At 40.4% G+C, this 139,021-nt stretch overlaps 2 protein-coding genes and 2 pseudogenes across 4 annotated transcripts; 2 read left to right on the top strand and 2 right to left on the bottom strand.

The window, feature by feature from the left end:
- The first annotated feature begins 28,658 nt into the window (after window positions 1-28,658).
- Window positions 28,659-30,159, top strand: LOC125389265 (pyruvate kinase PKM pseudogene; annotated as a pseudogene).
- A 25,908-nt stretch (window positions 30,160-56,067) lies between these two features.
- On the top strand, window positions 56,068-96,818 carry Cstf2 (cleavage stimulation factor subunit 2). Of its 3 annotated transcripts, XM_085684894.2 has the most exons (16): window positions 56,086-56,225; window positions 56,490-56,678; window positions 57,347-57,425; window positions 57,906-58,075; window positions 58,601-58,737; window positions 59,239-59,358; window positions 59,473-59,610; window positions 63,604-63,724; window positions 66,958-67,020; window positions 77,262-77,321; window positions 77,983-78,124; window positions 79,127-79,311; window positions 79,523-79,815; window positions 90,396-90,506; window positions 91,284-91,409; window positions 94,088-96,818. In XM_085684894.2, exons 4-15 carry the CDS (start codon window positions 57,988-57,990, stop codon window positions 91,404-91,406), a joined length of 1,581 nt encoding a protein of 526 aa, XP_085541020.1. In that variant the 5' UTR covers window positions 56,086-56,225; window positions 56,490-56,678; window positions 57,347-57,425; window positions 57,906-57,987; the 3' UTR covers window positions 91,407-91,409; window positions 94,088-96,818. The 3 variants fall into 3 exon arrangements, with proteins under 3 accessions (XP_085541018.1, XP_085541019.1, XP_085541020.1); XM_085684892.2 differs by lacking the exon at window positions 56,490-56,678 and having other exon boundaries at window positions 56,068-56,225; XM_085684893.2 differs by lacking the exons at window positions 56,490-56,678; window positions 77,262-77,321 and having other exon boundaries at window positions 56,068-56,225.
- Window positions 88,426-89,333, bottom strand: LOC125389350 (small ribosomal subunit protein uS5 pseudogene; annotated as a pseudogene).
- Nox1 (NADPH oxidase 1) lies at window positions 96,401-122,203 on the bottom strand. The gene is made up of 13 exons (XM_048417919.3): window positions 121,933-122,203; window positions 118,463-118,558; window positions 108,702-108,812; window positions 108,421-108,505; window positions 107,954-108,105; window positions 107,689-107,870; window positions 107,470-107,602; window positions 103,739-103,831; window positions 102,029-102,264; window positions 101,653-101,815; window positions 101,188-101,334; window positions 100,875-100,999; window positions 96,401-97,284 (listed from the first exon to the last, which is right to left on the bottom strand). The coding sequence occupies exons 1-13, from the start codon at window positions 122,089-122,091 to the stop codon at window positions 97,158-97,160; spliced, it is 1,809 nt and encodes a 602-aa protein (XP_048273876.3). The 5' UTR covers window positions 122,092-122,203; the 3' UTR covers window positions 96,401-97,157.
- Between the last annotated feature and the right edge of the window lie 16,818 nt (window positions 122,204-139,021).

Genomic DNA, 139,021 nt, shown 5'->3' with positions numbered 1-139,021 from the left:
AACATAAAGTCTTTTGGGAAAGAGTATAAAATGTTGGAAGTAGAGAAGTTAGTTCCTAAGACTAGAGGACAAACATGCAAAGGCTGATAGGAGTATAAGGTTGATAGGAGTATAAAGGTGACCTGTTTAAAGAAGCTTTATGTAAAGAGTTGTAGCTCATTTACCTAATTGTTTTATGGGAACCGGTATTATGTCTGACTGGAAAACACTTTCCTCACTTGGTATTGTAAGCTATAAGCATACCCATCATTACTGAAAATCTTTTCCCACACTTATTATTTGTTATTATTATTTTATAAGAACAGTTATCATAAGTTATCATTAGTTCTGTTTGCAACAATTTTTTAATTTTTATTTTATATGCATTGGTGTTTTACCTGCTTGTATTTCTGTGTGAGGGTATCAGATCCCCTGGAACTGGAGTTACAGACAGTTGTAGCTGTCATGTGGGTGTTGGGAATTGAACTCAGGTCCTCTGGAAGAGCAGCCAGTGCTCTTAACCGCTGAGTCATCTCTTCAGCCTTTTACAACAAAAGCTTTAAACACAGAATGCAGTATTTCTAAATAAGAATTATGCTAACAGTAGATCTCTAAGTAATCTTGCATAAATTAAATCATGTGCCTCTGACTAATACTCTCCCCTTTCCCCTGCCCCTTACCCCCTGAAAACCACTGTTAGAACTTTCTGCTTCTTGGAGTTTAACTAGTTTAGATTTAGACGCGATTTCACAGTGTTCATCTTACTGTGTAGATTACATCACTGTCCGTAACGTCCTCCAGGTTCATCCATGTGTTGTAAATGGCAGAAAAGTTTTTCTTTTGTAAGTCTCAGTAACGACGATTAGGTTGTTTGACCTCTTGACTGTTGTTAATAATGCGTCAATGAACATGATGCTGCAGGTATCTCTGTCAGCCACTCATTGTATTCCTTTTAGATACATACCCTAGAAGTAAATGTAAGGAGTGTCTGGTACTTTGGGTTTTAATTTTTTTGAGAATCCTCTGTGTTGAGTTTTATGATGACTGTACTAATTTACACTCTCCCCAACAGTATTCAAGTGTCTCCTATTTTCCACAGCCTCGCCAGCACCTGTTACCTTTAGTCATGTTTATGTATTTGTTTATTTATTGGCAATGAGGCAGAGGGGAGCATGCAGCAGTGCACATGTGGATGTCAACGGACAATTTTTGTGAATCAGTTCTCTTCTTCTATCCTCTGGGGCCAGGGACAAAATTCAAATCTTCAGCCTTGGCAGCAGCTGTCTTTACCCACTAAGCAATCTCATAGGGCCTGCCTATATTCTTTTTAATATTAGCCATTCTTACTGTGTAAGAGAATATCATACCTTAGGTTGGGGGGGGGGAGGTTTGGTGTGTGTGTGTGTGTGTGTGTGTGTGTGTGTGTGTGTGTACCTTTTTGAAATAGGATGTAGCCCAGGTTGGTCTTGACCTTTTTAAATACCCAATAATGACCTTGGGCTTCTAATTTTTTTTTTGATTCTGCCCTCAGAATGTTGAAATGATAAACATGTATTGCCATTATCATGCCTAGCTTTCCCTGTTGTTTTAACTTACAGTTCCTTAACGGTTCATGATCAAACATTTTTCCATGTACCTATTAGTTAGGCATGCAATTTATTTGGAGAAATGTCTATTCATTTCTCCTTCACATTTTAATCAGGTTGTTATAGGAGTTTCTGTCATAGTGTAGATATTAACCATTCATCAGATACATGGTTTGAAAATATTTTTCCCATTCTATAGGCTGCCTTTTTACTCTGTTGACTGTTTCTTTGTTGTAGATATATATTTAGCTTGATGTAAGCCCACTTGTCTATGTTTGGTTTTGCTGCTTATACATTTAGTGTTGTAATCAAGAAGAAATGATTGCCAGAGAATCAATGTCAAAAATCACTCTGCTGTGTTTTCTCTGGTGATATTTACAGTATCAAGTCTTCTGTTCAAATGTTTAATCTATTTTCAGTTGTTTTTTTGTGTATGATGTAGGATAATAATTCAATCCCATTCTTTTTGGTTAAATACAATATTTTATTGAGAATTATGCATATGCATATAATGTATTTTGATAATATTTACCCTCATTCCTCCTCCTAACTTCCCCAAGATCCACCTTCCACCCCTCCTGATTTCATGTCCTCTTAAAAAAAATCTAGTCTAATTTGTGCTGCCTATAGAACCATCGGTGTGGGGCCATCCATTGGAGAATGGATGGCCTACCAGGTACCACACCTATAAAGAAAAACTATTGCCCTTTCCCCAGAGTCCATCAGTTGCCATTAGCTTCTCAGCTGAAATGAGGCTCATTAGAGCTGCACAATTTTATGGGTAGAGAAATATGAATTTAGAGAATAATTTGGTATGTTATCTGTTTAGCAAATTAATGGTAGAAGGTTCACCTCAGGGCTTGTGAGATTCCCACTCACGGGATCTTGATCAGATTTACACTGCCAGATATGTATTATCTCCTTGACATTGGGCCTTAAATTCTAATAAGAAAGTGGTTGATTACCCCCCATAACATGCCACTATTGTACTAATTGGCATATCTTGGCACACCAGTCATGATTGTATTTCATAGGGTTCACAGTTGAGTAAGAATGCTGATGATTTCCCTGTTCAGGTAGACTGCATAGCACCGTCTGGTACTATGTAAGCTAGGCAGAAGAGAGGAAACTTCCCAGTCAGTATCAACTTGATCTCTCCATGTCCTGTGACCAAAGTATATGGTGTCTTCAGCAACAGTCTTACCATCAAAATGTGATGGACAACTAAAAGCAATGACAATAATCTATATTGTTGTGGGAGGTTCTGAGATATCCCTTTCCAATAACTTGAAGGGGACTGGCTTTTTATTTGGCAACCTACGGCTTCTTGTAAGAGCATTATTCCCTATGTAAGGTAACTCTTTTATGTGAAATGTATGTGTTTGCTCATATGAATCTAAAATAGTAGATTTAAATCTTTTAACATGTGCATGTGCTTTTTCCAGTACTATTTATTGAATGCATGGGTTCTGCCACTTTTGTTGCTGAAAATACAGCTCAGTGGAGGGAAAATGCTTGCCTAAAATGCATAAAACCCTAGGTTCCATCTCCAATACCATAGAATAATAGCTATTCTTGTTCTCTGTGCAAGGGAAAAGCTCTTATTTTCAGTAAAAAAAATGCACAAAATTCTATAAGCCGTCACATCAAAAGGAATATGGTACTGAAGAAACGGTTCAGTGGGTAAAATGCTTGCTGCACACACATGAACACTGAAGTTCAAATTTTCAGTACCCCAAAAAAATGTCAGACATGGCCATACATGTCTATATTCCCAGAGCTGTAAAGAAAGGAGAGACAGAAGAGTTGCTGGGTTTTCTGGTCACCAGAATAGCTTCAGATTCAGATTCAGGGAGAGACCCTGTTTCAAAGGAATAAGGCAGAGACTGATAACATTCAACATCCTCTCCGGCACACACACACACACACAAACACACACACACACACACACACACACACACACACACACACGATATATGTGCATATATCATGCACAGAAAATAATAAATAATGATGATGATAGCAATATGTTAACTCAATTGCATTTCTATCTGGACCCAAAAGTAACCACCATAAGATCATTTATCAAGAAAGTTAGAAAGGATAAGAAATAGTATAGTAATGTAAAATAGGCATCATTGTCAAAGTTCCCAGGTACTGAGAAGTTAGTTAGTAACCTCCTTATAGCTCTCCCTTTTACATACAGATTAACCAGTTCTCCTCTGCCCAAAATCCTTTTAATAAGTACTCTTGGGAGCAGTTATGAGATGAATTATTGCTAAACCTCCTGAAGATCTATAATTCCCGTTTGTCCAAGTCCACAGAAAAGTTAGATCCACCATTGCACTAATTGAAGAGTAACAAAGCCTGACCAGAAAAGAGAGCCTATATCCTCAAAAGCATCATAAGACATCATTAGTCTTATTGACAAAAGCACAGGAACCATGTACAGAAGTATGTTCTAAGGGTATTGTCCAATTTGGATAACAAGGGTTAGTAAGGATTAATTCATTGACACAGGTGAACTCATTCATTATTTGAAATTGAATGCTCTGGCTAATCAAAACCTCTACTCAATGATGACCTGCAATTACTGAAGTCAATATATCTGACCCTCTCTGGCATCCTATGGAGTGAGTCCAAAGGTACAGGGAAAATAGATATAATGGAGTTGGTGTATGTACAAACTACTGAGCTATCTATCGCCCTAACAGTGCTTCCTGGGAACACACCAGGATACATTCACTAAAGCACTCAAAAAGAACATTCATGTCCTACTTCTTCCATGCAATTTCTGAGAAAATTAGTCTGAAAGTCACTTGAAAGAAGACAAAAGAGGCAATATCTAGAGGGCAGGACATTGCAGACTAGATCGAGTAAGAAAGATACGGCACAGGGTAATGGAGCTTAAGCAGAATATGGAGGGTATCTGTATGAGTGTGGAACAGGACAGCCCAGTGTGGAATAATAGCAAAATCCAAACAGGGAAAAGAGGGAGTTCATGCAAAGGATTGCTCTAGAATGGACTACTGGAATTGAAGAAGTGTTAAAAATACCTATCCATAAGACAGAACAGTTCTGCATGGGGACTCACAGTCAAGGCTGAGGGACGAGGATACCCTCAAAGAGGGGTAATTCAGCATGTAATATTAGAGTCCAAAGATAATGGGAAAGCATCTATGTGCAGTAAAAGGGATTTCTAGATGGGATAAGTAAGGAGGGTCTCTATCCCTCCACAATATGTACCCTAAGAACAGGATGAGAGGTCTAAAGTGAAGTTAGGGCCATTCCCACACTGGAACACAACTTAGAGTGTAAAGTTAGAGGTGTGCAACGTAAGAAAGGCATTGTCACAGAGATTTGGCCCAAAATAAAATGTCAGAGCCCAGGTGGGATTCAAAGAGTTAGCAGACTCATGATAGGTATCAGATTCTGAGCAAGATGAAGGGTGCATTCATGAAGCCAAAGAGGAAGGTAGAGCAAGGTGTCAGAGCCCAAGCAGAGCAGAGAAGGCATGAATGGGGGGGGGGTTGGGAGAACTGGGAACAATCGAGTGTCAAAGCCTGAGGAGATTAAGAAGACTGCCAGTGATAGGGAAAGACTTTCTGGTGTGGAGTGTGATGAGCCCAGCTGTATGAAAATGACTTTCATTCATCCTAAGACGGAATGCTTGTACCCTAGCACAGTGAGTAGGTCTTCAGAGAAAAACTCTCTAGTATAAGTTTCACAGCCCACATAAGAAAGGCAGCCTGGCATTTGAGGGGTCTAAGCAAGGAAAGGTTAGAAAGACATCTCTGCACCTGGATAGCCAGGCATGAAGTATCAGAAGCCATGTGTAGTTACAAGGATAACCACATAGTGGAGGTGTTGAGATAAGAACTCAGCATCATCATCAACTGAGTGGGACTCAGTAAGAATTTCCACAAAACATAGCCTAGAATGGGGGGGGTGTCTTATCAAGAATGTCCATGTGTTTGGGGGGGGGGGTCTAACATTATGTGTCAAAATGAAAGTAGGTTGGAAGTATTTCCATAGATGATGATGGAGTGCTGGACGAAATTCTAATTAATTACATACAAGAAGCCTAATGAGATTATTAATGTTAACTCTCAGTGACAGAGACGGGAGCTAGCCACCAAGATGATAAGGGGAAAAAACAGAATCTTGTGGTATAAAATTAGAATCACATGGATGAATCAATGAAAACTTACATGTTTTCAATATAATACACAGTATTAAATGTTTTATGTACAGATAGGCATTTAGATAGAAAATTTAGCCATATTCTCATATACATGAGCTAGATATATAGATAAATGATAGATAGATAGATAGATAGATAGATAGATAGATAGATAGATAGATAGAATCCTTGCTCTGTCTGCCGAAAGGGCTTGAAAAAAAATGACTTCCTGGTAACAACAATCACAGTTAGCACCTAGATTTTGATTGCTAAATATTATTCTCTGCCAAAAGAAACCAGAGATCCTTGGACAAATGCCTAGTTACAGAAAACCAATCACAGTGTATTGTATATGAGTATGGATGGTATTGCCAACACTTAAAAATTAAATTTTAGAGCTGTTATTTACTCTTTGAAAATGTCATACATGTACATAAATGTATCCTGATCATAACCCCTCCTCACTTCGCCATCCAGTTCCCTTCAGAACTAACAGTCACACTGCCTTCCAATATCATGTCCTCTCCTTAAAATTCTTCATAGTATTTTTTAAAATTTTTTTGAGAGTTTCACTGTAGTAAAGAGGACGGCGGACTTTGTTGCCGGCGCCCAGCCGCCCGACTAGCTTACACTAGAAATAATTACACGAAAACTGCATTCATTTAAACACTGCTTATCCCATTATATCTAGCCTCTTCTTGGCTAATTTTTACATATTCGTTTAACCCATCTCCATTAATGTGTATCGCCACTTGACTGTGACTTACCGGCATGAGTCGTCCAGCGTCATATCAGCGTCCATCTTGGAGAGGAGAGCCATGGCGTCTGCCTGACTCTGCTCTTCTTCCCAGAATCCTGTTCTGTCTACTCCACCTACCTAATTTTCTGCCCTGTCAAAAGGCCAAGGCAGTCTCTTTATTCAACCAATGAAAGCAGCACATAGAAAGAAGACCCTCCTACACCATTTCCCCTTTTTCTGTTTAAACAAAAAGGAAGGCTTTAACATAGTAAATTTACATATAACAAAATAGTTATCAAGCAAGAATTACAGTCACAATATTTATATCTATTTTATCTTTTATCATAACTAAGGAAAACTATAACTATCTATCTATTCTTCAACTCCATCAAAGACTCCAGAAGGATATAATATTACCTAAGTAAACAAGAAGTAAGAAACTTTCGAAACTCTAGAAATGACAGAGACATCTCGCTGCCTGGACAGTCACTCAAAGGTTTTTTGTTTGTTTGTTTGGTTGTTTGTTTGTTTATGTACTGTTGGGGCATCCATCTTCAGCCTACAGGTCCATAGTATCTAGCAGACATTTTCATGAGCAGGAAATTTTAAAGACAGTTCAGTCACTTTCTGCTGTGTCCTGCAGAATGTCTCGCAGACTCTTTCATTAATCAGGAAACCCAAAGGATCATCTCACCTTTAGGCAAGTTCAGCAGTTCTCTCTCTGCAGGTTCTCTGTGTCCAGTTTATGGAACAGTCCAGGCAAGAGCAGTTTCTTGCCCAAATGGCTAACCAACTCCATAAGTAGCCTCTTTGATGCTCATCTTCCTCTTGAAGTAGATCGGTGCTTCCAGGAGCAGACGTGTCTCATTGTCATGAAAATCCCTAAGTTATTAAAACATTTTAAATGCCAAATTCTGTATTCTTTGAAAAAGATGAAGAATGTCTATCTAACTGAAATATATCTCTATATATCTAGAAAATCTAACTAACATGACTACAAGCTTGACTATTATTGATGATTATCTATTAATCTATATTTCTTAATTATACATTACATTTTTAAATGAACTACACAATCACAATACCTTAATCAATATCAGAAATACATATACATATAACAAAATTGACCTTAAATTTATATCAACAAACCAAAATTCATACCAATGCAAATTAATTATATCTATATCATTTTCCCGTTTAAATGTAAAAGAACATTTATAAATAATATTTGGGAATACAGGTGCAGTTATTTCTCTCCAAACTGCTGACTGCTGTATGGGGGCACTGTTAATCAGGTCTTTCATGATGTAGCCTGTGTGCTAGGTACATCTCAGTCATCAGTTGGGTGAAGTAATTTTCTGAAGGTGTTTACAGCACCCTTTTTCTGTTTAAATAAAAAAGAAGGCTTTAACTTTAACATAGTAAAATTACATATAACAAAACAGTTATCAAGCAAGAATTACAGTCACAATATTTGTATCTATTTTATCTTTTATCATAACTAAGGAAAACTGTAACTATCTTTCTTTTATGTTAAACAGAAAAAGGGGAAATGGTGTAGAAGGGTCTTCTTTCTATGTGTTGCTTTCATTGGTTGAATAAAGAAAACTGCCTTGTCCTTTTGATAGAGGAAAACTTAGATAGGTGGGAAAAAGAAAACTGGATGCTGGGAGGAAGAAAGCAGGGTCAGAGAGAGCCGCCCACCATGAAGCTGCCAGGTCAGACATGCTGAATCTTTCCCTGTAAGCCACAAGCTCATGGTGACATACAGATTATTAGAAATGGGTTGACTCAAGATGTGGGAGTTAGCCAATAAGAGGCTAGAACTAATGGGCCAGACAGTGTTTAAATGAATACAATTTGTGTGTTGTTATTTTGGGGTATAAGCTAGCCAGGTGGCCAGTAGCCCGGTGGCAGGAAGCGGCCCACCACTCCTCTTACAACATTTCACATATGAGTATTCACTGCAATTACATAGTGTCTTTCCCCTCCCCCTTCCAACTAATCCCCTACCACCCTTCTTAAATTCACTACTTTTTCTACCTACTGAGTCTGTTTAGTGTTACTCACATGCCTGTGTGTTCGGGGATGACCAGCTACGATTAGATAACGTACCATGGCTTTCCTGGAGAAAACGTTTTTCTCTTTCTCATCAGCCATTGATGGATTGAGAGCAGAGATGGGGGCCTTGTGAAGCGTCCCCTGACTGCGCATTGACACGTTGACCTGTACAGTCATTTTGCAATCTTTATTTAAGGCAGGAATAGTTTTTTAAATTCCAATGGTGCAGCTTCCCTGTCATCGTCATAAGACACTACCTCACAGCAGGTATCCTGGCCCTCTGACTCTTTGACACTTTCTGCCTACTCTTCTGTGATTTTCCGTGAGCCATTACATTCTCCCAGCATCCATCCACTGCCAACGGCACCTCGGCTAGGATTGGGACCTCAAGAGCCCTTTTCCCCTCCATGCTAGAATTCTTTAATACTTACTTTATAGTTTTGAGAGCATAATTCTTTCATGGCATGCTTTACTATAATTTCTGTATTGATTTATTACTTGATAGGCAAATAGGTTGTTCTTAGTCCTGATGTGATTGTGGAGTCTCCTCCAATAACCAAGACTTCACTAGCACTAATTAGTTAGCTATATTTCCAGAACCAGGCATGGGTAATTTTCTTTCATGATTTTCCTGAAAAAAATTCGCTGTGACTTTGCTACCATATTCTCTCCTCCTATGCAAATAATTTAGAGGTTAGATCTTTTTAAAGTGTCTTCAAACCATGCCCCACATATATACAAATATTTCTCATGGACTTTTACTGAGTGATCCAACTTCTCTGCTTTGTCTTTAGCCTTAACACTCTGTTTTCCGCATGATCCTTTCTATTGGTGAGGTTTTCCATTGAGGTATTTAATTGACTTATTGAGGCTTTTATTTCCAGCTTCACCTTAATGTGGCTTATCCTAAGCTAGTCTATCCCTTTGTTGAATTCAATTTTCTTGTCCTGGATTGACTTCCTTACTTCATTCATGCCTTATGTCCAATTAGTGAGCTGTTGGTTACCACCAAGGTATACAGGCTACTAAATATATCCTTGCGGTTTATAGATGTCATAGCTGTGTAGGACTGTTGGCTCCCTCCCTCCTTTAGAAGATGGCATGGTACATTCTTGTACCATGAAAGCTAGTCCTCAGAGATGGCACATTTAGACCAGTTCCAGCTCAGGGGTCTCTGAGCCCTGTTTCTGAAGTATATGGTATCTTCAGCAATAGGGACTTACCTCCCACCTCTGAGGGGGGTAACCAAGGGCAACAGCAATAGGCTGTGTGTTCTAGGAGTCTCTTGGGAAGCACTGGTCAACAACTCAGAAGACAGCTTCTCATGTTTGGTATTGGGGGGTTTTGCTAGATGGTTTTTGGCTCTTGGAGGGAGCAATGGCAGCCTAAATGAAATATACATATATAGTTAAATGTATATTTATGTATATTTATACACTGAATTATGTGAATTATAGGGATGTTTAAGGTAAATAGTTAATAGTATGGTTCCTTGTGCTTTGTTGGAATAGACTTCTTATTATTTTATCTTGCTCCCTCTTCTGTATTAGTTAGTTTTCTCTATTGCTGTGATAAAATATTGACCAAAGCGACTTGGGGAGGAAATGGGTTTAGTTCATCATATAACTTACAATCCATCACTGAAGGAAGTCATGGAAAGAATAGAAGGCAGGAATCTGCTATTGGGAACTGAATCAAAGGCCATGAAGGAGTGCTGCTTAGTGGCTTGCTCTCCTTGGCTTGCTAGGCTTGCCTTCTTAAACAATCCAGAACCATTCACAGTAGCCTAATCCTTCCACATAAATTATCAATCAAGAAAATGCCCAGAGGAAATAATATAATTACATTTAAAAATTCTTTCAACTAAAAAAAAAAAGAAAGAAAAGAAAATGTTCCATATACATGTCCACAGGCCAATCTGATAGAAGCAGTTCCCTAATTGATGCTCCTTCCTCCCAGGTGACTCTAGCTTATGTCAAGTTGGCAAACATTAACCAACACACACATTAACGTGTACAACTTTCTGGTGTCAGCTAAAAAGAATAATTAAGTTAAACATTAAAAATCCCATTTAAAATAAAAGAACAGGAAAAGAAAACACATCTGGGCCAGAAGTTGGTTGCCCCGACAGAGTGCTTGCAGGCCAGATGGTGCATTACACCAACAAGGTGAGTCAGAAAATAAACAACAATTTGATATGTGTGGAATGTGAAATGGCCGACTGCTGTTGCTCCCTCCGAATGGTCTGCAAATTTTCTTGTGGCTCACCCAAAAAAGGGCTGAGAGCATATCTCATTTGGCAGAGTGTTTGCCTAAATATCTTATTAAGAAATATATGTGAGAGAGAATAGACAAAGCTAAGGAATTTACCAAATTGAAGTGTGTCAGTGTACAATGGCATGATACATGTCTGAAAATTCTTTATAAAATGAGATTAAGCCCCACACCTGTGTCATCTACAAAAACAGTCACACTACTTCATGGGATTCATTAAATTTTGATGGTAACGTTTACCAGATTTGACTATGCTGTGTGTTAGTCAACTTTCCATCAATATAATAAAATACAGGAGATAATTAACTTATAAAGATAAAAGATTTACTTTGCTCCGTAGTTTTATAGATTCTAATCCATGATCGATTGCCTTCATTGCTTAGGCCTGTGGTGAGGCAACAAATCACAACAGATACACTTAGGAGGACAAAGAGAGAAGAGAGAAGAGGTTCTACAGTCTTCTTCAAGGGCAGATTCCCCTACTCCCAGTGAAACATGGACTTTCTACTAATCCTAAAGGCCCCACCACCTCCCAGTAGCACTACCCTGGGAGGAAAGCCTTTAACAGGTGTGATTTGAAGACAAGTATATCTCAATGCCATTTTGACCTATTTCCTGGGAATATTGTAATGCTTTACTTCTAAGGAAACCCACAGTGGAAGCAATAGCTTTGGAGCAGGAGTCAGTAGAACAAACTGCTGTGCCACTCAGGCTATTCAGTGTCACTCAAAATATCAGGCACACAGTACAGACCACTGGTAAGTCCTAACAGAAAAATAGAAACTCACTGTGAAGATTACTGTGGTTTGTGAGGAAGATCATACTTTCGTCAGTTGGCAACCATTCTTCATTAGACCACGGCTACTGTTTGACTATGGGAACCCTGGTGGAATATGAACACCTAGGCATCAGATCCAAAATAACTAAACAGCCCATGTTTGCCTTCATGAACTGAATGCTACCTGATCCATCAAGACATGAAACTGATCACACGAAGCAACATGTAGAAGCTGGAAGCAAGGGACTATGATGAAACTATATTTAAGGCAACCCATTAGACTCCCTGGAAGTTACCTTAATAGGAAACAGCAAATAAGATTTTTTTTTCAAGAAAACCTATCAAAAACCCAGAACAGTATGAGTCTAGGCTGGTTTAACGGGACTCATTCCCTCCCTCCCCATTCCTCAGATGGCTTTGAGGAAAGCTCCATTCCAAGAGAGTAGGGTCAAGAGGAGGGTTGCTCTCACTCCTGAGCTTAAAATCAAGGTTACTGTATCTTATTAGGAAATTCCAGGCAGCAGCTTTTTCCATGCCCCTGTGATTAAAGAAACAAAATGCCTCGTGAATCCTACTAAAAAATTGCAGTTCCCTGCTTTCCACCTACTGCCAGCTCCCAGAACAGAGGCACTATACCAGTTAGACCATCAAAATATGGCCTTCCTCTTGGTCATTTGAAAAATGAACACTTTATGATAGAAGAGATGTGAGGTTACTAGACATAGCTTATAGTCAAAAATCTCAGGGATCTTTTTCAGGAGAAAGGGCAGCTTGTAAGAACAGAACTCTGAAGTTCTCCTGTAAGAATTAACATCATTTGAAACCTTTTTTGTGGGTCAATTCAATCCTAAGGGTACTCTCAGAAACAATGGATATATTTGAAGGAAGATAAAACCTCTATGAGAGCAACAAGCTAAATTGTAGGCCAGCTAATTTCCAACAGAAAACCACGGCAATACAAAGCTAAGCTAAGACCCTCCTGGCATCAAACCAAATCTCCAGTAGGAGGCTCAAAATTATCCCTGTAAGATGCTCAGATTTAATTGGATTCAGCTGTGAAACAATTTAAACCACAGGGCATTCTCTGAAACAATAGAGCAATTAGCCAGCAATTAGAGGAGCCTAACATCTGGGTGTGATGGCCAGAGAGGTAGCCAACTCAACAGACAGAAAAGACCAAAGACAACCCTGTTGAAGACAGTCATTCTATAGAGACAGCGAGCATGCTCGAGGCTAATTGTAAACAGTGCCAACAAAGGCTTCAAACGGAGAGGGAAAAATATTCTACTAACATAGCCTAGCCAAGTGACGATATAAATAAATAAGAAAACAAAACAAGCCACACATATGGAGAAGAAATCAATATCTGCGCTTACTACAGTATATTACATAAAATGTGACTCTCCAAAGCCTTACCAGGGGGTCTTCCAGCTGTCCCTCCTTACCAAAAGCCCATGTGGGGAACCCCAACCACTTGCCAGAGACCCTCCAGCTGCAGCTCACCATGGTGGGGGAAGAAAGACCCAGATGGCTAACTCAGGCCCCCTTCTCCCAGCCTTCCTGGGAGTCCCTAAAACCTTGCTTCCAAATGTCCTCTCTTTTCGGCTGTGGTCCGGACTCCTCAAAACTTCACCCAATGCTCCTCCAGGATCCTGTGCTTTTTCCTTCCTGCCCATCTCTCCTAGGGATCTCCTAAAGTCCCTGGTGCTGGCCTCGGGTGCCCTGGGCCTCTTCTCCAGGCATTCTCTGAAGGGGTTTCGCTGAAGCCCAACTTGCTGCGAGGCTAGGACCCTCCTGCTGCCCTCAAGGCAAAAACCTGAAAACCCAGTTAGTGACTTTGCCTCTTCTCCTCCCAGCCTCATTTTACTCAGGAATCCCTAAATTCCCCACCCCTACCTGTCCTGGACCCCCTACTAACAAACTAACTCCTTTTCCCTTCTTTCCTCTCTGCCTTGTAATGCCCCCCCCCCCCCCACCGCAAAGCTCTGCTGGCTACTTGCCAGAAATCAAGCGGCCCAGAAACCAGTCGGCAAAACCAGGGGAAACTTGCTCCAGGCACTGCAGTGTCCAGACAGTAGCAGATAATCAGAAAAGACTTGGGATAGGACTCGCAGCTCTCAACACCAGATCCCCCGAGGTAAGGGCATCTCAACCACAGAATGAGTTAGTCCACTTGCAAACATTATACGAGGCTCCACTGAAATGAGAAAGGTAGCTTCGCAAAAAAGGAAGGGGGGGAGGAACTAACCAACTCACTCCCATAGATGTGCAATCCCAGCACAGAAACAGAAGCAACAAGAAAAACCAGGACATGGCTCCTCAAAAAATTAGTAATTTCATAGTAATATCCACTAATAAAAATGGCCTGGGAGAACTTCCAGATGAAGAATGATTATAATTATGTGCTCAAAGGACTCAAAGAAGACAAGAATATGCTCCAAGAGAGCAAACACAATGGCATGAATGAAGTAAGGAAGTCAATCCAGGACAAGAAAATTGAATTCTACAAAGGGATAGACTAGCTGAGGATAAGCCACATTAAGGTGAAGCTGGAAATAAAAGCCTCAATAAGTCAAATAAATACCTCAATGGAAAACCTCACCAATAGAAAGGATCATGCGGAAAACAGAGTGTTAAGGCTAAAGACAAAGCAGAGAAGTTGGATCACTCAGTAAAAGTCCATGAGAAATATATGTATATGTGTGGGGCATGGTTTGAAGACACTTTAAAAAGATCTAACCTCTAAATTATTTGTATAGGAGGAGAGAATATGGTAGCAAAGTCACAGCGAATTTTTTTCAGGAAAATCATGAAAGAAAATTACCCAAATCTAGAGAAAAAGATGCCCATCTAGATATGAGCCCTACAGAACACCAAATAGACAAGACCAGAAGAAAACTTCTCCATGCCATATTATAATCAAAATATTAAAAATGTAGAATAACAAATTATTGAAAAATAGTCCATAAGTTTGAAAGAAAGCAAAAAAAAAGGTATATGGGAGAGTTTGGAGAGAGGAAAGGGGGGAATTGTGTAACTGTATTATAATCCCTAAAAAATAAAAGAAATATTTTTAAAGTGTTGCAAATAGCTGCCACCCTTGGCTAGGACTCAGATTAGTGCATCACCCAGGCCTCATCAGAGAAGATGTCTCTTACAACAGATGGCAGCAAACACAGGGACACACAAGTGGACAAGGTGCAGGGTCTAAGAGCTTTGGAGCACTCAGCCCTGAACAGCACAGTCTTTGTCAAACCCCTTCCTTTCAAGTCTCAGGGATCTACATGGAAGAGGAGGCAAAAAACCCCACCTTGAAGAGCCAGAGGTGGTGGATGGCTCCATCCATGGAGATATTCCAGACACAACAGGATTGACGCACATATGAAACACAGAGACTGTGACAGCATACACAGGACCTGCATGAGTTCAAACCAGACCAAGTCCCTGCATGGAGAAGCAGAAGTGAACACAAAGCTCCACCCCTTACCAAGAAACTATAATTTATACCTACTAAAATAGAGACAGTCAGCTTTCTCCAGTTGAGTGGCACTGGGTTGGCCATACTCCAAGGCAGGAGCCCTGCCCAAGAGTAGTGGGCTAACAAAAAAAGATTCTATGTGTTTTGTGTGGGTTTGGTTATTTTTGTTTGTTTGTTTTGTTATTGGGTTTTTGTTTGTTTTGTTTTTTATTTTTGTTTTTTTAAGAGAGAGAAAAAGAAAATGAAGTTGGGTGGAGGAGCTTGGGGCTGTAAAATATGAACAAAATATATTGTATGAAAAATAAGTTTTTAATTTTTAAAAAGATATTGGAAATTGCAGGAGAGAAAGGACAAGTCACTTATAAAACAAGCCTATCTGGGAGGGGAAGCCTGACTTTTTTGGGGTTTTTTTGTTTTGTTTTGTTTTTTTGTTTTTTACAGAAATGTTTAAAGCCAGAAGGGCCTAGATAGATGTACTCAAAAGTCTGAACTACCACAACTGTCAATCTAGACTACTATACCCAGCAAAGCCATCCATTAAAATTAAAGGAGAAAGAGAAAAGTTTTTCATGATAAAAACAGACTAAAGGAATTTATAGTCAGCAAGCCAGCTCTACATAGGCTACTGGAAGGGAGACTTCAATTTAAAGAGAAGGATACACACACCCAAGAGGACACAGGAAATAAATAAACAATACCAAGACAGTTGAGAGAGGTTTAAGAAAATACCTCCAAAACACTTCTACTCTGCTGGTGGGAGGCCAAACCTATACAGCCACTTTAGAAATTAATATGGCGGTTTCTCAGAAAATTGGGAATCAATCTACCTCAAGACCCAACTATACCAATCTTGGGCATACAACCAAAGAATGCTCAGTCATACCACAAGAACACTTGTTCAACTATGTTCATAGCAGCTTTATTCATAATAACCAGAACATGGAAACAACCTAAATGCCCCATCAACTGACGAATGGATAAGGAAAATGTGGTACATTTATACAATGGAGTACTACTCAGCATTAAAAAAAAAAACAAGGACATGAATGCAAATGGATGGAACTAGAAAAAGCCATCCTGAGTGAGGTAATCCAGACCTAAAAAGACAAAGACAGTATGTACTCTCTTATAACTGGATATTAGGAGTAAAGTACAGGATAACCAACCTACCATCCACAGCCCCAGAGAGGCTAGAGAACAAGGAGGTCCCAAAGAGAGATGCATGGATTTCCCTGGGAAGGAGAAATATCAGAGATCTCCTGAGTAAACCGGGGGTGGGGAATTACAGCCATGCACAGGGCTGAGCTCCTGGGATCTTATTGAAGCAAGGGAGGAGAGATTGTAGGAACCAGGGAATTTGTGATGGGGAACCCACAGAAACAGCTGACCTGAGCTCGTGGGAGTTCATTAACTATGGACCAACAGCTAGGGAGTCTCCATGGCCTTGTGCATGTATATGATAGTTGTATAGATTGGTCTCTTTGTAAGGCTCCTAGCAGTGAGATCAGGACCTGTCCCTGATATTTAACTGGCTTTTGGTAACCTGTTCCCCATGCTGGATTACCTTGCCCAGCCTTGACACAGGGGGAGTTTGGTCCTGCCTCAAATTGAAAAGGCGCTTTGCTCAAGCCCGTGAGAGGTCTGCCCTTTCTGAATGGAGAGTGGAAACCGGAAGAGGAGTGGAAGGGGAAGTGAAGCAGGGGTGGGTGGGGCACTTGGAGGAGAGGAGTGTGGGAAACTGTGGTCGGTATGTAAAATAAATTAATAAATGTTGTTTACATAAATTTTAAAACAGAAAATACCCCAAAAAGTTATTGAAAAATATCTATTAATTTCTGTCACTTGGGGTATTTTCTGTTATAAAAATTATGTAAACAACATTTATTCTTCATTAAAGAGACATCTCCTAGCAGATTGGATTAGAAGACAGAACCCATCTTTCTGCTGCCTACAAAAAATATACCTTACTGTAGAGAGCCGCGTGATGCCATGCCTTACAGGTGGCACTGATTCCCGCCTTCCACCTTTCCAATGGTGAGTGCTCTCAGGGGTTTTAACTCCATAAATGGCTAACGCTAAGATCTGGCTTGCTTCCGCGTTTCTGGACCTATCTGCGTCTTCCACGTGGCTTGCTGGGGTTGGCTACCCAGAGGTTATTTAAGCGGCAGACTGGCTTTTCCCAGGGCGAGAGGTTGTGAGAGGTAACGAAAGGATGAGAAGATTATTTTAAGGGGCCTGAATAAGCCGCAATTAAGAAGAGTCCGGTGTTGTGTCTTCATTGCTGATAAGGCGGACGCGACACCTTACCACTAAAAGGTATGTACCACCTGAAGGTAAAAGAAGCAAATGTCACCAAAAGCAGGCAGGCATTTTAGTATTGATAAAATTATTCAAAAGAGATAAAGAGGATCACTTCACCCTCCTTAGGGGAACAATTCACAAAGAGAACATTACAATTCTAAACAAATATTTACCGTGCATCGGTTACCAGATTTCATAAAAAGTAACACCACTACATCTAAAATCATAGTTTAATCCCAGTACAGTGAGGACAGGTGAATTCACTAGCCCACTGATCAATTGACAGATCATCTGGAAAAAAACTAAACAGTATCAGTGGAGTTTGTGGTAGTTTGAATAGGGATGCCCCCCACAGACTCATGTGTTTGAATTCTTGGCCCATAGAGACTGGCACTATTAGGAGATATGCTCTTGTTGGAGTAGGTGTGTCACTTTGGGGCACAGGCTTTGAGGTCTTCTATGATCAAGCCATGCCCAGTGTAGCACATAATTTCCTTCTGCTTCCTGTGGGTCAAGATGTAGAATCCTCATCTCCTTCTCCAGCACCATGTCTACCTGCATGTCACCATGCTTCCCACCATGACAATAATAAACTAAATCTCTGAACTGTAAGCCAGCTCCAGTTAAATGCTACCTCTTCATAGCAATAAAAATCCTAAGACAGTTTAATAAAATCATAATAAAATGGACCTATTAGACATCTACAGAACATTCCACATAAAACTACAAAACACATATTCTTCTCAGCAGCTCATGAAACTTTCTCCAGAACTGATCACATATTGGGACACAGGTATCGATAAATACAGGAAAATTGAAATTGCATCCCAGAGCCAGGAGGCGGCGGTTTATGCCTTTAATCTCAGCACTTGGGAGGCAGAGGCAGGCAGATCTCTGTGAGTTCAAGACCGGCCAGGTCTACAGAGAGAGTTCCAGGACAGGCTTCAAAGCTACAGAGAAACCCTGTCTCAAAAGAAACAAACAAAAAAGAAAGAAAGAATAAAGAAATTGCATCCTGTATTCTGAAAACAATGAAACCAAACTAAAATCAAATACAAATAAAAACACAATATACCCTAATCTGTGGAATATAGTATAGAGAAATGTTCATAGGGCTTAATTCTTATGCCTAAAAATATAAGAGATGTCAAAATAATAAAGTAATAATACACCTTAATGTGCTTTGAGACAAACCAACCCCCCAAACAGTAGATTGGAAGAGATTATCAAAATCAAGGCATAGATTAATGAACTAGAACAAACAAATGTAAAATAATAAGAGTCAATGGAACTAAGAGCTGGTTCTTTTGAAAGATAAACAATATTGACAAAACCCTTAGGCCAACTTAACCAAAAGTGAGAGAAGACCCAAATGAATACAATTAGAAATGAAAACGGAAGCATTACAACATATGACAATGAAATGAAGAAATTCAACTACACATAACATTTAAAAACCCTCTATTCCATAAATTAAAACAATAAACAAATCTGAACTGGGAGTTTGCTTTAACTTATCGGCATGGGTAAGGACTAAGACAGGAAAAGCTACTGTACCACAGATGGAGCTGTCAATTAAGAAAAGAGACTGCACAAAGAATGGGTGAAGATATTTTCCATCTATACATCTTACAGTGAATTAGTGTCTAGAATATAAAAACATAAATCTAAACATAAAGAAAGCAAACAACTCAGTTGTAAAATGGGCTATGGAACTGAACAAAAAAATCTCAAAACAAGAAAGACAAATGGCCAGTTCACCCTCATTTTGGCTCTCAAGAAAGTACAGAATAAAACTATTTTAAGATTCCATCCCACTCAAATGAGTGATGTGGGAAGTCCTTCTGTATATGTGGTGTTTTTATTGGTTAATGAACAAAGCTGCTTTTGCCAATGGCTTAGCAGTGTAAAGCCTGGTGGGAAATCAGAACACACACACACAGAGAGAGACAGAGAATAAGTGGAGTCAGAGAGACACCATGTAGCAGTCTAAAAAGCAAGAGGTAAAAACCACGAGCCTTGTGGTAAAACATGGAATAACAGAAATGGATTAATCTAAGATGTAAGTGTTAGTAAATAAGAATCCTGAGCTAATAGGCCAAACAGTGTTGTAATTAACATAGTTTCTGTGTGATTATTTGGGTCTGGGCAGCTGGTGAAACAAAAGGCAGTCTCCGACTACAAATCAGAATGGCCAAAATCAGAAATGCAAATCCAAAAAAAATACTGATGTGCATATAGGAAAAGGAGAATATGTATACACTGATGGTGGAAGGGTAAACTTGCAACAATTCTGGAGATTTCTCAGCAAACTAGAAATAGAACTACTATATGACCCAACTATACCATTCCTTGACATATACCCAAAACACTTATATCCTACCACAGAGATCCTTGCACATCTATAGTCATTGCTGTTCTGTTTACAAGAGATAGGAAGTAGAATCAACATAGATTCCATTAAATGATGACTGGATAACAAAGCGTTGTACATATATAAAATGTCCATTTTTCAATGAAAACAATGAAGCAGTCAAAACAAAAATAAACAAACCAAGAATGAGTGACCCATAGACAGGAAAGAGATTCCCTAGAAGGATGACCATTGAAGACTTTGAAGTTGCCATTATAAATAAATTTTTAGAGAAGTCATGGTTAAATAATCTACAAAGGACATGGTTTTACAACACAAAGGATCATGCTTTTAAAACACAAAACAAAATTCTAGAGTTGAAAGTACAATAACTCAAATTTAGGAAATAAAATTTGTTAAGATACTACAGAAAGTCCAGCCCTAAATAGAGCATATACTAAAACCACTCCTCCAAAGTCTCAGGGAACATTGTGGAAGAAGGTACAGAAAAAGTGTAAGACCCCGAGGTAGTGATTAAGTACAAGAAACCAGTGTCTTCTACACACAGCAGGGAAGCTGCATATATGAACCCACAGCAGTTATGGCTCTCTCTGTGAGTTTATATGTGCATCAGCCTTACTGAGTCTTCTAGACGCTAGAAGGGTCATTTGTCACCTCTGGCTCTTATAATCTCACTATTATATTTGTGACACCTAGAAGACATCATTTATCATTGTTTGACTATGGAATAGCCATTTCCCTCCCCCAGGAAAATCTTACATGTTGGAAGCTCAGTCTCCTTCTTGTACTATTGTGAAGTGATGAGATCAACTTTACTCCTTTAAGCATACCTTGTAAGAGTGTTCTGTGATTCAAACCTTCAGCCTTTGTTTACATAGAAAAGTTTTAATTTTTTGCCTTCAATTCTGAAGGGCAGTTTCCCCACACATAGTACTCTTTCTATTTTATTTGTTAAGACAGAGTGTCTCATCGCCCAGGATGGTCTCAAAATCCCTATGCTGCTAAGGATGGCCTTGAGTTTCTGGTCCCTTTGCTTCCACTTAACTGTTGGAATTACAGACATGCACTACCATGCCATTTTCTGTGGTGTTAAGTATAGGGAACCCAGGGTTTGGTACATGCTAGGAAAGTACTCTATCAACTGAGCTATATCCCTAGGTCCCAGATACAATACTTTAGATAGTTGTCTTTCTCTTATCGTTCATTACTACCTTCTATACTTCAAAGATGCTCTTGAGGAAACTGCTAATGACCTGATGGTAACTCAATTGTATGTAATGAGTCATTTTTCTCTTGCTGCTTTCAAGATTCTTCGTGACTTTTGAAGGTGTGATTAGGATGCCTCAGTGTGCATATCCAAGTAGAAATTGCTTGAGATCCTTGAATGTGTGTGTGTGTGTTCAGATTTAAGAAGTTTTCAGCTATTAGATCTTCAAAGAACCTCTCTGTTGTCAACTCTTTTTTCTTCTTTCTATTTCTTACATAATGTATAAGTATACATGTAATATGTACATGAGATGTGTATATGGAATGTATACATGTAATGTGTGCATGTAATGTATACATTACATGTATTCATTGCTGTATGATTAGTCCCCTAGGTTCACTTTTCTTAATTATTTTACTTTTCTTTTCTTTTCTCTTCTGCCTAGGCAATTTAAAATGTCAGATCTTCAAGCTGGGTGGTGGTGGCGCACGCCTTTAATCCCAGCACTCAAGAGGCAGAGGCAGATGGATCTCTAAGAGTCCACGGTCAACTTGGTGTACTACGTGAGTTCCAGAACAGCCAGAGTTACACAGAGAAACCTTGTCTTGAAAAGGAGGAGGAGGAGGAGGAGGAGGAGGAGGAGGAGGAGGAGGAGGAGAAGAAGAAGAAGAAGAAGAAGAAGAAGAAGAAGAAGAAGAAGAAGAAGAAGAAGAAGAAGAAGAAGAAGAAGAAAGAATGTCCTATCTTCAAGTTCACTGACTCTTTTCTATGCCCAGTGAAGACCAATATTGGAAGCCTATAGTGGTTTTTTTTTTCTGTTTAGTTTATGACAATAGTTTTGAAATTCATGCATCTTGTTTTTTTATGGTCTGTTTTCAGATATTTAACTTGTTCTCACAGAGTCATCCTCTCTATCTTTTTGCATGTCTTTCTGAGGCGTTAGCATTAAAATAAATAAATGAATAAGCTCCATTCTTAGTCTTTCTAGTCTGGTTTCATGAATGGAGAACTTTCTTCAGTATGTCTAACTAGAGATTAAAGACCTCTCAATTTTTCCCCCTAGGGATTTGTTTTTTCCTGGTCTCCTGCATGTAATCTTTATGTTTTCTGTTCACAATTTCCCCCTTGTGTCTGTCTGTAGTAGTGCATCGTGCCACGTGCTCTAGTAACGCATGGTACCAGAGTGCCACCTAGTATCTATCTGTGGTACTGCATACCATAGTGTGAACATCTGTTTTCAGCAGCCTCTGACTTGGCACTTAATTGTTATTAGCACCTTAGCTTTAGAAATCACTGTCTTAGGCAGCTTCTCCAAAAACAAGAATATTGGATGCCTCTTCCAGTCTCTTTGCCTACTTAGATAGAACTAAGCAGCTGAGAGTTCCCAACTGCACCTGCTATTCTAAGAGGTGGGGCTCTTAGGAGTATTGCAGATTTTCCTACCAGCCATCGATGAATCTCTCTTCCCATTGGCAGCAATCTCTTAACTATTTTGTGGCTTTATTACAAGACAACTGGGTCGTGCATTGCTGTTAAGTCAACGTCTCCATAGGGAAACTAGTGCCTGGGGTTTCCTATTCTGCCATCTTCCTAATGTCAGGCCTGGAAAGTACTTTCTCTCTCTCCCTCCCCACACCCCTCTCCTGTACCACCAGGTCTCTCATATATATGTCATAATGACCTAGGATTTGCTATGTATCAAGGGCAGGTGAACTCCCCTTCTCAAGTCTTGGGAGTACAGGTGTGTGCTACCACATCTGGTTGCTTTCTCCGTTTTACTCATTTTATTTATTCTGCAATTCAAACATCACATAATTCATCCCTTAAAGTGTTTATGTCAATGGCTTTTGATGTATTTTGATATATATTCACAGGTATGTGCAACCAGCACCACAGTCAGTTTTGGGACATTTTCATCTTCTGAAACAGAAGCCCTGGGTCATGTAGCTCTCATTCTCTTATCGCTTCCATTCTCTCAACACCTAACAACCAGTACTTTATGCCATGTTTATATGTAATTTCTCTTTTCAGGTCATTTCATGATTGAAATTATATAATACATTTTCTTTACTGGCTTCTGTTAACATTATGCTTGGAAGGTTCATATATGCTGTGTTATGTATCAGATCGTCTTTTTATAGTCAAATAATACTACATCTTATAATTATACTACATACATAGAAATAAAGCCTACCATTGTCTCATGTAATTATATAAAACAATATTCAGTGAAATAACAGCAACTTGAACTCAGTACTGTATTAAAAGAATTTTATATAGACCAAACCCTTTCTAGCTGCTGGATTAGTTCAATATTTGAAAATCAACCAATGTAGTTCATTTAATACTGACAGACTAATGGAAAAACACTCATGCTATCAATTCACACTAAAAATATTTGACAATTTAATACTTATGTGATTATTGGATGGTTTTTACAAATGTCAAAAAGCTAGAAACAGAAGGGAACTATTATCTTGTTAAGGATTTTTCATCTATATTCATAATGAGTATTAGTCTTTAGTTTGTTTTATAAGGTATTTAGTGAGTTCCAATTTTTTATTAAAAATTTTCACATAATATATTTTGATCCTATTCTTTGGTGATTTTGATGTTAAAATAATATTAGTCTCATAAAACAAAGAGGAAACTTTTCCTCATGTTCTATATTTAGGAAGGATTTATGTAAAGTTGATCTCAATTCTTCTTTAAATAATTAGAATTATTTAAAGAACTAGAATAACTAAATAATTAAATCATCTGAAAAGTGGTCCTGGATTTCTAATAAAAGGTTTATGTTTATTTAGATACAATTCATATAAAATAAATGCACAATCTTACAGTATATAATTATGAACTGGTGATGAAATGGAATTATGTAGTCACCACTACAACCAATTTTAGAACATATTCCTTACATCTGAAAGAAAATCCATACCATCTGGCAGTTGTCCCCTTACCTACCCTACCCATTCTCTGAGCCTTTTAACTGATAAGCTTTTCTCTCTCTGGGTATTTGTCTATGGTGAATGTTTCATATAAGTGGAAACAGGCTATATGGTCCCTTGGGACTGACTTTTTCATGTAGCATAATGTTGATAAATGTATCGATGTTGTAGATCAGGGCTCCACTGCCTTTAATAACTGAATACTATTCCTTTGTATAGATATGTCACATTTCCTCAATTATCAGTTGATAGACAGTTAGGTCATTTCCTCTTTTGGGTTATTGTGAGGGAGAGCTGTGATAAGCATTCTCCTACAAGTTTTATATGAATAAATACTTTCAATTTTTGATTATAGCTGAGTGTTTAATTTATGTTTAATATTTTATGGTTTTGCTTCACAAGAATTATGCAATTATGCAAGAATTATGCACCATTTTACATCTCCACCAACAATGTGTGAAGGTTACAGTTTCTCCCCCTCCTTACAACGCTTAAACTTGCAGCTGATAATCTTTCTATAATTATTATTATAGCCATACTGAAGTGTGAGAAATTGTATCTCGTTATGGTTTTCATTTTCTCTCAAAACTGGTGGTGCTTAGCATTTTTCAAGTGCTCATTGATAATCTGTATATTTTGCTTTGAGAAATGTTTGTTCAAACCCTTTATTTTTAAGTTGGCTCATTGAGTTGGGTGTGATAGTGCATGCCTCTAGTCACAGAACTTGGGAGGTGGAGGCAGGAGGGTTAGGAGTTCAAGACCATCTGTTGTTGAATATTACTTTAACTATGTAGTGTATTACATTTGTTTATGCTACATTTGTTCAATGATATATAGATGTGTTGCTTTGCCTGACTAAGGAAACGGATTGGTCTAATAAAAAGCTGAATGGCCAATATCTGGGAGTAGAGGGATAAGCAGGGCTTGTAGGCAGAGAGAATAAGTAGGAGGAGGAATCTAGGCTTGAGAGAGAAGAGAGAACAAGGGAGAAAGAAAAGGAAAATGCTATATCAAAAAGCCAGTCCCAAGGGACCATACAGCCTGTGTTTCCATTTATATGACAGAATCAAACAAAGGTTTAAAAGTCCTGAGGCCAAGAAAATTGGTTAAAATAAGTTGTAAGAGCTGGAGGGACAAACCTAACCTAGGGCCTAGCATTCATAACTAATAATAAGTCTCCGTGTCGTGGTTTGGGAGCTGGTTGGTGGCCCAAAAGAAAACCAGTTACCGTCACCCTTTGCTAAAAGTGAGTTCACAATCAGTCTGAACTACACGAGATCCTCTCCAAATAAAGTTATTTATCTGTTTGTTTCTTGGTATGAGACCATTATTCCTCCTAATAGTACCTCCTTATCTACTAGGTAATGCAAGTATTTCCCCCATTCTGTGCGTTATCATTTCACTTTATTGACAGTGCCATTTGATGTAGAAGGCTTTTTATTTTATTTTTGACGAAGCATCTATATTTGCATGGATTGATTCAAATACACTAATGTATTTAATTATATTTTCAACTAATAATTTAACAGATTCAGCTCTTAGATGTAAGTCTTCTATGCATTTTGAGTATGATATGAGGTAGTGGACCCAGCGAAATTTGATAACAAAACTAATATTTTACTATTGAATTGTTTTAACAAATTGTCTTGACAACTTTGTTGAAAATCAAATGACCATAGATATTTAAGTGTATGGGCTTATTTCTGGATATTAAATTTTATTTCAATCATCTATGAAACTCTATGTGTGTCTGTCTCTCTGTGTGTGACTCTGTCTCTCTATGTGTATCTTTCTGTCTCTGTCTCTATGTCTCTCTCTCTCTCTCTCTCTCTCTCTCTCTCTCTCTCTCTCCCTCCCTCTCTCTCTTCTTCTTCCCCTCTCCAAGTTCCCATGTATCCCTGGCTGCCCAGAATTTGCTATATAAGTGAAGACTGCTTTCAACTTCTGGTCCTCCCTGCTGTTGAGATTCCAAGTATTCCCTACCACACCCAGCTTTTGTGGTAGTGGGACAGAACTCAGGGCTTCATCCATGCTAGGAAAGCACTCTTCAAAGTGACATACACCCCCATCCACTATGTACTGTCTTTATTGCAGTACCACACTGTCTTGAAGTTTCTAGTGTGTAACTAAATCAGGAACATTAGGACTAAAACTTTGTTACTCCTTTTCAAAGTTATTTTGGCTATTTTGGTTCTCTTAAATTTCCATATGATTTAGAATTGTGCTGTCAAAATGGAGAAGTAGGAAGGCATATGGAATTTTAATAGGGATTGTACCAAATCTGTAAGTAGAGATAGCTGTGTTTATTTCCTTCCATTCTGGGTGTTTTTTTTGTTTCTTCATCTAGCCTGATTGCCCTGGCTTGACCCTGCAGCACAAAGCTGAATAGAAATGGTAAAACAGACATCCTTATTTCTTCCTGCTCGCAGACAGATTTCTATTACTCACTACTGTACGTGGGATACTCATGGGGTTTTCCTACATGTTTCTTATCAGACTGAGGAAATTCCTTTCCTGTAGCTAGTTCATTATTCTGACCATAAAATTGTGTTTGGAGTTTTTGAAGTATCTTTTCTCTATCTATTAAAGTAATCATATTATTTTCTAATTTATTAGTACATTACATTAGAGTAGTCGATACATGGAACTAACTACACTCCTGACACTAACACCAGTTTTCATGTGTATAATCTTTTGCCATACTCCATTTGAGAGTATTTTACTATGGAATTTTGTGTCTATCTTCGTAAGGGGCTTGTAGGATTTTTCTTGCTTATCTTTGTTTTGATATTAGTGCAACACTGCCTTATATAATGAGTTGGGGAGCATTCCGTTTTTTTTTTTCAAGGCAGGGTTTCTCTGTAACAGCCCTGGTTGTCCTGGAACTAGCTCTTGTAAACAAGGCTGGCCTCAAACTCACAGAGATCCGCCTACCTCTGCCTCCCAAGTGCTGGGATTAAAGGCGTGTGCCACTACCGCCTGGTGAGTATTCCTTCTTCTAATGTCTAAGAGGAATGTTTATTATCAATGTTAGTTCCTTAAGTGTCTGCTAGAATTGATCAGGGAAGCCATATGAGCCCATGTTCCTTGTGAAAGGACAGTGATTAGCAATGCAATCTCATTACTATTATAGGTCAATTAAGATTCTCATTTTTTTCAAAGTAGTTTTTGGTAGCACATATTTTTCTAGGAATTCGTCTATTTCTTGTAGACTGTCTAATTTACTAGGTTAAGTTTGTTCAGACTATTTCCCTATAGTTTTTCTCAGTGTAGAGTCAGTGATAATTAGCCTTCTTTCACAACTCATTTCATGACATCAAGCTTTTCTCCGTCTTTGTGAGCTCCCCCTTGCAGGGTTTCTCTACCTCATCTTCAAAGACTGGCTGCTCACCAATGTAAAAAGAAAGCTTTTCCCTTTAGATAAGAGGAGGACCAGAAAGCTGTAACAGTTGGCCCTGTGTTCTGGGTGACTCCAAACTGATCACAGGAACATTTCGTACTAATCCTGGTGAGAAACAGTACCACACTGTAAGCCATCTTGTAGCGAACAGCCTAGCCACAGAGGTTCAGAAATGGGAGATAGATCTCAATATCACAATGGCCACAGTATGTCTGACGTTGAAGATGTCAAAAGATGCGGATGGCATCTCTAGTAGCTTGAACTGCAAGCACTTCAGCACATTTTAGGCAAAAGTTTCAGTGAAGGCCACACCTTCACTGGGTGGGAGAGACATGGGAGAACATCCTCATAAGAAAGGCTCCTATGCCTCTATTCTAGTGTGTTATAATGTCACTTCACTCTTTCCTGTGGTACATTAGGACACATTGCTGAGGGACATCTCACATATTTGTTGGTTACCAGTGTTAAAAGAAACATGTTGCCAACCAAACTTCATTGTTCCCTATTCACACACACACACACACACACACACACACAGGTCCTTAGGTAAGTAAAAGGGGGATGAGTTTTTAAAGTATATTAAGAGTTTCTCAAAAGCTATCATACTTGTGGAAATGGCAACTCTTTTTTAAATATTTATTTTTATTTTTATGTGCCTGGGTGTTTTGCCTGCATGTATGTCTGTTGTCAATGAAGGCCAGAAGAGGGCATCAGATCCACTAGAACTGGAGTTAGAGATGGTTGGTTGGTAGCCACCTTGTGGATGAGAATAAAAACCAGGGTCGTCTGGAAAAGCAGCCAGTATTCATAACCACTGAGTCATCACTGGAGACCTACAAATGGCAATTCTTTGTTGGCAGTTTAAGTATGATACTGCCTCCACTATACAAGACCAGATCATTCCCTTGAGTCCTCAGCCTGGGGGTTCATCAACTGCAGTCGTCCTGTTCATTAAGACGATACCAGGGCAGCTAAACTTCACCCTACCACCGTCCACAGAGCCTTCACTTCTTTACAGATGTCTTTTAACTTCAGTGACTCTGCCATGTTGGCCAGACCGTGGTGGCCTGGGAACAGACCTTTAGGCTGCAAAAAGGCTTTCGAATAAACTGGGAACTCAGAGCTAGCTCCAGCTCAGCTCCTGGGTAGGTATGCAGATGCTCAGATTAGGAATATCTTTGAGCTGCAGCCTGATAATGGTCCAGGTATGAAGAAGTAAGAGATTGAGGAGTATACAGCAAGGACTTTGCCTCCATTTGTGGCTCTGTGACCCCAGTGCTTACTTTAAACTTGATGCGCACTGACGTCCAATTTAAGTATTGAAGCAGGACACAAAGGACCTTAGGAACCATGCCAAAACCACACAGCAAAGCAGAGGCTGCCTTCATGCAGACCCAGCAGCCCCTCGTAGCCATGCTGACACCTTCCTGAAACACATGTGCCCCTGAACACTGACTCTGCACCCATCACAGCCCTCAACATTGGCACCATTTGTATCTCTGGTCCTGCTTTCTGATCTGTGGAGATGCTGAAGGGGATGAACAAGTCTGAAATGAAGGCGGTTCGCCTGAATTTCTCTCATGGAATTCATGAGTACCATGCAGAAATCATCAAGAGCGGGCTTGCAGCCACGGAAAGCTTCTCATCTGACCCCATTCTCTACCGGTCCATTGCTGTCGCTCTGGACACAAAGGTACCTGAAATCCAGACTGAACTCATCAAGGGCAGTGGCACTAAGTGGAGCTGAAGAAGAGAGCCACTCTGAAGATCGCCCCCAGACAATACCTACGTGGAGAAGTGTGATGAGAACATCCTGTGGCTGGACTGTAAGAACAATTGTAAGGTGGCAGAGGTGGGCAGCAAGATCTGCGTGGATGGGGGCCTCGTTTCATTGCAGATGAAGGAGAAATGTACTGACTTTCTGGTGACAGATGTGGAGAACGGTGGCTCCTTGGGTAAGGGGTGGAACTCCCTGGAGCTTCTGAGCACTTCCCTTAGGTGTCAGGAAAGAACATCCAGGATCTGAAGTTTGGAGCGGAGCAAGATGTGGACATGGTGTTTGCATCTTTCATCGGCAAGGAAGCTGATGTGCATGAGTTTAGGGCGGTCCCGGGAGAGAAGGATAAGAACACCAAGATCACCAGCAAAATTGAGAACGGTGAAGGTGTCCGCATGTTTGATGAGATTTTGGAGACCAGGGGTGGGATCGTGGTGGCTTGTGGTGAGCTAGGCATTGAGACTACTGCAGAGAAGATCTTCCTGACTCAGAGGACCATGCAGCCGAGCTGGGGGGCCCGTCATCTGCGCCACACAGATGCAGGAGAGCATGATCAGGAAATCCCGCCCCATTTGTGATGAGGGCAGTGATATGGCCAGTGCAATCCTAGATGGATCTTACTCCATCATGTTGCCAGGAGAAGCAGCCAAAGGGGACTCTTCTCTGGAGACTGTTCGCATGCCACACCTGACTGCCCATGAGGCAGAAGCTGCCTCTTTCTGCCTCCACAGAAGCACTGTGGAGGCTTCTTTCAAGGGCTGCAGTGGGGCCATTAGCGTGCTCACCATGTCTGACAGGAGGGCTCACCAGGCAGCCAGGTACCACCCACATGCTCCTCTCCTGTCATTGCTGTGAACCGCAATCTCCAGACAGCTCGCCAGGCCCATCTGTGCTGTGTAAGGATGCAGTACAAGATGCCTGGGCTGAGGATGTAGAACTCTGTGTGGACTTGGCCATGAATGTTGGCAAAGCCCAAGGATTCTTCAAGAAAAAGATGTGCTTATTGTGATGACCAGGTGGCACCCTGGTTCCGGTTTCACTAACACCATGTGTGTAGTGCCTGTGCCTCAATAGCCCTCTGGAGCCCCTCTTCTAACCCCGTCCCACACCCTCCCCCACTCCATCCACTAGACCAGCAATGCTTGTAGTGTTCACTCTGGGCCATAGTGTGGCGCTCGTGGGCTGGGACGCCAGGGAAAATTACTGCCTCTGAAATATGGACTAGAGACTAGTTCTCTATCACATGGCCCTAACCCGAGCCAGAGGCGAAGGAGGAATCTGGATTGGAACCCTCTGACTTTATCACTGAAGAGCAGAAACATCTCTGTGTGCTTTGTTCCTGTAGAGAGTTGCCCAGAGAACTCCCAGCCCTGGCCTGGAGTCAGGAGACAGTAGCGGGTAGGGGCTTAGGGCACAGGGTCCAGATAACCTTTGGTCCCGGCCCTGACTTGCTTCCCCAGCAGCTTTGGCCTCCCCCACTCCACTCAGCTCTCCACTCAGCTGTCACTGCAGACACACAGACTCCCCCTCTCCACCTTTGCATTCCTGCTGCAGCCTCTCCAGGCCTGTTGCTATAGCACCCACCTGAATGTAAATAAACGGCGGCTGGGAAAAAAACAAACAAGAAAAAATAAAACTAAACTAAATGCCCAAAGGTTTTTGTTTGGTTTTGGTTTTGGTTTTTTTGAGACAATGTTTCACTGGCTCTGGCTGTCACTCTGTAGACCAGGTTTGCCTCAAACCAAAACTTTATTTCAGCCATTTAATTATCATTCTACATTAACTCTAGACCTTGGCGATTTACCTAATACTCTGTTCCACCTTACTACATGCAATTGACTTCCTACATTACATCATTCAAATGAATAACATGATTCAGTGAAAGTGCAACACTTTGTATGATGAAATGCTGAAAGCAAACGATACGATTTGTTTTGCTTGGGGGAGAAAAAGACATTTTAAAATTATATATTCTCTCACAGTTTCAAACACACCTACAATGTTTTTTTGCTAAAAGTCTCTCCCATTATTCTTTCTTATCCCTTACACCCTTTTCGAAAGGCTGGTAGTATAGAGGAATGGTTGCATATTACTTTACATATAGTTCCCTTGTAACTCCCCTTTCTGGTAGCTTTAAAGCATGCTTGGCACCAATCTACAACTCTGTTTATTCATAGATAAGCTTTTTGTGTTGTGCAGCTATAGTAGAAAGACTCTAATTACAGGCATGGATTAAAAAAAATGCTAGCAAGAACAAGAAATAGCCAAATGAATTGCTACTGTCTGTGGATCAGCCTCCAGCAGCCCAGGGCTTTGCTAGGAATCCACAGAGTCGGCGAGGCTAAACTTTTCCATCTGAGGAGGGTTAGGGACAAAGGCACTCACAAGCTCTTTGTTTTCCTTCTTTATTTCTTCTCTTTTTTCTTCTCTCTCTTTATTCTCTCTCTTCTATCTCATGTTGTTTTACAGGTTTTATACCCCAACAGAATCTTCCAGGCAGTACAAGAGTCAGAACAGCTGCACTCCATATCTCAAGTGGATGATTATAGGGAAAACGTGTTTTTCATCTCCCCCACATGATTGAACATTTTATGTATTACAAGTGAAAAACAAATCATCCCAAGAACCCACATGCATCCATACCCAAGCAACTTGTTATAGATTAACCATGTGGCAAGCAAGGTATTCCTGTCAGGTCTTTCACTGGCAGGCTGTATTTTGTAGTTACAAAGAAAGGGCCAATTACTTTATTACTTATCTTGAAAGGAATCTTATAAGGAATCTTAAAGAAATCACAAACCTAAACTTTTATATATTGAAAAGAATTAGTCAGCTCTACTTTAAATCTTTAGGGTATATATCTGTTCATTAATAGTTTTTTATATCAGAAGATTTAGGACGTAAATGGGTATAAGTAATTAATCATCACCTTTGGTTATCAACCAAACCTAGTAAGGAGAGTACATCAGCCAATAATAATTGGGCTGCTTTGTTCTTGTTCCCTGGCCTTAAAGAGTTCTGCATTTAACTGTGTGCCTTTCTAAAACTTTAGATTGTCTTCTTGGGTTTTTCACCTCAAAGTTGTTTAACAGAAACATCTTAGTCTAACTTTGTTATTTTCAAAGTTTTATTTCAGCTGTGATGCACTCTGAGACCTGTGAACATATCTCCCAACATTAAGGTTAAAAGAATTTAAACTAGCTGGGCTATTGGGACTCAATTGTTAGTCATTAACTTGAGCTACAATCCATGCCGCTGCTTAGGTGAGACTCACAGACCCTGGCTGTGAAACATATTCTTGTGTTTATTTTTATTCTTCAAAACTCTGTATAAGCTATTATTACTATTATTAAATTAGACAGTACAGGTTAGGGAGGGGTCATTTTCTTGACAATTCACAGATAAAATTGCCATGTAGAATGGGATGTTTCCGAGAGATAAACACATTATATCGTAGGCAGTGGAGATCTCCCCACGACCACACTATACTAAATACCAGAAAAAGAGAGCTGCAGCAAACATGTAAAGGCACAGCAGAAGCAAAAGACAGTCCAGGGTCTGTGGGAGGAGGCCCGCTTGTTTGTCCTGGCTGCCCAGAACCAAAATAATCACACAGATACTGTGTTATTTAAATCACTGCTTGGCCCATTAGCTCTAACTTCTTATTGGCTAACTTAACATCTTAATTTAACCCATTTCTATTAATTTGTGCATCACCACGAGGTCGTGGCCTACCAGCAAAGTTCCAGCACATCTATCTCTGGCGGCGGATCTATGGCATCTCCCTGACTCTGCCTTCTTCCTTCCAGAATCCATTTAGTTTTCCCTGCCTACATAAGTTCTGCCCTATCAACAGGCCAAGGCAGATTCTTTATTAACCAATGAAAGCAACATAGACAGAAGGACCTCCTACACTAAGGGTCTGCAGTCCTGTTGCCTTACCTAAATGAGACTGAGCCATCAGAGGATTCTCTTCTGGTGCACTGACTCCTGAAACTTCAATTGCAACTCGGGACTCCTTTGGCATGATCCACAGCAATAACTAGTCAGTTATGGTCCCACACTGTCATTCATGAATAAAGGTTCTAATTTTTTATTATTTGAGAATTTCATACATTCATGTAAAGTGTTTTGATCAAACCCTTTCATCCTTTTCACTCCTTCAATTCCTTCCCTCTCCCCAAACACACCTTAACTTTTGCCTCCCGACTTCATGTGATTTTCTAACCCACTTTATGCTGTCAGCATGTACATGGGTGTAGGGTCACCTGCTGGAGAAGGGGTAGCCTTTCAGGGGCTGCATCCCTGAGGAAGCTGACACTAACCCAGGAGGCGTCCATTTCCAGGGACTCTTCAGCTAGGGAGTGGAACATCATGAGGTCATCCCTCATTTGTGTTGAGGTTCCGTCTGACTTGATTGCGTTCAGTCTTGTGAGTTCTGTCACAGCCTCTGTGAGCTCAAGTGTGCAGTGGAGTCCCATAGACCTTCCCAAAGAATATGGGCTATTGCCACAGTTCTTGCTTTAACCATCTAGAAGTTGATGGTAAGAGCCTATTGCTGAGGAAACCACATACTTGTGGACTTGGGGAACTCAAGGTGGTACTGACGACCTGGAAGCTTCATTGCTATTGATTACCTTTTATAGTGCTGGAAGGGGCTATGCATACAACCAGGGGAGAAAAATAAACAGTAGTTCAAGCCAGCTGTGACTCTGATGAGCTACAGTAATGGCTAGCCTGGCAAAATATGTTCACTTGTGCAACGGTGGCACAGGTACTGGAATAAAACAACTGCCTTCTTCTTGGAGTTAAAGCCCTCTCTATAAGAAAGAACCCATGACTGAAAGTATTTACTAGACCAAAAATCCCTAGAAGAATCATAGGCCTAGGGAAGAACCCAATACTATTATCCTGGTAAATGGATATAATAATAAACTGCTCATACATAGAGATTCCTGCATCTCTCAACCCTCATAATTAAAGATAGTTTGTTTGATTTCTATTTTGTTTAGTTGGTTGATTTTCTGTGTTTTCCTTATTTGCAGAAGGCAATTGGCCAGGCTGTAGTGACAAAGCAAGTGCAGGAGCATCCCAAGGAACTCTGGCACCCTCTTCAACTAAATGCTCCACACTTGACAGTGTCCTGCTACCCAGACCCTAAAAGCAGGCCTAGAATCATCTTGTTCCAGTAGAAATTTATTGTGCAGAGCCATAAGCTTCCTGCTTTGTTAGTTTCAGCTAGGTCAATAGGATGGTTGACATCTCATTGATGATACCTCAAACACTAGCAGCTTTGTGAGCTGTCTCTTTACTGTTGCTGAAATTGTTCTGGTTTTAACTAAATGCAGATCTGTGGAGTCCTTCCTGCCTCATCCCAGAAAATGAAAAATATGCTTTTTGACATAGTCTCAAGAATTTTAAAGTAAAAAAAAATACAACCCAAAATTCTCTTGTTTCAGAGCATGATAATAGATTGCTTTAACATAGACTCAAGATCGAAATATCTTACCCTCCAAGTTTAGACTGACTGTTGACTTCAAGAGCTTTGATCAATACCAGCAAAACTTTTTCCACTTGACATACTCAGAATTCTGATGTATGTGTGCATTTGTGTGAGAGCACATGTGCTCCTGTGAGGGTATGTGCATGCAAGTGTCCATTAGTATTAGTGTCTGCCTGAGACAGAATTGCATTCTGTGTGAGGAGAAGGGTAGATAAAGCAGCACAAACCAGTGGTGGTGGCACAAATCTTTAATCCCCACACTCGGAAGGTAGAGACAGGCAGATCTCTATGAGTTCGAGGCCAGCCTGGTCTACAGAGCAAGTTCCAGGACAGCCAGGACTATTTCACAGAGAAACCCTGTCTTGAAAAGCAAACAAATAAGAAAAACAGCACAAAACAACCCTCATTTTGTTTTAAATAAGACTAAAGTTAATTGTTCTCATAACTGGACATTTTCTCCCTCAAAATTAAAACTATTTTTTTCTTTTGGATTTAATGAAGTATTGCTAGCTGAAGCCAGTTTGACACGGTTAGGTGCTTGTCCTCATTGACAGTGCCAAGTTTCAGTCCTGTCTTGTGGAGCAGACCTGAAATCAAATCAGAAAGTTATTCCTTATTCCCATAACATTTGTGCTACTATTGCACCACTGGATATATCTTGCCAGGTAGGTCATTATTATAACTTGATGGGGCTATAGCTTGGAGAGATTTATAAATTTTTAGATATATTTCCTCAATGTTCTATGACTCAATTATGTGGTATTTTCAGCAGTAGAGTTACCAGCAAGTTCTGGTAGGTAACCAATAGCAATGGTGATAGCCTGTAATGTTTGCAGGGTCTATGGGACCCCACTATCTAACAACTCAGAAAATGTAACCCATTCCTTGGAAATGAGGGTTTTTTTTGAAAGCATGTGGTGTCTAGTTGAAGTATTTTCCTATTATTATATACTAACAACATTTAAATTCTTTTTATATGTATTTGTATATGCATATATTTTAGGAAGCTTCTGCAATAGAAGGTTTCCATATGGCTCTTTCAAAGGGCCTTTAGCGTAAGTCGTTATCACTCCCCATAGTCCTTTCTCTCATATGCCCTCCACTCCTCTACAAATTAATACTTCCAGTTCCATTTTCATATATATATATATATGAATATATAGTGAGATATATATATATATATGTATATATATGATTAGAGAGAGAGAGAGAGAGAGAGAGAGAGAGAGAGAGATGGGGGTATGGAAAATATCACTATGTAGCTTTGGCTGTCCTGGAACAGGCTATGTAGACCAGGCTGACTTCAAACTCACAGAGATCCCCAAGTCTCTGTCCCCTGAGTGCTAGGATTAAAGGTGTGTCCCATCAGCCCAATCTTTTCTCCCTTTATAACACTATATTCTATTCCCCATTCCTTGAAAGACTCCCTCCCTCCCCATGACCCCTTATTAAATCCCTAACCTGTATATTGGTATATGAAATTGTGGGACCCTCATCCCTTATTCTCAAAGGGATGAGAATTTCCTAGCAGAATGTTTTCCCAGGAAGATAGTGGCCTTCCCCTCTCCCGCCCAGGAGATTCCAAGCACAAGGACACTCAGCTCAGCTCAGCCAGCCACCTGGTACAGGCTGACAAAGATGGCCTAACTCAGGAACAGTGGCCTTGCTCTAAGAACAAGGAGAAAGCTGACTTGGCAGAATGGGAGGGAGCAAAAGTCCTTGTACCTGTTCCAAAGCAGCTTCAAAAGCCCCTTTGTAGTTATGTCTTTAAAAGCTTACCCCACAGAGGAGGTACAACTCCTCTCTACCTCACTGTATCGGGCTCAGTAGACTGAGGTTCCAAACATGTTTGTACTATGCTGATTAAACCTTGCTTATTACAGTCTGGGCCTCTTTGGTGGTCTCTCTCTGGGGGTTGTAATCTGGGCACAACAGAAATAAAAAAGCACCCATAACTAAAGCTGAAAAGCTAACATCTATGTATGAGAGAAAACATTAGATATTTGTCTTTCTGGGTCTGGGTTACCTCACTCAAGATGATTATTTCTAGTTCTCTCCATTTACCTGTGAGTTTCCAGTTGCGTTTTTGAAAGAGAATTTATAGTATTCCTTGTGCTGTTCATTGTGATGGTTGACACACATCTAAAGTTGTGGCTGTCCTCCTGAGAGTAAACTGCATTTTTCTGCCTCCTAAAATAGACTGAACACCAGCAACTCAGCAGGGAGCTCCAAGTTTCTAGCACTGCTTTGAGACTGAGGCATTTAGCTTCAGAGACTAAATAATTACCAGGTCATTTTCCTCCCCTGCATGCGGAGAACCATTATTGGAATACCAGCCTTTATCCTGTTAACCAATCTAATATAATATAATATATGTCTACTAGATCTGTTCTTCTAGAGAATGCTGCCTAATGCAGATTTGAATATATCCAACAAAACAGTTTGCTTCACTGGGCGGTGGTGGCACACACCTTTAATCCCAGCACTCAGGCAGGAGGATCTCTGTGAGTTTGAACCAGCCTGGTCTACAAGAGCTAGTTCCAGGACAGGCTCCAAAGCTACAGAGAAGCCCTGTCTCGAAAAAAAAAAAAATAGTTTGCTTATGGCCTAGAACAACAGGACTAGTAAGGACTCCAGTAGGACTAAACCTAAATGAGAGTACAGGGAAAGTGAATCTACTTCAAGCCACTGGTTCCTATAAATGTAATCTGCATGAAGAGTCCTCTCTCCACCCCTTAGCCTGCCTACACTTCTCCAATGTAAAGTAATGATGCAGCTTCCAGACTCTCAGTGAAGACTACAAAAGAAAACATTTGTGAGGTTATATCAAAGTTATGCTTATGGGAAATGAAAGTAATAAAGACCAGTTGAGCAACAAAAAGAAAAGGGAGCAAAGATCAAACAAAACAAATGAGTACACACAGTGTTAGTAACATTATAGTAGCTAGCTTAGACAAGAATTGAAGCTACTACCACTAATAGCATAGACACTCTTCAAAACCACACAGCTATAAAGTGGGGTTTGATCTTATGGTATCTTGCTTTTACTTTGTGCTTTTATTCTGTCTCTAATTGTGAACTATTATTCAAGAGACAAAAGGATTATGGGCCTTCCCATATTCCTCTAAATTTTGCTCTATTGACCATGCCTGTACTCACGTACCCCTCCAAATGGGTTGCACTGGCTCAAATACAGCATAACAGAATCTTTCACAGTCTGAAAGATTTGTTTTTTAGTTAAGGGGTGGGTTTCACTATATAGCCCAGGCTGGTCTTGGACTAAACATCTTCCTCTATCAGAATTTCTTAGAGAAAGAACTGTGGTAAGACATACAATTAAATCTTCTCATTCCAAAGGCACTTTTCTGTCAATACCATTAACATTGTCAAAACAAGAAAAGCATGGAAAATTGTTGTAAAGAGGAGATGAAAGAGACAATAATAAAGTAGAATATTGCATCATGGGCTTGATCCTCGTAAGAAAAATATACTAGATAAAAGTTAAGAAAACTTGAACAAGGAATGAACTTCACTTATGATTATTTATCAATAATAGTTAATTAAATATAACAACATATGAATTTATCTAAGATGGCACGCAGGATCCTTGATCCAGAAGAGCCAGATTTTATTTGGCAGTATCCTTGATCCAGGAGAGTTGGTACCAATGGTGAAGGCCCAGGAGCTGGTGCAGGTGCTTGGCATTATCTGGAGAGCACTTTGTAAGTTGGTTTTGGCCCAGGCAGCAGGAGTGACCTGTAAAACATTCTTGAAAAGTGTCTGAGGTTAGCAAAAGTCTCTGGAGACTGTTAGGTTTTTTGTTGTTGGTGTTTTTTTTTTTTTAACCAGACCTGATTTTGATACAACAGTAGAACTTTTCCAGGAACCTGTAAGAGAACTGGCACAGATTTACATCATAGCAAAAATGCTATTGCTTTAGGTTAAAAGGTATGAGCATTTTAGAATACAATTAAATTGGGAACTCTGAACTTCTGAAGTTCAGTGTTAATTCTGGACTATGAAACCTGTTAAAGAATAGTACCTTAAGTTGTCAAATGCCCTTAGACAGATCTGGGAGGGATAAATGAGCAAAAATGAGACAGCTTTTTAGCTATGCAGGCAATCCCAAATCCTCCCCTTGGGCCTTGGAGAACACCAGTCTTAGAAGCAGTGCTTGCCATTAGCTGCTGAGTACAAGAGGCCTAAAGATTTTTCCTGTGAGGGGAAGATTTACTCTACCTGGCTTGGCAGGATGAGCAGATCGATTCCTGGGTGAAGCATCCAGAAAGCTGGAGTGTTGAGGTAAAAGGCTGCTTTTTGCTGCTATGTGGGTTGTGCCAAACCCAAAGGCAAGGCGTGGAGGTGGAAGGTCTTCAGTCTTCTTGGAGGAGCTAAAGGATGCTGTGGAAGCTGCATGTCTGTGTTAGAAGCTCTTGTTAAAATGTCATGCCCTCAGATCTGTAAAGACATTGGAGAATCAAGTACTATTGCCTATTATTTTAAACTGGGCATTATTTTAAACTGCCTATTATTTTAAAATATAAGCTAAATTTAGATGTGTATATTATTTAATTAGTTACAGTTTATTAATGCTAGTAGAATACTAGCACATGTGGTTACCCTTACCAAAATGCAGCTAGCACATGTGGCTGACCTTACCAAAGATGGCGGTGAGGTTAAAATGGTAGTTAGCACACGTGATTGCCCTCACCAAAGATGGCGGTGAGGTCAAAATGGCGGTTTCCAGATCTGCTGCAATCTGGAAGCACATAGAAACATAAATCCACATATACACACAGATATATTGTGGCCACATCATTTTAACAGACAGACAAATAAAGCACTTTTAGAGCAAACACTGTAAGAAGAGGTAGGGGCAAAGGCCAGAAAAACACAGCAGATAGCTTTAAAAAAGCAGGGAAAGGGGAGGGGAGCAGGACGGGAGCGTGCATCTAGGAACTGCATCTAGGAACCACAGTCTTTTGGAGCGATGTCTGCTTTAAGTTAGATAGCCCCAATTTAAAAGAATTTTTTGTAAGAGGGCTCTTAGGAATCGCCCTGGAATCATAAGAAACCCATTTTAGCACATGCCTGTATGGCTCAAGTGTGTCACAGTGCATCTGCTGAGACAATTCTTGAGTAATGTAATAAGATGGTGTAATGATCTGTTCTTTAAGAGACAAGCCACGCCCACTCCCTCCCTGTCTGCTGAGGCAGGCTGATCTTCAGTTTCCAGCCTGAGTTCCTTCCCTTTTCCATTTCCCTCTCGAAGAGGCAGCTCTGCCTCTCCCCACTTCTCCCCTTCCCCCTTCTGTCTCTTCCTTCTCTCTCTCTCTCTCTCTCTCTCTCTCTCTCTCTCTCTCTCTCTCTCTCACTCTCTCTCTCTTTCTCTCCTCTTCACCCCTTCTCCCTTCCCCCTCCATAACCCACTGAATAAATATCTAACCTCACTCTGCATGTGCTTATCCATGTCTCTGTCTCTTGCCTGCCTGCCGTGTGTCTCCTTGCCCTGGACCAGCCACCACTCGGGGACCTGCAGCCGTCCCTGCCTGGGACTGGCTGCTCTCAGGGCCTGCTGCCTGCTGCCACACAGCCCGCTGCCACCCCTTGGGGACCTGCAGCATTTCTGCTGCCTGCCACCGCTGGGGATCCTCAGCATTTTTAATTTTTCCATTACAGATGGGACTGTGAAAAATTGAATGTCCAGCATCCCAGATCACTCAAAATTCACCTCAGTGAAAGTGTCTGACTTTCGCCGCATGGGTCAGGTTTCCAGTATGGGCCCACAGTTTCATCTGAGAACCTGAAAAGCAAATAGGTCACTCTAAACCCTACCGAGCATGCACTTTAAAAGAGAAACTCACCTCGAGTCAATCTTGCCTAGCAGAGGGCATGTGCGGGAAGGGCATTTTCCAGCACAACCCTGGGCCCTGGGCCTGTGGGAAAAAAAACCCTTTTGGTGGAAACCTCATCTGTTAAGAAAAATCTTAAGACAAGCAACTCTGCCAACACAAAAGAAGTCCAATCAGACCAAATCAAACCAAATTAAATGCCCATGTTTAATAGATGGCACACTCCTGAGTGGCCAGGGCATGGCAAGGGAAAGACAGAGGAAGCACAGATGCAAACCCAAAACCATGTGTTTCTCTTTTCAGAGCAAGCTTAAATACCCTATAGGGTCAGCGCTTGGCAGGCTGGGAGTTGGAGTCCAAGCGCAAAGCACTTGGAAGGCTGGGAATGACACTTCCAACTCAATATTACAGTAGACATTCACTTACAAATACAAGAACTTCAGTGACATCTATGTAGGTTCAACTGAAAGAGATAGAAACCATGGCACATTATAATCTATCAGAGGATAAAGACAAATTGGGAATCTTGAAAGCAGCAAGAAAATAAATTCATCACATGAAAGGGACCCTCAATAAGCTTGTAAAAGCTGAGGAGTGGTGCTATCTACCTGTAGTCCCATACTGAGGGGAAGTTCAAAGTCAATCTACTCTAGATGGCAAGTTTCAGACCAGCCAGAGCTATAGAGAGAAACATTTTAAAAAACAAACAAAGAAAAAGAAAGTTATTCAGTGGATTTCTCAAATAGAAACCAAGGAAGCCAGAAAGATTGGAGTAACATCTTTAGAGAATAACACAAAGTATGCAGAAAATTCTACATCTGGAAAAATTATTCTCCTGAAACAAGGGGGAAATTGAGGCATTCCCATATAAAGGAAATTCAGTGTTGCCAGAGCAAGTAGACATAAAGAAACAAAAATCACTTGAATTAGAAAGGAAAAAGTAATATTTCTGCTGCACAGAGATGATCTGATATATCAACACTTTAAAAGTCATAGCAATAAAACCAAAACAGCTAATAATGGAAGGTTTCTTGCAAACACTCAGTTTTCTACAAAATACCAAAACATGCAAAGATAACGTTGCAGGATATGAAATCAATGCATAACAATTAGCTGTCTATATTGATGAAAACAATCTAAAAAGGGACTTAAAATGATTAAATTCATAGTAAAAAGAAAAAAGAAAAATATTTAAAAATAAGTTTATCTGGGCAGAGGTGTTGCATTGCCTTTAATCCCAATACTCAGGAGACAGAGGCAGGCAAATGTCTGTAAGTTGAAGCCAAGACTGGTCTACAAAGTTCCAGGACAGGCTCCAAAGCTACACAGAGAAAAACACACAAAAAGTTTTTACAGTGTAAATAAATAATAAATTTAAGCTGGGTAGTGGTGGTGGTACATGGCTCTAATCCTAGCACTTATGAGTTCAAGGCCAGCCTGGTCTACAGAGTGAATTCCAGGACAGCCAAGGCAGTCAGTTACACAGAAAAATTCTGTCTCAAAAAAATTGAAAGATTTAACCAAGGAGTTCTGACATTTGTACACTAAAATATTTCACTTGAAAATTTGTAAAAATGTAAAGATAAAACAAGTGAAGACATATTCCACATTAAAGAGTTCAAAGACTTAAATTTGTTAAGTTGTCAATTGTACCCAAGTGATCTTTCAAATTCAGTGCAACTACTGTCAAAAGTACATTTTTAAGAAAAATTTACCTAAAAAATCAGTGTGAAAAAATAAAAATTAAAAAATAATAGCATGATTAATGTGTAACAGGCAAAAGATCAAGCTAACCCAAATCCTGGCATAGATGGGGTAAATGCTATCTAGGTCTTATCCCTTATTGATGGGCTGTGTACTGTTCTATAGGTGGTGGGACCTGGGAGCATGGAGCCAACAAATGAGACAGACTAAAAATCTCATACAACAGCCAGCTTTTCTCAGAGCATCAGACAATATATACTCTGAGGGTGCAGAGGAATCATATGAGAAAAGTGTCCAATCACAAGGGTAAGCTGAAGATGGCAAAACAGGTTCATTCAAAAAGGTATATAAACAAATAACAATAACCAGTTATAATGAATAACCAGAAGTAAACTCACTGCTATCTGTTACACCTGGAAGAGGCACAAAAACATAATGCAAGAAAGATTCCGTGTTCGTGTTTTTTAAGAACCTGACATCATAAGACTCTTCTCTTGGTTTCTTGGAGTTTTCTCACAGGCACTGAGAAATCTCCTCACAGGACTCAATTCTTGAACCCTGTTACAACAAGAAGTATTTGACAGTGGGTAAATGCTGGAAGAGAGAGGCATAGTCATTCTTTTTGCAGATATGACCACTTGTAGATTTCCCATTCTCCCATGCGTAGCCCCATTGCCCATGCACATACAGGCAGCATGGAGGAGACTTAATGGGTTGTAAATATTAAATAAGAATGAGCCCAGGCATGGTGACAAATGTCTGTAATCCAGCACTCAGACAGCAGTGGCAGGTAGATCACTGTGAGTTCCAGGCCAGGAAGGTCTGCATAGCTAGTTCCAGGTCAAACAGGGCTACATAATGCGACCCTATCTCAAAACAAAACAAAACAAAAAAGACATGAAGTTAGTAGTGGCATGTTGGGGGGAAATGGAGGTAGCTGAAGGGGTAAAATGGGAATAGTCCATTGTTGACAGAGATTTCTTGATGTAGGAGGGTCTTCTGTCTATGTGTTACTTTCATTGGTCAAATAAAGAAACTGCCTTGGCCTTTTGATAGGATAGCAGCTTAGATAGGCAGAGTAGACCGAACAGAATGCTGAGACAAAGAAAGCAGAGTCAGGCAGATGCCATGAAACTCCAGTCTGAGACAGGCATAGAATCTTGCCAGTAAGCCACAGTCTCATAGTGCTACACAGATTATTAAAAATGGGTTAACCAAGATGTGAGAGTTAGCCAATAAGAGGCTAGAACTAATGGGCCAGGCAGTGTTTAAATGAATACAGTTTCCGTGTAACTATTTCGGGCAAAGCTAGCCGGAACCTGGGGATGAAAAGCAGCCTGCTCGCCAATAACTACAGTTCTGTTCCGCTCAGTCCCACAGCCATTCCATTCCAAAGAAACACACAGTGATCTACATTAATCATAAACTGTTTGGTCTATTAGCTCAGGCTTCTTATTAACTAATTCTCACATCTTAAATTATCCCATTGTTCTTGTCTATGTTAGCTTTGAGGCCTTCTCATCTTGCTTCCTCTGTGTTTGGGTGATGACTGCAGACTCTGCCTTTCCTCTTCCCAGAATTCTTCTGTTCCAGTTGCCCCGTCTATACTTACTGCCTGGTCACCCTGCCTATACTTCCCGTCAGGCTATTGGCCAATCAGCATTTTATCAAACAAGTATAAGAGACAAATCTTTACAGGGTACAAGACCGTTGTCCCACAGCACTCCATGATGCTCTATTGTATACATTTATGAGATTCCAAAAAATAAAATTACTTTCCGATTGGAATTGAGTCTCACTCCACAGGAGTCACCGGGAAGGTCACATGTTTAATGGAGAAGCTACTGCTGTCATGTTGCTAAATGGACATGATGTGCCTATCAAATTGCCTTCTAAATTTTATATAGATATATGTATATATATTTGTCTCCACAGCATAGTACTATTGTCAGCTTTTGTCAGAGAAGCTTCTCTTGTAGTGGTCGCAGTGACTGCAGAGTTAGAATTAGTCAAAGTACAGAGAGGAGGTGACTGATGAATGCCCAACCAAAAAGAGATAGCGCTCCATCTAAAACTCGGGGAATATTGCAGAAAAAGAATGGGAACTACAATGATTGGAGAAAGGAGGGGGACAAGTGTGGAACATTGGCTTCTGGGCACCATGTGACTAATGCATTCTTCAACTTGCAGAAGCTGCAATTATCTGCACAAGATTGTTGCCCATCACACCTTGTCACAGAAGAAGGACTAGTTCATAGGGTCCCGCCCCCAAGCAGGTTTTTAGGCTGATAAACAGTTAATAGAGGAAAGAGAGACAGTTTCCTCAAGGGTATAAACACTGACACAGTGCCCATGGTCCCGTAAACAATCCTAATGAGACTCATTGGATCACTGTGGTGATATTTTGTTTGTGCTCCAACAAATGAAGCTTGCCTGGAGATCAGAGTGCGGAGATAGCCATAGTTAACCATAGAGTCCAGGCAGTGGTGGCATACACCTTTGATCCCAGTACTTGGGAGGCATATGCCTTTAATCCCAACACTAGGGAGGTGGAGACAAGAATATAAGACAGATGGAGACCGGATCTCTCAATTTGCAGTCTGAGGATTTTATAGAGGTATGAACTCTAATGGCTGGCTGCTCAGTTTCTCTGAGCTTTTAGCTTTCACCCCCTAATACCTGACTCTGGGTTTTTATTATTAAGATCAATTAGAATTTATGCTACAGGTCACAAAAAAATGCGTGAAAGTAGAGGGGGTCTAGTTGTGAAGAGGAAAGGGGAGGGGATAAAAGAGGACAACTGGAGTAAATATAACTGAAATACATTATGTATATGTATGACAATATTATGATGAACCCATACTTATGTATAATTAGTGTATACTAATAAAACATTAGAAAATTATCCAGGCACAGTGACTCATGACTTTAGCTCCTATAATTGCGACCGTGAGATGGAATCATGAATCTGAATCCAACCTGGGCCACATAATGAGTCATTATGTCCAAAATTTAAAAAAAAAGTAAGATTCAAGGATGAAAAGTACAACAGAGCATCTGTCTAGCATGTGTAAAACTCTGGGTTCAAAGTGCGTCAGTATTGTTTTTAAAAATTCAAAGAGGCATGGTGGACTGAGCAGGACAGGGAGATCCACACACAGGCCCCAGGGTGGTCACCCCCCAGGCACTAAGGAAGAAGCGTGATGCACTGAGCAGGACAAAGGGGCCACATGCAGGCCCGGGGCAGTCCACCGCAGGCTTCAGGAGAAAACATAGGTCCTCGTTGTGCCTTGAGCCAAACTAATGGACACTATTATGGTGAGCAAATGTATGTTGTGGTATGTGTGAGAGAAAGAGACAGAATGATTCATGTCCTGTGGCCAGAGGCAGATCTGAAGAGGTGAAAACACTGAGAAGGCTGAGTGATTTGATTGGTACTCAGGGCCATGGTGATATCTGGTCCTGGGCTGTTGCCAGGGCCTATGTCTGGGTTCATGGCCCAGATACAGTCTCTGTCTGTGTTGATGTCCATGGCTCCTGATACCACCAAAGGCAGAGAGAATAGGGCAGTACAGAATTGGTCCCACCCCTCACTGGCTGCAACACTAGAGAGAACTGTTTCTGCTACTCATAGGCTTAAGTACTTAGGAGAGAGGGTCCTACACCTCACTAGGGCTGCTCAGCAGAACTGACCCTGTTCATAGGGGAATGGGCAAGCTGGCCCTGAGGATATGAGAATGGGAAAGTAAGTCACACCCCTCTCGTGTGCCATAGGGTAGCATGGGTGAGGGAAAGATGCCCTCCTCTCCTCGCCTCTCACCAGTTGAGGGACCGTGTGCCTTGCACGAGTTGACCCTGTAGACAGTGGGCGAGCCAGCCCTAAGGATGTGAAAGGGGTATAGCTGGTACCTCCTCCATGTCTGTGGTATGGTGGACTGGAGATGCCCTCCCCCACCACTACGCCTGAGGAGTATGAGAGAGCTGGCCCTGAGGTCATAAGATTGGGAGAGCTGCCCCCGCCCCTCCCCAGCTGCAGCACTCAGGAGAGTAGACCCTGCTCTTGACCTAGGCAGTACAGTAGAGCAGACCCTGTTAGTGGATGTGTGGATGAGCCAGCCTCAAATTTGTGAGCATGAGAGAGCTGTCCCTACAACTCATCTGTCACGTGGAGGCATGAGCACGCGCACGCGGGGGTGGGGGGTGGGGAATGCCTCTCCTCACCCCTCACCACCTGCAACAGATGAGGGAGCAGATGCTCCCCCTTACCAGCTGCAGCACTCAGGAGAGCGGGTCCTGCTCCTCACCTGTGTAGCACAATAGAGCTGACCCTGTTGGCGCAGACACAGCTGAGCCGGCCCTGAGGGTGTGCAGGTGGGATAACTAGCCACATCCCCCTCATCTGCCATGTGGTGGTGAGGGTGAGGGATAGATGCCCTCCCCCTTTACCCTCCCCCATACCAGCTGTAGTACTTGGGAAAGTGTAGCACTGCACCTCACCTGGGCAGCACAGTAGAGTAGACCCTATTGATAGGGGTGAGGGTGACCTAGATGGAGAATGTAAGTGTGGGAGATCTGGCCCCTTCTTCATCTGCCATGTGGTAGTGTGGATGGGGAAGTGATATCCTCCCCACCTCACCACCTGTGTCAGGTGAGAGAGCTGGCCCTGAGGTCATAGAGCAGGAGGGTTGTCCCTGCCCCTCATCAGCTGCAGCACTCAGGAGAATGGCCCCTACACCTCTCCTGAATGAACAGTGTGATGGAGCCACCCCTGAGTGTGTGAAAGCAGGAGAACTGGCCCTACCTCTTGCTCATCGCTGCAAGGGGTGAACTAGCCAGGGTAATGCTGGAGAGCACACCCTAGAGGTGAGGATGGGGAGGAGCTGGTGAGCTGACTAACCCTGCAACTATGCAGGTCCAGAACCAGGGTTATGAGTTGACCCACCCCAACATCTACACCATCTATGATCTGCTGGAGCACATGAAGGGGCGGTCCTACAGACCCAAAGCTCCAGGAACTCCATGACACAGCAAACAACAGGATATCCAAGAGGAGTCCCCAGTGAGTAGAAAAGTGTAGTAGAAACCAGAGGCCTCAAACCAGACCAATGACTCATTGCAGTGAGCACTTGCAAGTAAAGATATATGGACAAAAGGGCTTACTGCGTGACTCATGGCGTCATACTGCAGCTTCCGTGATGAGATTTTTTTCCTTTTTTTCTCTTAAATTTTATTTTATTTTATTTTGGAGGGAGGTTGCAAGGGCAGAGGACAGATATGAAGGGACGAAGAAATGAATGGGATTGAGATGCATGATGTGAAAGACACAATAAATAAAAAGAAATTTTAAAAAATCAAAATGGAGAAAGGAATGGATGTAAATATAGCCTTTTAATATATTTTCTCTCTTGCTTATCTTTATGATCATGTTACATTGCAATAATTTCAAAATACCTTGTTCTAATTAAAATGGATTTTGGTAAGCATTGTGATAACCACAAAACAAAAATCTGTAAGCAGGACTGCAGAGATTGCTGTTAAGAGCATTTGCTGATCTTTGCAGAGGACCCAGGTTCAGTTCTCATGGTGGCTCACAACCATCTGTACTCTACTTCGAAGGGATCCAACACCTTCTTTTAACCTCCGTAGACAGCAAGCACACATATGGTGCATATACATAAATGCAGGACTCATACAAATAAAATAAATCTAAGAAAAATCTATAGTAGACAAACAAATAATACTAAGCAAGGAATCCGAATGTATATAATTTAGGAAGTCAGTCACAACAAGAGACTGTAAGAAAGGGAGAGACGAGCTACAGTAAAACCAGGGAAAGAGTTGCAAAAGGGTGCTGATATAAACCATACATATTGCTGTGGAATAATCCTTTTGTACACTGTGAGTATGCATTACTCTCATTGGTTTTCTAAAGAACCAACTGACCAATTGGATAAGCAGGAATAGGTTAGGCAGGAGAGCTGAGATTGAGAGAAGACAAGGAAGAAGAGGGCAGAGTCACCAGATACAGAGGAACCAGAAGATGAGCATGCTGTGCTGAAAAAAGGTACCACCACTTGGTTCAGCATAGATAAGAAATATGGGTGAATTTAAGCTGAAAGAGCTAGTTGAGAATAAGCCTAAGGTATCTGCTAAGCATTTATAGTTAATAATAAGTCTCTCTGTGTGGTTATTTGTGAGCCAGAAGCCTCAAAAAAACACTCTGCCTACAACCTATCAATAGTTTCTTTGACATAAAATTTCCAATTGATACACATAGAATAACACAATGGATTAAAAAGCAAGACCAAGTATAGAGTTACATAGAAGAAGCGTCACTTCTCAAGACACACACAGGTTGAAGCCAAAGGTATGGAATAAGTGCCTAGAACCTTCTCTGAAGGAGGAGGATTCTAGGAAATGAAATAGAGAAATAAACATTGAGAAAAAAATTAACTAAGAAATAAAAATGTTAAAAATCAAAAGACCCAAATGAACAATTTTGGTAAAGTGAACAACTTCTTGGCGTAATAGTAGGGCTGAAACTTCCAATCTTACCAGAATGTATTAATACTGCTGTAGCACCAGTCTGATGATACAACAGTGTAGAAAGCAGGATCAGTACTTCTGGAAACAAAGGCTATTGTACCTTCAACTAGACACTGATAAGGATCTGTGCCCATCATTCACACAGTCTCTGTAAGTCACATCTTTCCTTATTTCTTGCAGGCAATAGTCACTGAACAGTTTCCTCACTGTCAGTCTCATCTAGAATCTTTTAGAATCTAGAATACATACCATGGTATCTATACAAGAATGTCTGCTTTTCAATCTATTCTCTGTAAGGCAAACAAGAGATTTCTCTTACCTCATGGATTGTTGGAATTACAGGTATGAGCCACCAAGTCCACTTTCTACAATCAATGTCTGTGAATGTGATTTTTATTCACATAAATTAATGTTGGAAATTTGAACTTCTATAATGAGGGAAAAATTCAAAGTCTGTATACCCTTATAGCTTTGAATACTATTGCTTTCTTCATTTAAGTATACCCCACCTAAAATCTGTGACGTCATTTACAAGATTGGCTAAGTACTCAGGATTTTCTTACAAAATTTTCATTCCCATAAATCTTAATTACAGGTTCCTATATTAGTTACTTTTCTGTTGCTGTGATAAAATATTATGGCCGAGGTAGCTTAGCAAAGGAAGAGCTTATTTGGGCTTCTGGTTTCGGAGGTTTAGAATCCATGACTGTGGTGCAGAGATAGCAGGCAGCAGGCACTGGATGCTGAGAGCAGAAGATGAGCTCTCACATCTTGAACCAGAAGCAGGAGGATTTTGAAACAGCATGAGAATTTTGAAATCTCAAAGCTTGTCCCCAGTGACATACTTCCTCCAGTAAAGTCACATCTCTCAAATCTACCCAAACATTTTCATGAACTGGGTACCAAGTGTTCAAACATTGGTACCTATGGGGAACAATCTCATTCAAACCACCACAACTCCCAAATTCTTTGAGTCTCCATTAGCGGTATTTTTAACTTTCTAAAGCCCCCCAAGGGACATTTTTCCTATATATTTAATTCCATTGATGTAAAAATGCTTCTTTTTTTCATACTTCTCAATATCACACCTATATTGCTGCTAATTTAACCTTCAATCATAACAGCTACAAGAGGATCAGACACTCCACTTTGTGTCTTTGCTATAAACTGATGGCAAAGGAAGTGTCACACAGGAAATGTTAATGATGAGAAGATTCTCAATAAGCAGGCACTGAGGTAAGAGTAACTACTTTGCAGCCTATACATTAAATCCAAAGATAAAACAGCATTCAGGATGCACCCGTTGCACACACCTCCTTTTGCATAAGCAATACAGTCAGTGTAGCTGCTGATATGCTAGTACGTATAGGACATTTTCCGCAGATGGCTGGTGACGCAGAACAAATTCTGGCTAAGTGCCTCAGTCTTTTCTTGGTGGTTTCATTCTATGAGCAATCTCCTCTGCATTAAAAAAATCATATGCTTTACATTATTTTCCTAAAATTGTAATGAAACATATTGGGCCATCTAAATTTTCTTAGTTATATTAGGAGGGAATAAAAACAGCATTTGAACGGTCTCTGGCACCAGAGAAACCATGCCACAACTTCTTATTGTGGGACCTAAAACAAGTTACTCAAGTATTTTTTTTGAGACAATGTCTTATTGTGTAGCTCAAGCTAAGCTCAAATCCACAATCCTCATGACTCAGGCTCCCGAGTGTTGGGATTACCGTCACGTGTAACCACACCTGGCTACTTAAACATGACTATCCACAAAATGGGCACAATAGTCAGTGATCTAACATGGACCCTAAGATTCTTCCTCAAGGCCTTGATGTATTTGCCTGCTAATTCTTAATGACTTTGACTTTCATGATTCTAATTTGTTGCACAACATAGCTGATCTTCTTACAAAAATGTATTAGTTGACCATTCTTCTATTGAGGGGCACCTAGGCTGCTTCCAGGTTCTGGCTATTACAAATAGTGCTGCTATGAACATAGTTGAACAAATGCTTTTGCAGTATGTTAGGGAATCTCTAGGGTATATTCCCAAGAGTGGAATTGCTGGGTCCTGAGGGAGGTTGACTCCCAGTTTCCTGAGAAACCGCCACACTGATTTCCACAGTGGCTGCACAAGTTTGCATTCCCACCAACAATGGATGAGTGTTCCCCTCATTCCACATCCTCTCCAGCATAGGCTATCATTGGTGTTTTTGAGTTTGGCTATTCTGACAGGTGTAAGATGATATCTCAAAGTTGTTTTGATTTGCATTTCCCTGATCGCTAAGGAGGTTGAGCATGACCTTAAGTGCCTTTTGGCCATTCGAAATTCATCTGTTGTGAATTCTCTGTTCAGATCAGTACCCCATTTTTTAATTGGGTTAATTAGGGTTTTAGTGTCTAGTTTCTTGAGTTCTTTGTATACTTTGGAGATCAGACCTTTGTCTGATGAGGGGTTTGTGAAGATCTTCTCCCAGTCGGAAGGTAGCCTTTTTTGTCTTACTGACAGTGTCCTTTGCTTTACAGAAGCTTCTCAGTTTCAGTAGGTCCCATTTATTCATTGTTTCTCTTATTGTCTGCACTCCTGGGGTTCTGCTTAGGAAGTGGTCTCCTGTGCCTATATCTTGTAGACTACTTCCCACTTTCTCTTCTACCAGGTTCAAAGTGGTCGGATTAATGTTGATGTCTTTAATCCATTTGGACCTGAGTTTTGTGCATGGTGATAGATATGGATCAAAGGTGTGGAACATATACACATTAGAGTTTTACTCAGCGGTAAAAAACAATGACATCTTGAATTTTGCATGCAAATGGATGGAAATAGAAAACGCTTTACTGAGTGAGGTAAGCCAGACCCAAAAAGAGGAACAAGGTATGTATTCACTCATAAGTGGATTCTAACCATAATTAAAGGTCTTTGAGCCTGTTATTCGTGATCCTAGAGAAGCTAAATAAGAAGATGAACCTGAAGAAGATTATTTAGCTATCCGCCAGGAGGTAGGAAATAGACAAGAGTCCCAGGTAACCTCGGGTGCATGGGGGGGTGGGAGGGTTGTTGGAAGGGGAGACGGTTAGAAAGAAGGGAGTAGGGGAGGAATGGGCAAAGCTCGGTGGACCGGGATGTGGGGGAGGGAGGAAGGATGAATATGGGATCAGGGAAGAATATAGTTCAACTAAGGGAGTCATTTTGGGGATTACAGGAGACTTGATTATATATGGGATCCCAGGTCCAAGGAGAGATCCCCAGATTGTTCTCTGGACAGAGGAGAGGGTGCCTGAACCGGCCTTGGCCCATAACCATACTGATGAATATTTTGCTTATCACCATAGATCCTTCATCTGGCAATGGATGGAGATAGAGACAGAGACCCACATTGGAACACTAGACTTAACTCCCTAGGTCCAAACGAGTAGCAGAAGGAAAGAGAGGCAAGACCAGAGGGAACCTTCATCTGACGATGGATGGCGATACAAACGGAGACCCACATTGGAGCACCGGACTGAGCCCCCCAAGGTCCAAATGAGGAGCAGAAGGACGAAGAAAATGAAAAAAGAAATAAGGACTGCGAGGGATGCTATCACCCACTGATACAAGGGGACGGATCTAATGAGAGCTTACCAACGCCAGTTGGACTGGGACTGAACGAGCACGTGATCCAACCAGATTCTCTGAATGTGGCTAGCCCGGAGTCTTTCTGAAAAGCCATTGACAATGACACTGGGACTTGTTTCCTCTGCATATACTGGATTTTGGGGATCCAGTCTGTTTGGATTCTCACCTTCCTGGACCTGGAGGGAGGGGGAGGAGCTTGAACTTCCCACAGGGCAGGAAACCCTGTCTGCCCTTAGGGACGAAGAGGGAGGAGGAGAGGGAGTGTGGGGAGTGGGAGGGTGTTGGGAGGTGGGGCAGAAATGGAAACTTTTATAATTTAATAAAATTACTTTAACAAAAATGTACTAGTTGTATTTTTTGTGTATGAATGTTTGTTTACCTATATATTTGCATGCCACATGTGTGCCTGGTGCCCATGGAGGTCAGAAAATGGCATGTGTTCCCACAGATCTGGAATTCCTGAACCTTTTGAGCTGCTATGTGGATGGATGCTGAAAATGGAATCTGGGTTCTCTGCAAGAGCAGCGAGTGCTCTTAACTCAATCATTTTTTTCCAGCCCCAACATAGTTGATCTTGATATGGAGAAAATATCTCAGTGAGCCTGTATGAGCAGACTATTCTCCAGTTACGATTGCAAAACTGCGATTGGGAGCACAGGTTTTTATTGGGCCATTGCTGGTGTTTGTATGTAGCCCTTTCTTCCAAGATGGAAACATTCCACCCTGAGAGCTATCTCCTTAAGCAGAGAGGTAAACAACTCAAAATAGCTTCAGGAGTCCCTGAAATCGACCAAATTCACTAGGCCCCTTCCTCCAAGAGTAAACAAGACAAGCTGCTGAGTACTTTGTCAGAGAAGCCAAGGTGCAAAACAGACTCAGAGGAGCCAGGCTGCAGAGACCCCGAGATCCACACAGCTGCCTGGAAGATACAGAAACCTACCAAAGTGCCTGGAAAGTGCTGAAATTTACCAAAGTGCCTGGAAGCAGTTTCAGAGTAACTGACTGTCCTTCCTAAGTGACTCAGTTATTTGTGTTTCATCTCCCCAGGAAAAGTCTTGTCATACAAGAGCTGGCTCTGAGATGTAGCTACCCCATGCACGTACCAGTGAGAAGCTTTTCCATCCACGAGCTAAAGCTAATAGCCCCAGAAAAATAGGCAGCAAGAAAAGAAGAACCATAGTCTATGACCACAAAGAAGCAATTGTTGCTAACAACACAGTGAGATTAAAAGCTGGTTGTGTCATAGACAACCCACAGAAAGCCCAACACATTGATTCCATTCTTGTGAAAAATTAAATGGGAGAATCCAGCCATATCCAGTCAGATTAGACTTCTGACCTTCAGAACTGTGAACTAACAAATTAACATTGTAACAAATTATTGTTCTGTGGAAGGATATTGTACAGCAATAGTACTTTTGGGGGTCACAGCGAAACTACAGTGGGCAGCAGAGTAATGATCCATGGGAGGCAAGAAAGGTCAACAGGACTCAGTAGTTGGTGTTGGTTCAAACTTAAGAGGGTCTGACACTGAGCAGTTTATTTTAAATAAATTTAAGCATAGCACAATTTGGAAAAAGATCCCTGGTGATAAATAACTCAGTCTTGTGTGTACAACAAAGCTTAAGACATAAAGACGCTGAAACTCTCTGTAAAGTACATGTGACTCCTTCCATAAAGATAGGCTCTATAGATTAACTGAGAAAAACAAGCTCATGATAAGGGTCTGGGGGAGGATCCGGTGTTGACTCAGCCACACAGATAGTACAAAAAGTCACCAGGCTATCAACCAGGTCAGCTCCCAGCCTTGTGGGCATGAAATCAGTTATACATCTCTTCTCTTGAAGAGACAACACTGTGTGTTTAATATTCCTGCTCCCCCCTAGTGCTTATCTGTGAGCAGAAGGACCTCTGTGCCTTCCACGAAAATTAAAACTGTGGAGGATGGAACCAATACCTGAACATGCCCGCTTTTATGGGAACTAGCATCGTATTTGTGAGAGAGCTAAAGCAGAAGATATCCATGCAAAACAGACCACACAACATGGCTGTTAGGCCAGGGTCTACTTTCTCCAGCATAGCTGACGGAAAGTGTTCCTCAAGGAAACTGGGCATCTGGTGGAGTGCAGAGTTCATCGAGTGGAACTCTGGATGTGTCAGTGTGATACTGTTCCCGGATCTTCTTCTAGCAATCCAACAAAACCATACACACCTACATACATCCCCAAACCACTCCTGTGTGTTTGCAAGCATCCTCTCTCATAAGGGGGAGAGCTGAGCAAAGAATTTCTGGGTCTACTACTGTAGGAGCTGTCCAGCTATTCCTTAACAAAAAATTTGCAGATAAAAAGAATGTGTGGCTGTACCAAATGTCATAAAACTACTTCATTGACTACAATGTTTGCCAAATTGCATAACCCTAAGAACCACCAGAGGCACTCACTAAAAATGACTCTTCAGTTCCTTGTGTAAAATCTCACCCTTTATATAGATTGGAGTGGAGGTCCAAGCACCTCTATTCTTAGTTGAGTATCCTAAGTAAATCTTTTGCAGTTTGAAAACATTAGGTGAGAAATCTACTTAGCCATATATTCACTTAGTGAAAACTCACTACACTGAACTGTGATGTACCAAAATTCTCAATCTGTGACATTTACAGAACTATAAATGCCAAGCTTTGAACAAGTCTATTATTTAAGATATAGCTCACATAGTGATTGTAAGTTGGATTGGTGATACTCCCAAACTTCCCTGTACCAGAATTACTCCTTGAGACATGCTCCACAGTGTGTGTGTGTGTGTGTGTGTGTGTGCGCGTGTGTGTGTGTGTGTGTGTGCGCGCGCGCGCGCGTGCTTGTGTATTCTATTCATCACATTTAAAGCACAGACTCTGCCGATACAGGAGGTATGTTGTTTTTTTTTTTCCTGGGGACTTAATCTAGGGTTTTATGCATGGTTTGTAAGCACTGTACCGATGGGCCGCATACCCAGCCCATGGAATAAATATTTTTAAACCCATGCCTCCAATTCTGTGTTTATTGTACTACTTTGGACTTCCTTTACCAGATAAGATTTTCTCAGGTGGCAGTGCTATTGACTCCTTTCATTTTTCTATCTTTAATCCTATTCTCCTCAGGATACCTACTCTGGATTTCCTCCAACCCCAGTGGCAGGTTAGCAACTGTTCTTGCAGTATCCCTGGAGTGTGCACAACTACAGCCAATGGCATTTTCCATCGTTTCAAAGCTTCCCTGCTAATATCCCGTGTCACACTGCACCAGTAATAAGAATCTAGAACCCAGGGGCTATGAGAGAGCACAGTCCGTTCTCCCTAGGCTCTCTTATTAATTGCTGGTACTAGACTTTGCGAGTCCTCTCATTCTGCAGCCTATCTCAACTCTCCCTCCCTAAGTCTCAACAAAATAATAGGATGTATGCTACCGGGGAAGGCCTCCGCATTTCTAGTAGGACAGACCTGAGATGACAGTGCCAGAGCTGTTAGCAAATGACTTCCCTGTTGTAACGCCGCTACAGCGCAGCTTTTAAAGGCTGGGGTGAGAGCCAGCGAAAATGACAGCGAGGGAAAGACGGCAAACGCAAATGCTTCAAATTAGCATAGCCCCGCCCCGCGATGCTTGGTCAACGCCCCTTTCCCGGCTTTAGCCCTGCCCACTAGCCTGTTGGCCCGCCCCCGGACCAAACGCCAGGCGGGAACCCACGACGTGACGCGGGGAGCGGGATCCGCGGCGGCTCCGTCCAGGTGCTTCCGGCTCCCACCGGACGGAGGCGCGCTCGGCCCCGGGCTGGTTCTCCCACGGAAGTGTGTTTAGGCGCACCGGAAGCCACCTCAGGGGGTGAGCCATGGCGGGTTTGCCTGTTAGAGACCCTGCGGTGGATCGTTCTCTGCGTTCTGTATTCGGTGAGAGGATTTCGGTGGCGCCTCTCCGGTCAGGGAGGGATGTCCCCTGTGGTCCCCAGCTGGAGCGGGTGTCGGGGCGGGCGTGCCGTTTCGCCGCTGTCCTTTGACGCGGCAGCCTGGTGTACTCGTGGGCAAACAGACCCCCCCCCACACACACCTCGGCTCCAAGGTATTGGAGATTTTCCGCAGTGTGGTTCAGGGAGCTAGACTCTAGCGTTTGTCTTCTCTGCGTTTTCCCCTTCATGATTCTCAGTTATTTTTTAGGAGAAAAGGTGCGTGGAAACAGAGCGTCCCTGTTCCGTGCTGCTTCTCTTAGCCCAAAATACTGATTTTATTCTGAAGCCATCGACCCTATATCCACTTCCCGCCCTCTCATAAACGCGTAATATCGCTTGCTTTTTACTTGTAACGTTTCATCCAACCATAGTGGTAGCGGCCACCTGGCATCTTGAGGTGGGTTGCGAATGAATGAATGAATGAATGAATGATTAAAGCTCAGGGAGATTTTAGAGAAGCGAAACTAAGCAATTTTTAGGATTTAAACGAGTTGCTTCTAAAATATGTGTCTTGCTTTTAAGCACGTTTTGGGGGCTCTAGAATTGCCTCGAATTCCAGGCCAGCCTAGAACTACATAACAAGGCAAGCCAGAGCTACATAGAAGACTCTCAAAAAGAACAAGAAGCACTATTTGAAAGAAACGTGCCAAAGCCGTTCCAAGTGCTTTATAAACGGCCTCCACTATATTCATGGCTACCCCTCCACAAGTGTGTTTCTGCGTAGAAATAAAGACACGAACCCACCCCCTTTAGTTTCTGTTTTTGGGTAGTCACTGGTTGAACTCACAGTTCTGTGGGTAAATACCAGTGCTTAAACATTGATTTTCATCAGTTAGGGGAAACATGCTAGTTGTCATATCTATGTGAGAACTGTTTGAAAGACATCTTTTATTATTTAGTCTCTGGTTCTGTTCTGAGGTCTGAAAAGATACAGTGGAAGCGGGTTTTGGAGAACAGTCAGTCAGTTGTTACATATTTATTGATAAAACTTGAAAGCCTACTGTTTACTTGCTCACCGAAGAGCTCCTTACTGTCCTAGCATTTTAATGTATTATCTGTTCTTAGTGGGAAACATTCCTTATGAAGCTACTGAAGAACAGCTGAAGGACATCTTCTCTGAGGTTGGGCCTGTTGTTAGTTTCAGGTGAGATCCTCTTTTAAGATATTCATGGGAGATCCTTAAAAATCACTACAGATTTTGTGATAAATATGCATGCTTTATTATTGAGATCCAGTCTTAGCTGAAAGGTTTCTTTCATTAAAAATGTTTCCAAAAACACAAAAGCAGAGTTTGAAGGGTATCTTTTTTGTTGTTGTTGTTTTGTTTTTTTGATTTTTCAAGACATAGTTTCTCTGTGGCTTCTGGAGCCTGTCCTAGAACTAGCTCTTGTAGACCAGGCTGTCTTCGAATTCACAGAGACCCACCTCCCTCTGCCTCCTGAGTGCTGGGATTAAAGACTCCCAGCCTTGGAACTCACTCTTTTGCCAGGCTGGCCTCGAACTTATAAAAAACTGCCTGTTTACAAGGGTATCTTACTGTGGGCTGAATTTGATGCCAATGTTAGCAGGAAGTCAGTCTGTACATATGTAGCATTTGTTCCTGATACTTGGTTTTGCTCTTCAGATTGGTGTATGATAGGGAGACAGGAAAACCAAAGGGTTATGGCTTCTGTGAATACCAAGACCAAGAGACGGCACTTAGTGCCATGCGGAACCTGAATGGTCGTGAATTCAGTGGGCGAGCACTTCGAGTGGATAATGCTGCCAGTGAAAAGAACAAAGAGGAACTCAAAAGTGAGTATAAATCCAAGCCATATCCATTACAAGTTCCTGAAGATGAAACAATGCAAGTTTTCCATTTGTGATTATGCTTTAGAAGATGCTGAGGGTGTGAGCTGAGTGAACAGCTTCTTAGAACCTGAGGTACCTGAGTGAAGGATGTGTATGTTTAAGCAACTTGGCTTTAGAAATCCTTCTGTTCCCTAGGAGTTGGTTTCTAGTTTAAGGGCAATTCAGGTCCACCAAGGCTAAAGGCGGTTCCACAAATCCTTGAAATTAATGTCTTTGTCTGTTTTGCTTTTCTTCTGAAGTGACTTATCAACGAAATCAGTAGTGGCATTATTGTGTCAGCTCTCCTCTAAGAGCAGAAGGTATACTGTCACTTTCCTTCACAGAAATGAAATTTTTGGGTGGCTTACTTTTCAGTTCCAGAGTTTTAAGTTATGGTTGGTGCTCACAGAAACCCTGGGAAATAGACACTTGAAATGACTTAGGGTGTTATGTTGCCTCCCTGATTTTGTTTGCTTTCTTCCTAATCAGGCCTTGGCACTGGTGCACCTGTCATCGAGTCACCTTATGGAGAGACCATCAACCCCGAGGATGCCCCTGAATCTATTAGCAAAGCTGTTGCTAGTCTTCCACCAGAACAGATGTTTGAGCTGATGAAACAGATGAAGGTGGGAGGAGGCATCAGATTATAAACAAACCAATTTACATCAGCTTTTCAAGGAGTCAATGGACATGATACCCTGGGCTTAAGTAATTGAGTCTGTAGACACTACTTCCACATTTTATACACAGAGCTGTTTTTATACACAAACAGTCCAGCATTGTTTCTATGCCCCTGTAGATGTTAAATTATAGCTTTGCCCATAAGTGGTAATATTACCATATTATAAGTACTTTTTCTTCCTGCCGTGGCCAAGATTTTTTTGTTCAGTGTCAAAGTCAGTGCTAAATCACATGGTGTTGTGTGCCTTAGACTCACCACTTGGGATATTGAGGCAGAGGGGTTACAGTGAGTTCAGTATCAAAATGGGATACATGAAACACTGTCTCATAAAAAAATCAGTAGTAACTCAGATTGTCTTGAATACTACATTTATGAGATGAAATGGCTCAAATCATTATCAGATTCTTAGTATTGAACCTGAAGGTGAATTTTCTTATCTTCTCAGCTCTGTGTCCAGAATAGTCCCCAGGAAGCACGAAACATGTTGCTTCAGAATCCTCAGCTGGCATATGCTTTGCTACAAGCACAGGTAGTGATGAGAATTGTGGATCCTGAGATTGCCCTGGTGAGTGCTTCTGATTCTTATATGGAAATAGAAGAATATTCTTTCAGTGGGATAAGAACTGCCTGATTGGCTTGTTAAACAGAGAGCTCATAGATGTATCTTTTCACTTTTTAGAAAATTCTGCATCGCCAGACAAATATTCCAACGCTGATTTCTGGCAACCCTCAGCCAGTCCATGTTGCTGGGCCTGGCTCAGGACCCAATGTTTCAATGAACCAGCAGAATCCTCAGGCCCCTCAGGCTCAATCTTTGGTAGGGTTTTATTCTACAGTATTTTTTTTATTTGTCTTAAAATGTTATTTTCTTTCCAGGAGAATATTGAGAGAAGAAACAGCAAGAATCAGAGATGGTAATTAAAATTTTTAGGTGCAAGAGAAATTTCTAGATTGCAGAGCACATGCTACCTGAAAGAGTGTAGATTCCATTTCATGTTAATAAAATAGAGAACCTTTCTGTAAACCTTTTTCTAGTAAGCTAATTTTTTGTGGGTGTATATACCTGCCACTGCGGTTATCACTTTAGTATTCCTTGTTATCTCATTTAATCTGAAGCTAGCATTTTTACTGCCTCCATTCTCAGCAATAACAAAGGACCAAGCACATGTTCAAAAGCATGATTGTAACCCTATAGACATAAAAATTTAATACATCTAAAGGTTGACGTTTATGTAAAGAAAAGGAAGTAAACACTAAAGACGAAATGGGAAAAGGATTTGTCACACATATGATGTGCAAAAGATTAATTCTAAATAAAAAGTACTTGGTCATGCTCAAAGATGCCTATTGCCATATAATAGTAACAAATATTACAAACACATGAAATGTTCATTAATGAAAAGTGGAGAAAATTTGGTATATATCCAATGGAAATCTTTAAACAGTTAAGTAAACTACATGTATGAATAGGAATGACCTTTAGAAACCTAATGCCATATAATATTAAGGTGGGCAAGTGTAACATGAGGGGAGGCCGGCTTGTTTGTGTTTTTCTGTCCCGCCCAGTACCCCAGCTATTTAGTCCCAGAGAAAAATCACACTGAGATCTCTATAAGTTATAAAGCTGATTGGTCCATTAGGTCAGGCTACTTATTAGCTAACTCTCACATCTTGATTAACCCATTTTTCTGATCTATGTTAGCCATGTGGCTCAGTACCTTTTTCAGTGGGGCAGCTCACAACCTGCTGCTTTAGTGGTCTGGGCAAGAGTGGGAGGAATCAACTTCCTCCTCCCCAGAATTCTGCTCTCCTTGCATCATTTCCACTTCCTGTCTGGTTTTCCCACCTACACCTCCTGCCTGGCCAATCAACGTTTATTTAAAACATGATTGACAGAATACAGACAATTCTCCCGCACTAGGCAAGAGTATGTGGTATCAGCACAGATAACTCAAAAATATAATGGCATACAGAAAGTAAAGTAAATATGGAAACATTCTCCATATGGATATATGTATTAGCATAAGTTCTCGAACTTTTAAGTGAAATGCAAAAAATTCAATATTTGTAAATATGTTTTAAAGATTTATGTGTATCTGTTTTTATGCATATATGTAAGTACATTGTGCATGAAGTGTCTAAGGAGGCCAGAAGAGGATGTCAGCATTCCTAGAGTTAGACATACAGACTATTTTGAGCTTCCATGTGGATGCTGGATATAGAACCCAAGTCCTCTGCAAGAGAAACAAGTGTTTATAAGCATTGAGACATCTTTCAAGCCCAAGTATAAACATTTTAAATGTGTATAAGAATTCTGAGTAGTTATTTTAGGAGTAGAAATATGAGGTGTAGATGAAAGCCACATAGGAGGTTATGTTGTTTATATCTTTACATCTCTATTTTTCTTTTTCTTTTTTTTCCTTTCTTTTGGTTTTTTGAGACAGGGTTTCTCTGTGTAACAGTCCTAGCTGTCCTGGAACTCCCTTTGTAGACCAAGCCGGCCTCGAACTCACAGAGTTCTGCCTCCCAAGTGCTGGAATTAAAGGTGTTGCACTACCACCACCCGGCTATATCTCTTTTTCATAAGCAAAAAAACCTATATGTTATTTTTTAAAATATCAAAATGAGTTGTAAGCATAAACAGTTCACAAAACTGAAACTAAGTATTCAGTCTAAAAATATAAAGTAAAATAAGCCACAATTTTTCACCTATTAGGTGGGCAGAGGTAAATGTAGATGAATCCAATGATGTTATAAGGAAAAAATTTATAAACATTTTCTTAAGAAACTCAGTAGATATCGTTGGCTTTAATAGCTGTATCATCTCTGTAATGTGAGCTAATATGTAAATGTGTCTGTTTGTGTTCTGGAGAATACCCCACTTATAAAGCCACTGATAGGAACAGGCACGGTGGTGCCTGTAATCTTAGCACTTGTAAGATAAAGGCAGGTAGATCAGGATTCAAGGTCATCCTTGGCTCCTTAGCAAAACTGAAGCCTCTCTGGGATATTTGAGACCCTGCCTCCAAAAAAAGAAACCAAGACTGGGGGACTGCAAAATGGTTCAGAAGGGTGTTTACTATAAGGACAACCTGAGTTCAATCACTGGAAGACACATTGTAGAAAGAATGTATTCCTGCAAATTGTCCTCAAGTGTACCATTGTATATACACACACTGGATGGATGGATGGATGGGTGGGTGGGTGGGTGGGTGGGTGGGTGGATGGGTGGGTGGGTGGGTGGGTGGGTGGGTGGGTGGATGGATGGATGGATGGATGGATGGATGGATGGATGGATGGATGACAAGATGGCTCAATAGATAAAGGAGCCTATTGCCACACCTGACAACCTTAGTTCAATCCCCAGGAGTCATATAGTGGAAAAAGAAAACTTATGCAAGTTGTCTTCTGATCTCTGACCTCCACGTGCATACATGCTGGGGTGTACATGTGGACACAAAAAAATTTGAGGAAATATATATGTATATATATAAATTCATATATATATGAATGACAGGGTCTCTCGCTTTGGGACAGTCCTAGAAATCACTGTGTAGACCAGGCTGACTTCTTAACTCACAAAGATCCACCTGTCTCTGCCTCCTGAATGCTGGGATTAAAGGCATGCACTATTCCTGGCTTGAAAAAAAATTTAATTGGTTAATAGTTTAGCCAAATTTGGTGATGCATACCATTAATCCTAGCACTTGAGAGGCAGAGAGCTGTGCGGTGGTGGCACACACTTTTAATTGCAGAAATTGGGAGGCAGAGGCAGGTGGATCTCTGTGTTCGAGGCCTGCCTGGTCTACCGAGTGTTCGGGACAGCCAATACTGTTACATAGAGAAACCGTGTCTTGGGGGGAGAGTTCTATTTTTAGTTATTGTTGTAAACCTCTAAAATGAACCATAGAGAAAAGCAGTGATATATACAGACAAGTTAAAAAATATATAAGGCTTTGAATATCCACTGGAGATCTTGAAATGTATCTGAAGAAAACAAAAGTGCCAGTACATTTCACTCCCCTCTACCATCACCACTCACAATGATAAGGTCAGGGGTGAACATGTGAACCAGTCATGAGCTATTGGGATCCATGCTGTTTTGGACTTTATCGAACAGGTAAACCCCTGCTGTTGGTTTAAGAAGCAGCCAATATGAGAAGCATCTCTACTCTGAATCTCATTTGTCACTTTATTACTAAACTGTTGTACTATATACAGACTACAGAGACATGCAGAAAGGGTAAGATAGTACTGAACTCAGACTCCAAACTTTCTTCTTTTTGGTGCTCATATATTTGATTTTTAAAAAACTTTATTCTTTGCAGTTCTTTACATTCCAAAGATGTGCATAGTTCTTTATGGAATGCCTCATAAAAAGATTACATTCCCTTTCTCTCAGGCAATTTAATGTATCATTTACAAATTATATACACACTCAAGAAAGTTACATCTAAGGACAGAAGTTATTAAAGCTTGAAATTTTTTTTCATAAATATTTTTTTTTCATGAAAATACAGTACCAGCAGGATTTTTTGAAGTCACAGTCCCTTTTCTGTCTTAAACATAAGGTATATTTTTAACTTATTTTTAGGCACCAATCAATGATGTCAAGGATGGGTTGTGATTTGCTGCCTTGCCACATGGACTATACTAGCCTCTACAGTAGGCATATGCTTCATTTTAACTGCATTCACATAACCAGGCTCAAGCCACGTACTTCATTTTGCTTCTGTGGAATTCAGAGTATGTGATAAACCTAATGCTGAGGCTGCAGAGACTTGCTCACACTTGTTTTTCTCTTGGTCAGGGCGGAATGCATGTCAATGGTGCACCTCTGATGCAAGCTTCTATGCCAGGTGGAGTACCTGCCCCAGTGCAAATGACTGCAGCTGTAGCAGGGCCTGGCCCTGGTTCTTTAGCTCCTGCAGGTAACTTTCAGTTAGTCTTTACTATTTTATTTCTTTGCTGAGGACTTATAGTAGCAACTGCTGAAATGCAGTTACTTATTTAGTAATAGGATCTTGATATAAAATACATAAAATATATGTGTAATTATAACATGTGTTCTAGGCTGAAGACTTTGTTTTGTATTATTTGGAAGAAAAGGTCTTGCTGTATAGCTGGGGCTGGCCTCAAACTTGGCAATCCCCCTAATTCAGATGCCCAAGTACTGGGATTAGAGGCATATGTCACCGATCCCAGCTAAATGAAATCTTGAGACAGGTGTGCTGGCCACACACTTGGATGTCACAACAGTGTCAAATTCATAGAGATTTCTATCTGCTCTCCCTTTATGTACTTACAGGTTGAGTAATCTTGTCCTATTGGATAAAAAGTAGCTGTGCATATTCAATAGGTAATTAATGGGATCAGCAAGCTCCATTTAATATTTAGAAATAGCCTTGCATCTCTTGGCTGCAGTGTATACTCCCCTACTCCAAATGACCATTGAACCCTTTAAAAAAGACCAAGTACTTAGCCATAAATCCAATTTAACAAATTTGAGGCAGTAGAGATTTTTATAGATCACATAGTTTGGTTTTAAACCAATAAAATTAGAAATAATTAAAAGGTGAGTGGGAAGAAGTTTTGACTTGGAAAATTAATAAACATACTATAGCTATTTAAAGAGGAAATACAAATCATAAATAGTATAAATTAACACAAAAAGTAATATGTGTTTATATTCCATATAGATATGTATGACAAATAGTAAAGGTGGTGGCTAAAGGAAAATGAATATTCTAAATACTCATGTTACTAACCAATAAAGTAAATTCCATACTGCTACTAATTAATTAGAAAAATAATCAAGCACAAGACACCAAGAAGAGGAAATGAATGAAGATAGGGATGTAGCTTAGTGATAAAGCACTTGTCTACCATGTCCAAAGTCTCATGTTCAGTTCCCAGCACCAGACACAAAAAATTTCTTATCAATAAAAACACCCCCCAAAAAGAACTGAGTGTATCCATAAAATTAAAATAATTAACTTTCAAGGGATGTTTTTGAGTTATATATATATATATATATATATATATATATATATATGTGTGTGTGTGTGTGTGTGTGTGTGTGTATGAATTTATTAAAATGTCTTGGAAATTTCTTTAGCTATCCTACAGAGCTCCTTGAAAATTGCTAAGAAGAGAAAACAACTTATAGAAAAGTGCAGAAGAAACTGTTTAAGAGCTATGTAAAAGAGCAAAGCCATATGGCCAACAAAAACAGCCTCCTTTATGGTTTGGAGTTAAACAAATAATGTAAAAATAAAATGCTACTTAATACCCATCAGTGCCAAGTTTCAAAGAAGAGGACAATATTTATAAAGAAATTTGTACTCATACATCATTGATAGAAGTAGGAAGGTTTTTAGTATAACATGAAAGATTCCTACATTCTGACCACTAGTTACACCATTGGGAATTTAGTCTGTACAAATTAAGGTGTTGTGTATGATTTCTTTATGTGGGAAATTATGCTCATAATGTCTTCTGCTAGCTTTTCCTCATATTCTAAACCATTGTGTTGTGTTGGTTATTGGTTTGGATTCAATGGAATGGAACATCATGGCTGGAAGGAAGCTTTCAAATCATTTTAGATCAGTGGTTCCAGACTTTACTGTGTGTTAGAATCACCTGAAGGGCCTATAAAATGCAGGTTGATGGTCCCTACTGCCAACTATAATTTAATAAATCTGAGGTGCAGAACCTGAGAATTTTCAGTGTTTGCATTTTTCTTGTTGGTAGTGATGTGGCTTGTCTAGCTGGGGGCCACCTTCTGAGGACTGCCATTTGGAACAACCTGTTTATTTTACCGATGAGGAAGTCGGGAATGTAGTAATTTTATTGAGGCACTTGTTCAGAATCCCAGTTACTTAGCAAGAGCTAGTCTAGCACCCAGTTCTCTGGGTACTTAATCCCTAAATTTTTAGTGCTAAGCAAATTCACTGAAATAGGGACAGTGTGATGTATACTTTATTTTAAATACTGTATTTTAAGGAAGTATTAATTAACTGCAAACAAATCAGCTTGCCTTTTGTCCCCACTCAAGAGCATATCTTGCTCCTTTGAGGAAAAGAGTTATTGCTATGTGGAAGGGATCAGACAAGGATTTGTGGTGCATTGATTACTCTTGTAGTAGTCATCACATTCCATCTGATTAGTGTAGACCATAGGTTTTCAACTTGCTAAATCCAGTACCCCCTCTTTGTGACAGATATTTTGCAGTGACTTTACTGTCCTGAAATGTAGTGCACAGATGATGATAACCTTTGTAACATAACTTCAAAAATTAATATAATGCCCTAATTATAACAAATAAAAAGTAAAAGAAAATTAATTTATGATTAAAAATTAATATACAAATATTCAGGTAAAGTTAGGAAACAAAATATAATAGGTGTTTACATCTATCCCCTGAATGTAAAAACTAAAAATGTACATTGTTATAGTAGTGTTTGCTTTGGTAATTCAAATACCACAAGGACTATTGATATGGTTTTCCTAAATAGTGAGAAATCATGCGACTAATTGCAGTCTCCATAATTTACTAAGAAAGTGCATTTCTAGAAAAGTCAGTGTATATATACTAAAACAGTACATAAAACTTTTATGTTTACAAATAAAACAGATTCAGATTCTAGGTTGAGATGGCAACAGATAGCTTTTCCTTTATATGAATGTTCAGTGAGTCATTTCTAAGGTTTTCAGACACAATATCAGCCTTGATTTTGTGTGATTTCCTCATACTTTGTAAGCCACCTAGTATCCCTGGTACCATCTCATTCAGGGTTAACCGTGCCTCTAAAGAGCTTTGTCATAACTAAATAATATAGCCACACATTTACAAAATACCCTAAGAGTATACTGCCTCCCATGAGAGGAGGCTTGTGGGTAATAGGCATTGTTTTTCTCCATTAAAGGGCTTTCTGCCACAATGTTGGTAATTGAGATGAAATATTCCTTCTGAGCTCATTTGTCACTGAAGTGTGATATACTGATAGACTTCATCTTCTGTTTCTCTGCATGGTTGGATGATGGTTATCATCTTCCATCATGTGCTTCTCCTTTGTGGGAAAAATGATGACATTTGTAAACTCAGCCACTATTGTTTTGTTCTACGAACCAAATATATTTTTCCTTGCCCTTTGTTTTCTAGGAGTCATGCAAGCCCAAGTGGGAATGCAAGGAGGTGGACCAGTACCCATGGAAAGAGGACAAGGTTAAATATTAAATATCTGTGGTATATATACTGAACATGGAAATGTTCTACATCTGCACTGTCTAATGTTCAGCCACTAACCACCAGTGGCAATTTAAAGATTAAGTTAATTAAAATCAAGTTTAAATTAAGTAATGCCTAACGTTATTATTTCCTGGGAACAATAATTAAATAATTAATTAAATAATTAAATAATTCCAAGTGCTCAGAAGCCAAGTACTTAGTAGCCTCACGTGCTAATGAAGACCACACTGGACATTGCAGATGTAGAATGTTTCAATGGTCAACAGAACTTCTATTGGTCCAGACTTTCCATAGGGGATATTCAGAGCCTAGCTCTACAGGAATTGGTGATACAGCAAATGCATCCTTTGTTTCCTGACAGTCTGACAAATCCACTGGCATGTTCTCAGTCTGTGAATAGCTGTTGACTTTGTAAGAAGATTTACTAGTGAGAATATAGTATATGACCAGGACTATAGATGGCAAGATGTAATCCCTGTAGCAAACTGGGAGCAAAGCAGAGGTTTATGAAGCATAGTTGCCGTGTTTCCTATACTGTGGCAAAAACACTTTATATATAAGAGCAGCAGGCCTTCCAGAATCTTTGCGTTCTTTCCTCATATTATTGGAGTCTGAAGGAAGAGAAAGTATAGTAGTTCAGTTCAAAACAAGAGACAATAGAAAAAAGGAAACTGAATATATACTGTAAATACTCAGTCCCTTCGTTTCCGTGGACAACCTTGTAAGGTAGGTGGCAGTGCCTCAGTTTTCCAGGTAAAGAACTGGAAGCACAGGAGTTTTCTCAGTGGGGTACGGTAAGTACATACTCATACCTCTGAGAATGATCTGCTGTTCTTCTCTTTTGACTTAAAGATTAAAATCTTTACATCCAAAATCTGTCCTTACCAGGTGGTGGTGACATGCCCAGCACTCTGGAGGAGGCAAATCTATGTGAGCTCAAGGCCAGCCAGGTCTACAAAGCGAGTTTCAAGACAGCCAGGGCTGTTACACAGAGAAACCCTGTCTTAGAAAACCAAAAAAAAAAAAAATACTAACAAAATTTGCCTTCTTCCCATCATTCTATACTGCCAGTGTTAATTTCAGAATTAATTTTCAAAATATTGTGCTTACTCGTAAGGTTTCTCCTGTGTTGGGAATAGATTGCTTTGAACAAGAACAGAGGGACTTAATATTTTTCTTTTTTAGCGGATTTCTTATAAGAGAAACCTACTTCAAAAGCAAAATATTAAATTTATAGGCCATGGTTTATACAGAGGAATTGGTGATTGAAATGAAGAGTCTAAACCTGTCTCATCAGATAAATGGCAACAAGACAAACTTCTGCCAAATAGCTCCTCTTCCCTCTAAAGTATCCCTTGCTTCTGTGCTGCTGTGTACTTCCATCCTATTACTGTCAGTGCGTGGTGTTTCTAACCCAAAGTATCTTTGCAGTAGTGAAAAGGGCTTAGGCTTCCATTAAATCTCTCCCTCTTCCTAGGCCATTAGTCTCAGTGAATCCCACAACCGCTTGACACATACTTCTATGAGACATCTTCCTACTGTAATTTAGCCTCATCTTTATGGTAAGAATTAGCAAAAGGAATTGACTTGCAGTTTGAAACTATTTCAAGGATTTATTGATACAAAGATTAAAATGAAATTAATTAAAATAATTTCCTTCAGTACCTATCATAGGAAACAATAATGTTTTCATTTGTGACCAAATCTGTCTTCCTTTGCTTGGAATCCTTGTTCGTTTGTGCATTTATAATGGTGACAAGAGATGTTTGAGATGGTGCTTCTTGCTTTCCTGCCTCCTTTGTTTAATGGCGATTACCGTGTTGACTCATTAATCTTTGTCATGTTTTTTTATAATCATAGACTTTATGTAGTAGGCAGTTTCATTCATAAAACTCTCTTTCATGTAAAGTTCATCAGCTGCATTTACCCATTTAATATTTTTTACAGAAATGTTTAACTTTTTTCATTTTTACAACATCATTTTATTATACTATACACATTTTTGGTTTTTTTAGGTGGGTAAATACATTCTTTAAGCATGTGAAGAAATTAAAAAGCCTCACTCACAAACATGAACAATTCTTTTTTTCTTTTTTCCCCTTTTTTATTGATTTTTATTGAGCTCTACATTTTTCTCTCCTACACTCCCTGCCTCTCCCCTCTCCCCTCAACCCTCCCCCAAGGTCCCCATGCTCCCAATTTACTCAGGAGATCTTGTCTTTTTCTGCTTTCTACTTCCCATGTAGATTAGATCTGTTAAGTCTCTTAGTGTCCTCATTGTTGTCTAAGTTCTCTGGGATTGTGGTTTGTAGGCTGGCTTTCTTTGCTTTATGTTTAAAAACCATCTATGAGTGAGTACATGTGATAATTGTCTTTCTGTGTCTGGGTTACCTCACTCAAAATAATGTTGTCTAGCTTCATCCATTTTCCTACAAATTTCAAGATGTCATTATTTTTTTCTGCTGTGTAGTACTCCATTGTGTAAATGTACCACATTTTCCTTATCCATTCTTTGATCAAGAGGCATTTAGGTTGTTTCCAGGTTCTGGCTATGACAAACAAAGCTGCTATAAGCATAGTTGAGCACATGTCCTTGTGGCACAATTGAGCATCCTTTGGATATATACCCAGAAGTGGTATTACTGGGTCTTGAGGAAGGTTGTTTCCTAATTTTCTGAGAAATCGCCACACTGACATCCAAAGGGGTTGTACCAGCTTGCACTCCCACCAGCAATGCAGAGGTGTTCCCTTTTCCCCACAACCTCTCCAGCATAAGTTGTCACCAGTGTTTTTGATCTTGGCCATTCTTACAGGTGTAAGATGGAATCTCAGAGTTGTTTTGATTTGCATTTCTCTGATGACTAAGGATGTTGAACATTTCCTTAAGTGTCTTTCAGCCATTTTAGATTACTCTGTTGATAGTTCTCTGTTTAGGTCTGTACTCCATTCTTTTTATTGGATTATGTATTCTTTTGATGACCAGTTTCTTGAGTTCTTTGTATATTTTGGAGATCAGACCTCTGTCTGATATGGGGTTAGTGAAGATCTTTTCCCATTCTGTAGGCTGTCATTTTGTCTTGTTGACCATGTCCTTTGCTTTACAGAAGCTTTTCAGTTTCAGGAGGTCCCATTTATTAATTGTTTCTCTCAGTGTCTGTGCTACTGGGGTTATATTTAGGAGATAGTCTCCAGTGCCAATGCATTCAACTGTGTTTCCTACTTTCTCTTCTATAAGGTTCAGTGTGACTGGCTTTATGTTGAGGTCTATGACCCATTTGGACTTGAGTTTTGTGCATGGTGATAGATCTTGGTCTATTTTCATTCTACATGTTGATAATTCTCCCTACCCAAGAGCATGGGAGATCTTTCCACTTTCTGGTGTCTCCTTCAATTTCTTTCTTCAAAATTTAAAGTTCTTGTCATACAAGTCTTCCACTTGTTTGGTTAGAGTTACTCCAAGATATTTTATGCTCTTTGTGGCTATTGTGAAGGGTGATGTTTCTCTGATTTTTTTCCCCCAGCCCTTTTATCATCTGTGTACAGGAGGGCTACTGATTTTTTTTTTATTTAATCTTGTATCCTGCTACATTACTGAAAGTGTTTATGAGTTGTAGAAGTTCCTTGGTAGAATATTTGGGGTCGCTTATGTATACTATCATATCATCAGCAAATAGTGAGAGTTTGACTTATTCTTTTCCAATTTGTATTCCCTTGATCTCCTTACTGCTCTAGCTAAGACTTCAACAACTATATTGAATACATATAGAGAGAGTGGATGACCCTGTCTTGTTCCTGATTTCAGTGGAATCGCTGGGAGTTTTCTCTCCTTTTAGTTTGATGTTGGCTGTTATCTTGCTGTATTTTGCCTTTATTATGTTTAGGTCTATGTTCTATATCCCTGCTCTCTCCAAGACCTTTATCATGAAGGGATGTTGTATTTTGTTGAAAGTTTTTTCGACATCTAATGAGATGATCATGTGGTTTTTATTTTTCAGTTTGTTTATATGGTGGGTTACATTGACAGATTTTCATATGTTAAACCATCTCTGCATCTCTAGGATGAAGCCAACTTGATCATGGTGGATGATGGTTCTGATGTGTTCTTGGATTTGATTTGCCAGTATTTTATTTAGTATTTTTGCATCACTGTTCATGAGTGAGATTGGTATGTAATTCTCTTTCTTAGTAATATCTTTCTGTGGTTTGGTTGTGAGGGTGATTGTAGCCTCTAAAAACAGAGTTTGGCAATGTTCCTTCTGTTTCTATTGTGTGGAATAATTTGAGGAGTATTGATATTAATTAGTTCTTCTTTGAAAGTTGTAGAATTCTGAGCTGAAACCATCTATCTGGTCCTGGTTTTTTTTGTTTGGTTGGTTGGTTGGTTGGGAGACTTTTGATGACTCTGTTTACTTTTGCTTATTGGGTCTTGAGTTAATTTTGGTAAGTGATATTTATCTAGAAAGTTGTTGTCAATTTCCTTTAAGTTTTCCAATTTTGTGGAGTACAGGTTTTCGAAATATGACTTGTTGATTCTCTGGATTTCCTCCATGCCTGGTGCTATGTCCCCCTTTTCATTTCTGATTTTGTTAATTTAGATATTCTCTCTCTGCCTTTGGATTAGTTTGGATAAAGGTGTGTCTATTTTGTTGATTTTGGGGGGGGGCGGGGGAAGAACCAACTCTTTGTCTCATTGATTCTTTGTATTGTTTTCTTTGTTTCTATTTTGTTGATTTCAGCTCTCAATTTGATTATTTCCTGCCATCTAGTTCTCTTAAGTGAGTTTGTTTCTTTTTGTTCTAAAGTTTTCAAATGTTCTGTTAATTCATTAGTGTGGGATTTTCCCAACTCCTTTATGTAGGCATTTAGTGCTATGAACTTTTTTCTTAACACTGCTTTCATTGTGTCCCATAAATTTGGGTACGCTGTGTAGTCATTTTCATTGAAGTTTAGGAAGTCTTTAATTTCTCCCTTTATTTCTTCCTTGACCCATTGATGATTCAGGTGAGCATTGTTTAATTTTCATGTTTTGTGGGTTTCCTGGAATTAATATTGCTGTTGACTTCTAGTTTTATACCATGGTGATCTGATAAGGTACATGGGGTTATTCCAATTTTTTTGTATTTCTTGAGGTTGAGGTTTGTTTTGTTACCGAGTATGTGGTCGGTTTTTGAGACGATTCCATGAGGTGCTGAGAAGAAGGTATATTCTTTTCTGTTTGGATGGAATAATCTATAGATGTCTGTTAAGTCCATTTGAGTCATAACATCTGTTAGTTCTCTTATTTCTCTATTCATTTTTTGTCTGATTGACCTGTCCAGTGGTGAGACGGGGAGTGTTGAAGTCTCCAACTAGGAGTTTGTGGGGTTTAATGTATGATTTAAGCTTTAGAAGTATTTCTTTGACATATGAGGGTGCCGTTGTATTTGGGGCATAGATGTTCAGTATTGAGATTTCCTCTTGATGGATTTTTCCTGTGACTAATATAAAATGACATTCCTTGTCTCCTTTACTGATTTAAGCTTGAAGTCTATTTTGTTAGATATTAGGATAGTTATACCCGCTTGTTTCTTAGGTCCATCGGTATATTTTTTTCCCCAACCCATTACTCTGAGACGATGTCTGTCTTTGAGGTTGAGATGTGTTTTCTTGTATGCAGAAGAAGGATGGATTCTGTTTTCGTATCCAATCTGTTAGCCTGTGCCTTTTTATAGGTGAGTTGAGTCCATTTATATTAAGGGATATTAATGACCAGTGATTGCTATCTCCTGTTAATTTAGTTTTCATTGTTGGTGATGTTAATTTGTGCGTTTTCCCTTTTGGGATTTGCTGATTTGAGACCATCAATTGTCTATGTTTTTGTTGATGTAGCTATCTTCCTTGGGTTGGAGCTTTCTTTCTAGTGTTTCTGTAGGGCTGTGTTTGTGGCTAGGTATTGGTGAAATCTAGATTTGTCATGGACTATCTTGTTTTGACCTTCTATGGTGATTGACAGTTTTTCTGGGTATAGTAGTCTGGGCTGGCATCCATGGTCTCTTAATGTCTGCATAACGCCTGACCACAACCTTCTGGATTTCATTGTCTCCAATGAGAAGTCAGGTGTAATTCTGATATATCTACCTTTATATGTTACTTGACCTTTTTCCTTTGCAGCTCTTAATATTCTTTTTTTTTCTACTCTATATGTTTAGTGTTTTGATTATTATGTGGCAAGAGAACTTTTTATTTGGATCCAGTCTATTTGGTGTTCTGTAAGCTTCTAGTATTTTCATAGACATATCTCTCCTTAGACATATCTCTCCTTAGGTTGGAAAAGTTTTCTTCTATGATTTTGTTAAATTTATTTTCTGTGCTTTTGAGTTGAACATCTTCTTCTATACCTATTAGATTTGACCTTTTTGTGGTGTCCCATATTTCCTGGATATTTTGGGTTAGCTCTTGTTAGATTTAATGTTTTCGTTAACTGATGAGTCTTTTTCCTCTATTGTATCTTCAGTGCTTGAGATTCTTTCTTTCATTTCTTGTATTCTGTTCATGCTTGCGTCTGTGGTTCCTGATCATTTTCTCATGATTTCTGTTTCTGTAATTCCCTCGGTTTATGTTTTCTTTATTACCTCTTTTTGGGTTTTCAAGTCCTGAATAGTTTCTTTCATATGTTTGATTTCTTTTTCTTGGTTTTCTTTAAGTGATTTGCTGATGTCTTCCAATTTTTTGTTTGTCTTTTCCTCCATTTCTTTAAGTGAATTTCTCATTTCTTCTTTTAGAGTTTCAAACATTCTCTTGAAATTATTTTTTAGGTCATTTTCTTCTTCATCCATATTTGGTTGTTCAGGTATTTCTGTTGTAGGGTCTTTAGGTTTTACTGGTGTTGTGTTTTTCTTTGTGATGTTGCGTATGTTCTTGCCTTTTCTACTCATCTTTTCTCTAATAGGTGTGGTTGGGGCTGTCTGAGATTCTGTTGAATAATCTTCTAGGTGCCAGTGAATCCAAAGCTCAGATGGTTGTTCCTCATAGTACAGTCAGTGTCACAGTTCTAGTTACCCTGCTGATTACTCTGTTTTTGGAGATAGCTCAGTGTTCCTGTGCTTTGCTCTGCTCCCTTATAGTTTGCTGTCTCAGGCCTACTTTGACCTAGGTTGCCGGCTTTGCCCTGTTTCTGTAAATTCTGGTCTGGAACCCCTCCTGAAGAAGTTGCTGGGTTGGAGTTAGACATGGAAAGGCTTCTGGCTCCAGTCTACTGCCTTGGAGGGCCCAGGCTCAGGTGTGCCCAGAATCGCAGAGGACCTGCTTACTCCCTCAGAGGTCCCAGACTCATGCTAGGACCCACAGAGGTTGTGGCTCAGGTCTACTCCCTCTGAGGACCCAGACTCAAGCCTGGCCCTACCGAGATTTCTGGTTCCTGCCTATTAGAGGTCCCAGGTTCGTTCACGAACAGACTGGCAGAGGTCCTGGCTCAGGCCTAGTTCCTGGGAGGTCCTAAACTCACACCCAAACCCACCAGGGTCCTAGCTTAGGTCTACTGCCTTGAAGTTCCCAGATTCACGTCCAGACCCTCAGTGGTACTGGCTCTGACTCACTCAGCAGTTACTCCCCTGTACCTATTCTGGTGGCTATCGCTGACTGGATCTGGTTGCTGTGTCAGTCCTGATCTGCCAGTGTCCCAGGACTGGATTTGCTCCTGGCTTCTGCTCCTAGTGAAGTTTATTTGCTCTCTGTCTTAGATAGCTGGTCCAGTCCCACTCAAGTTCTGGTAGAAATCACTGACTCTTTTCTTCTACCTTTTTGTTTGTCTTCTCTGTTTCTTTAAAGCAGTTTTTCACATCCTGTTTAAGATCCTCTATTTTCTTAATGTTACGTTTAAAGTCAATTTCTTATACTTCTTCTAGAATAGGGTGTTCAAGTCTTGTTGTGTGATCCCCGCACTCTGGTGATGTCATGTTGCCTTTCAGGTTGTTGGAGGAATTCTTGCATTGGCACCTGCCCATCTCTTCCTTCAAATGCAGCCAAGAGAGTCTTGGCGTCTTGGTCCAATCTTTGCTGTGACTGACTCTCTGGGTGGATCTCCTCAGTGCAGGAGCAGGAACTGTGCCTGGGCCAAGGACCTCACAGACAATAGGGCAGGCTTGGGGGAGGCAGGGTCGTGTGGAACAAAAAAGCCCCTGCAACAGGAGCTGGAGGGGCCCTCTGCTCCTTTCCTGGACCATCTGCCCCACTCCGGGATGGCACCCACTCACCGATCTGGATGGTTCTTCTCAGCACAGGGACAGGGACTCCTGGAAGTTCAAGGACACTGCAGACTCTGAATCACTGACTCTTGAGTCAGGTCACTGGCTTAATCCTCGTCCGCCAGTGTCCTGGGACTGGGTTGGCTTCCAGGACTGGATTTGCTCCTGGCTTCTGGTCCCAGTGGAACTTGTTTCCTCAGGCCTTCTTGGTCCTAGGAAGCTCTTTGAGCCCCACTCCTGTGGAATTGGTTGTCCAAGGTGGAGTTCTTGCCTCAGAGCAAATGTAGCCTAGGTTACCAGATTTGACCTGTATCTGTAAATCCTGGTTTGATTTCCCTCCTACAGAAGTCCCTGGGTTGGAGCTGGATGTGGAAAGGTTTCTGGTTCCTGTCTACTGCCTAGGATTTTCTAGGCTCGGGTGTGCCCAGACCCACAGAGGGCCTACTTACTCTTTCAGAGGTCCCAGACTCACACTCAGACCTACAGAGTTTCCAGGTTCCTGCCTATTCCCTTTGATGTCCCAGACCAATGGCCTGACCAATGCCCTGACCCACAGAGTTCCTGGCTCAGGCCTACTCCCTCTGAGGATCCAGACTCATGCCTGACCACATTGAGATTTCTGGTTCCTGCCTTTCCCTTGGAGGTCCCAGGTTCACTCACGTCCAGACTGGCAGAGGTCCTGGCTCAGGCCTAGTTCCTGGGAGGTCCTAGACACATGTCCAGACCCACCAGGTCCTGGCTTAGGTCTACTCCCTTGAAGGTCCCAGATTCACGTCCGGACCCTCAGCGGTCTCTAACTCTGGCTCACTTACTCAGCGGTTACTCCCCTGTACCTGTTCTGGTGGAGATTGAGGACTCTGAGTCAGGTTGCTGTGTCAGTCCTGATCTGCCAGTGTGCCAGGTCTGGATTGGCTCCTGGGACTGAATTTGCTCCTGGCTTCTGCTCCCAGTGGAGCTTGTTTCCTCAGGCCTTCTTGGTCCTAGGAAGCTCATTGAGCCCCACTCCTGTGGAATTGGTTGTCCAAGGTGTTCTTGCCTCAGAGCAAATATGGCCTAGGTTACCAGATTTGACCTGTATCTGTAAGTCCTGGTTTGATTTCCCTCCTACAGAAGTCCCTGGGTTGGAGCTGGATGTGGAAAGGTTTCTGGCTCCTGTCTACTGCCTAGGATTTTCTAGGCTCGGGTGTGCCCAGACCCACAGAGGGCCTGCTTACTCCTGCAGAGGTCCCAGACTCACACTCAGACCCACAGAGTTTCCAGGTTCCTGCCTATTCCCTTTGATGTCCCAGACCAATGGCCTGGCCCAGCCGAGGTCTCTGGTTCCTGCCTATCCCTTGGAGGTCCCAGATTCACACCCGGACCCTCAGCGGTCTCTAACTCTGGCTCACTTGCTCAGCGGTTACTCCCCTGTACCTGTTCTGGTGGAGATTGTTGAGTTTGTGTCAGGTTGCAAGCTCAGTCCTGATCCGCCAGTGTCCCAGGATTGGGTGGCTTCCAGGACTGGATTTGCTCCTGGCTTCTGCTCCCGGTGGAGCTTCTTACTTTTAAATAAGAGAAAATTAGTATTGCCATTAGTGTGGGTCCATTAATGGCCTATCTCTGATAAATCTCATATCACGTTTATTGGAATTTATTTCATGTTTTGTTTCCAAAAATACATTTTTTTCTCTATTTTATTTCTTTTTTTAATGCACAAGAAGACATAAAGGAAAATTCTGTAGTAACAGAAAGGAGAGTCCAAAATTGCTGGTTATTCCTGCCCAAAGTAAACCAGTACACAGGTTTTCCTTAAGAAAGATGCCTGGTCAAAGTGGAACTGTTGGATAAGAGAAAGGCCTCCTGTATTTAGGAAGTTTTGTAGGCCGGGGCATACTAACGAACTCTCGGCTTTTACTGATGTGTAAGTCTCCAGTCTCCATATGTGTATGTTCCTGTGTGTGTGCAAGCTATTTTAAGTGTCTGCTGTTTCTCCTTTTGAACTTACTGCTCACCTAGGAACCCTACAGCACTCGCCCGTGGGACCCGCCGGGCCTGCATCAATAGAGCGAGTTCAAGGTATCCATTGTATCTGCGGGTTTCCTTTTGCTTGTGGTGTTCAGGGTGGGATGTTGAGAGGAAAAGAGCTGCTTGGCAATCATCCTCACGTTCAGAACCCCAAAAGGGTAGTGTTTTGGGGTATTTTTTTCTTTTTTGTTAGTTTTGTGGCTTTTTTTTTCTCTTGGGGCCACAAGCCTAAGATTGACCTCTTCACACAGGGCAGAGAACATGAATGATATGGGCATCTGTCCAAGGCTCTACTCCCGCCCTACTGGTGTCAGGAGGCTTGAATGGAATAGCAGTCTGTAAGGAGATAGCAGGTTCTTGCAGAACCATGGCAGGGTTCCTATGCCAAGAACCTACCTCTCTTTTGTGACTCTGGTTCTTAAACTAAGATTGATTAGAAGGAAAACCAGGATCATAAGTTTATTCAGGTTACAGTGCTAGTCCTTGGCAGGTGGTTCCCCAGTTTGTTCTTTATATAATTCCATCCATACCTCTAAAATGGCACTGGTTGTGCCTACACCCTGCTTCTGTCCTTGAGCTGCAAGAGGATTCTGCTGTGGTGAGGTTTCACCCACTCTAAGGTGTCTGAATTATGTTGTCAGTGGTATAGAGTCATTTCTTGTTTCCTAATGTGTCTTTCACAGCAATAACTCCCTGTTTGTTTCCCTGCCAGTGCCGATGCAAGACCCCAGAGCAGCTATGCAGCGGGGAGCCTTGCCTGCCAATGTCCCAACTCCTCGTGGTCTGTTAGGAGATGCCCCCAATGACCCACGGGGAGGCACTTTAATGTCTGTAACTGGAGAGGTAGAGCCTAGGTAAGTACTGATGTAGAAGGAAACACCTTGAGAAGTTGGAAAGTGTCCTTACATTGAAAGCAAAATGGTCGGACCTGTTTGCCTACTTCAAAAGATAAATAAGATTTGTAACCACTGTCTAAAACTAATTCCGAAAACATAATCGTATAGCTAAGAAGGTAACTTTGAAGCTGGGTGATGGTAGTGCATGCCTTTAATTGCAGCACTCGGGAGGCAGAGACAGGCAGATCTCTGAGTTCGAGGACAACTTGGTCTACAAGAACGAGTTCCAGGACAGGCTGCAAAGCTACAAAAAAACCCTCTCAAAAAAAGAAGATAACTTTGAGCCAACAATGACTGTTATATTTTCAGAAATTGAAAATTGTAGTAATGTATACCTAAACAAGGAAAATGTGAGGTAATGGTACTATTAATGACAATAGTTGTTGATGTTGGTGGGGATCACACCTCTGACTTTCTCTAAGTACTTAAATCACCTCATTAAATCTTTCTTAGGCCAGGGGTGTAACTCCCGTGGTAAGACTACTTGCCTAACATTTCCAAGGCCCTAGGTTCAATCCTCAGCCCCACAAAGATAGACAGATAAATCCATATAACCTTAGAAATGACTATTCTTAGTCCTATTTTACAGGTAAAGAAACCAGGGCATATAGTGGTTAAGGTAATGACCCAGATCACATAGCTAATAAATGGTAAGACCTAGATTTCAGCCATTTATTCTGAATCCAGAATCTGCATTGCTAAGCAGTCTGCTGCATATTCATTGTACTTATAATAAGTGTCCATTAATTCTTCCCAAATTTTGAATGCCCTGATCAAATAAGAAATTCCAGAATGCATAGATTTACATTCTATAGCTTTCTTTCATCTGTGTGATGTTACTTTGTTACCATTTATTTATTGATATTTGTATTTTCTGTTGGATGTTTGTATACTGATCTGATTGACATTTCAATGTTGGTACATTCTGCTTTAAAATATGTCACTTCTCTCTATCTCTAGAGCTTACTTGGGACCACCACCACCACCTCATCAGGGCCCACCCATGCACCATGTTCCTGGCCATGAAGGCCGTGGACCACCCCCACATGACATGAGGGGAGGTCCATTAGCTGAGCCCAGACCTTTAATGGCAGAGCCAAGAGGACCCATGATAGATCAGAGGGGTCCACCCATGGATGCTAGAGGTAAGAGAAAACTGCATCACAACTCCAACTAGTGGCCATGGTTGGTGAAGAATTTGCCTCTCTTCAGCTCTAATATGGGGCAGAAGTCTTGGAAAGAGTTTTTACGATTTACCTACAAATCTGATAAACTAGAAAGGAGATAGTGTCATAGACAAGGAGAGATGTAACTAGAAGTTATTAGCTATACACTGGTTTTCTTACAACTTTCTAGGTGGAAGAGATCCCCGAGGATTAGATGCACGAGGGTTAGAGGCCAGAGCCATGGAGGCCAGAGGACTGGATGCCAGAGGACTGGAGGCCCGTGCCATGGAAGCTCGTGCCATGGAGGCCCGTGCCATGGAAGCCCGTGCCATGGAGGCCCGTGCCATGGAAGCCCGTGCCATGGAGGCCAGAGGGATGGATACCAGAGGCCCAGTACCTGGACCTAGAGGACCTATACCCAGTGGAATCCAAGGTCCAAATCCAATGAACATGGGGGCTGTCGTTCCCCAGGGATCAAGACAGGTAATACTTGTAGCATCTACATAAAATCTTAATATATTTGGGAATTTGTTACTGAGCCTGATTTTTGTTGTCTTCTGACTTAAATGAATTTGCTTGTTAGAAAGGAGAGAATAGGCTCTCCTTTTACTTTCTCATATCCCTTAGGAGAAGGGCGACTAGCCTCTAATACTTAACCCAAAATAACAACCTTGTTTCACAATTTTAGTGGCTATTTAATTCAGAAAAACTTCTGAAAATGAAAATGTACAGAGCAGGGAGTACTCTGCACTACTGAGTATATAAACCACCAATATGTACAAAGTCCTCCCACCAAATACTTGTGCAGATCTTAGGCCATTTGAAAAACCTCCCCAAATGATTCCCATGTATAACCTGAACTAGATCATTTGAGGAGGTGCATTCATTTAGATTATCTTGGGGTGGCAAAGACCTGTGTGGATCTATTGTCATCATAGCATCTAAATAAACAGTGGTATAGGAAAAAGCCATCTGCATATAATTTTGGAACTGCAATCTGTTGCTTCTCTGTCTCCTTCACTTGGCTCACTCCAGCTGTATGTATGGGATGCTTTGTAAGTCACCTCATTTTTATCATCTCCAGTTGGTTGTGGGGAGATGGAATGTGTATCTCCTCAAGTTTCTATATGTTGGTGCCTTCATTTTTCATTTCTCTCTTCCCATTTTCATGTGCTTCTGTGTCTTCCAATGTATTTGGGTGTAAAAGAAGTGGCGGGCCGCTTTCTGCTGCCTGGCTCCTGGCTAGCTTTACCCAAAATAATTACACAGAAACTATATTCATTTAAACACTGCCTGGCCCATTATTTCTAGCCTCTTCTTGGCTAACTCTTACATCTTGCTTTAACCCACATCTAGTAATCTGTGTATCACCACGGGGTTGTGGCTTACCCCAAAGATTATAACCTATGTCCATCTCGGTCTGGAGCTTCATGGCGTCTGCCTGGCTCTGCTTTCTTTCCCCCAGCATTCTGTTCTGTCTACTCTGCCTATCTAAGCTGCTGTCCTATCAAAGGCCAAGGCAGTCTCTTTATTTGACCAATGAAAGTAACACATAGACAGAAGACCCACTTACATAATTTCCCCTTTTTCTGTTTAAACAAAAAAGAAAGGAAAACTAAAAAATAATAAAATTACTATGTAAAACTAAAAAAAAGACAGGCTTTCACTTTAACATAGTAAAATTACATATAACAAAACAGTTATCAAGCAAGAATTACAGTTACAATATTTATATCTATTTTATCTTTTATCATAACTAAGGAAAACTATAACTATCCATTCTTCAACTCCATCAAAGACTCCAGAAGGATATAATATTACCTAAGTAAACAAGAAGTAAGCAACTTCCAAAACTCTAGAAATGACAGAGACATCTCGCTGCCTGGATAGTCACCAAAAGTTCCTCTGTACCATTGGGGCATCCATCTTCAGCCTACAGGCTCTAGTATCCAGCAGACATTTCCATGAAGCAGGAAATTTTAAAGACAGTTCAGTCACTTTCTTTTTTATCCTGCAGAATGTCTCACAGACTCTTTCATGAAGCAGGAACCCCGAAGGATCATCTCACCTTTATACAAGTTTAGCAGTCCTCTCTCTGCGGGTTCTCTGTGTTCAGTTTATGCAACAGTCCAGGCAAGAGCAGTTTCTTGCCCACATGACTATCAAACTCTATAAGGAGCGTCTTCGATGCCCATCTTCCTCTTGAAGTAGATTGGTGCTGCCAGGAGCAGATGTGACTCATTGTCATGAAAATCCCTAATTTATTAAAACATTAAATGCCATATTCTGTAGTCTTTGAAAGATATGAAGAATGCCTATTTAACTGAAATATATCTCTACATGTCTAGAAAATCTAACTAACATGACTACAAGCTTGACTATTATTGGCAATTATCTATTAACAACCTATATTTCCTAATTATACATTACATTTTTAAAATGAACTACACAATCATACCGTAATCAATATCAGAAATACATATACATATAGCAAAATTTACCTTAAAATCCATACCAATGCAAATTATTCATATCTATATCATATCCCCCTTTAAATGTAAAAGAGCGTTTATAAACAATATCTGGGAATATGGACGTAGTTATTTCTCTCCAAACTTCCTCCTGCTGTATAGGGGTGCTATTAATTAGGTCTTTTATGGTGTATCCTGTATGCTAGGTTCATCTCAGTCAGCAGTTGAGTGAAGTAAATTTTTTGAGGGTGTTCACAGCAATCTTTCAGGAGGGCATGGTCTATCATATCACATTGGGATAGAAGCAATGTACAGGGTCTCATCCTCTGAGAAAACAAAAGAAGAACATCTTTTACAAAGCATCATATCCTTAGACCCAAATTTGGAAGTCATGATATTTTTAGAACATGTATGTAGTTTGGCAGACCACACAATGAAATGTCTCTCTGTATTTAGCCTAAGCGTGATCCCACAGTCTGCCTAAGTGCAGGCAGGGAGTGCCGAGTCATTGGCATAGTCTCAGAGTACTTTCTTACCGATCCCAAGCGGCCACACAAACATCCAGTCTCATAAAAGCCATTGAAATGCTTTAAAGCCAGAGTTTGCACTGACGGCACAGCCCAGGAAGCCGCATTCTAAAATGGTGCGGCTTTTTTTCTGCCACTATTGCTGAAACAGGAAGTCTCTCTATGGCAAGTCCTAGCAAATAGCAAAAAGCTTTGTTAAACTCTCTTTCCCCCCTTTTTAAAGCCCTCTCAGGTTTTTAAGTGGATTTAGTAGACCATGTTGGGCATCCAGTCTGTAGTAAAAAGAGCAGCAGCGGGCTGTGTCCCGGCTAGCTTTACCCAAAATAATTACACAGAAACTGTATTCATTTAAACACTGCCTGGCCCATTATTTCTAGCCTCTTCTTGGCTAACTCTCACATCTTGCTTTAACCCATATCTAGTAATCTGTGTATCACCACGGGGTTGTAGCTTACCGGGAAGATTCTAATCTACGTCCATCTCGGGCTGGAGCTTCCTGGTGTCTGCCTGACTCTGCTTTCTTTCCCCCAGCATTCTGTTCTGTCTACTCTGCCTATCTAAGCTGCTGTCATATCAGAGGCCAAGGCAGTCTCTTTATTTGACCAATGAAAGTAACACATAGACAGAAGATCCACCTACATCATTTGGGGATTGGAAGAGAAAAAGGAAAGAGAGGAAAATATCAAAACTAGAATGCAACATGTCTGGCATCCAGTTCTTTCCATTTTATAGGTTTGGAAGGTGAAGGCAAGAAGTTGCAGAGTGGGAAGGCTGCTTGTTCGTCCCAGCCACCCAACTAGCTTAGCCCCAAAATAACGACACAGAAATTGTATTAATTAAATCACTGCTTGGTTCATTAGTTCTAGCCTCTTATTGGCTAACTCTCACATCTTGATTTAACCCATCTCTGTTAATCTGTATATCGCCATGTGGCAGTGGCTTACCGGCAAGATTCTAACTGGTATCCATCTCAGGCAGAGGATCCATGGCTTCTCTCTGACTCCGCTTTCTTCCTCCTAGCATTCTGTTTAATTTTCTCCACCTACCTAAGTCTGATGACTTGGCCAAATTCACCTAACTAAAAAAATAGTGGAGCAAGAAATACAGCTTGCTCTTCTATTCTACTTCTCTGTCTTATTTGCATCTGTATATGTGTCTCTGTGTGTGGGTGTTTGCCTGATCCTCCCTAACTTGAGATAAAAATGTGGCTTTTTTGGCATATGTAGAATAAAAATGTATTTTCTTTTGTATTTCAGGTTTTGCTTTTAAAAATGTGTTTGCAGGCTTTGATTTTGTTGCATGCTCTATGGTCAATAGCCTCATAACACATTTTTTATACATCTTTTCAATACTTATTGAGCATCTACTGAATACAATCATAGTACTAGGGATATAGTAGTATGAACATCAAAGTCTTGATATACTAGCTGAGAAAAGAGGCACCAAGTAACTATACACTGTGCTTATATAATTCTACTGACCATTCTATGGAGAAAGACATTAAAAATGATGGCTGATATCTTGCTCCTTCTTCTGTTAGTGTTTGAATTCATTACTTTCTAATGGTAGGGTTTTTTATTTGTTTTTGTGATGCTAAGACTCAACCTAGAACCTCACAAATGCTAAATAATCTACCCCTGAGCTATACCCCCAGCCCAATATAGTTTTTATTAAAAGTCTGTAAAGTCAGTTAGATCCAAGGTAGAGAAAATAAGAACTTAAAATTGATACTTTTTACATTTTTTAGCAATATAGTCAATAATTATATAAATAATACATCCCAGTCATCTATGAAAGTGTTATGTTAGGAACCTCACTTCCTCTTCTGTATCTTTCACTTGTGATAGACAATTGCCTTTATTAGATTGTTTTTTGAGACAAAGTCTTTTCATGTAGCACTGGCTGACCTGGAACTCACTATATATACTGGGCTGGCCTTGAACTCACTGAGATTTGTCTGCCCATGTCTTGGGAGTGCTGGAGTTAAAGGCATGCACCACCACATTTTACTTATCTGATATTTTTAGTGTAGCTTTCTACTGTTATCCTTTTTATGATCTTTGGTTTTTTAACTTAATATGGTCTTCATATCTCTTTAAATTAATTTTAAATTTAACTCCAGTCCACACAGTTAGAAGCGTGTAGCTAAAAGGCTTGTTGCTATAGGGTGTTTATATAATTTGTCATACAAAGAAGAAAACAGTCAAGAATGAAAGTGTTAATAATTTACCCTGAGGGGGAAAAACATAAACTGGGATTGTCTTAGGCCAACCAAGGTATTTGACCAGTCTTACTAGTATTTATCTGTCTAGTACAGATATTCCTAGAAACTTCAGCTGGCCATTTGGAGTAGTTATTTCATACTACACTGTCTCAGATTGGTATAAATCAGTATTAGTAAATTCCCAAGTGACTCTACCCAGAAGTTGTTCATATCCGTAATTATTAAGGTTTATGCAAGTCCGTGAACGTTTTAATATAGATAGCATCCTCTATGTGCCATTGCATCTTGTCCCCAGTGTCTGAGAAAAGAGCTGATGCATAAGAGTGAGTATTCCAGATGTCTTAGTTACTGTTGCTGTGAAGAAACACAATGACAATGGCAACTCTTTTTTTTTTAAATAACATTTTTTCATTTATTTTACATCCCAATCAGTTTCCCCTCCTTTTGTCCTGTCCCCCTTTCCCATCTATCCTCCCTATGCATTCCTCCATCTCCATTTAGAAAGGGACAGGGGACAATAGCAACTCTTATTATAAGAGATAGCATTTAATTGAGGGCTTACTTACAGTTTCAGAGTTTTAGTTCTATTATCATGATGGGAAGCATTGACAGCAGGCATGGCATGCATGGTGCTGGAGAAGTAGATGAGAGCTTCATCCTGAACTATAGTCAGAAAGGGAGATACTGGGCTTGGCATGGGTGTTTGAAACCTCAAAGCCTGTCTCCTAGTGACCTGCTTCCTAATCCTTTGAAATAATGCCACTCCCTGGTAAATAAGCACTCAACCATGTGAGTCTGTGGGGGCCATTTTTACTCATACCACCACATTTGACTCCCTGGCTCTTATTGACTTAAAGCTATATATATCATAATACAAAAATGCATTCTACTACCACCCGGCTCTGTCCAACTTCAAAAGTCACTATATTCCATCACAGTCTCAATACTGTCCAAAAGTTTAAAGTCTCGTCTGAGATTCATGACAATCTCTTAACTATCAACCCATAAAATAAAAATAAAAAGGTCAATCACACAGTTCCAACATACACTGATACAGAATGTACATTACCATTTCAAAAGGGAAGAAAGGAAGCATAGTAAGAAAATACTGGACCAAAGCAAGACTGAAAATCAGCTGGGCAAACTCCAAACTCTGGATCTCCATGTCTGATGTCAAAATGCTCTTCAGATCTCCAACTCCTTTCCACTTTGTTGACTGCAGCACATTTCTCTCTCGGGCTGGATCCACACCCAATCTGCAACTTTTCTTGGCAGATATCTTATGACTCTGGCATCTGTAACATCTTGGAGTCTCCAGTGAAATCCAGGCATTACTTTCACAGTTTCACACAGTGGCCTCTCTATGTCACCATACAAGGACACCTTAACACATGCCTGGCCTCAGCAGCTTTACTTAGCCTCAAAGGGATAATTCACAACCCGTTTTTGTATCATTGACTCTAAAGCCAGAACTCATTTCGGGCTAGGTGCCAAGTTGTACTGCTTGATGGGGTGGCTTGAATCAGGCCTCCTGTTCATAGACATTTGCCTCAGCCTTTGATGTTGATGGCTTCCTTTACTGCTTAAGCTTTTCTTTACTTCTTTTTCACAAGTTTAAGCTTAGATGGATGCAGTTTTGCTCTGAGGTCACCACTCCTTTTATTCCATTTAGCATCAGGCTTTTCTTAAACTTTTTATCTCCTTGAGCCCTGAACTTTTTGTTCTGTTGCACTTCCTGGTCCTTCTTTTCTCCTCAAACTGTACATTTTATATTTTTTCTTGCTCAGCTTGCTTCTTTTCTTTATATATCTGAATAAGAGGGGCCACTAGCAATATGACATAGTCAATATTTGGCAGTCTTGAAATCTCTGCTAGTATCATTAATCTAAAACTGTTCAATTTAGCCTCAGGCAGATTTTTAAGACTCAGGCAAAAACAGCTACATTCTTTGCCAAAATGTTGCAAGAATGGTCTCTAGGCCACTTACTAATATCCTTCCCATCTGAAACTTCTTGAGCTGGGTTCAAATCACCTTTAGCACTATCATCACTATTCCTGCTAAGATAGCCCATTAAGCCCTACTTAAAGCATCCAACCCCTTTTCTTCTCTCCTCCCTCCCTTCCTCCCTCCCTCCTTCCTTCCTTCCTTTCTTTCATTTCTTTTCTTTTTCTTTCTTTTTTTTCTTTTTTTGGTTTTTCGAGATAGGGATTCTCTGTAGCTTTGGAACCTGTCCTGGAACTAGCTCTTGCTGACCAGGCTGGCCTCGAACTCAGAGATCTGCCTGCCTCTGCCTCTCGAGTGCTGGGATTAAAGGTGTGCGCCACCACTACCTGGCCCCCCTTTTCCTTTCTTGAAAGATGTGTTTATTTTTATTGCAAATGCAATGTTCATAATAAAAATAAATAGATGAATATTGTTACTATGTTTATTTTTATTATGAATAGTGTTCTGTCTACATGTATGCCTGCAAGCCAGAGGAGGTTGCCAGATCTCATTATAGATGGTTGTGAGCCACTGTGTGGTTGCTGGGAATTGAACTCAGGACCTCTGGAAGGACAGCCAGTGCTCTTCAACACTAAGCCATCTCTCCAGCACCCAACCCCTTTTCTAGTTCAGAGGCTTCCATATTCTACCAACAAGCAGCCTGCTACAGCAATGCCCCAGTCCCTGGTACCAAGTTATATCATAGTCACTTTTCTATTACTGTGAAGAGACACAATGACCACAACAACCTCCCCTTTTTTTCTTTGGGGCCTGTCCTGGAACTTGCTCCGTAAACCAGGCTGACCTCGATCTCAGAGATTTGCCTGCCTCTGCCTCCTGAGTGCTGGGATTAAAGGAGTGCGCTATCACCACCCAACATGACCACAACAGGTCTTAGCTGGCTTACAGTTTGGGGAGTTTAGCCCCATTATTCTCATGGTGGGAAGCATGGCAGCAGACATGGAATGCATGGTGCTGGAGAAGTAGATGAGAGCTACATCCTGATCCAAAGGCAGACGGAGATACTGAGTTTAACATGAACTTTTGAAACCTCAAAGCTCCCTACACTTCCTCCAACAATGCCACACATCTTAATCCTTTCAAATAGTGCCACTCCATGGTGAGTAAGCATTCAAATATATGAGTCCGTGAGTTCCATTCTTATTCAAACCACCACACCAGATGAAAGAACTATTCTAAAAGTTGTTTGAACTGTTTCAGTGAAAAAGGATGGACTAAATGTATTTTATGCTTCCTATTTTCTTAAGTAAATTGCAAAAATACTTATCATTTTGATTATTCAAAATCAACATGGAAATAGATCCATTATTATTTATGTTATAGCATAGTTTTATCCTGTGGTGTATCTGCCCCCTTTACTGATGGACTATCACCTGGTTCTTCACATTGTTACATCTATTCACATATCATCTATTCCTGACACATATTTCTGTATATTTCTTCTATACTTCCCTGGTTATAATCTGAGAAAGCAAGTAACAAGTTTGTTAAAAATTTATATGCAATAAAAATATCTAATAGCCGGGTAGTGGTCACACATGCCTTTAATCCCAGCACTCAGGGAGGCAGAGGCAGGCAGATCTCTGAGTTTGAGGCCAGCCTGGTCTATAAGAACCAGGACAGCCAGAGATATATGGAGAGGCCTTGTCTTGAAAATAACCAGAAAAAAAGAATCTAAACTCTGCTTAAGAGCCTGAATGTGAGCATCACACATGTGTAAAACACATCTAATTAGTTAGAGTAGGTGCATAGAGGCATTTTCCTTGGGTTTTGGTTGTCTTCCAAAGGATTGGACTCACTAACCATTCCAAATACCAATAAGTATGTTATTAATTGTGTTTTGTTTTAACTTGAGTAATATTTTTTTTTTAACAGACTTGATTCACTTTTATTTTTCTTGTATAAAAACCCTTATGTGGTGGCCACAGCTGGAGCCTGGGTCCTCTGAACAGAGACTCTGGTGCGGGTTTTCACTAGGTGGTCAGTGAATTCCTGATATGGAGACTTGGTGAGCACAGTCTCTTTCCAGAGGTCAGGGGTCAGGAAGCTGTAGGTCTTAGAGATGGCATCAAAGGTGGCCTTGGCAAAGTTGCCCAGGGTGGCAGTGCAGCCCCTGGCTGATGTGTAGCAGTCATCAATGCCGGCCATCATCAGTAGCTTCTTGGGCACAGGAGCGGAGACTATGCCAATGCCTCTGGGGGCAGGGATGAAACGCACCGGCACAGAACCACAGCGGCCTGCCACTTTGAAAGGCACAGTGTGGGGCTTGCCAATCTTGTTCCCCAGTAGCCTCTCGGCACAAGGACAATGGAAAGTTTGGCCAAGATGATGGCCCCTCGGATGGCAGTGGCTACCTCCTTGGAGCATTTAACACCAAGACCTACATGACCATTGTAGTCCCCAATAGCGACGAAAGCCTTGAACCTGGTCCGCTGGCCTGCCCTAGTCTGCTTCTGCACGGGCATGATCTTCAGAACCTCATCCTTTAGGGATGCTCCCAGGAAAAAGTCAATGATCTCGGACTCTTAATGGGCAGGGAGAACAGGTAGATCTCCTCTAGGGACTTGATTTTCATGTCCTTAACCAGGCAGCCCAGCTTGGTGACGGGAATCCACTCCTTGTCTTCAGCTTTACCTCCGCTAGCCCCGCTGCCTCGGCCACGGCCTCGGCCCCTCAGACCGCTACCGAATCCTCGGCGGAAGCCGCCACGGCCTCCTAATCCTGGGCCCCCGGGGTCCTCCGGGCCCTCCTGCTGCACCGGCGTCATCCGCCATTGGTGTTTTCCAGAAGAAGAAGAAGCTTGAGTAATAATTTTTTGGTTTGTATTAAGCAGGACGCAATTGCAAAAATACTTTCTATAGAAAGCTCTAAGAAAAAAAAATAAGGGCTAGAAGATAGTTCAGTGGTTAAAAGCACTTGGTATTGTATAGGACCTGGTTTGGTTCTCAGCACCTATATGGATGGATCATAACCTTCTGTGATTCCAGTTCCAGAGGATCCAGCACCCTCTTCTGGCCTCCATGGGCACTAGGCATGCATGTGGTACACAGATATACATGCAGGCAAAAAGCTCATACACATAAAATAAAAACAAGTGAGCTGGGCAATGTTGGCGCACACCTTTAATCCCAGCACTCAGGAGGCAGAAACAGGTGGATCTCTGTGAGTTCAAGGCCAGCCTGGTCTACAGAGGGAGTTCCAGGACAGGCTCCAAAGCTACAGAAAAACACTGCCTTGAAAAGAGAAGAAAGAAGAGGCTTAAAAAAATTCACACTACCATTGATTATCTGAACACTAAAAGGGATATTCATAGTTTTTGCTTTTAAAAAATCTCTAAAAAGCAAATGTTGGGCTAATATTGTCTTTTCCCCAGAGACCTTCCTATCTCCTTTCTATCTCCATCTGTTTTATTGAATAGAGCCCTTTGAGAATAACTATCAGTGTTTACTTGAAATAGAGGTAGGCACTAGTCTTGCGAACATCACTTCCCAGTATACAGTTATGTAAAGTCTGCTGACTTCACTTGTGTTTACTCTGAGCATTAATTTTTCCAGTGCTCATAATTTTCACTATGCTTATTTGGCTAAATTTTGCTAATTTAATGTCCCCTTCCTGCACTGTGTATTACCTGTTATGATGATGGACCTGTAATATGCAAGAATGTATATGCTAGTAGGTCTTTGACTAAACACTAACTTCTGATTTTGCTAACAGTATAAGCTGATCTTTAGATCATTAATTCTTTTTCACTCTTACCTGTGTCAAGATTGGTACTGTATTGTGGTTCCATGGACATCAGGAATTCTGTATGCTGTCTTCTTTCTTTCTACCTATAGGTCCCAGTCATGCAGGGAGCAGGCATTCAAGCAGCGAGCATGCAAGGTGGAAACCAACCTGGTGGCTTTAGTCCTGGACAGAGCCAAGTCACACCCCAGGATCATGAGAAGGTAAGCAACACTTCTCACTGCCTCCCCATGCACAAATCTAGTATTTTTGATCTTTTTACAGTTACCATGAAGATCCTGGATCTTCAAAGTTCCTTTGGATGCAATGTTTACTCCAACTTAGGACTCTAATGATCTTGACTGAGCATTTTGGGGACCTGAACCTTAAGTTTTTAAGTGAATATAATTGACAACTTATTTTACATTTCAGACTAATCTATAAATGTTAATTGTTTTTCTGTGCAAGCCAAACTGACCTAAAAGTCCAAGCTCCTCTCTGCCTCCCCTTTCTACCGATACTTAAACAAAATAGCAGATTCACCACAAGTATATTTTTCTGTTGTTATACTTGGCTATTGTTGGGAGCTTGTGTCTGATAGGAAGGATTAAACTTGTGAAACGAGAAACTCAAAACAGTGCTCACAGATATCATCTTAGTATGCAGGAACTTTGAGTTCCTGGAGCATCTCTTTGCACCATCTAATCTTAGGTATTTTCATTTATTCTTGTGCTTCACTGTGCCTTTTCTCACCATTTTCTTTATTTTGGCTTGCTATGTGTGTGTGTGTGTGTGTGTGTGTGTGTGTGTGTGTGAGAGAGAGAGAGAGAGAGAGAGAGAGAGAGAGAGAGAGAGAGAGAGAGAAATCTCTCTTTTCCCAGTTTGCTACATAGCCTCTGACAGTAGTTTTTTGGACAGAAGCTGGTGGTACTTTTTTGGTTTTTTGGTTTTGGTTTTCTGACACATTATTGAAACTCAAAACCTTGCTCTCGTTTGCACAGGCTGCTTTGATTATGCAGGTCCTTCAACTCACTGCAGACCAGATTGCCATGCTGCCTCCTGAGCAGAGGCAGAGTATCTTAATCTTAAAGGAACAGATACAGAAATCCACTGGGGCACCTTGAAAGGTGAGTTCACTGAATGGTACCTGAGTAGAACTAGGTCCTTCTGTATTTGAAGTGCATAACTTTAACCTTTAACAATGTAATGTTCTCTGAGGCCCTGATCTTCACTTTTGGGGATAGAGTAAGGCTGTAGAATATTTGTTTAGTTGTTGAATTATTTTCAGCCTTTGCTGATGATGAAATTAATATAGGGTCAATTTCCTAAAATTAATAAGACAGGAAGAAATATAGGAAGTTAATGGTAGGGCTGGCAAGATGGCTCAGCAGGTGGATGTACTTGCTGCCAACTCTTATGAACTAAGTTTGATCTACAGAACTCACATGGGAGAAAAGAAAGCCAACTCTCCTCAATCTGTCCTCTGACCTCTACACACACAGTAGCAGTGTGCACCCATAGTAGATCAATGTAAGTGATAGGAAGGAAGGTAGGCAGGCAAAGGTGAAAGGCCATGCTTCCTGAATCTCATTCCCCAGCAGAACCTATCAAAAAAGTTTGGTATGGATCGTTCCATGATTAGTCGTTTTATTCCAAACCATTCCTTCAACATGGAGGAAATAAAAGTATTTCAATAAAATGTTACTCTAATGTTTGGTTTGGAATGTGTGTCTATGTGTGTCCAGGTCTCATATAGCCCAGGCTAGCCTTGAACTCCTTGTGTAGCTGATGATGACCTTGAACTTTCAGTCTTCCTGCTACCACTTTCCATTGTGCTAAGATGACAGGCATGCAGCACGGTACTCACTCTGTTTTTGAGATACTGGAGATCAAACTTGGGATTCATATATTCAAAGCATTCACTATGCCAGCCGAGCTATGTCCCAGCCCTTGTAAGGACTATTTTGATGGTTGACTATTACAAACCATCCAAAGTAGTAGATGTCCCTGTCAGCACCAGTTTCTTTACATTTTAAAGATGAGTGTATAGTAACATTATCTTTCTTGTTCATCCATCATGTAAGAAGAATCTTAAGTGCACTTTCCTCATAAATAACCATATGACCAAACTTGCTATATAAATATTGTTTTGTTTTTCAAAACTCCCATCTTTGTATTTCATAAACAATTCTGTTCTCTGAAAGCAATTTTACTTTCATATTGTCCTAATACCTGTTGGAATGTCTTCTTTGGAATTTTTACATTTTAACCTCACATGTCTTAGAATTCTCATGCACAGGCTTACATATAACTGTGAACTCATTTATGATAATTAGCAGTCTTACTTACTATACTGTAGTCTGTATTTGTAGTGCTTTCAAAACTTCCAAAATGCGAATATGCACCGTGTCTACTGAGACTTTAAATGACTATACCAAACCTGGGAGTGATTGTAGATGATTGGAAACTAGATTTTTAATATATTGTACTTTACCTTTTTTCCATATATCCCAAACATCTTATTTTCTTCATTAAAAATATGGACTATAATCATAGTAATTTACTATTATAAATTATGTCTGAAAAGGCATTCTCTGCAGTTTTAGAAAATTACTGGTTTTAGAGTGTGAAGATAGAAGTATTCCTGAAAGTTCTTTCATTGTGTACTCTTAATTGTATCTCTTTTGCCTTGAATACTGACCTCAGGGCAAGATTCTACGGGGTTTTAATTTTAATCTTTGAAGCAATCATAGTTTGATAAGAAGTTGGGAAAATAATACCAAGGACCTTGTAGCCTTCACACAGTTTCCCTCGGTGATTGCATCTTACATTTTTGCTTTATAGTACAAAGCCAGGCAGTTGTCCTTACTATGTTACTGTGAACTAGACTACAAACTGTATTCAGTTTTTACAACTGAGTAATTTATTCTAGTAGATGTGAAGCCACAACTGTAATTTTATGTGTACAAACTCTATTTATGCATGTTGTGGCTGAAGCATTGGCCTTTCATCCTAAATTTAGAGTTTTGGTTGCCTTTTCCCATCACAATGTTATTTCTCACTATTAGAGATAAGTAGCTCTTGGAATGGAGAGGTAGCTCAGTTCCTAAAGTGCTTGCTACCCAAGCACAAACATGAGCACCCAAGTTCAAACCCCAGAACCCACCTGAGAAATTGGGTGTGGTGGCACACACTCGTAATCTTATTTGGGGAGGTGGAGACAGGATGATCCTTGGAGCCTGCTGACCAGCTAGCCTGACCTAATTAGTGAGCCCCAGGTCCCAGTGAGACACCCAGTCTCAAATCCGTGTTAAATGGCCAATCCTAAGGATTTACACTTGAGGTTGGTTTGAACTTCTTGCAATCATGTGCACACATATACATATGAGAAAGAGAAAGGAAGGTAGTTGTGAAATAGGGGAATCTTGTCTGCCTCTACTATATTTGTCAGTTTCTGTAGGCATTTTATGTTGACACACATTTGAAAGTAGTATGCCACTGTCATTCAGTGCTTAGAGATCAGAGATGCTCCTGAACATCCCATAATGATGCACAGGGCATCTTTCTCTTTTTGAGAGAGCACTTTGACTGAAAAATTCCGTGTAATGCTAAGGCTGAGACACCCTGCTACAAAGGACAATGGGGAGACAGGACACAGGCAATCAATGGCTGTTTGATCTTCAGCACCTCCTCCCTTCTCTCAGTTCAGCTTTGTTGTTCTTTTTTATGAGGGTAGCTGTTTTTTCTTGGCTTTTAGAAAAAAGAAGTTCACTTACAATGACTTTCTCCAAATTTTTTCTTACAGGTTCTGAAAAATACCTGGCAACAAATCTGGAAATTGTAATTCCTTAACATTGCTGAAATGTTGAAAACAAGGTGACTTCGGCATCCTAACCCCTGATGATTCACATTGGTGCCAGGTGGAGGACTCACATGACCATTTCTCCAAACAAAAGCAGTTCATTTTGTTGTCTTAGTTTGTATGTTTTCTGTGACGTTAAATAAACTCTGAACACAATTTTAGCATACCGAAAATTTATATATATATATATATATATATATATATATATATATATATAAAACCCTTTTGCTTTTAAGAAGCTAAACGCAAAGGTAAAAGCTTAGTTATGTTTTCTACTCTTACTGCAGCATTGTCCTTTCATCTTATATTGCCATAGCTCTATTCTTACGTTAGCGTAAACATGTATTCTTCTTAATGATACTTGAGTATTTCTTGGAAGCAATGTCTTCAGGAACTTTGTTGAGTTTGCTTTTAGCAAGGTAATAAGACTTTGCCCTTTGCCGGGCAGTGGTGGCACACACCTTTAATCCCAGCACTCGGGAGGCAGAGGCAGGCGGATCTCTGAGTTGGAGGCCAGCCTGGTCTACAAGAGCTAGTTCCAGGACAGGTTCCAAAGCTACAGAGAAACCCTGTCTCAAAAAACTAAAAAAAAAAGACTTTGCCCTTTGAAAACTTTCTAGGGTCTCTGAGTTTTCTGGGAGAAAAAAAGCAAGTGTTTAAAACTATAAAATAGCCAGAAGGCCATCAAGCAAAGAGCATACCACAGTAATGTGTTTGGTTTAAGAAAATTCAATTATCAAAATGTATTGTTTGGTCAGTAGCAGGTCTGAACATACACCGTTCTGAGTTAAGATAAAGATTGGTTTGGCACTGGTTGGAGTGTGTGTCAACAACCAGAGAGACTGTTGTAGAGCTCTTCTGTCTAGGTAGCCAACTTTACAAGTTTACAAAGCCACTGGTTTTCCACATGTTGAAATTTAATAGGAAAATCAAGTGAGAAAATATATTTTATCCCATTTTTTAGAAAATTGCAAAGCTTTCAGCCCTACCCGCTAACTAAATTCATTCCAAGAACTTAAAACAGAAAACCCTAAAACTTTTACATTTTCAAGTCTTTTAAGAGGACCAAGTATAGAACACGGGAAGACCCTGTTATGGTTGCCTGTTTTTTTCTAAGTACTACCTACTTGGAAGGTTATTAGTGCCATTAGCTTGTGCAAACCAACAGACCACCATGTCTTCTGTTCTCCCATAGTGCCATTAAGGAGGAGCATGGTTTCTTTCCACCAGGTTAACCTCAAGACATTTGAAGAGTTGCCTTAATAATTAGTAAAGTTTACTAGAACTAATTGTGAGCTTATTTATATTCTCAGAACCCTACCCTCTGTGTTAGGATTATGGGCAGGTGAATTGAAATCATTACTAGGCACATAAAGCATAATGCATTGCTTACATGCCAAACAAAAGAATGCAAAGATATTAAAATTGAGGGTTTTCTCCATATATTTACAATGAAAATTTGCTGGATATGTCATCAAGAAAAGTGCAAAACAGCAAGCACTCCCTGCCTATTCCACTTACACCAGGTTCAACTTGGATATTAATTATGCATGTAGCTTCTTGTTTTCATCACCTTCTGTGCCTCCTACATAAATAATAAATCAATGTGATGATTTTAGCAGCTGTTATGACTTATAAGCACCAATATATTTAGACACAGAGACCATGAGAAAAGTATTTCTAGTTAGGAACTTGGGTTTTACACAAGCAATTCCCAATCAAGATCACTGAGGCTGAAGTTATTTCATAAGCAGTTGTCTAGTAGAAACCGTATCCTGGAAATCCTAGTGTGCATTTTCCCAAGGCCTCATTAAACTTAATGTGGTTAGCAGACATTCAAGTGAATAAATTGACATGTACAGTGGCATCCCAATTCATCCCTATGGAAGCACTCATCAGTGCTTTTACTGGTATAATTAGTACAGTTAGCTACCCCAAGTTCAGGACCTGTCTGTTATGTTCAGACTAGTGACTGAAAAATGATCCTGCTAATCTTTCAAGCTATAGCTTCCTAAGTAGTAGGAAATGTAAATTTGTTCACTCTTGGTAGAAAATAAGTGGTCTAGATTCAATGTGCTAAATCTGGGAATTCAACAGTCTGAGTACAATGAAGTGTGGGGTTTTTCGCCCTTTGAGGAGGCTGGGGCTTCTTGTAATTCACCATGACTAACATCCCAGAGCCAGTGTGGTTATTGTCCTGGTTGACAGGAAAAATAGACATTTAGTGAATGATTCCTCAGTAAATAAGACCTGGAAAATAGTCAAAATTATAAAATCTTTATTTTTATATACGAGACATTAAAAAACTCGTTTAACAAAAATAGTAGAGAGCTGCTGCTGAATTAAGTTATTCCATGATGTAGGCCGGGCCTTCCCAGTTAATTCAAACAATACAAAATGGCAGTATAGGCTTCTAATTATAATTCAAATTTGATTGGTTAATATACTTCAGATGGAAATTCTAGGGAAAGTAAGCAAAATTGTTCAATAAGCAAAGATGAAACTTTCAGTTTTTCTTGACAAAACAAAGTATAAACTGTTGGTCACACTGGATAAGACTGTGTTTAACAATGTACCTAGTAAGTATGATATGGGAGTGGGAATCTTGGTAATTTTATGTTGTTTATTTATGATTATTGTTTTGTCATGGAGTCAATAAATATTTTAAAAGTCACCCTACTTAGAAATCTTTTGTGAAGGGAAATTGGGAGGGGAGATTATGAACCAAGTTCAGAAATCAACCAAGACACCAGGGGTTAAATTGTGCAAGTATCGACCAGCAAAGCTCAGCTGAAGTCGGGTTTCCCAGGATTTACAATTATCCCACAAAACCCAATTCATGTGCTTTGAAATTATTGTGGCTTATGCAGCTCTCGGGTTGGCAAAGCTCAAGTATGGTGAAGTTGAATGCAAGCTTTTAAAAGGAGGGAGTGAAGTCCTTGTGAGACCCAGTATTATCTAGTAGCTGACCGCAAGGTGGGAAAGTGTGGGCTACTGTGCTGCTTTCTGTAATTCAGAAAGTTTCTTTGTTGAAGTAGAATTGAACCTTCCTAGGATCGAGACTTGAGTATCGCTGACAGCGTTTGCGCAGGCTCTTCGCCAAAGTCCGAGGGCCACATAAGAAAACCCCCACTACAGACCTGTAGGAATAAAGCAACAGTAATTACTCGGATGCAGTGAAAGCTTTTAGTGGAAATGGAGAACACCCTCTGCTACTCCCAGCAATGTTGAGCCTGTGTGTGACTGGGTCCATCATCATTCTGTCCTTTGCTGGGGTGCACATGGCCCCACCATTCTCTGAGGAGCTATTAGTAATGGTTGCTGAGGGAAAGAGTCATTTTCACCATTTTCTTCAGTCCTGTAACTACTGGAAACTTGTTAATGCTGGAAGCAGTCCTAATTAAACTTACTAGGTCACCAAAAAAGGGAGGAAAAGAACCCATGAAAGTGGAAGAGGGATGAGTATCAGCAGGCATGGGAGGGCACAAGATAGGAGGTAAATAGGATTGGAATTCAAGTGATCGGCCCTAAAACCACACATAAAGTTAACATTAAACTGAGCAGGTGGTGTTTATATAAATTATTTCAGGAAAATATATTTCCCCATATATATTTTATATATATTTATATATATGAGGCCGTGAATTTGAGGTGGAAGGAATTGGGGGAGGAAATAATGTACTTACTCTAACTCCAAAAATAAAAATATTCAAAATACATTATATACATGTATGAAAATATAATGAAGCTGGGTGGTGGTGGCACACGCCTTTAATCCCAGCACTTGGGAGGCAGAGACAGGCAGATCTCTGTGAGTTCGAGGCCAGCCTGGTTTACGAGAGCTAGTTCTGGGACAGGATCTAAAGCTACAGAGAAACCCTGTCTCGAAAAACCAAAAAAAGGGAAAAAAATATAATGAAACCCATTGTATATAATTAATATGTTCTGATAAAAAAACTTAAATTCAGTTGTTGAAATCCTCCTTCAAAGAAAATTTTTTCTTAACATTTTGTTTCCAAGTCCTAAGTATGCTCTCAGCCTTCCCCCATTTTATTGAGACACGAGATGGTGTGCAATGCTGCTGTTAAATGTTAGGCTTTGGGACAGGGGCAGGAGAAAAGGACAGGAGAAATTGAGAGGACATGATCAGGGAGAGATCTGGTTTGCCTTTCGTGCTAAGTGAAGAGACCTCAACCCAGATGATAAAACCAAAATGACCTACCAAGATAATGCAAGATTTTTTTCTAAAGACGTGTCAAACAAGAATGTTAGTTAAATTGATGAGCTGTGCTTACTCAGGGCTAGAGTGTCACCCTGAGTTTTGCCATAGAGGCTTCCCTATCTCATACTTCACAAAAGCACCTGACAACTTCGTACACAAAAGAACAACACTTAAGAAAAGTAAAGAAACTTTTATTCATTTTTTTACTCCCCTGAATTTTAAGCTTTGTTTCATTATTAAATCATGTAAAGTATACCCTTTGGGGAATGTAAACCCAAAGACAGGATTATACATTGTCATTGTGAAGGTACGTAGATGCAACTCTCTTAAGAAGCCTTTGTCCATGTCTTGGGATTGTATACTGTCCTTGTCCTATGGATTCTCTGTTTAAATACTTAAACTCATGAACTTGCTTCATTTTGGTTGGTCTTCAAATTCTTTTTTGCCAAATAATCAAGGCTTTGGCTTTTCCTGAATGGAGGTCCCTAAGGGTTGAGCTATCTCAGCTACTGCAGGCAGAACCAGTCTGCCTGTCCAGCTCTGACATCCCACCTATGTCACTATGTCATCTCTTTCTCTTTAGAGAATTGGAATACAAATAGAACCTACCTTGCAGGGTTGTTCTGAGAATTACAAACATGAAATAGATGGAAAAGTGCCTGTCCCGCAGCAAGTGCATATGAGCTAAGTGCTATATAAACAAGCTTTTGTGAACTTATCCCCACCCCAAACTTTACTGTGCCTTTGAAGGAGGTATTCTGCCAAAGCCAACCTTCCTAATTATGCTGTGGATATAAACTTCTCTTTTTAAGTCTAATTATGGCATAGTACATGTACCATAAAATGCACCCTTTGAACTGTACAATTAATGCTTTTTAGTGTAACCACAAAGTTAATACGCAACCATCATCACTAATTCCATCCCCCTCATCTACATTAGAACTCACTGGCTTCCTCCCAGCTGTACCATCCTGCCCTACACAATCACTGATCTAATTTCTCTACATACAGACTCATACCGCAAGTGACTTTTTCTTTCTAATAATGTTCATTTTTTAAAAAAATTATACATGTGGGGGTAACATGTGCATGTATAATATATGTGCCTGCAGAATCCCCAACATGGTATCAGATTCCCTGGAGCTGGAGTTACAGGAAGTTGTGAACCACCTTTTATGAGCAATGGGAACTGAACTCAGGTCCTCTGGAAGAACAGCAAACACTCTTCACCATAGAGGTGTATCCCCAACCCCTCTGGTTTCTCTTGTTCAGCTTAGTGTCTTCAAAGTTAATCCACGGTATTGCATGTGTCAGTACTTCTCTCCTCATTATAGATAAATAAAACTCCAACCTCTACATACAGCACATCTGGTGATAGGAAGTTGGGATGAAGTTGGGATGTTTTCACTTTGGGCTATTATAAATAATGCTGCTATGTACATGCAATATAGTTAGAGTCCTTATTCTCCAGTCCCTGGCTATTGTTTGAATGTAATTGCCCCCGTAGTGTCACTTTTAGGAGGTGTGGCTTTGTTCGACTGGGTATGGCCTTGTTGGAGGAATTGTCCACTGTGAGGGCGAACTTTGAGGTTTCCTATGCTCAGGATTCCGCCAAGTGTCTCAGTTGACTTCCTGTTGCCTGCAAGATGTAGGACTCTCGGCTACTCCTCCAGCACCACTTCCGCCCACATGCTACCATGCTCCCCAAGATGATGATAATGGACTGAACCTCTGAAAGTGTAAGTCAGAGTTGCTGTGGTCATGGTGTCTCTTCACAGCAATAAAACCCTAAGTAAGACAACTATATATAAAGATGTGTGTGTATACATGTATTTGTGTATATACATACATATATGTGTATATATGTACATACACATATATGCATACACACACACATCTGTAGAGGCCAGCCTGAGATATATGAAACCCTGTCTCAAAACAATGAGCTCTGATGGTCAGTGAACTAGATAAAATACCCCAAATTATTGAGCACCTCACACCCCAAAATGTGTGTTAATTTCTCCAGTGCTCTGTTTGGTTCAGTACTATCTATAAGGATAGAGTATCTTCACTTTGTTCATGGCACAGATGCTTATGGGGACAAGGAACAGCTTTTCATCAACTGCAAGATCATGACCCTTATCTTACTAAAATCCCAGATGAAATTTCCTCAGTTCTCAAGTTTTCTGTTAAATTTATTTGTGTGTGTGTGCATGCACATATGTGCATGTGTGTGTGCTGTGTGGGTCAGTCAGAGCTCAACACGTGGGTACAGTGCCCATGGTTCAAGAGGGTCAGAGGACGACATAGGGGAGGGAGTTTGTTCTCGCCCTTCTACCATGTTCTGTCTCAAGGACTAAACCTGGATCATCAGTCTCGGTGGCAAACACCTTACCTGATAATCTGTCTCACTGGCCCTTTCTGGCCCAGCGCTCTTTCCCCAGGTGTGCTCAATAGCCTTAAATTCTAACTCTGTAGACTCAATTAAGTGGAGGGCAAGGTACTTACTTGGGGTGAGCAGCAGCTATTCTGGAAAACTCATTGTCCCACATTGGTCTCCCAAAGGAGGTTTTCTGTTTCAGACCTGTCAGGACGTCTGTGGCTTTGTCAAAGTTTAATGCTGCATGACCAGCCTGGAAGCAGAAAAATATAAAATTAGAAAATCCAAGTTTGACAGCTGCTTCTGCCTTCAGCCACTTTGAAACCTTTAGTGTGAGAATGAGGCCAGGTAAGAAATGATAAGGAATACTTATTTTGGTACTAATGCATTATATTTTGTCTTAACATTTAGAGATGGAATCAGTGTTTTATTCAAACTCACAATGTCGTTATCCCAGTTAGTGAGAAAGAGACGGTAGTTTAGGAAATCCGTTTTGCCTAATTCTTCCATCTCTTGTTCCAGGGAATTCAGTAAGTTGTTGAACCAGGCAAAAGCACCTGTCTCTCTGCAGATCCAGTAGAAATAGATCTGAAATCAGCAAAGATAGCCCATACCCTTATTACGTATCCTTCACAATGTACACTGTGATGACAGGTGTGTGTGTGATATCCATACATATATAATGCATATGTATATATATATATATATATATATATATAGGTTTATCTATATTTGTTGACTAAGTCTAAGGGTAATGAATGACATTTACCCTACTTAACTATGACTTATTCCTATCTCCAGATAAGTTCTCCTGCCCCCCCCCCTTATTAAGGGTAAGACCTCAAGCTACAATGGCCTTAATCTGTCAGGGCCAGGCCAGGGGAAAAATGACACGTGGGAACGTACCTTTTGTGTTTTGAGCTTGTGGTCTGCACGCTGGAATTTGTACCAGATAGATTTCAAGATGGAAGCAAAAGGAGTGACCCCAATCCCTGCCCCAACCAGTACAGCCACTTCATACTGGAAAACATCCTCACTGACGGTGCCAAAGGGGCCGTCCACCGCAATCCTACCAAATGAGAGAAGACAACAGATGCAGGAAGTCTCCTCTCAGTCCTCAGCCTTAATCATCCTCCCAGAAACAAGCTGCATCCCCAGCCAGTTCCTGCCCACTTAGTTTAATTATGTGCTCGGTTACCAGACTTTTGCTCCAAAAAGGAATTGTTTTCGTTTTGGTTAAACTACATTCTGTTTTGAGTCTCTGAAGGTCTCAAGGACCTACCTGGGCATTGGTGAGGGCCTTTGTTCAAATGTCCTTATGAGATTTTCTGTCCAATCCCCTGCTGCTCGGATATGAATGGAGAAAAATTCTTCCTCTGGGGCAGAGGTCAGAGTAAAGGGATGCCACTCCAGGAAGGAAATGGAGGGGCAATTTACAAATATATACTGTCCCACTTCCATGCTAAAACCACGCTTGCACATCTGCAGTTCCAACACTTTAGATGGGTGCATGACAACCTGCGAATGAAGCACATAGCTGATGAGAGGCCAACTCTGAACATGACAAGGGCGGGCATTTAGCTACATGAGTAACGCCTGAGTGCTTCTGACTTGTAAGGTATGCGGTCAAGTCCCCTCTAAAGGAAGCGGTCACTGCTTAGCTCCACACAATAGCTGCAGTGTGGGAGTGAGAGTCTGTGCTGTCAGGGCTCCTGATACTTCAAGAGAAGGAAAAAAAACGGCTTTAGGAATGTTGTACTTTAGTTCTCATAGAAATAATGGATTCCATTATGAAATATATATTATATATACATATCACTGTGATATATGTGTATAAAATATAGAACATATATGTATGATATATATCACGGTGCTATATGTGTATAAACTATATAACATATTATATATACACAATGTGATAAGTGTATATGATATATAATACATGTATAAAATATAAATACATACTGTGATATGTATATGATATATATGTATTATATGCATACACTGTGATGTGTGTGCGTAATATGTATGTATGATATATATACACATATATATCACTGTACCTTGCTCATGTCTGCTCCATACTTGCCCCCTTATTAGGTGATACCTTTCTCCCCCAAGTAGTCACCATTCTGCTTTCATGTCACAATCTCTTCGTCCCCCATGTAATTCTCCATTGCTTTCAGACTCTATATACATTTATATTTAATTCACATTGAAATTTCTATTCCAAGCGTGCAAGAAAACCTGGCATTGATTTGCCTTTCAGGCTTACTTCACTTACCATGATAATCCTGGATCCAGCTCTTCTTCTGTGAATACCTTACTTTCATTCTTCTTTATAACCTAATAAAATCCCATCGTGTTTTTTAACAATTGTGTTTACTTATGTGTGTGCACGCTTGTCTGTGTATGCACCACATGCATGTAGTGCTCACAGAGATCAGAAAGGGGCATCTGATCCCCTGAAGCAGCTGGAGTTACAGGCATTTGTGGGCCACCATGTGGGAGCTGGGAACGGAGCAAGAGCAGCCAGTGCTCTTAACCACTCAGCCATCTCCCCAGTCCCCAAGAAATGTCCTTTTAAAGGGGAAACTTCCATCCAGTTTCTTAAAAGGCTGATAACCAGCTCTTTATTTTAGTTTAGGTCACAATTCCAGGGCCTTGAGCATAGTAAAAAGGCACTCCACCACGAAGCCACATCCCCAGTCCCATCCACCCTTTAAATAACCACCATGTACACAGGACAAAAGACATTTGTGGGTAAGCTCTGGTCCAGGTCCCCTCTTTGTACTCTGCAATGTAGACCCATGCTGGTGGTTCTGGCCAAAGCCCTATTGCCCATAGTTTTGTCCAGCACTGGGGAAACTAAGCATGTTCCTTCTTCCAACATCATTTTTATGCCTTTGGGGATGAACATCTGACAACTTAGTTCAGCATTCAGATAGAACAGAGCTCTTCTCACTGTGATGGGAAGTGGATATTTCTTTACCTTCATAATCACAACCTTCTGCTGGGAGCGGTAAAAGCGAAGGATCCTTTCAAAGATATATAGAGCGATTGGTGCCAGGATCCACTTCCAAGACTGCACAAAGACAGGGTAAAGAATGAAATCACGCTTAAAGCTCTCCCTTGGGACTTATTCTCGTAGCGGTTCTTCATTTAGCACATGCGTGTCAAGTTCTCTGCTGTGTGTCATTATCAAGTCACTGATTTCAGCACAGGTTAAAATGGAAACAAACACAAAACAACAGTTTTCTTTGTCAATCTGTCATTAATAAAATAGACCATTCCCTGAAATGTACAGGTCGTATCAGGGAGCAAATGCAAATGGCAAAACGAAGGCATAAGGGTACATGTGTATATGTGTGTGTTTTAAATTATACTTCAAATTTGAAAATTTGAAAATCGAAGAAAAACTACCCATCATGAAAAAAGGAAATGCACAATAGAAGTAAATGATTAAATACAAAAGTAGCAAAACATTGGGGGGGAGAGTATATGACTGATGTTACCGGTACCAACACGCCGCAAAACACCCAAAGTCAGCAGACTTCTTAAAAACACAGTAGCACTTTAGTCTGTCAGGTGAGAAGTCAAAATTTAGCAGTGATGTCCAAAATTAACCGGGATTTAGAACAATTCACGTGTTCACATACGTAACCAATGGATGTTGACAGCATCTGCCTAGGGGGCAATTTGCCAGCCCATCTCTTTGATCCTGCAATTTACTTCTAGGAAGCAGGGATAGAAAAACTAACAAGGGTGTGCATAAAGCCCTTGGCAACTACATTGACCAAAATATTCACTAAAAAAATGACCATAATGGTACATACAGATGTTTTAAAAAGAAATTTTTTGAAAGGAATATTTGACAATAGAGGAAAGACTCCAAAGATATAGATAGGATTAGCTCAGGTTGTAGAAATATATACATTTTTGTTCTTAAAACTCTCTTTAATATATGTTATTTTTCTAATGTTTAAATGGTGGATGTGTTAAGACTATCTTTTATAGCCAGATGTAGTGGCACACACCTTTAATTTCAGCACTTGGGAGGCAGAGGCAGGCGGATCTCTGTGAGTTTGAGGCCAGCCTGGTCTACAAAGTAAGTTCCAGGACAGCCAGAGCTGTTACACAGAAAAAGCCTGTCTTGAAAAACCAAAGTGTCTTTTTGTAAGCGTTCATGGAAGAAACAAAGCAATGCATTTAGGTAGCAAAACTGGCATCCTCACATAGGATAGTCCATGGCCAATCAAGGCAACTCCTGAATTTAAGTACATCTTAAAATAGATTCATCTAATGTGTCTCCAGCGCTATATAGAGAAAATACACTGATAAGCAATATCCTCACCTGTATCCCAGAAAGAGCAGGGCAGCTAACAGTGTAAGAGCAATGGCAGGTCTGCCATTAACCTGTCATCTGGTCATTTCATATGTTCATCAAGGGACTGAAAGGATAGCGAACTACCCACTATCTCAGAGGCTTCGGCTCAGTTAAGTCCCTACTGTTGATAGGATCTACTGTAAGGCATCCGTCTGTCCATGCACCCATTCATCTGTCTAGGTCTGATCCTGTACTTGACCTCCACAGCCTCCCTGATCCTGGTCCTGCAACTCGCCCCTGCAGATAGACTCAATACTGAAGCTCTGCTCACCTATGATACTGTGGCTTTGCTTGAGCCCTCTTCAATAGCTCTCCTGCAGGATTTATTAGCTGACTCCCACAGAGATTCCCTCTGCAGAAATACCATCAGCCTTGCCTCTGCTTCTGGTAAAGTCACCTTGAGATTCTTGGACTCCTCTGTGGCCTCTCTACTTCTTTGTGGACATTCTAAAACTACATAGATAGATGATAGATACTTTTTAAAAGATACTTTTAAATTACTTGACATATTAGTAAGGACCCAGAAGACTCCTAACAGAATGCATTGAGCAGGTTATGGAGAAATAATCCTATGCAGCACTGGTGAGAACACACATTTCTAAGGACATGGAGAGGGTGATTAGGCAATATTTGCCAGACTTGGAGTTTATTCCATAAATTTACTTGTATGTATGTTTAACTACATGTACTAGGCTGTTAATTTTATCATTACTTGATAGAGCCTAATACTGGTAACACCTGTCCAGCAGTAGGGGTAATCCATACAGTAAGATGTTCAGTGATGGTAAAAAGAAAGAGACATTTGCTAGAGACTTGCCATGGGTGCCCTATATCAGAGACACAGACGATACATTTGGGATTTTCTATAAGGGGAGAACTTATTAAACAGCAATAAATTCACAAGCTACGATAGGTTGTGTTTTGTGGCGTAGTCCTGATTTCCCATGATACCAGGCTATTGGCAAACACCAGTTCATGTAGTCACATCTTAGCTATTAATATTAATTCTTAGCTAGCACATCATACAGTCTATGAATTTATCTGTGCATATCATCGAAAGATTTAATCCTTCTCAGAGTGCTTTGAGGCATCACAAGTTGTTCTAGTTCCATCGATTTCCTCAATGTAGCAAATGTTATGAGCAAGCTAAAGTAAACTATATCTATGAGAATTTCCAGAGGATACACATTTTGATTCCATGAGTTTGTTATTTATTTATTTATGTTTATTGATTTATTTATTTTTGGTGTTGAGAATCAAATTCAAGGTTTTGTGCATATATCGATCCTCTTTTCTCTGCCCCCTCAGTGCCAGGATTGCAGGTGCCTGCGCTATGTCCCACTTTTTCTGTGGGTGCTGAGGTCCTGAAACTGTGTCCTTCACCACTGAGCTGGAAACACAGCCCCTGGAACTCAGTCTCGGTCTGTCTGTCTGTCTTTGTCTCTCTGTCTGTCTGTTTCTGTCTCTCTGTCTCTGTTTCTCTAAAGTGTGGTGTGTGTGTGTACATGTGTGCAAGCACACATGTGCACATGCATAGGCGTGTGGTGGCCAGATATCAATGGGGTAACTTCCTCAGCCATTTTCCACCTTATTGTTTGACACGGAGTCTCTCGCCGAATGAAACTTATCAATTTGACTAGATTGACAGGCCATCAAGCACTAGGGATCCTCTTGTCTCTGCCTCCACAGTGCTGGGATTAGAAGTGCATGCAGCTCTGCCCCACTTTTTCTGTGGGATCTGAACTCATCCTTATGTCTGTGCAACAAGCGCTTTACATGCCTTCGTGAGAACTGTGAAACGGTACTTGTCAAGCATGCTGTCCCGTTAAAGACAGCCTGCTTCAAGGATGTTTTGATTTTTCTCCAGGAAAATTTGACCGGGATTTCTCAGCTGAACTTTTGAAACAATACAATGGTCAAGGGTTTCATCTTTGGGTTCCTAAAAAACCTAGACTTGAAGGAAAGCTCCATTAATTACTGATGATGACTTCACTTCATCTTACAGATTTTTTTGTCCCAAGATGGAGATAAAAGAAGTGCTTACCTCAGAGATCACTCATCTCAAGCAGCAAAACTGGGACACAGTAAATATTATCAATAACTTTACTTCTATAGAGAGGCCACACGGTATGCAGCAATTAATGGTTGCTACGTGCTGTAGCAATCTCTTTCTTTTTTAAGAGTCCCTGTAATTGCCTGTTGCAGATGACTTTTTTTTTGAAAATCGTAGATATCTTTCATGGGAAGGAACCAACAGTGAGCAAATAAGAATGGCAATACTAACAACAAGGGTAACGGTGAAATAGGAGACAGCCCTTCCCCCATGGCATTCTTACCTCAGGGGGGTGCCCCACAAAGTGAGGGCGTCTGCAACTCCATTCATACTTATCCCACTCAAGAAAAGACTGTGAACAGTTGTAGGGATGACTTTCACCCATGCTTTCCTCCGTTTGACGTCGGACAATCCCACTGAAGCACACAAAGTAGGACAGTTTGTGACAATGAATTATCCAAAAGACGGGGGTGGGCATGAGAATGGGAACTGAAGACCTTACCCCAGGCCATGGATCCCTAAGCAGATGATATAGACGATAAAAAGGTGATGCGTATACCAGAAGAGCTCAAAATAATTCCTGCGGATAAACTCCATAGCTGACGTTACCATGAGAACCAAGGCTGTTGTGGCAATCACTCCAGTAAGGCCAGCAACACTGGTAAACGTTGCAAGCATCGCTGTCTGTGAAAGGAGAAATGTCAGCCTGGCCACAAAACCTACCAAGACCAGGATCTCCCTGATGCTTTTGCATCGAATCACCTCACCGTATTTGGAGACTGGATGGGATTTAGCCAAGAATCCTTTTCTTTCTCATGACGAGAGAGGTTGGAGAGAACAAAGGCAAGCGATCCATCCATGGCCTGCTGGCTTCTACTGTAGCGTTCAAAGTTAAATAGGTGTGCAATGACATGAATAGCTAAGTGGGAAGATGGGAGGTGTCAGGAATATTATGGCAAACACATCCCACTGAAATAGGAGACCCCCACCTATAGTGCCTAGCGGAATGCAGAGTCCACAGTATATACCCAACACTGAAAGGCCCAAGACCTCCCACCAGCATCCACTCAGTTCCCAAAGGAACAGATTATATACTCCATGAATATGATTCTAAAATGTGTCTCATAAAGAGTTCCAGGTGCTCATTAAATATTTTTAATGTTTATATGCACAGGCAAATGACATTGCACCCTGAATCGCCTGTTGTCCATGGTTGCATCTTTTGCCACGTTACCTGTGAATATGCAGATCATATATGCCACCAGCTTATGGAAGAGGAGGTTATGATCCAATGGCTTTCTCAGTGAGCGGTTGCAAAACTACAAATGCAAAGTCATCCTGGTCAGGTGTCACAAGTCAGTCTTTTGAAATTCACTAATTCCCACCAACATGCCTGCCTTAGCCACAGCATTCCAGTACCCAACCATCGCCATCTACCAAAGGAAACCTCTGGGTTCCATTCCGAGGGACTCTTCCTTTAATGTGAAGGCTGAACTAAGCACAGTGGAAACTCACTGAGCAGGTGCCCCTCAGGAAGGACAGCAGATTGCGACACACAGGAATCAGGATCATCATGCTGTTAAAATTCAAGCAGAAAGCAGAGGCTCGGGCAAAGGCCAAGGCGGTCTGGAACAGAGGAGAAAAAAGAGACTTAGACTTTCTCTGAGCATCCAGCAGGTGAGGACCGGTCCGGTCTACTTTTCTAGGATGAGCAAATGGACATTGAGGAGCGGTTTCCTGCCTCTCTCAGTCACTCTCTCTCAGCAACCAGCATACCAGGTCAGTCTCTCTGCCAAAGAGAGACAATGGGCTGAACTTACTTACAAGAATTGAGGAATCCTCATGACAGTGGTTTGAAAATGTTGGGTGATATATTTACTAATGTGAACAAGAACAAGGTTCAGTAATTCTGCATTAGCAAATACAATCTATGAATGTAGTAGTTTGAAGAAGATATTTTTATTTCATTCATTTAATTATAATTTTATTGTTTGCCCTTTATAAAATAGCCTTGGAGATCATATATATTTTTATATATTATTAACTAAAGCTTATATTTAAAGATACAATTATGGTTGATGACTTTTTTATTCCCCCAAGAAAGTGTAATTTCTAACTGAAGAACTTTAAGATGATTTTCTTGAGTGACCAGGGAGCACAAAGTAAGAACAGCAAAAGATCTAGGCAGTCATGGCAGCTAAACTCAACCTCTCAATTCTATACAACTGCTCCCCAAGTTGCTTTATGTCTTTGGACTACTATCTATGAATTACAACAATCTTGTAGTAGTAATTAGGTAGGGAAAGAGTCAGGCTATTTTTTCATTGCAAGTAAGCAAATTGATGAGTCTTACATGTGTGCCTATAAACAACTAGAAAGGCAAGTATGGGTGAGAAGTCACAATTTCTTAGTATTTTAAAATTATTATTAAGGCACACCTCTTAAGCTCACGGATTGGAAAAATCAATATTGTTAAAATGGTTATATTAATGAAAGTAGTCTACAGATTCAATGCAATTCCCCTCACGGTTCCAACGACATTCTTCACAGAACTAGAAAAAAAAACCCAAACTTTGTATGGAAATACAAAAGGACCCTGAATAACCAAAGAAATCCTTAGCAGAAAGAATGATGGTATAAGTATTACAAAACCTAATCCCAAATTAATACAACAGAACCATAACAACAGAATAGTATGGTAATGTCACAAAAATGCATACAAAGGGATGGGGAGATGGTGAAACAGGTAAGAACATTGTTGTGTTAACATGAGAGTCTGAGTTCTAACCTCTAGCACCCATGTATAAAGCCAGGCATGACAGCAACACCTGTAACTACAATGCTTGAGGAGTGTGGATGGAGATAGGAGTATCACCTGGACTTGCTGGCCACCAGCCTAGCTCTACTTTCAGTGAGAGGCTTGGTCTCAAAGGAATAATGTAGAAAGGGACAGAGCAGAAGACCCGACAGCACCTGGCTTCTGAATAGAAGTACTCACATCTATACACGCAGATGTGTGTATACCCCACACACAAAGTAAATAATTTTATAAAACAGCTATATAGTCTGGTGTAATAGAAAAGAAGACCTGATGTGGGATTGCCCTCTGTATGCTATGAATATGTTTTATGACCATTAGTTATTAAAGAAGCTCTTTCGGCCAGTGTCTTAATAGAGTAAAGTCAGGTGGGAAATCCAAACAGAGATATAGAGAAAAAGTAGGCAGAGTCAGGGAGACACCATGTAGCTGCCAAAGGAGACAGATGCCAGCCACCAGCCAGAACCTTACCAATAGGCCACACCCTCATAGTGATACACAGATTAATAAAAATGGGTTAATTTAAGATGTAAGAGTTAGCTAAAAATATGCCTAAGCTATTGGCCAAAGAGTATTGCAATTAATATAGTTTCTGTATGATTATTTGAGTCTGAGCAGTTGGGAAATGAACAAGCAGTCTCCACCTACAAAATGGGCCACCAAAATGAGGCAAATACATCCACATAAAACCTGAGAGAGTTTGGAAAGTTCTAGAAACAAAAGGACAGAGTTAAGCATGACTTCTTGGTAGCTGTATTTTTTCAGACTTGTTCTGTTTGCTAGAAGCAAGCAGAGATATGATTCCTTTAGCTTCCTGACTCAGCGGTAGCACAGATCTTTAAGAAGGGTTCCAGAGCTAGTTGCACAAACAACTTTAGCTCTTTCAGGAGACTGAGCACTTGAATGGGCTTTGTGAGCAGCATGCTGCAAGTTACTTGGTGGCAGTATGGACCATCTGCTTCTCAGAGTTGAGGTGGTGAGGATGTCTTCTACCTGACAGTCCCAGAACTGGTGGTAAAGGTACCTCCACCATATCAAAAGGCTGAGAGAGGCTGAGCCAGTATCCAGGGATGCCATGACCAAGATGCTTACCATTTTAAAAGTGCTCCTGGTCCGAAAATGATTACAGATATGCAATAGGAAAGATTCAGACATAAAAGACCTCTAAACAAGACACAATGTATTTTTTAAAAAAATGTACATAGGCTTGGGAGAGAGAAGAAAAGGAGTATAGACAGTTATAAAAAGAAATAAATCATTTTTAAAAATAAAACAAAGTCTTTAAAGAGACAGAGTACAGATAGTCATAGACTAAAGGAGTAAAGAAAAATAAGCCACATAAAGATGGAAAATACACAGAGAGTCTGGATTATGTATATCATTGTGTTTTCTTTGAATTTTTTAGCTGTGAATAAACTAAGTACAGAGAGACATTTCATTGTACGGGCTGCTCTTGACTTCAAAATTTGGGTCTAAGGCTATGTTGCTTTGGAAAAGATGTTCTGCCTTTGTTTTCACAGAGGATAGAAAGCTGTTGATTCCTTACCAGCTAATATGGTTTAATCAAACAGGGCCCCCTGAAGCAATGGCCCAGATGATCCAACATCCATGACAGTTTCAAGACTGCTGGTTGAGTATACCCCATGAAAGACCTGATTAACAGCATCCCCAATCAACAGGAAGTAGTTTAGAGAACAATGTCCAAATTCCCTAAATGATATTTTAATGTTTGTTTACATTTAAAGAGGGATATGCTATAGAGATGAATATTTTGCATTGATATGAATCTTGGTTTATTGATACAAATTTAAGATCAATTTTGTTATATGCATATTTCTGCTCTTGATTAAGGTATTGAACATGTTTATACAGTTCATTTAAAAATGTAATGTATAAATAAGAAATTCAGGTTAATAGATAGTCATCTATAATAGTCAAGCTTGTAGTCATGTTAATTAGGTTTTCTAGATGTGCAGAGATATATTTCAGATGGATAGGTATTCTTCAAACCTTTCAAATACTAACAGAATATGGCATTTAAAATGTTTTGAGAACTTAGAATTTTTTATGACAATGAAACACATCTGTTCCTGGCAGCACCAATCTACTTCAAGAGGACAATTGGCATTGAAGAGACTCTTTATGGAGTTGGTTAGCCATTTGGGCAAGAAACTGCTCTCGCCCAGACTGCTTGATGGGTATGCTGTATGAACTGGACATGTAGAACCCACAGGAAAATGATTGCTGAACTTGCCTAAAGGTGAGACAGTCCTTCAGGGTTCCTGCTTCATGAAAGAGTCTACCAGACATTCTACAGGATACAGAAGAAAGTGACTGGCAAACTGTCAATAGAGGCAAAACAGTCTTCCAAATTTCCTGCTTCATGGAAAAGTTTGCCAGATACTATGGGCCTATAGGCTGAAGATGGATACCCCAATGTTACAGAAGAACTTTGAGGGACTGTCCAGGCAGCAAGATGTCTCTGTCAATTCTAGAGTTTTGAAAGTTGCTTACAATGCACTTCCTGTTAACTATGTAATATTATATCCTTCTGGGATCTTTAATGGAGTTGAAGAATAGATAGTTATAATCACAGTTTTCCTTAGTTATGATAAAATATAAATTAAAGTAGATACAAACATTGTAACTATAATTCTTGCTTGATAACTGTTTTATTGTATGTAATTTTACTATGTCAAAGTTCAAACCTTCCTTTTTATTTAGACAGAAAAGGGGAGATTATGTGGGATTCCCCTCTGTATGCTATGAATTACCATTGGTTACTAAAGATGCTGTTTCAGACAATGACTTAGTAGAGTAAAGCCAGGCAGAAAATCCAAACAGAGATATAGAGAAAAGTAGGTAGAGTCAGGGAGACACCATGTAGCTGCCAAAGGAGAAAGACGGCAGCCACCAGCCAGAAACTTACCAATAGGCCACATCCTTATAGTGATACACAGATTAATAAAAATGGGTTAATTTAAGATGTAAGTGTTAGCTAAAAATATGCCTAAGCTATTTGCCAAACAGTATTATAATTAATATAGTTTCGGTATGATTATTTGGGTCTGAGCAGTTGGGAAATGAACAAGCAGTCTCCACCTACAAGGACCCAGAAATACACTCCTACAACTACCTCCACCCAGTATCTGGCAACAGTGTCAAAAACACATATTGGGGAAAAGCCAGCCAAATGGTGTTGGCAAATGGTGTTGGTAAAATGGATATACATCTGTTGAAGGAAGAAGCTAAATCCATATAACTTACTCTGTGCAAAAATATCAATTCAAAATGGATTAGAGACCTGAATTTAAGGCCTCAACTCTGAATGTGGAAGACTCCTCAAGATATAAGCATGGGCTTTCGGGGGGAAAAAAAGGCTCCAATAACCCAGGCCATAAACACAAGATTTTAAAAGTGGAATTGAAGAAAATTGAAAGGTTTCTCAGGGACTAGTGAGATGGCTCTAGTGGTAAGGGTGCTTGCTGTCAATCTGGGCTTGATTCTCAGGACACTTGTGGTGGAAAGAGAGAAGAGGCTCGTGTTGGAGCCTTCATGTGTCTCTCTGTGTCATCAGTCTCTCTGTGGGCATGCAGGCCCCGGAAGTTGAAACAGGACCATGGGAGGAGAGGAAGAGATATTAAGGAAGGTGAAAGGGGAAAAATGAGAAAGTAATGGATTATATGTGACATGAAAGCAGAAGAGGAAACATTTCAAAAGAGGGAAGCAGCAAGTTGGGCTTTGGGGAGATTGGGGAAGGCTCTGCCAGGGGAAGATGAGTAAGAACAAAGTAAAATTGCACAAAAATGAAACAGTGGAAACCCTTTCCTTATTTATACACTAACTTGAAAAAGAAAGAGAGGGAGGGAGAGGGGATGAAATGTAGTCAACTATTAAAAATAAACCCTTTTTCAGTACAACCTAAGCCCAGGACAGTGTGACTTCAGTGAAACAAGCCAGGTCAAGACTGCCTAGTGCCCATACTGGCTTTCAGCGTAGGCAGCACCGTGACCAAGAGCTGTCCTGCTGCTTTCCAGCTCAGACTCTTCTCATGACCCATGTTCTTGCCCCTGTTGAGTCACACTCCGGCTGGTTTGGGTAGAGACAGCCTGTTCCATTGCAAACAAAATTGTCTCTGCTCATCACAAAGATCTTACATTTCCACATTGGCTCCCACAGTGTACCTATTTGAAGCTGTAATTGGCAAGTAAATTGAAAATACTGGACTATAATTTCACATCTCCGCATTCTGTGGTAGTTACCCATCCAAGACAAATTCTTTTTAGAAAGAAACAAACAAAAACAACTTTTATTTTACCCCATTGCAGAACGTGGAGCTATCCCAATGTATATTCATTTCCCTATATCAACCAATGGTATTGAAATCTTGTGGTCAGTAAGGCCTCATTTACTGTGGGTTTAAGCTCCTCCCTCTGCTCCTTATTTGCAATGATTCATAGTATTCTCCCAAGATGAGCATGAATTTTCAAATTATCCTATGTAATGACTCAATCAATCAATCATGATCTATCAATATAAGGGTCTGATATTCAAACATGAAAAGCAGTGGTGTAGGCATTGTAGATATTTTTAAAGCCAGCTTTTAAAACTTAGGCTTGATCATTTTAAAGTTTTCTTTTGTGCACATATATTGTATGTTGATCATACTTCCACCCATACCCTCTTACCCTTCTTTCTCTTATGCCCCAGCATTTTAATGATCTTTGCCCCCAACCATTTTACTTCTACTATTCTGTCATATACACATGTACGCTTTTATTTCTCCATATGAAACTTGAGACCTGTCATTGAAACAAACCAACATATTTGCTTTTCCAGGGCTGATTTGACTCACTTAATATATTTATCTTCAGTAGCATCCATTTTTTTTCTGCAAACAACCTAATTCTGTTTCATCTTAATGGTTGGAAGAATAACGCTTTTGTTGTGTGTACATTGTACTTTGTTCGCCTCTCCCTCTGCTAACAGACCACAAACTGTTTATGTCTATTAAATGAAGCCTCTCCATTTCAAGCATCTGCCTATTTGGAAAATGTAAACATGGTGAATTTCAAGATACCAGCTTGAGATCCTTGAATACAGAGCTGGTATGAACTGGCTCCACTACAATCACATAAAAAGATATCAAAGACATATTGAGTGTAGGAAGTGATTTCCATACACTATCTGTACTGTACTGTACTCCCCTTTTTGACTGATTTAAAAATATGTGGGAGTCCCACTGTATTTGTGGGCATATATGTTTAAAAAGAACAACTTTCACTATATTAAAATTTAAAAAGTAAATGAACACTATTACCTACCTTGGAAAAGAAACAAAATTTGTGCCTGGTGCATTCGTGAATACATCAGTGCGACTGTCTAACACGTGCAGGGATCTATTAACAGTACTGGTCTCTGGGGAGTGGGAGCAAAGAGCTTTTCACATGCTACTGACACATTTTGATCTAACTGACAGCAGCATCATTTATAATTCATTTTCATTGTTTTTCTTAGATTGAAAATAGATTTTTTTTCCCGGGGTTGGAGAAATGGTTCAGTGGTTAAGAGCACTGGCTGCTCTTCCAGAGGTCCTGAGTTCAATTCCCAGGAATTACATGGTGGCTCACAACCATCTGTAGTAGGATCTGATGCCCTGTTCTTGCCTGCAGGGACATATGCAGAACATTCAAACACAAAAATATAAATAAATTGGATTTTAAAAAAAGAAAATAGATGTTTTTCTCACATATACTATATCCCTATTATAGTTTCCCCTACTCCTCCCAGCTCTTCCCTGCAAGTCCACTCCTTTCTGCCTCTCATTAGAAACTAAGCAGGCTTCTAAGTGAAAATATAATATAATATAATATAATATAATATAATATAATATAATATAATACAATAGTAATATAAACCAAAGACTATACAATGGAATAGGACAAAACAAACAGAAGAAAGAGAACCCAAGAAAAGGCACAAGAAACAAGAGACTGAGAGACCTTGGAACACTTGATCCTAAATGGGGTGTCTCCATCAAATCCCTCCCCTCAGGGCTCAGGGAACCCTGCAAAAGAGGAAGCAGAAAGAATGTAAGAGTCCAAGGGAATGGAGGACCAAGGAAACAAGGCTTTCTAAACACAATAGGACCAATGCACACACAAACTCACTGAGACTGAGGCATCATGCAAAGGGCCTACATGGGTCTGTAGCAGATGTGGTCATGGAGCTGGGAGGAGAAGTGGGCACAAGCCCCTATCCCTAACCCCATGGCTATCTCAGATTGATAACCACTTGCAAAAGAAAATTGTTTCCCCCAAGGGAGTCTCACTAGGGGAACAAAGTGCTGTTATTGTGTAGGCTGCATGCCCAGCAGCAGAGGGTCGACAGAAGACAAACACAATGGCATCTTCAGAGGCTCCTTGGTTCATAATGTCCTGCTGGGACCTTTTAGAAAAAAAATTTATCTTATTTAAAATTTTTACATACATACATACATACACGCATGCATAATACATACATACCCTACAGATCCTTTGTGTATATATCATGGCTTCCATTTGAGTCTTTTTATGGAATTCCTGAGTGGTTCTCTATGCCTATAATTCATTTTTAAATAAGACTTTAAAAATTGAAACATCCACAGGATATCAGTATGATTCATTTCGCAGCAACGAACATTTTGGTCATGAAGTAAGCAAGTTCTTAATAACTAGTCATATTTATTGCATCGTTCTATTAATATAAAGCTATTTTAGGACAAATTAACACTTCCTTTGGCGTTTTAGCTTCTAAAAGGAAATGGAGAAGGCACTTTTAAGATAGAAAACAGCAGAGTGGAATAAGCAATGAATAGAACATTCAAATTCATTGTGATCTCAACATGTGCCCTTTGATTATGACGAGAAAAGGGTTTTTTTGCAAAGGAGAACTGCCTTTAAATATGAACATAGAGTGAGTCTTTGTGGAAAGCTACTGAAATAAGCTTTGCCAAGATGAAAGTGTTGTAACCAATCCCCTGTCTGTTCCTCCACAGTACAGAGAAATGAAAAGCAAATTTGCTGCCCTAACCAGATAGGGCCTACCTAGGTACCCCACTCCGGGAAGCAACTGTCACCTCCAAGCCAGTGCACTCAGCTAAGTCTCACCCCTTTTCTGTACTTGACTGCCCCTTTCCATCCTTCTCATCTTTGTTCACCCCCTGAGATGTTCCAGCGTGTCAGTAGGCCTTGAGTTCTGCAGCAATGTAAGCCTCCCTTTTATCCTCTGAACCCCCTCGGTAGTTATTCCTCATTTTCACAAGGAGTCATTAAACCATAGCAATGGTTTTGAAGTTTTCCTTTAATTTTTAATTACATTTAATTGTGTATGCGTGTGTGTGAGTGTGTGTGTGCACGTGTGTATGTGTGTGTGTGTGTGTGTGTGTGCGCGCGCGTGCACATGTGCGCACTCTGTGAAAATCAGACGACAGCTAGCAGGAGTCGGTTCTTTCCTGCTACCATGTGAGAGTCCCAGGTAGCAAATTCAGGTAATCTGGCTTAGTGGCAATTGCCTTTACCTGTCAACTCATCTTGCAAGCCACAACCAAGATTTCCTTTTTCATTTCTCTGTTTTCTTTTTTGTTTTATTTATTCCTTAATACGTTCAGAACACTCAGAATATTTTCCAGTGCTGGGAATTGAATGCGGGCTTGAGCATACCAGACAAGTGTTCTACAATTTATATTTAGATTCAGCAAGCTCTTAAAACCATACGCAGGAGGCCATATGGCAGGTGAAGGCCACTCTGGCCAAAGTGGAAACAGGCAGGAATTCTGTCTAGTTAGCCTTCTGGCTCCCTGTAGGGTCACATGACCTTTGGAAAACCAGTTGTGAGTCACTGGCTAATAGTTTTCCTTAGTTCATATTTTCCTTATTGGCCCTGAAGGAGTGTACCCACTATCAGACATAGCAAATAAAAGTACTGCATTTCGACTTAAATTAGAACTTCCTATGAAGCCAGGCATGGTGCTACACACCCTGAATCTCAGGTTTCTGGAGGCCAAGAGGCAGATGAGACCTTGTCTCAAAAAAAAGTGAAAGTGCATATTTTTGTATACTTATGTGTATAATTGGAGCACACACACACACACATCTGAAATCATTTATCTGAAATTCAAATTTGAATGAGCATCTGTATTTTTCCCCTGGTAAGCTCAGCCCCCAGAAAAAAAATCAAAGAGCTGGGTCAGAAAGGATCACAAATGGAAGATTTTAACAAACAATATAAACAACAAAAGAAAACATTAGCCAGGCCTGGTGGCACATGCCTATAATCATATACATACATACATACATACATACATGCATAAGCTGCTTGGGAAGTTGAGGTACGAGGATTGCAAGAGCTAGGCCATCATGGGTCACATAGCAAGAATACATCTTAAAAAGGGAAACAAAAATCAAAGCCCAGTACTCACCCCAAGAATTTGTCTTGTGTAATAGTACTTGTCAGACTGCTCATAATTCAGGAAGGCATACACAAACAGAAACATGTTCAGCCCCAACCAAGACACCTAGAAGAAAAAAACAAGCAAGGAATGTGGAGGGGCTGGGAAAGGTGTAAGGAAATAACATGGACATATTGAATGTTTTATGCTCATCTATTTTCATTTTAAATTAATATAACTCTACTAGTATCTAGCTTGTTTTCAGAGTGGACAACCTGAGGCATGCGTCCGATGCTAATGAGCAGGATCAGCCACCTGAGGCCCATGGCCCACACCGGGCTCATCACCAGATTGGCATGTCCTCAAAACTCGGAGTGTTTGCTTTTTGGTTTTCACCTTAAAGGCTTGAAAACATCAAAAGAATGACATATCGTGACATAAAATTACATACATGAAACTCAAATGTCATTGGCTATAAATAAAGTGGGATTGGGATGTCTACTCTTTTCCATATCGTTTATGGATGTTTTCGTCATGCTCCGGTGAACTTGAGTAGCTGGGATGGAGACCAGATAGCTTGCAAAAGCCTAAAACATGTATCTTGCTCTCCTCGGAAACATTGGCCAGTTCCCGGACTGGCATGAGCTTTCAAACTACCAGCCCTAAAGAATGGCGCTGAATGAACATGTAAATTTCTGAAGAAACAAAGAAGAAATTTAGCATCTTTTAAACAGTGCTCACTAGAGAAAGACTAAACCATTCCCAGCTTGGTCTGCCTCTTTAATTATACCCTGACATACTTTCCTGCTTTTGGGTTGCGAGACTTTTTGGCAACCTAACCTATTGTTTTGTACTTGTGTTTTATACAACTGTGTGCACCTATCCAAACCTCTGCACGTTGGCTAAGAGCATAATTTGGAAGCCAGTATGCGTTGCTATGGAGATGAACTCTATCCTAGTCTGCAACTAAACAGATCTCTTTAGCACTGGGATGCATTTTGATACACCCCAACCCCAAATTACTAAGAAGCATTTCAGCCCAGTAGTAAAGGGTCTTAGTCTGGGGCATGGCCCGTTCATATTCCCTAGATATAGAGCACTCACAGGCCGGGAGCAGCACAGTAAAGTGGTTCTCAGTGTAAACTGGAGCCAAACGTCTGAGATTCCATTCTAATGCCACCATTAGTAGCTCTGTAATATCAGACATATGATTTGAATTCTAGGATCAGTTCTTTCACCTATGAAATGAGGTATCTATTCCACAGCAGTGTTGTGGTACTTGCAATAACTAATGCATGCAACGTGAGTAATAATACAATGTTTTGCATATAGTACAAGCTTAATACATACTAACTACAGACTGATTTTCCACACTAACTTGCTCACTCCTAATTTCTTCCTTCTTTCCTTCCTCCTTTCTTTCCTTCTTCTGCCTTTTTTCTCCTGTTCTTTTTTGTGTGTGAGATGGGGGGTCTCCTCGTAGCTGGTTTGACCCAAGTTAGTCTTGAACTAGGCTTAGACAGTCCTTCCACTTCAGCCTCCCAAGTAGCAGGGACCGAAGGCACCACATTCAATCAGTTCCCTCCTGCCTCCTTTGCCTGGGATCCTTTTGCAAAATTGAAGGTCTTTTAGAGACTATTTGATGTCAGTGGGAAAAGAAAATGGAAAGCCATAGATGCTTTAAGAATAATTAAAGAATCAGAGACCATGAACCTGAGGAGTGGAAGGTGTTTGGGAGGATGTGGAGGGAGGAGAAGGGAATGGTATAAATATAGTATTCTTATATGAAATTGTCTAGCAAACAAATTGGAGAAAAATGAATTTGGTGAACAGAAAAAAAAACCCTCATTTTTGGGATCAGAAATAATTCCGAATATGAGATGGACACAGGAACACAGCTCTACAACAGCCCGTTGACACCTGTAGACAAGGTAGGGGTAATTACAGCAACATCCGGGAGTCAGGAGTTACATTTCCCACTGTGAATGGAAAAGAAGGTGGAACTGCAAGACCTGGGAAGAAAGAGGAGGAAAACATATTTCTGAGCAACTTTTCATTTTTTTCTACATAGTACATAGGAGTACATGGCAGAGATAGCAAGAAGCCGAGGCCACCAGCAGGGCTGCCCAAGAACAGCTGGAAACTAGAAGTCAGAGAGTTAAACGTGACTCATCCCTGGAAATGATGAATTTCTCCAGCCCCACCCCCCAACAAAGAATAGAAGCGGGGACTGCAGTGGCTTTTAGAGAAACCAACAGTCTTTATCCGAAGCTAATCAATTCACTTAATTAATCACCTGTTCCTCTACCAGCTGATCTATCACCACCCACACCACACAGGACCTGAAGTCTGGAAAGAATAAATAATTTAGTCGAGGTCATCCAGTAGCCGAACCGACGGCACTTGTCACATTTCCCTTGTCCTAAGCTAGTGAGCTCTCGGTTATAGTGCAGAAGGAACTAAACACAGGACAGCGAGGATTAAAAAACAAGCTCTTGTTTTCATTAACTATTAAACAAAAACCAAGAGACCCCGGAGAGTGAGGAAGGGCGCTGGAGCCTGACGTAGGTATGACTTACAAATGTAGGAAAAATGATAAAGAATGTGTGTGTGTGTTGTGTGTGTGTGTCTGCATGTGTATGTATACGTGTGTGTGTGTGTGTAGAAAGGGATCCTATATATGTGGAATGGTGAACAAAGTCTAGCTTGAATACCAGTGAACTGAGTTTGAATCACGGTTGCCAATTTACTGTGTATAATCTAGATTGATTTCCTTCATAAACCTCTGGGAATTGTTTTATATCTGCTCTGTGTAATGCAGTAGCTAGCCATCAGCATGTAGTTATGAAACACATGAACTGTGACTAATTCTGATTGAGATGTGCTGCGCATGTAAAGTAGACATGCTCTTCCAAGGACCTAGAAACAAACAATAGAAATTATATCGATATTGTCTATATTGATTGCATGCTGAACGAATGCCCATGAATGACACTTCTCAAATATCATGTTTCTTTTTATCCTTTTCCGCACAAGTATGAGATAATTTAGACATTTCTCAAATGACTCATAGTTTATTTCTATTGAGCATTGCTGGGTCAAGATGATCTCGGAGATCACTTTCATCTCAACCAGTCAATTACTTTATAATGGCAGCAATAGAAGGAAATAGAAAGAAATGAAGACTCCATGTCAACAGTTGGAAATAAGACAGAAAAGAGAAAAAATGGAAACAAATTTCAACTGCAGGTCGTCATGGTCTGGAAACAAGAGCAACTGCCCCTCATTTGGCTTTGCTCTCTCATCAGGCCTAGAATTGGCTGTTTCTAAGCGATAACCGGCTTTGACAAGGCAGATAATACAGACTATATAGAGAGAGCATATATATAATATATGCTATAGACGCTTTCTCTTTTGAATAACTTCACAAATAATAACAAACATGGTGTCTTCTTACTCTGCTAAAATTCCCAATTAATAGGAAATGAAATAGCACTTACCAGAAACAAAACTGAGAGCCAGTGGCTAGCCAGCCAGTTTCCCATTGTCGAGTCCAAGTTTGGAACCTCCGTAGGAGCAATGTGGCTTCTGGAGAGGGCCCTCTTGGTAATGACTTCTTTATCAAGGTCTATGAGTCTGTAAGAAGCCAAAATACACATCTACTCACAAAGCTTCCAAAACTGGGGTCTGCCTTCTCATCTAAATGGAGCTGTGTTATCAGCTCAGGTAGAAAAACCCCGCTTGTGGCAACCACAGGGATTTTCCCTGGTGAAGCTTTTGCTCTTTCAGGAAATAGCTGCCTCTCTGGTAATCTTTACAAGGTGACTTCATAAAGCACCGTTTTCCTTGACAAGGCATTTGTTTAAATTCTTCACAAGAGGCACAATTAGGCTGAAACTACACAGAGATCAACTACAAGAGAGGAAGAAGGGAAGCAAGTGTTTTAAGGAAGTTTCTACTCTGTGTGGTTTGAGACGGGTCTCACGTACCCACACTAGCCTCAAACATGCTGTGTAGCTGAGGATGACTTTAGGCGCTGATCTTTCTGCCTCCTGGGATTATGGGAGTGCGCCCCCACACTTACTCTATGCAGTATTGGGAGTCAAAACCAGAACTTCTTCCACACTAGGCAAATACTCTGTCCAACTGAGATACATTCCCAGATTTTTGGAGCTGACCCCTCAGAAGCTATATCACAGCAGCAGCGGCCATCTAGACCACAGTTCAGCTAACTCCGAAATGTCAGTAAACCAGTATCCCTGCAGGATGATTCCAGACTGATCGGTATGATAAGGGTGCCGAGGAAAACTTGACTGGCCCGAGGGACAAATAGAATATGACAAGCACCTTATTCAAACAGACATGGAGCTTTCAAAAATGGGGAGGTGATTGTCCTCTAGTATGGTGGGGAAGTTAGAGTTCCTTATTGAGCTCTGAGTACTAAAACTGTTGCTTTCTACACCGAGAGAAGCACAAGAGTACACAGTGTGTGTGTGTGTGTGTGTGTGTGTGTGTGTGTGTGTGTGTGTGAATTACAGAACAATTGTAAAGAATTAATACCTAGGGTGTTCCTCTTTAATCATGTCTCTTTTTTCTTCTTCACCAATGCAACCCAAGATTTGTAGCACAAATTCCCTCTTTAGATTTTTCATAACTATATTGCATGGCTCACAAACTCTTCAGTTATTTCCATTCTGATTATTTTCTTATTTTGAAGTTTTGTGAAAGAAATATAGTTGTACGTATGCATTGCATGCTTCTGTGTTTTGCTTTCTTCAACACCCTTTCTTCGGAGAGTCACACATGTTGGTATATGTAGTTGCAATTCAGTTCCTTTGTATTAATCCTTATGTTTGTGGAGTAATGATGGGATAGTATTAATGATTGTCACATATATGCCACATTTTGTCTAAGATTCCTACCCGGGAGAGGAATGCCTGGATCCTGAGAATTGCAAATGTTTTTCACAGCCAAGATGTTCTAAAGCCCTCATGTAACTGTCTGCTCCAATGAACTCCACAGAAGAGTTCCACTTCCTCCTCGTGAACATTTAGGATTATTAAATTAAGCATCTTTTAATTCAACCACTAGTACTTGCATTTTCTCTTTTGATAATTGCCTAGTCTAGTTTTTTAAAACCTATATGTCTATTGGCTTAATTTCCCCGGCTTATAGGTTTTGAGGGTTCTTTTATTGATTGTAGCTGTTGCAGCTTTACATTTTCTTAGTCTTTTAAAAACGTGAGTGACAGATGCAATCGTGCAAGCGTGAGTGACCATGCATACGGCAGAGGCCATAGGCCAATGTCAAGTGTTTGATTGTCACACTTCAGTTGATTTTTTTTTTTTGAGACAGGTCTCCCATTAACCTAAAGCTTGTGTGTTAGCCGGACTGAATGGCCCAGCAAGCCCCAGAGGTCAAAGCTATCTCAGCACACCCGGCTCTGAGATTACAGACAACCCCAGGACACAGGCTTTACCACAGTGATGGGGACCAGGTCAGGTTCCTTATGCCTGTTCAACAAGCACTTTACCCACTTGGCCATCTTCCCAACCCTATCTTTATGGCCTTGGTTGTATTTTCTGATAAGTGGAAAGTCTTAAATTTTATATGCTCCGATTATCAGTCTTTTTCTTAATGATTTCTATATTTTGTGACTTTTTTAGTAATCCATTACTACACAGATGTCAGGATAGTCTCATATATCGTCTCCTTAAACTTCATGGTTTTCCCTTTCGCAATCATGCTCTGGATCCATCTGTTTTCTTTTTAAATTACATATCCGCCATGTTTATCTAGAGGTCAGAGGACAGTTTGAAAGCGTGAGTTCTCTCATTCCACCACGTGCGATTTAGGGATTGAACTCTGGACATCAGACATAGCAGCGCTCACCCTCAGCAGCCGGGCACTCGTGAAAAGGTTTTTAAATGTAATGTTTTTTAGCAATTCTTTTTTTCACTTTTATTGATTCTTTGTGAATTTCACATCATGCAACAGAACTTCATGCATTTCAAGGTATTTTTAGCATATTCACCCCCTATTCTCTTCCAACTCTTCCCAGCTATACCCCACATCACCCAAATTCTGCCCAAACTTCATGTCCTCTTTCTTTCTTTCCTTTTATAGCCCACCGAGTCAAATCTGAGTACCCCTTAGACTCCTGGTTACCCCATTTTCTCTGACTTCTTGCTCTTACAAGCTCCCCACCTCTTACACAATGTTTCCTTAGCTTCAAGGGAAAGGGCTGTAATGCAGTGTCTCATTTGTGGCTGGGAACTCCACGAGGCCACTTATACTCTGCACTTTGATCAGGTCCGAATTTCTGTGTTGGAAGCACAATTAATAAAAACTCAGTGACAGATATTGGGATTCAATCTGAAGACCAGAAAATCAAAGCAGCCAGCCACTGGCTCTTACCTCGACCTCAGTCCAAAAATGGTGATCCTGCCTCCAGGAAACCTCAGAATAAGACTGTGTCTGAGAACTGTCTCCTCCTGTTTTATATTCCTTTCTATTGTTGGGATTAAAGGTGTGTACCACTACTGCCTGGTTTCTATGGCAAGCTAGTATGACTACTGGGATTAAAGGTGTGTGTCATTGTGACTACTGGGATTAAAGGTCTGTTTCATTGCTGCCTGGTCTGGAAGGCTGGCCAGTGTGGCTGTTTTACTTTTCTGATCCTCAGGCAAGCTCTATTTATTAAAATGCAAATGAAATGTCACTTTATGTGTTAACTGTCATCCACTACACAAAGAAGCCTCTTTGAAGAGGTCTGAGAGCTGCACTATTCTATGGGCATAGAGATGCAAGTTTAGAAAGCAGTTTAACACCGTGTCCCCTTAGGAAAATAGCAGTAGTAATTCCACCTCTTGAGCCTACGAGCTCCGCAGCCACGGGATCTTGGGGTAGATTTGCAGTACTAGGATGTGTTTCCTCCTGACAGGAAAGAGCAGGGGAAGCACATCTTAAATCTAATCCGAAAGTAGTTACATGAAATTACGGAGGGTAACCAAGATCAATGGCTATAGTACATGTTGCTTTGGGGGTCTTTGGGACATCTGTGAACAACCTGGGGCAAAGTATCCTGCATCTAGAATTGCATTTTTTGATGTGACAACCTGTAGCTTCTAGGATTAGCATAATTCTTAAGTGGTTTTTATAATTAGAGTGTATCAATTGCTGGAGTTGACTTTTTATGTATGGTGTAAGGCAGAATTTTAATATACTAGTTTTCTACATGGAAAACTAAAAATTCCAAGATCATTTTTCAAATGTTTTCTTTCTTTACTGCTATGAAGTATGAATTGTGTCGCGTTTATTAACAGACATCAAATGTCTATTGCATGTGGCTTTGTTCTTGATCTCTCGATTTACTTCTCCCTTGCAGTCGCCTTAATTGCTATGGTTTTCAAAGTCTTAGATGACAGGACAAGCTTTCACATCTTGGTATTCAAAAGCACGGCTGTCCTTGGCCTTTGAAACTTTTATACAAACTTTATTGCTAAGTGCTTTTTATGTTCATGAGATTATAAATGATACATGTTTAAATTATGGCCAATACATAAAGATATAACTAGTTTTTACATATTGAATGTTGTATTCAACATTAACAAATTCATTCATGAAGTATTTTATTTTTATTTTATGTGTATGAGTGTTTTGCCTGCATGTGTGTCTAGGCTTGGCACCCACAGAGGTAAGAAAAGGATTTCAGATTTCCTGGAATTGGAGTTGTGGGTGGTTGTGAGCTACCGTGTGGGTGCTGAAAACTGAACTCTGGTCCTACATGACAGCAGCAAGCACTCTTAACCACTGAGCCATCCCGCCAACTCTCACAAATTCTAATGGGATTTCTGTATTTAGGCTTGCTATTGTAGGTTTTCTAAAAAGCCCAACTACATTTCCACTCTAATTATATTTTTCTTCCTCTCTGTTTCTTGTATCTCTTCTTTTTCTTGACTTACTTCATTCACATAACCAAGTAAAATGTTGAACAAAGGGAGTATTCACGTCTGTTTAGCTAATTTCAAAGTCACAAAGAGAATTCATTCTGCTGACTTTTAAGGAGTATCTTTGATGTGAGTTTTGTAGGTACCCGAAGACGTATTCTTGTCTTATTTTACACTATGCACAAAAGACACTATTGCTGGGCGGTAGTGGCGCACGCCTTTAATCCCAGGACTTGGGAGACAGAGACAGGCAGATCACTGAGTTCAAGGCCACCCTGGGCTACAGAGTGACTTCTAGGAGAGCAAAGGGGGTTTCACAGAGAAACCCTGTCTAGAAGAAAAAAGACACTATTAATTTAAAAATAAGAAAAGAAACCATAGCATGTTTTAATGGCTTCATTAAAGTATGATTTTGTATACCATAAAAGCTTTACTCATTATAAGAGTATAGCTCAACACACAGCACATTTTACACTTACTTTTAAAAGCTGAAAATCTCAACCACAAACCCCATTAAAGTAACATTTTATTAGCTGGGTGACACACCTGCACCTTAGAGTTATGCAATACAGAGTGAAATTGGAACAGCAGGTGTTAAGAGTATTTATGGATGCAATTCTTACACTAAGGCATCTCGAAATCACTTAACTATACACAAAAGCATCCAGGAACACACATAATTCATATTTCCCTAAACCAAAGCTAAAGCTACCACAGATCTAGCATCCCTGTAGCTGGATCCTGGATACACTCATGGCCACTTCAGGCTCCCTCAGTGTGAAAGAGAGCACGCACAGAGGGAAGCCGGAGTGGGCACTGTCCTAGTGGCTCACCACAGAATGACTGACTTCTGAAAGCGGTGCAGAGCATTGGAGAAGCCAATGACCACATCTGAAAAGAGGAAGCCCAAGCCTGTGTGGGGCAGGGTGCCCAGAATTTGAGACATCCTATGTGAGGAAGAGTTAAGGACTTTGGAAAATGTCTTTGAAAAGAGATTTGTCATGGAAAGATGTATATGTATAATTCACTCCTGGGGTTAGATAGATGTGTGTGTGTGTGTGTGTGTGTGTGTGTGTGTGTGAGTGAGTGTGTACATAAGGAGATGACCTAAAAATGAAGGAATAAATACTCCAAAATCCAAAATAGCACATTTTATTTCAATATAAAGCACATTTTCTAACTCTGGTATTCAAAGAAGTAAAGAGGTAATGACTTTATTCTTTCTTGAGATGCCCAATAAATGATGGATAATTCCTTGCCAGTTATCTTGTACAAAAATACCAACATTGGATATCAACAGTCCTATTAACTACATATGTTTCAAATATCCTCCAACATTGCATAGGTAATTTATCATTGTCGCTAATTTATCAATTCATATTTATCCCTTAAAGAATTATGAATGCTGTGCTAAATGGACCTTTATGTCTAAGGTGCGGCTTCCCAACTCCCACTGATGCTCTAGGAAGTCAGTTGATAAGCTGGTTAGCAATGACACTGGACTAAGATAGCTGAATGCTCTGAATGGAAAATTATCACTACCCTACAGCAGGAAGGTCATTTAACAAAAAGTTTATAGCAGTTAATTTAACTACCATAGTCATGCCTCTAATCTGAAACCTCTCTTCCTTAGACAATGAAAGACACACTAATTCTTTTTTTTTTACTATAAGGCCCCTCATGTCTCCAAATTCTATATAAATTGCTTCCCTTCCGTCAGCTCCAAATATTTTAACAGTCTCCCTCTACCCTATATTCTTTCACCTACCATCTTAATGTTTGCATTTCCCAGGTTTATAGATTGTTGACATTTGGGTACATTTGAACTGGGCTGTTTCCTGGAGACTTCAAGAGAATACATCAGTGGTATCAGTGGCTAGTGAATTATTATTCATTATAAGCACACAGCCCTTCCCTAACTTGATTATTCTTATACTTGATCGTTTGTCTTATTCATCACTTATCCTAAACTTCGTTTTACACTTATAATTCTTGCACATCTCCAGGAATGACTATGTAACAGATAGTGTTCACAAGGACATAGGACACTCCAAGCAACAGATAGTTGACAAGGACATAGGACACTCCAAGCAACAGATAGTGTTCACATGGACATAGGACACTCCAAGCAACAGATAGTTGACAAGGACATAGGACACTCCAAGCAACAGATAGTTGACGTGGACATAGGACACTTCAAGCAATCCTTTCAGGGCCTTTAAAAGAACATTATGGCACACTCTCTGTTCCCCCAGACCTAACTCCTCAGTCTATTCCCTAACACTGTAACAGAACACCAGCTGCAGCCTTCCTTCACTCCTGCCTACATCTCCTGTGGATCCCATGGACCATCCCGTCCTAATCTGCCTTCCCCCAATCATTGCTGTATCCCAGCCCGAACACCAGCAGGCAGCCCCTGCTAAACCACAGGCAGGCCACACCTGCCAGAAAACCAGGTAGACTGCCCTCAGGCCTTCTCCTTTCTTTCTGTTCTAGAACCAATCCCCCAGTCTCAACCCTAGCATTGCAACAGAACACCAGCTACAGCCTTCCCTCACCCTTGCCCACATTACCTGTGGATCCCACCGAGCATCTTCACCTAACCTCCCTCACCCAACTTGTTGCTTTCTCCCAGATTGTAATGCACCACACCCGTCTGCACTGTAAGCACTACCATACAGTTCGTGAACCGGGCAAGCGACTGGAGACTGAAACACACAAAGACTCACAGACAGAGACACGGGTCATCCTTGAATTTCCCAAGAATGCCCCCTTTATTTTGTCCAGGGACAGCTTATATAGGGATCCTTAACTGATTGCCACACCCCAACCAAACGCACCAGAAACCACTCCCCTGCCATGGGGAACTCCTGAGGGTCTCATGCTCAGAGCAGCTGCAAACATTACAAGTTGTTTACCAGAAATTCGGGATCTGGGGGGTTCACAGCTCCCAACACCAGATCCCAGCTCTAGCAAGCCTTCCCTGCAGACCAAGGGCAGTTCTTCCCAGAGCAAAAGTAGGCTGAAGGCAGCAGACCCATGCCGTTCCACTGCTCCTGAGAGCCAATCCTCCAGTTTCATCCCCAGATTTGTTGTTTTTGTGGTTTGTTTGTTTGTTTTTTGAGACAGGGTTTCTCTGTAGCTTTGGAGCCTGTCCTAGAACTAGTTCTTGTAGACCAGGCTGGCCTCCAACTCACAGAGACCCGCTTGCCTCTGCCTCCCGAGTGCTGGGATTAAAGGCATACACCATCACTGCCCAGCTTCATTCCCAGATGTATAGCTAGAAACCTGTTGTGGTCTCCCTTTTCTCTCTGATCCCATCCCCAATGGACCTTAAAGACTTTCTCCTCCAACCTTTCTTCCCCTGGCTCATCTCCGTGACCCAGCCTCCAAAGTCAGCAGGCACTCCCTGTGAACACACCAGCTGAGCAGGCCAGGAAAACAGGTAACACACAGCCAATACACTCTCTGAAATCCAGAGAGGAAACAAACCAAAGAACAAAACACCCACCCAACAAAGGCAAATTCAGAAATCAGTACCTAGACTTTTAATCATCCCAAACCCAGATGCTAAGACACCAACAAAGAAATGCAATCAACAACAACCAGGGCAGTATGTCGTCACCAAAGCACAGCTAGCTTGTTATAGCAGGCCCTGAGTGTTCCAACATAGCGGAAAAACGAGAAAAAGACCTTAAAACCAGCTATATGAAGATGATAGCAGTCCTTAAGAGGAAATGAATAAATAAAGCCCTTAAAGAAATCTGAGAACACACACACAAAAATCAATTGAAGGAAATAAATAAATTCCTTAAAGAAAGACAAAAAACCCACAAACAGTTGAAGGAAAAAAATAAAATTGTTCAAGACCTGAAAATATAAATAGAATCAATAAAGAAAACACAAACTGAAGAAATTCTAGAAATGAAAAATTTAGGAATTCAAGCAGAAACTACAGAGACAAGCTTCATCAACAGAATACAAGAGACGGAAGAGAGAAGCTCAGGCATTGAAGAAAATTTTAAATCTGGAAAAAATTCTGGGGCAAAACATCCAGAAAATCTGGGACACTATGAAAAGACAAAATTTAAGGAACAGAAAAGAAACCCAGGTCAAAGGCACAGAAAATGTTTCCAACAAAATTATAAAATTATATATATATATATATATATATATATATATATATATATATATATATATATATATATATATATAAAAAATCCTAACCTAAAGAAGGAGATGTCAAGGTACAAGAAGTATACAGAACACCAAATAGACTGAACCATAAAAGAAATAATAATCAAAACTCTAAACACAGAACAAAGACAGAATATTAAAAGCTGCAAGGGGAAAAGACCAAGTAACATACAAAGGCAGACCTACTAGAATTATATCTGACTTCTCAATGAAGACTCTAAAAGCTAGAAGATTCTGGACAGATGTGCTGCAGACTCTAAGAGACCACAGAAACCAGACCAGACTCCTATACCCAGCAAAAGCTCCAATCACAATAGATGGAGAAAATAAGACATTCCACGATAAAACCAAATTTAAGAAATATCTATCTACAAATCCAGCCCTACAGAAGATAATAGAAGGAAAACTCCAACCTAAAGAGGTTACTCACACTCAAGAAAGCACAAAGCACAAATAATCCCAGACCAGACAATCAAGAGAGAAAACACACACCACCACCACCACCAACAACAACAACAACAACAAAATAACAGGAGTTTGGTCATTGATACCTCTCAATATCAATAGTTTCAATTCCCCAATAAAAAGACACAGATTAACAGAATGGATGTGAAAACAGGATCCAGCCTTCTGTTATGTTCGAGAAACATACTTCAACATCAAGGACAGACCTCAGGGTAAAGAGATGGAAAAATATATTGCAGGCAAATGAACCTAAGAAGTAAGCTGATATAGTAATTTTAATATCTAACAAAATAGACTTTAAACAAAAACTAATCAAAATAGTTAGAGAAGGACACTACATGCTCACCAAAGGAAAAATCCACCAAGATGACATTTAAATTCTTTTTATTTATTTATTTTTTTAATTAAAAATTTCCACCTCCTCCCCGCTTCCCTTTTCCCTCCCCCTCCCTCTCTAGTCCTAAGAGCAATCAGGGTTCCCTGCCCCGTGGTAAGTCCAAGGTCCTCCCCTCTCCATCCAGGTCTATAAAGATGAGCATCCAAATAAACCAGGCTCCCACAAAGTCAGTCCATGCAGTAGAATAAAAATCCAGTGCCATTGTCCTTGGCTTCTCAGTCACCCTTCATTGCCAGCCACATTCAGAGTGTTCAGTTTGATCACATGCTCCATCACTCCCAGTCCAGCTGGTCTAGGTGAGCTCCCATTAGATCAGTCCCACTGTCTCAGTGGGTGGATGCACCCCTCGTGGTCCTGACTTCCTTGCTCATGTTCTCCCTCCTTCTGCTCCTCATTTGAACCTTGGGAGCTCAGTCCAGTGCTCCAATGTGGATCTCTGTCTCTATCTCCATCCATCGCCAGATGAAGGTTCTATGGTGATATGCAAGATACTCATCAGTGTGGGTATGGGACAAGGCCAGTTCAGGCACCCTCTCCTCTGCTGCCCAAGGAACAATCTGGGGACCTCTCCCTGGACCTGGGAACCCCTCTAGAGAGAAGTCCCTAGCAAACCCTAAAATGGCTCCCTTAATTAAGATATTTACTTCCCTGCTCCCATTTCCACCCTTCCTCCATCCCACCCATTCCATTCCCCCAAGCTTTCCCCAATCCTCCCCTTCTCCCCTCTCTCTACCCATCCCCCCTTACATTCCCCCCACCCCCCACCCCCGTGCACCCAAGTTTTGCCTGAAAATCTTGTCTACTTCCAATATCCAGAAGGACAACTATATGATTTTCTTTAGGTTCACCTTCCTATTTAGCTTCTCTAGGATCACGAATTATAGGCTCGAAGTCCTTAAATTATGGCTAGAATCCACTTATGAGTGAGTACATAACATATTCCTCTTTTTGTGTCTGGGTTACCTCACTCAGTAAAGCGTTTTCTATTTCCATCCATTTGCATGCAAAATTCAAGATGTCATTGTTTTTTACTACTGAGTAAAACTCTGATGTGTATAGCATCACCTTTCACGATAGTCACAAATAGCATAAAGTATCTTGGGGTAACTCTAACCAAGGAAGTGAAAGATCTATTTGACAAGAACTTTAAGGTTTTGAAGAAAGAAATTGAAGAGGATACCAGAAAATGGAAAGATCTCCCATGCTCTTGGATTGGGAGGATCAACATAGTAAAAATGGTAATTTTACCAAAAGCAGTCTATAGATTCAATGCAATCCCCATCAAAATCCCAGTGAAATTCTTCACAGATCTTGAGAGAACAATAATCAAGTTTATATGGAAAAACAAAAAACCCAGGATAGCCAAACCAATCCTATACCATAAAAGTACTTCTGGAGGCATTACCATCCCTGACTTCAAACTCTATTACAGAGCTACATAATGAAAACTGCTTGGTATTGACACAAAAACAGAGATGCTGACCAATGGAATTGAATCGAAGACCCAGATCTTAATCCACAAACCTATGAACACCTGATTTTTGACAAAGGAGCTAAAACTATACAATGGAAGAAAGAAAGCATCTTTAACAAATGGTGCTGGCATAACTGGATGTCAACGTGTAGAAGGATGAAAGTAGATCCATATCTATCACCATGCACAAAACTCAAGTCCAAATGGATTAAAGACCTCAACATTAATCTGACCACATTGAACCTGATAGAAGAGAAAGTGGGAAGTAGTCTACAAGACATGGGCACAGGTGAGCACTTCCTAGGTAGAACCCTAGTCGCACAGACAATAAGAGCAACAATAAATAAGTGGGACCTTCTGAAACTGAGAAGCTTCTGTAAAGTAAAGGACACTGTCATTAAGACCAAAAGGCAACCTACTGATTGGGAGAAGATCTTCACCAACCCCTCATCAGACAAAGGTCTGATCTCCAAAATATACAAAGAACTCAAGAAACTAGACACTAAAACTCTAATTAACTCAATTAAAAAATGGGGTACTGAACTGAACAGAGAATTCACAACAGATGAACTTCGAATGGCCAAAAGACACTTAAGGTCATGCTCAACCTCCTTAGCAATCAGGGAAATGCAAATCAAAACAACTTTGAGATACCATCTTACACCTGTCAGGATAGCTAAACTCAAAAACACCAATGATAGCCTATGCTGGAGAGGATATGGAGTGAGGGAAACACTCATCCATTGTTGGTGGGAATGCAAACTTGTGCAGCCACTGTGGAAATCAGTGTGGCGGTTTCTCAGGAAACTGGGAGTCAACCTACCTCAGGACCCAGCAATTCCACTCTTGGGAATATACCCAAGAGATGCCCTATCATACTACAAAAGCATTTGTTCAACTATGTTCATAGCAGCACTATTTGTAATAGCCAGAACCTGGAAACAACCTAGGTGCCCCTCAATGGAAGAATGATTAAAGAAGGTGTGGGACATTTAAATTCTTAACATCAATGTCCCAAATTACATCTGAAATCACACATTGACCCTCACACACTGATAGTTGGAGACTTCAATACCCCCACTATCACCAACCAACGGGTTATCCAGACAACAGAGAAATATTAGAACTAACATATGTTATAGACAAAATGGACCTAACAGATATTTACAGAACATTTCACCCAAATGACGACTACTCTGTAGTCATAGAACTTTCTCCAAAACTGACCACATACTTGGACACAAAACAATTATCAATAAGTACAAGAAAATTGAAATAACTCCCTGTATCCTACCAGATTAAAGCTGGACATCAGAAACAATGAAAAACTTTCAAATTCATGGAAACTGAATAATTCTCTACTGAATGAAAACTGGGTAAAGATAGAAATAAAGAAAGAAATTAAAGATAAAGACTTTATAGAATTCAATGAAAATGAATACACAGCATACCCAAACCTATGGAACACAACAAAAGCAGTGTTAAGAGGAAAGTTCATAGCACCAAGTACTTTCATAAAAAAAATTGAAAAGATCTCATACTAGCAAATTAACAACACACCTGAAAGCTCAGGAATAAAAAGAAATATGTGTTCCCAAGAGAAATAGACAGTAGGAAAAAAATCAAACCGAGGGCTAAAATCAATAAAATAGAAACTAAGAGAATAAGACTCAATGAAAACTCAATGAAAGAGTTGGTTCTTTGAAAAAATTAACAAGATAAACAAAACCTTATCTAAACTAACTAAAAGACAGAGAGAGAATATCCAAATTAACAAAATCAGAAATAAAAAGGGATTATAACAACAGACACTGAGGAAATCCAAAGAAGCATTAGATTACACTTTAAAAACCTGTACTCCACAAAATTAGTAAGTCTAAAAGAAATGGAAACTTTCTTGATAAATACCACTTACCAAGTTAAATCAAGATCAGATAAACAATTTAAATAGACCTATAACCCCTAAGAAAATAAAACAGTCATTAAAAGATGGTTTTAGTACAGAATTCTACCAGACTTTCAAAAAGAGCTAATGTCAATATTCCTCAAATTATTCCACAAAATAAACACAAAAAGAATATTACAAATTAATTTTATGAGGCCACAATTACCCTGATACCCAAACCACACCAAGACTCCAGAAACAAAGAGAATAACAAATCAATTTCACTGATGAATATTTGCCACGGACTGGCTCAGAGGAGCCACTCAGACCGTGGGAGAACAAGGGTGAAGGCTGCAGGAGAAATCAGGAATCAGCGCAGGAATGACACTCAGACACACTCTGAGTGAATATGCTGCTGAGATTTTACTTCAGCCAGGCAAAAGCTTTTATACCATTACAATTCAGAAACTTGGCAAAGGCATACATCAGCAAATAAAACAAAAGGAATCAATGTTTCTATTTAACAAGAACAGCAAATTTATGTGTCCATAGTCTATTCTAAATGTCAGTTGCAGTTATTGCTCAAGGACATGTTGAAACTTGTCCCACACCACTGACCTCAACTCTCCTCCCTATCTGATTCTCCATGGTTTCTCCTGATAAGAGCAACTCCTTTATCACCAAGGAATTGTCCTAATGATGACCCCCAATTCCCAGAACTGGCTACTTCCTTAAAGGCTATAATAATTGGTGGGGCAGAGCTCAAAAATGTCCTCAGCAGTCTTGTTCATATCAGTAACTTTTTTGGAATAGTCTGATCTGTTGGCAAGATGCAAGAATCACACAGAACAGAAAAACAAAAAAAGACAGCCATATCAGTGCCAAGGGCACCGAGTTCGAGTCAGTGCAAATGGCAACTCAGGTGGCATCATGACCACAACTGATTGCCAAGGGACAACCTGGGGCGACAGCTCCATGGAGCATAAACCCCAATCCTACGGCAACAGTCCGTCCGGTCAGCATTTCTGCTACACTAGCGTGACAGCCGTGGATGTAGCAAATATTGATGCAAAAATACTTAGTAAAATACTGCCAAATCAAATCCAAGAACACATTAAAAAAAACTATTTACCATGACTAAGTAGGCTTCATCCCAGAGATGCAGGGATGGTTTGATAAATGAAAATATGTCAGTGTAATCCACAAACTGAAAGGAAAAAAACCAACATGATCATCTCATTAGATGCTGAAAAAGCCTTTTACAAAATCCAATACCCCTTCATAATAAAAGTCTTAAAGAGTTCAGGGATACAAGTAGCATAGCCATCCATAATAAAAACAATATATTCCAAGCCAATTGCCAACATCAAATTTAATGGAGATAAACTCAAAGTAATTCCACTAAAATCAGGAACGAGACAAGGATGTCCACTCTCTCCATATCTATTTAATATAGTACTCGAAATTCTAGCTAGAACAATAGGACAACAAAAGGAGAACAAGGGGATATGAATTGGAAAAGAAGCCAAATATCCTTATTTGCAAATTATATAATAGTATACATAAGTAACCCTAAAAATTTCACCAGGGAATTCCTACAGCTGATGAGCACTTTTAGCAAAGTGACTGAATACATCATTCATTCATTCATTCATTCATTGATACCCCAGCAATTCTTAAGCATTTATGGGCATCCCGTTTATGGCAGTTCTCCAGTTGTTCCTATCCTGTGCAGTCCTAGATGCTTGTGTTATTGTCATACCCAATATTCCACAGTCTTCCTTTATATTGTCAATCCAGCATTTTTGGACTTTCATCTTTGCTTTATCCCATGTACTCCTCCAAATAGTAATATCTTTAGGTATTCGCCATCATTCATTCTCATATCTCAGGAGGTGTCTAGGGGTCACACAACAAGATAGGCGGCACAACGATGACATAAAGAAACATTTCCATCCACAGAAGGGTGTAAACTACAGGACACAGCAATGACCCTTGAGATACTTCGTCCATGTTATGAGACTGACTGGATACAACATTAAATTAAAAAATCAGTATCCTCCTATATATAAATGATAAATAGACTGAGAAAGGAGTCAAGGAAACAACAGTCTTCACAATAGCCCAAGATAATATAAAATATCTTGGAGGTAACTCTAATCAAATGAGTGAAAGACTTGTATGATAAAATCTGTAAGTCTTTGAAGAAAAATTGAAGAAGAGATCAGGAGATGTAAAGATCTCCCATGGTATTGGCATAAAAACAGACACATTTATCAGTGGAATCTAATCAAAGACCCAGACATAAATCCACACACACATGAACACCTGATTGTTTTTATAAATAAGTCAGAAATACACATTGAGAAAAAGAAAACATATTCAACAAATGGCGCTGGTCATACTGGATATCAGCATATAGAAGAATACAAATTGATCCGTATCTATCACCCTGCATAAAACTCAAGTCCAAGTGAATCAAAGGCCTCAACATAAAACCAGATACATTGAACTAGATAGAAAGGAAAGTGGGGAATAGGTTGAATGCACTGGCACTGGACATAACTCACTAATCCTGAAGGCACTAAGATCAACTATTAATAAATGGAATCTCATAAAACTGAAAAGCATCTGTAAGGCAAAGGACACTATCAAAAGAACAAAATGGCAGCCTACAGAATGGGAAAAGAGCTTTACCAACCCCACATCTGACAGAGGGCTAACATCCAAATATATAAAGAACTCAAGAAACCAGATATCAAAAAAACCCTGAAACAATCCAATTAAAAATGGGGAACAGATCCAACCAGATGATTGTCACCGGGGGAATCTCAAATGGTGAAAAACAATTTTTTTTTTTGCATTTTGAGACAGTGTTTCTCTGTGTAGCCTGGACTGTTCTGGTACTCACTCTGAAGACTAAGTTGGCCTCAAACTCATAGAGATCCTTCTGTCTCTACCAGACAGAGTGGTGGTGCACTGCCTCTCAAGTTCTGGAGTGTGTACTGGGAAACACTTAAATGTTGGAAATACTAAGCCATCAGGAAACTCAAAATCCAATAGATGGCTGTTCTTGAAGAGTATTCACTTGTTTTTGTATTACTTTTTAATTTTCTAATTTAATAATTTCACATAAAATCCAATCAATAAATTCAACAACAAAGAACATGATGCTTGGTATATTTTAAAGAAGCATTTATGACAAAGAAGCAAAAAATGTAAAATGGAAAAAAGAAAGCACATTTAACAAACGGTGCTGGATATTAACATGGAGAACAACGAAAAAGGACACATGTCTATCACCATGCACAAAACTCAAGTCCAAATGGACTCAATATAAAGCCAGTCACACTGAACCTCATAGAAGAGAAAGTGGGAAGTACACTTGAACACATTGGCACAGGGAACTACTTCCTAAATATAACCCCAGCAGCACAGACACTGAGAGAAACAATTAATAAATGGGACCTCCTGAATCTGAAAAGTTTCTGTAAAGCAAAGGACACGGTCAACAAGACAAAATGACAGCCTACAGAATGGGAAAAGATCTTCACTAACCCCATATCAGACAGAGGTCTGATCTCCAAAATATACAAAGAACTCTAAAAATTGGACACCAAAAGATCACATAATCCAATAAAAAAAATGGAGTACAGTCCTAAACAGAGAACTCTCAACAGAGGAATCTAAAATGTCTGACAGACACTTAAGGAAATGTTCAACATCCTTAGGCATCAGAGAAATGCAAATCAAAACAACTCTGAGATTCCATCTTACACCTGTAAGAATGGTCAAGATCAAAAACACTGATGACAACTTATGCTGGAGAGGATGTGGGGTAAAGGGAACACTTCTGCATTGCTGGTGGGAGTGCAAAATGATACAGTCCCTTTGGATGTCAGTGTGGCAATTTCTCAGAAAATTAGGAAACAACCTTCCTCAAGACCCAGTAATACCACTTTTGGGTATATATCCAAAGGATGCTCAGTTGTGCCACAAGGACATGTGCTTAACTATGCTCATAGCAGCTTTTATTTGTCATAGCCAGAACCTGGAAACAACCTAAATGCCCCTTGACCAAAGAATGGATAAGGAAAATGTGGTACTATACAATGGAGCACTACACAGCAGAAAAAAAATAACAACACCTTGAATTTTGCAGGGAAATGGATGGAACTAGAAAACATTATTTTGAGTGAGGTAACCCAGACACAGAAAGACA

This window comes from Myodes glareolus, chromosome X (assembly GCF_982192425.1).
Source record: "Myodes glareolus chromosome X, mMyoGla1.1, whole genome shotgun sequence".
Classification (NCBI taxonomy): Eukaryota; Metazoa; Chordata; class Mammalia; order Rodentia; family Cricetidae; genus Myodes; species Myodes glareolus.
The sequence above is the reverse complement of the archived record's forward strand: the minus strand, read 5'-3'. Positions and strand labels throughout refer to the sequence as shown.

Bases quoted from the DNA above. Each gene is read 5' to 3' on its own strand.
- Cstf2 (XM_085684892.2), top strand. From the start codon at position 56,168: ATGGCGGGTTTGCCTGTTAGAGACCCTGCGGTGGATCGTTCTCTGCGT. The intron at 63,725-66,957 runs GTAACTTTCAGT...TTTGTTTTCTAG, and splicing joins TGGTTCTTTAGCTCCTGCAG to GAGTCATGCAAGCCCAAGTG. The intron at 79,816-90,395 runs GTAATACTTGTA...TTCTACCTATAG, and splicing joins TTCCCCAGGGATCAAGACAG to GTCCCAGTCATGCAGGGAGC.
- Nox1 (XM_048417919.3), bottom strand. From the start codon at position 122,091: ATGTGTATTTTGGCTTCTTACAGACTCATAGACCTTGATAAAGAAGTC. The intron at 101,000-101,187 runs GTGAGTTTGAAT...TTCTGCTTCCAG, and splicing joins CTAACTGGGATAACGACATT to GCTGGTCATGCAGCATTAAA. The intron at 97,285-100,874 runs GTAAGTACCTTG...TTATTCCTACAG, and splicing joins ATAGCTGCTGCTCACCCCAA to GTCTGTAGTGGGGGTTTTCT.